At 42.4% G+C, this 134117-nt stretch overlaps 1 protein-coding gene across 2 annotated transcripts; it reads right to left on the bottom strand.

Annotated features, from left to right (window-relative positions):
* Positions 1-25695: 25695 nt before the first annotated feature.
* RSU1 (Ras suppressor protein 1) lies at positions 25696-133066 on the bottom strand. 2 transcript variants are annotated; one of them, XM_074574562.1, is made up of 9 exons: positions 132725-133066; positions 132224-132335; positions 123764-123814; positions 109441-109561; positions 105758-105876; positions 104153-104235; positions 103768-103882; positions 89946-90078; positions 25696-26169 (listed from the first exon to the last, which is right to left on the bottom strand). In XM_074574562.1, exons 2-9 carry the CDS (start codon positions 132330-132332, stop codon positions 26067-26069), a joined length of 834 nt encoding a protein of 277 aa, XP_074430663.1. In that variant the 5' UTR covers positions 132333-132335; positions 132725-133066; the 3' UTR covers positions 25696-26066. The 2 variants fall into 2 exon arrangements, with proteins under 2 accessions (XP_074430663.1, XP_074430661.1); XM_074574560.1 differs by having other exon boundaries at positions 132602-132758.
* Between the last annotated feature and the right edge of the window lie 1051 nt (positions 133067-134117).

Here is a 134117-nt window from a genome sequence, read left to right as displayed (position 1 = left end):
GAAGGCAAGTGCGGGGCATATGCAGATCAACAGATGCCTGGACCTGCGAAAAAGGTCTCCCTGGCTTAAGTCAGAGGCAGCAGAGCGCTTTGTTAAGTCTCGGGGTTTCATTCTTTTTTGTTTTTTTTGTTGGTTGGGTTTTTTCTGTTTCCTTTTTTGTGCATGTGTGAAAGGTTTCTTCTCCTCCAAGGGCTGGTGGGCACCTCTGTGAGTGAGTGGGAAGGTGAATGAGCAATATTAGTGGCATTTCTCCCAGGAAAATATTAAGGAACTTGTCCTGCTCACAGATACACAAGGTACACAAAGAGCTGTTTAAATAAACAAACAGAATTGATTCCTAAATCATACTTCTGTATTCAGGAGCAATGGATGTCAATCAAACGTGGGTGACATTTGCCTGTCAATACAGGGATGATGGCTGGGAAGAGTGTGACTTATTACAGCAAGGCAAGAATACGAAATGAGCAACAACGGCAAATAGGACAACAACCAAATAATAGCATCTCCAGCAATGATCAGAGGGCTGTGATCTTGTCTTGGATTTTATTAGCATGAATCCCCTCTCCCCTCACCCGTTCTCTTTTCTTTCTTTTCTATTCCACAACACAATAAGGTCAAACAAGCAGGCACTGGGAAACAAAGATTCATTGATTCTTCCTTTTAAGCAGAAATGTCAGCAGCTTCTTTTGCTCTTTCCTGAGAGACTCAAAGGCAGCGAGTGTGTCCACGCCTCGTAGAGATGGGCCAGCCCAGCTTCTTATCTCCCCAGAAAACTCCCGATAAAGCTTCTATTTCCCGCAGTTGTAAATATCCCTCCCTCCCCCTTTTTTTTTCTTTCTTTCTTTTTTCTTTCCTCTAATGCTCTGTCTTAAAAAAAATTCTTTATCTGGCACTGGCACAAGCTAGCCAGTTCCCTCAGCTAAGGACTTCCCCATAAGACCCGGGGAGGCATCTGAACAGACTTGGAGGCTTATGTTCATATCTCATTGCTCTCTGCACCCCATAGGAGAAGGCTTTCAGCTCTGCTCTTTCGCCTGTGCAGGAAAAAAAAAAAACAAACAAAAGTTGTGCCAAGAGTGACAGGTCTGTCTCAGGCTGTAGCTGGGCCCTTGAGGCATTGCATTTAGTCATCCCTAAGCCAGGCGGTTTTTGTGACATTGGGATGTGCGTAAACCTCCATTGCAACAGATGTGTTACACATTGGGAAAACAGCAAATCTCTTACCTTCGAAAAGACACAAACCTATCATGGTCTGTCAAGACATAGTGATGCTGGGTGACTTATTGGCACCAAGCACACCCTCAGTTCCTTACTCCAGCTGTGATAAACCTGATTTTTAAAGCAAGGTCCTACCATACGAATGACTTTCACCTTCTTAATAGACAGTTTTATCCTCATGCATGTTGCCAAGAGTGCTCATTCACTGTAGACTCTTGCAGACTTTCTCCCAAAGGCAACCTGCGAGCCAAATGCAAAAACCAGAGCCTGAGTAAGCAGAATAGAGAGAAGAGGGCAAGTACCGGCGCTGGGTTGTCAGTGGAGCTTGTGTGTTAGCTGGGAACATAACCTGGCACCTTGAATGCCAGACCAATGCTTTAGTTACCAGACTATGCTTGGTTCACGAGGAAACAAAAAAAATGCAAGGAAACTAAGAATGGGAAGCAGAAGGGCTCAGAAGTTATGCACTGGAGGTCTCAGCAGCTTGGAGCAAAGTCAAAGGAAATGTAGAAACCTCTTTTTTTTACCATGGGACCTGTATCTTCCTGAGGTGGTATGTCAAAGCATTGATTCGCTGTAATTAAGGCTTGGGTAGCATTTATGTTATAATATAATCTCCTCTCCATGCTAAAGGCTAACAGTCAAGATTGACAGTCCATTCTTAATATAACCATTGTACCTACGTGAGCTGCTGCCAGTCTTAACATATTAAATTTCTCTGTATTTTTGGAGCCCACTTGCAGGCTTGCTCCAGCCTTTCAGCCTGTTTTCTTCCCTCCCCATTCTCCGGGCCTTTGCGCATTCAGACCCGCAGTTGGTGTTCAAGCTGTATCCCCTGCAGCTTCTGCCATTTGAAACAGCCTGCCCACAGCTCTTTTCCTTACCGACTAATTAGTTAGCGTTCATACAGAGCCTTAAAAATGTACAGCATAACATGCATGTTCATTTTACCTGAGTGCCGTTGCCTCAGCACTTAGAAAGGGGAAAATTGGAGAAAACCCAGTAAGAATGTGTCCACTGGGACAAAACGGCTCCTTACTCCTGCAGTGCTAAATTCAGAGGGTTAGCCCAGGAAAAAACACTGTGTGAGAAAGGGCAACCCTTTACCAGCTGCAGCAAGCAAGAGGAACATGGTAAAAGGCATATGCCCAACAAAGGAGTGCTCGAACGCTGTGCCAAGTTCCATACTGCTTCTGCTCACTCCTATCTGCATCTGTTTTGCTCTCGCTTATATTTGAACTCTTTTTAAAGTTATTTGAGAGAAGCGTTTTGAATTTCAGTCAGCTCGAAAATTAAAGCTTTGCTATGCTGTACCTTTATAAACACTGGTTTAACTGTGTATGTAACAACATGCACTCACTCCAGCAAGTAAGTGGGTTCAGTGCTACAAAATAAAATTATATTATAAATGAGGTGAAACTATTCATATCAGTATAGATGGTGGCATGGTGGTGACACCTTTGCTGTTATCCCTAACCATTCCTGGTACCCTATTTCTGTTCTCTTCACCCAGTTCGCTAAAGTTTCAGGACTGGCACATGTGTCAGATAATTTGTCCTGGAAAGTTACAGACTTCTGCACCACTTTTTGGTTGAAGCTCATACAGACAGCCCTAACTCAGTTCTCCTAGAAACTTGTTTTGGTCAGCATAACCGAAGACCATCTGTATTTATAGCGATGCAAGTTGCCCGCTGCATTCTTTCATAAAATTACAGTTTTCATGCTCATGGAAGGAAAATCAGCTCCAGTGTACAAAAAAAAATATTTTTTTTGCTGAATTTTTGTAAGCTTTTACCTGTCATCTGGAATATACGAAGTCCTTCTGCAGGATCTTCTCTGCTGTTCAGGGATTTAAGCCATTTGTGTATGTATGTGTGCGCAATTGGAAATATTCTAGATTAAGTTTTATCACAAATAATAATGCTCTTCGAAGATTAGCCTCCGAACCTGAAAGAAAACAGGAACTAGATTTGGGGTTGGAACTAGATGATCTTTAAGGTCCCTTCCAACCCAAACCATTCTATGATTCTATGAAACAATACCAAGAAAATGTGTCCAGCCTTGAAAGGGTTACAATCACTTTTCAAATCCAAATGAGGGGGGAGTTCAGGGAGGGCTGTCACTAAAGTGACAGGGCTCAACAAGGAGAATTTGCAAATAAATTCCACATATCTCTTCCTTTTTAGTTTTTCATCTGAAAAGATCAGTCAGACATGACTGATTACTGGGGGGGCAGGAATTAAAACAGAAACATCTGTACCTACGTCATGAATATCATGTTTTGCTGGTGAATTACTGTAGATACAAACCATAAATGTGTATGTAAAATTAAATCTTAAACACATAGGAACTTAAAGGTTACATATTCTACTGACCAAGTTTAAGGAAGGACATAAAATAGTCCTATTTTATATCAGTTGATAATTGCCAACATAAATAGCAGTAATTAACCATGAAAGATACTCATAATTGCAAGTGCCCTTGTTTATTCCAAAGATTAAACCTCTAGTTGCAAGTATAAAAGATTGTTCTTCCTGGTTTCTCCCCTCCATTCCCATGTCCTTCTTCCCTCTTTGTCTTCTCTCTCCTCCTTCCCTCCCCATGATCTAAGGTGGCACGTACAAAGCTGTAGTGATGCACGGGAAAGCGTACACTCAACTTGGGAGTATTTTTTGATAGCGATGCTAGGACTTCCCCAGCCATGGTGGTACCTGACCAGTCGATTGCTCTGCCCCAGTGGTGCCTGGCCAGTTGATTGCTCTTGCACTGGTGATGGTATAGGACTGCAAGAGCTGTACCTGGGGTCAGCTTCACCATCTCTGGGTAAAGCTGCGCCCACTGAGACCCTTTTTCTGATCTGTCACCCTTTGAAGTGGTAGGCCTACACTTTCCTTTGCAGGGAAAGCTGTGATTTGGACAGTTTCTAGTGAAGCCACCAAGAGCCATGGTGCTATGGAGGTGCAATTGAGCAATGCTTGCACCAACCAGTAAACGCCTCCTCCACAAATAGCCTTAATTTGCACATAAGTGCATTGTACTTCAGGAACTGGGTTTCAAACAGTGAGTTGTTTTACACGGCGCTTCCACCAGCTTTCTTCAGAGGAGCCTGGACATCCAGTGCCCCCAGAGACCAGGGTCGTGCCTGCTTGCAGCACAGTGCAGCTCACAGTCTGGCTCAGCTCTTCTTGCTGAAAACACCCTTTTTCTCGACACGCCCCACCTCCCCCTTCCTGTAGGATGGGTATTTTAACTCATCACCCTCTTTTGATGTAGAAGTCTTGTCTTCTGCAACCACCTATGTAACCATGTCAGTGGCGGCAATGTTTTTCTGGTAGACCTTCTGCTTGAGCCCTCCCCCTTAACTCCCTTCTGATCAAAATCCATAGCAGGTAACCTGTCATAAGCAGGCACACAGAAGAACTCACAATGTTCATTAATAAACCCCAAAATACAGAGATATTCATAAGTGCTATCAAATCAAGGAGTATTGCTAATAGTGAAAGCTACAGTGTTGGCATTCTTATGAAGATGCAAATAGTAAATACAAAGGGGTGGAAGATAAATGCCTGTAACGTGGGAGTAAGATTAAACAACCACTTTGTCCCCGCTTAAAACTATACCAATAAGCAAAGGCATAAATCATGTTGCACTTCTATTAAAAATTATGTCAGTTGTTAGAGTCAATCAGGAGGAGATTTCCAAGTGATTTGCCCATGAGTATGATTTTGGTTACCTTTGAAATGGTTATTAGGCTGCCAATGCTATTAAAGAGAGATGTTAGGGGGGAAAAAAAGCAAGAGCAGAAACAAGCTTTTCTAAACTGTCGTCTGCGATTTACTCTACCTCCTCCAAACCTGAAAGACTCCCTTGCCATTGTTCTACCAACCCAGCAGTCTTCTCACATTTCATACGAGAGTCCTTTATATTCATCAGGAGGTTGATGGATGGGCAATAAGAATGGATAGCTGGGAGTGGAAAACTCAAAATTAAAATCCCCAGAGTGGCAAGATGCCCAAGAGATTTATTTTTCCTTCTGTCATGCCCTCAACTGATTTTCTTTTTGTGCCTGATTATTGATTTCTGGAGTAGTTAATGGTGTAATTTACTTTGCAAATTCCAATTATTTCTGATCATTCATTTCTCTTCCTATATGTTTCATTAATTAAAGCAGGAGACTCTTTGATCCCAAACTATCTTCTTTACAAAATGGCATACAGTGGAATCTGGCGTGATCCTGCAAGATGCTGAGCCTTTGATTGTTATGGTAGGCAAGTGCACTCAGGATTTTGTGAAATTTAGCCTTGCTTTTGGCCTGTAGGCCTGCTCCATCATAGATGAGGCATAGCTCCACCGAAGTTGTGAGTTGAGAAGCTGAGAAATGCATGGGAGATCAGAATTTGCTCCGCTATTTGCATGGCATTCAGAGAGCTGCAAAGCACAGGGAGATACACTGAGTGCTCTTGCCCCCAAAAGGGACTGATTATGCCTGCACAATGAGGAAGGGTCCAGGATGTTTCCTCACGGCGTTGCACAGATACGAGCCCTGCAGAGGAACCATTGTGTATGTTTCCTGGCACAACGTATTGCTGATGCTGTTATTAATAGACTATCCTGTAATGGGTGTAACTTTGGGTTTGATATTTGGGAATTTAACTTAGGTTTGTGCATTTAGCAATAACAACAAAACCAGGAGGCAGATTGGAGAGAAAAATCGAAGTAGTTATCACCTTCTGAAATATTCTTGTGTTCTTATGCAATACGTACATCATCAGCTAGACTGTTGGTATTCTTTCTGTACAGCAATAAAACTCTAGTTTTGCTAGTTTAACTCTAGTTACTGCACAAATCCAAAAAGCATCAGCTGAGAAGAGAAACATGACTGGCTAGATAGTATGTCTACTGTCTGGGGACTGAGATTTTCTACTTTCCAGGTAGATAAAATCTCAGCTGGAACTTTCCTTTCATGTAGTGAGACATTACACATATGTGTATAATACACAAGCACATGCCCACGCACATGTATACACACAAATGCAAAGTAGAAATATGTACGGCTTTCTGGAATCATAACAGAACACTAAAACCTGTGGTTATCACAGTTCAACAACCTGCTGTTTTGTATTTCATTGTTTAAATGTAATCCAGAAGACTAGGGCAATATACACAATATTCCATGAAAATATTCCCAATCACTGGCGTGCACACGGAGTTAACTCTACAGAGTGCCAAATGCTGTTTGCACTTAACACATGAGTGACTCCGTTGGCCTGAAAGGAGCCCTGGCTCCAGTGTTTACTGTGCAGTGAAGCTCATTGAACTTCTATTCGAGTTTCACTATTTGTGAGAACAGAATTTAGCCTGGAATCCTCTTTTTAATTAACTTTGAATCACTAATGTCAGTCTTTAAATATCTAAAAGAGGCAAGAATCTTTTATCAAATTTAATGCCGGGGAGAGAGCATGAGATGGGAAGAATTTGCACTGAGTATCCTGATAAATGCCACCTCTCCTGCGACACTGTGAGGAATCAGAAAAGGATATCTGAGGAGAGGGAAGTTCTGGGCTCCTCAAGAAGGACAGGAAACTGCTGGAGAGGGTGCAGCAAAGGGCTACCAAGATGATTAGGGGACTGGAACACCTCTTTTATGAAGAAAGGCTGAGGGATTTGGGTCTCTTCAGTCTGGAAAAAAGAAGACTGAGGGGGCACCTTATCAATGGTTATAAGTACTTAAAGGGTGGGTGTCAGGAGGATGGGGACAGGCTCTTTTCAGTGGTGCCTGGGGACAGGACAAGAGATAACGGCCACAAACTTGAACATAGGAAGTTCCACCTAAACATGTGGAGGAACTTCTTTACTTTGAGGGTGGCAGAGCACTGGAACAGGCTGCCCAGAGAGGTGGTGGAGTCTCCGTCTCTGGAGACATTCAAAACCTGCCTGGACGCGTTCCTGTGCAACCTGCTCTGAGTGACCCTGCTCTGAAAGGGGGGTTGGACTAGATGATCTCCAGAGGTCCCTTCCAACCCTACCATTCTGTGATTCTGTGACTCTGAGCAGAGTAAGACCCACTGATCGGGAGACCGTTGTGGACGTGGATTGCAAAGGGACCGTCATTTCCAGAAAGCAGCCTTTCTAGTCAAGATGTTGCAGTGACAATATGTTGAGATGACCATAGTCAGGCGTTATTTGGAGAATTCATTTTGAACCAGGCACAACGCAATGCAGAAAGTCTGTCTGCTGGAGGCATCGTCGTACTTCAACGCATGGAGCAGTCACTGCAGTGAAGGTGAACGGTGGCAATTTCAAGGCAGCTTTGGCCCAATTCTTCCTCCAGACAACTTGTCTGGTAACTGCTCCTCCAACATTTGTCTCCCACCAGGTAGGGATATTAACGGCTTTAAACACAAACTTATTTGCTGCCAAATTTGTCACCCAGGTTGCTTTATTCAGGAAGTATGGCAAGCAGAAAGCAGTAGGTTGTTGTGCTGCCAAGCATGGATGCCGTGGGATCCAGCCATCAGACAGCCCGAGCCTAAAGACTTCGAGTCAGAGCTCCCTCTTTATTTATTTAATCATCTCCTTTGGGATTATATCCGAGATTTTTTTTTTTTACACTGGGCAGGCATCTATTTGGCATTTAACATGTATCTTTTAATAGGTTTCCATTCTTAATTATATAATTATCACACCTCCTCAGTCAATCTATTACACCTTTCTTCATTTTAAAGTGCTAATAAGTAGGTAGCCTGAAGCCAGTGAGTAGGTATCTCAGTGACAGCATCACATCTGCGCTTCCCTTCCTCTTACTATGCTCCATGGACAGGTAAAAATCCATTTTTAAAAATTTTATTTTCTAATTAAAATAAACTGACTCACAGCTATGACTTCAGTATGTCACGACAGCGAAGTCACCTTCACCTGCCCAACTTCCCTCATCTGCGCAGCTTCTGATGAGTGGCACAGAGGATAAACTGAGCTGCCCTTGCTGTTCCCTTTGCAGGGCTCGCTTTCCTTTGTGCAGAGGAGAGGTCTCAGTGTGGAGGATGCTGCTGCCGGAGGACTGCGAGAGGATGGCAAATGGGAAACCATCCCCAGCACTCCAGTCACTCGGAAGATTCGCTTGCCTCCACACTGGACGATCACGCCTGCTGTGTTCCCATTTATACAGGTGTTGGTGCCAGGTTTCCAGAGTCTCCTTGCAAGAACACTTTGAACATCCATAACCCCACCGACACTATCCTGGAGTCAGCTCTGTATTCCCTACATGTTTATTCTCCCTGCACTGGTTTCTCTTCAGTTACATAAAAACATGAATGAACTAATTTCCACTTGCTTCATGGCAGGCTGTAGAATGGTGAAAAATACGGACAAAAGCTGATTTTTGTCACCCTGCGGACCAGTTTGCTGCTTGTCCCCGCGGCCTGTCCCACCAGACGCCTGCTCGGGGCAGAAGGTGCAGCACTTGCAGGGGCAGCCGCGGCGCCAGCACAGAACGATGGGAAAGAAGACAAGGTGTCTGTTATGCAGAGGACGCTTGCCAGCAGGGGATGGCAGTTTTCAGGTAAGCTAAATGCTGTGGTTGAGGCACTTGATTCTGCAAAAAAGGCATGTGTTTGCCTAGCTCCACATGAGAACTGTGGGAAGTGGAATAGAGAGCAAAAGTCTGTGGCTGATCTTGCTGAATGGGACAGATGGCAACCCTTGCCAAAAATAGCTTTGCTAGAAGTAGAACACATGGTAAATTGCATTAATTTTAATAATTGCTTTTTATGCTTTGATAAAAACTGGCAAAGACCTAAAGGATCCTCTACCCAAGATAATTAGCATAGCTCTCCTTGACTGCTCCCCTTTAAAGAGAATGCTGTTTTGGGGCTCTTAAGGCTCACAAAATTGAGAAGGATGAGGCTGCCCACTTGTGCCAGGAAAGCGGAGTGCTCGGCTGTACATGGGACCCACGGGGAAAACAGGACTCATGTGAAGCTGCTGAGACATCAAGTAGCTTGAGGCCACGAGAGCTGAGTTTGGTCTCTGAGGGTCTGTGCTGGCTGCAGCCTGGCAGCATCCCACGTCTGTCTGGCCAAAGGATCTTGCAGAGTCACACTCTGAAGGCGAGCAGATCCAAAGTCTTAAAAAAAAAAATTCAGCAAGAGCCTTTTTCCAAAAGGAAAGGCATATTTTAAGAATTTAAAAATTTTTTTTTTCTCCCCAGCAGATACACAATTTCCTAGCTGCTGTAGGGGAAAGGGAACAGGCAGCTCCTTTGCCCATTGCAAAGGGGATTTTTGGCTGCCGCGGTGCCAGATAGCACTGTCACTTTGCCATGTGAAAAGGGACGATGGGAAGAGCATGCCTGGGCTCTGCTAAGGGGCACCGTAGCTGGTAAAACACACTGTGCATTTGCTACTGCTTCTTGCAACAACCTCTGGTCAGGAATCAGGGATGCTTGACTTGGAAAGAAATCTTCATATCAAAGCGAATTCCTTCAGCCACAGTGCCGGGTGCAATGTCAGACAGCACCAGCACCTCGTTTACACCAGCCTCCTCGCTAACTAACTAAATGGGTTTAGTATTCTGCCCAACTGCAGCTAAACCAAACGGTAGTGTTCCGGCTGCTGGCAGAGCATCCAGGCAAGGGGCTGTGCCAGTGACACGAAATCGGTTTCTAATTGATGCAGTTAATTCAGGGCATCCGTTGTTCAAACAGTTCTAAAATGATGCTTAATTACCCGGGGGATCTGGGAGAGCCAGTGACGCCTGCATTTCTTTCCAGTTCTCTGGAATACACAATGTGGTTCCTACTTGTGGTGCTACACATTTTTGATATGAATGAAATTCTCTTTTATATTCTCTTTTACAGCTGAAAAAGTGTGCCTGTCAGTCCAGATCAGAGTCAGTCTGGGATACAGTCACAAACCTGTCAGCGTCAGGTAGGCAGCGGGCCAAGGTCTCGGAGCGGCATTTGTCCCTGTTAGACTAAAGAAACTCATTGCAACTGCGGTTTTGTCCCCAAAAGAGTGCTGTGCGACTGCAGCTGAACGGGGCTGATTTTCTTCTTCCTGCCAGGACCAACCTCAGGCAAACAGGCAGGATTTGTGCCACATAACCGCAGCCTGGGCAGCTCTGAGACTGTGATAGAAATGTAGAAATATACAAATATAAATGCATATATTCGTACACAACCGATGCCCCCAAAAGGACAGCTGAGCTAAACATTGTTGGCTGGTTTGCGTGTGCGGTTTGGATGCACCAAATGCTGATTGTTCAAAGTGCTTTTTTCAGTAGACTGAAAAAAATCCTGCTAATTGGGGTCTCCTCCAGCCACGGGGATCACAGAAGGGAGCAAACCCTTCCCTGTGCGAGGGCCCTGCTCCCTCAAGCGTGGCGCGGTTTGGGTTTTCCCTCCCCAGGCCAGAAGTGAAGCAGGTCGGCAGGAGCTCAGCGGGGCTGGGGGGATGCTGTGGCCCAGGGAGGAGGCAGCTGCCAGCTGGCAGCTCCATGCTGCGGTGCTCGGAGCAGGCTTGGCACCGGGAGCCAGAGCCTCCGCACCCCAAAACGCCGCCCCCCCGTTTCCCACGCCTCCCCCCCGTTTCCCACACCTCCCCCGGCACCCCAAGGATCTGGTCCTTGTGTGTGTGTGTGGATCATGCTGCTGGTGTTATTTGTATTCAGTAATTTTTTAAAGCTCAGTGATTTAGATTGACAAATGTATTCTGATTTCCTAATATGTTTTCTTCGCATCTTTGCTGTGGTTTTCCATAGGAATTATTCTGTTCAGCAGCTCCGGAAAAAACAATCAACAGCTGGAAGGTATATTCCACTTCAGATTTTTGCACAGAATTACAATGCCTCTTCTTCATCCCTGAAAAATATATTTGCCTCTGTGTTTTCTGGGCTGGCACTGTCCTGTAGCGCCACGCTTAACTCGATATTCCCATACCCCTCGTGTTTTTGTTTGTTTCCGTGAGGTGTACGGGGTCAGTCTGCCACGCTGGCCTTACTTTTGCTCCCACTTTTTTCCTCCAGCTGCACTGCTGTTTAACAACCTCTTCACAGAGCATATTGAAGGCTCTTGATCTTTGTATTGCAGCAAGCGCACAGTGAAGCCCTCTTCAAACATAGCCCTCAGCCCAGAAACACCGTGAGAGGAGCAAAGAACCAGGGAGAAGTGGACATACTTGAGCAAACGCCGCAAAAGGGATGAGATGTTCTGGCGCTGCTGGGTTGAAACATTTGACTGCATCACAGGCAGCAGATGAGGACAAATTTTTGACTTTTCTGCAAACCTGTGGGTTTTCACTGTGACTGAAGATGGATGTCTCAGTGTGTCGGGAGATGAGAAATCTTAGAAACACGAACAGAATACTAAAAACAGTGCGAGGAAACGGAGCTGATTCAGTTTCTTGCCTTGCTTAGTAATCGAAGTTTCTTTTGATAGCTTGCTAGTGAAACAGGCTTTGTCATTTGCCCCCCAGAAATTAGCAGCTTTATTTGAATTACTGTGAAGATGCCAAAACCGTGCAGACAGTGGGACAACTGCACGGACTGCACTTTGGGACTGATTGGGGGTGCCTGAGCCCCCAGCTCCAGCGCGTATCAATCAGAGCCGCCAGCCTGTGCGCCTGGGACCCATAAATACAGAAACGCAGCCAGACACTGGGGGGATTTCTGAAAAGTGCCCAAGAGAGTGCTATTACATCTATACTGGTTGAGCTGAGTCGAGTTGAGTTGAGTCAAGTTGAATTGAGAAGGTTTATGTGATGGCAGACAAGTCATTCTGCAGTGGGTAATTAAAAGTATTAGAGGTTGATATAGAAAGAGTATGTATGAGTGAGCTTTGCTATCTAGCAGCCACTTGGAGTACTGCATCCAATTCTGGAGCCCCTACTACAAGAGAGATATGGACGTGCTGGAACGTGTCCAGAGAAGGGCCACGAGGATGATCAGAGGGCTGGAGCACCTCTCCTATGAGGACAGACTGAGACAGTTGGGGTTGTTCAGTCTGGAGAAAAGAAGGCTCCGGGGAGACCTTAGAGTGGCCTACCAGTATCTCAAGGGGGCCTACAAGAAAGCTGGTGAGGGACTTTTTAGGATGTCGGGTAATGGTAGGACTAGAGGGAATGGATTAAAACTAGAGATGGGATGATTCAGACTGGACGTTAGGAAGAAGTTCTTCACCATGAGGGTGGTGAGGCACTGGAACAAGTTGCCCAGAGAAGCTGTGGATGCCCCATCCCTGTAAGTGTTCAAGGCCAGGCTGGATGGGGCTCTGAGCAACCTGATCTAGTGGGAGATGTCCCTGCAGGGAGGTTGGAACGAGGTGAACTTTAAGGTCCCTTCCAACCCAAACCATTCTATGATTCTATTTCCAGCGTGATGGATACAAAGTTATTTGAGCGTGCCAGGCAGAAAATTCCTTTTTTAATCCAACATTGGCAAATTTTAGTCCTGATATTATGGAGAGGACAGATTATTTCTAGGGACGGTGCCTAGGTTTCTGTTTAGAGCCAAGTTCCTGAACTCCGCAGAGAGGCAGGTTTGCCCCGCAAGCTCAGGGTGGGCATCAGCTTTCTGTTTAGGAGGGGAGATCCTGAAATGGCGCTGCTCCACACTGATCCCGGGTCAAAGATCCACAGTCATCCAAGTCTTGTGGCCGGCTCCAAAGGGGAAGAGGGGAAAGAAGAGACACCGAGACCTGACCTGCAGAAGGCTCTCTGCTCACTGCCAGGGCTCGGCTGCAGAAGGAATCCCTGCTCGTTACCAGTGTTAAAAAGTTACTAGGACTTTCTTCTGGACCCGAGTGCTGACACTCCAGTGCTCAACAGCCATGAAATCACAAAGACTCTCCATACATGATAAATCATAATGCATAATGCGCTTCTCCATTTTTTCCCAAAATCTTACAGACTGGTGAAGCAAAACTCTTGCTGCAGAGAATTAAGGAAATCCAGGTCCAAACCTTCCTTGTCTCAAACGCTCTAATTGTGCTGCTCTGACCTCTGCTCCTTGGTTTATGTACTAACCTCCATGCCAGATCCGCTCTGCGGAATTATTCATATTCTTTCTGAACTGCACCCAGCCAGCACAGCCCACCTCCTTTACTGGGTGCACCCAGACGGTAACCTGAAAATGTGACGGTGGGTTGTATCTGAATTTACTTACGATGTGTTTGCATTTTCTATCGCCCACCTGCACGCACAGAAGGGGATGTCACGTCCCGGCTGCCTGAAAGGGGAATTGTGACCCATAGAAACAAGAACACAAGACGCGTACCAGAATACCAAATGTCAGATTAAAGTATTTCGCACTACTCAGAAGCAGTTTAGCATACTTTGTTCGGAAGAAAAGTTCACGAGACCTCCACCAGCTTTTCGGTGAACGTGTCTCATTTGAAATCGTGAGGGGCACACGCTCTGTGAAATGAGGGCAGAGGATTCCCTCTGTGGTGTCATTAGCCCTTTTCAGACACCCATGAAAGAGGCCTGGCTTTCAGAATTGTGGAAATACTGCTTTTTGCCACAGACCTTGGGTATGGAGCACACTGATTTCGAGGAGGCAGGGCACCCGCCAGTGCAGGCTGCATGGCCACCCCTGCGCAAGGCACCACGCTCCCCGTCCTGGCCCCGAAGGTTTGTTCCTCTTCATAAAGTCTTGTAACTCCCGCCCAGGGACATCTGCCGCCTTCCTCTCCGTTGAGAAGTTTGACCCTTCACCCTCGGTTTCCTACACCCTTTCTTTTTGGAGTGCTGCGTGCTGCCACTTGGCTCCCAGAAGCCAGGCTGAAGACCAGCCCTTGCTCCAGGGCTCTCAGCAACGTGGTGACGTTGCACGAGTACAGCCTCGAAGGCAGCTGAGCCTCCTCTGCTGGCTGGAAATGCTGAAACAGAAAATACTGACTGAACAAGGGTTATTCCAAACACAACATGCGCCTTTCCTTCCGAATCGGGCTTGAATTTTTTGAGCACCGGTGCTCCAGATTACCAATAAACCTTCCTTCCTGCTGGCACAGCCACCACGCAATCTGGGAGGCAGGAGGGAAGAAGGCAGGAAGCCCTGTCAGATAAAAAAACCTAAGTCAAGAGGCAGAGCTTTGGGCTTCATTGGCAGTTTTGCACCCGAAACGGCTCTGAAGGCCAGTATCTGGGCAGAGGTCTTATGTGGTCCATCAGTTACTCTTCAGCCTAAATTCTGGGTAACCCTTATTACTAGAGCGAGCTCCTGCATGGGCTGCCTCTGGCTCTTTTCATGTCACATCACGCTCAAGCAAATTGAGGTGCTGCAAGACTTTGGAGACAGGAGCTGTAACCATCGTGAAAGTGTTTCAAAATTTGGGCCAAAGCTTACTTGCCTTCCTGGCAGGAAATGTCTGCCATGGCACCTGTAACCAGGAGAGCAGGCCTGAACGAGTGACAAAGGACGTTAGTTTCCTTCTTCTTAAAGGGTGAATAAAAGGAAAAAGACATTAAGTAAAGACAAGGTGGAAAAATGGCTGATTTGAGAAGTGTAATAGACATGTGATTTCCTTAATAATCCCACAGAAACTGATTATCTCAGTTTACAACTAGTTTAAGGCAAAAGTCAACAAAAAAACCCGATGAGGCTGCAGTCATAACCATCACTTTAGAGGAGGATTATTCATATTATATTATAGGGAGCGGTGAATTACTAAAAAGGCTTCTTCACGTCTGCGCCGCTGCGATTACTCCCAATTACTGTCACTGACTCTTGTAAGGGATTCCTTGCTGCTGCGCAGCCTCCCTCCGCGGGGCCGGAGGGGTGTGCAGCCGCCATTGGCAGGCGGCGGGGGCATCACCGCCACCTCGGCCACACCAGATGGGCAGTGCTTCCCAGTGCCGGACCCCCGGATCGCTGCTGCTGCCCTGGGGTGGCTATTTTTTGGGAGCAGGGCTTATTTGGGCCACTGAGCAGGCTTTGCCCGGGCAAGGACGCGTGAAGAGGGGTTGCCCCTGTCTCGCCTCACCGCTGTCACCCGCTGCATCCAGCCTCTCCTTCGCAGGACGCTCGCCCTCAGCCTTATCACGGCTCTGCCCCCTTGCAGGGTCATCCCACGCCGGGGACACGGTGGGGTGTGGGGGAGCAGCCCCCGAGCCGTCCCTCAGCTGCAGAAGAGCGGCGGGCAGCACCAAGGCATCCATTACCTGTGCTCCCACTTTATCCCAGCCAGAAACCAATTGTCCGCCCCAGGCAAGCCTCCATGTTTGTGAGGTGGTGCCGGCTCTGTAGCAGCTCCCCCGGCTCGGCCTGGGCTCCCCCAGTGTGGTCTGCTAATCTCCTCTTCTTGTCATTGCTTTTTCCCCCCCTTCCCCTTGAGGAACTCCTATTAACCCGGCTGATTTCAAGACTGTCAAAAAAATTGTCTTGAGACTCATCCAATTGTTGACTGTGTTGTCCCTCTCCCAGCGCGGGAAAGGGGGAAGGAGCCGTGGGAGCGCCAAGACCAGCTTTGTGATGGTTACTTCTTGCCTCCCCAAAGACTCGAGCGCACGGGGGCATGAAGCCTTTTGTATCTCGTGATATGCCACAAATGGCTCCTGCCGCCAAGTCCTCCTGCCCGCTGAGCCAAGCCCTGGCAATGGTGCCATCTCGGAAACTAGGGGTAACGCGCCAGGAAATGGCAAATGTGGAAATGCAATTTTTTTTGTGTTTTGTTTTCATCTGTATCTGCTGTATCATGACTGAAAACAGACTCACGCTTTTGGAAAGGAAACAAAACTCACTCCTCTCTTCATTTTTTTGTCTTTTTCTTTGAAAGCCCAGATCCTTATTCCATGGACACCTTTCTTTGGTTTTGGGAAGATCTGGGCATTGATGGGACAGAAGCAGCTTGGCTCATCCTTCCTTCACAGATTCAGACTTTTAACAAGAGCCTTTTATTAATGACAGCAAACTATAACAACCCAAGCACTGGGCTTTATTGGGGGATTTTTTTTTTTCACTTCCTGTTGTGGTTTCAGTTGGGGTAGAGTCAGGTTTCTTACCAGCAGCTGGTGCAGTGCTGTGTTTTGGATGTGGGATGGGAATAGTGTGAGAGCGCACTGGGGTTTTTAGTTGTCGCCACGCTCTCCAGGCATTTTCTGCTCCTCACACCACCCCACCGGTAAGTAGACTCGTCTGGGCACAAGAAGTTGGGAGGAGACACAGCTGGGACAGCTGACCCCAACTGACCAAAGAGATATTCCATGCCATATGACATCATGCTCAGGATATAAAGTTGAGGGAAGAAGAAGGAAGGAGTGACATTTGGAGTGAGGGCGTTTTTCTTCCCAAGTAACCATTACGCGTGATGGAGCCCTGCTTCCCTGGAGATGGCTGAACACCTGCCTGCCCATGGGAAGCAGTGAATGAATTCCTTGTTCTGCTTTGCTTGTGTGCGTGGCTTTTGCTTTACCTATTAAACTGTCTCTATCTCAACTCACAAGTTTTTTTCTCACTTCTACTCTTCCGATTCTCTCCCCATCCAGACTGGGGGAGTGAGCAAGCAGCTGAGTGGTCCTAGCTGCCGGCTGGGGTTAAACCACGACAGCTTACTAATGTGGCTACTGTGGTAGGGACTATTCCTAAGAAATATGTGGCACTGGTGTGATTTACTGAGATGTTCCTGCTGCTGCTGATAGATTTGCTTTTCTACACTCAGATGCTGGAGCCTGTTTATTGAAGTTTGTCCAGGGACAGAGGACAGGAGGAAGCCCTCTGGGTCGGTGAGGTTTGGTCTGCAGCATACACAGCAAACGCAGCCCGCTCCACACTGCCATCAGACCCGGCCACTCTCTTCCCTGAGAGAATGCATTAGAAATGGCCATTCAGCCATGTGGGGTTGATGGGGACAAGCTCAAGGAAAGGTGGAGTCACAGCCTGACATAGAGCCAACAGCTTGACTCAGTGGAGAGAACTCCTGGCCGGTCCTGAGGACTTATGAGCGGCACCTTCCTGCTGGTTAAATTGATTTCTTCCATGCATTTACTGAAGGCAGGAGATACTGTCCCCTGCCAGCGAAACCACTGCTCAAAACAGATGGTCTTGTGTTAACCTCATGAACATCTGCTCATAAAGTCTGAAATTCCATTGGATTCCATCGTCTGCCTCTCAGTTCCTGGATGCTCCCAAGGACTGAAATCAAACCCTGGCAGGGAGCTGAGCCTGGCCATGACCCCGGGGCATGGCGTGCAATCCTCCTGCCCTGGGACCAGGCCCCAGCTCTCACCAGTGCCATTTACTGGGGCACTTAACCCATGACTTGTGGTTTTCAGCTCTGGTTTGCATGGCTGAAGTCCTGGAAGGAGCACCAAGGCTCGGCTCTTGCTTGGGCACATCTCCCCTGGTCGGCTCAATGTGGGGGGTGGCTGAGGGGCAATGTGCCATGGAGACACCCCTCCAAAACCCATGTGTATGCCGTGCTGGCCATCAGCGCCCAGCAGAGAAGAGCTCTTGCCCCAGCCTGCGCTCTTCAGAGAGCAGCTGGGTTCAATGCTGCTCACCTCCTGCCGTACGTTTTTGCAGGATTTGTCTTTTACCTTTCGTTTCCCAAGAGGGCTTATGTGCTTCACAGACGTCCGATGAGTCTCAGCGTCCTTCTTCTCCCTCCAATCCCTATCCCAAACCAAACCTTTCTCTCTCTACCCATCACCCTCAAAAGTCCTTGCCACCCGGTAAGTTTTTCCCTACCCCTAACCCCTACACCTGCAGTGTTGTCCCACCCTTGCTTTCCTCAGAGTCCCCTGGTCACCCTTCTGCCTTGTGAGCTCCCAGGCTGTTGTGTGAAAAGATGGGAGAGCCAGGTTAGGATTTTCGGAGGCGCCTGGTTTCCAGCGACACCTCATAGGTATTCAGGCTGCCCTACTCCTTGCTGACGAGCCTCGTCTACAGAGTTTTCCTGCATAAAAAACTGCACATGTCAGAGCGGAAAGACAAATGACGATAGCAATAATGTGGAAGAACATCCTCGGAACATCTGAGAGGGCTGAATTCATGAACCACTTTTATCAAGGCGTACAAGAGGCACTTAAATATTAGCTGCTGCTTATAAATAATATTGGTATGTTAAATACACACATATTTTCACAGTTTTATAAAGCGAGTGATCTCTGTTTGCTTTCAACTGGAAATCATAAAGTAAAAATCAATGATCTTATATCAAGCTTATATTATAGTCCTTGAAGAGTCAACTGACTCTATAAAAATGACTGTTTTCTAGCGAAGATATCATTAATTGGATTGAGTTGGCAAAGTTTAAGTGCCTTGTCATATTTTGATTGCTATGCAGTGCTAGAGCTTATTGATTTTATAGAACAGCCTGTAGATAAATGTAATGATTAATTTCGTTTGGTTTACAAGAACTGAAAACTTCTATGCAGAACTGGATGCACTATTTTATTTTTTTATAACCGCCCGTACCTCAAGCGAGAGTGGGTCTAGCTGTGAAGCTATGCCAGGTGGCCTGGCCTTCCCTGGTTTCTTGTTTCCTCAAATGAAATTCCATATTCCACCCAAATCCATGGCGTTTCCCCCCCCCTACCCCCGCTTTCATTTCAAGGGCTTTGGAGAGATTGTTTTTCAGGCTTTATTTCTTGCGTGGGGTGGGTGTTTCTATTTTCCTGCTGAAAAAAGGAATGGTCGTGAAGTTTTATTCCATTTTACTCCGTGAAGCTGTCAGCTGCAGGTCTGCAACCCAGGCCCAGCTGGTGGACTCTCTTCCAGGTCAGTGCTTGCCTCTGGGATGGAGCAGGCGTCTCCAGGCCGCGATGCAGATCCTCGCCTGCCCCGGGGGACCCCGTGTGACCCCCTGCCCTGCCTCAACACCCCCGGCCCCGCCGTGGTGCAGAGGAGCATCGCTGCTGGAGGTCTGGCTGCCCCCTAAAACGGGGCGAGCTGGGGCTGCGATCCCCTCGCACGCAACACACCGGGGCTCTGCTCGGTGCCGAGCTGTTTTTCCCTGAGACTTCGGGGATATTTTCAGCCCTTGCTACGGCACTGGGCACTGCATGGCTGCCTCCGAATTATTTGGTTTCTTAATTGGAGGAGTTGATGTAAAAGCAAAGTGAGGGGAAAGGAAATACCAGCAGCCTCCCTGGGGACACCCTGCCAAGCCTGGGGGTGACAGTCGTGCTCACCATGAACTGTCGCGGCACGTTTCTGTACCAGGAACACGAGGAATTAAACGGATTTCTTTCACGCCTTAATTTTTGTTCAGGTCTGGTGTTTTCCTTCCTGACTGTTCTAATTGTATTATTGCACCCACTGCTGGCAAAGGCCGAAAACTGCATTTCTGGATGCTGCTGGTCGTTCTTCCTGTTGGCACGAGCAGCTGAGAGCTTCTGACAATTAAGCTCCAAATCTACACATTATCCGCAAGGTACCTGAATTTAAATCAAAGTTTTGATGTTTATGTTTGCCCTCAGAACGGATTAGTATTGAATTCCTGATCTACAAGGGTTTAATGCGTCTCTGGATATCACCAGCGGAGCAGAAATCGTTGAGTAGCTTAAGTTGGCCAGAAATTAAGGCAGGAAAGTCACTTTGTAGGGTCTGGATGGTAACTGCTAAAATCGCATCCCAATAAATTCCAGGGCACCTCATTCCTCTGAATCAGCGCTCTCTTCTGCTCCAACACAGACGCGTATTCCTGTGGGATCTTGGGAAATCACGTATGCCAGGCGTGTGTGAGTAGCTACCTAAAATAAAATATCTCCATTGATATGAGAACAAGTAAGAGGTGGTTGAGGGTGCTCAAAGCAGGCCACCATCCGTATGGTTTCCAAAACTAACCCCTCTGAGAGGGCAGTTGACACGATCACCAGTTCCCCATGTCACTGCTGCGATGTTACAGCTTAAACCACCTGGTTGCAGGGAAAACAACACTTGGTATAAAGCTAAATTCCACTCTCCCACTGAGAGCCTGAGCCACCCGTGTCCCGGGACACATCACAGCCTTCATGGCATTGCCCTTCCTGCAGCGGTGCCCCAGGGCTGCGGGGCCGAGCCCCAGATGAGCTTTTTGGCTCTGCTCCCCTCCAGCTGTTCCTCAGCGAGGCGCCGCCATGCCCAGCCCCACCGGGGGCTCTTGGGAACGGCTTTTGCCCCCGTGCTTCGGTCCCGGGGAACGCTGCCGACAGCTCGGGGCGGCCCCATTGGGCACCGGCTGGGCATGTGAAATGATGTGGCGTCATCTGGGGTGGGAGGTGTCCCCGCTCCTCAGGCTCTGCCTGGCAATAGCTGCGTGCCACCAGGAACCCCGCTGCCACCAGCCCGTGATCTCCACGCCAGCAAAGCAAAGATTAGCAAAACCAGGGGAAGCACAGCATCACCCAGGCTCAGGCAGAGGGAATTCCTTCCCCTGAGGGCCCGTAGGATGTCAGCCCCTGCAGAGGGCACCCCATTTAAACAATTATTGAAATGATGGGGGTACTTTGCCCCGTGCCCGTGTGCCGCCATCCGGAGGCGGGCATGGCTCTGTCTCTGCTCAGCGCCAGGCTCATCTTCCGGCGCCCAGCTGGCCACCACCATGCTCCCGCTCCCCACTCCTCCCCGCGCTGGCGGCTGCTGCCCCGGTGCCAGGCCATTGGAAACATTACCCTGAATAACCGGGATGTCAGGAAAATCGTCACCAGGGCTCATCACCGGCTGGGCACGCAGGGCAGCCCGTGGCAGAGCGGGCAGAGGGGCTCTCGCCAGCAGCAAGGGGGGGCGAGGCGAGGAGCGAGCACCCTGGCACAGCCGCCTTCGCCGCCGCTTTGCCCCCCATGCCACCTCCTCTCCAAAGCTGCCTCCGAATATGCCGCTCAACCTGCAGGGGTGACTGCCGCGGCTGGCACTCATGCTCTTACCGCGCTCCTTGAGCTAAAAATACGGTTAAAATTTTGCTCTTGAGAGATATTGTAAAAATGTCAATTTTAAGGGCTTTTTTGCAACAAGGAAACGGTTCCCAGCGCGCTGTAATTCAGTTCCTGCTCCGAGGGCCGGGGAGTGGCGTCGCCGGCGTGCGGCACTCGCAGGTGAGCTGGAAGGGGAGGCGGGAGCTCGGCTGTGCCAAAGGCGGCGGCTGCGGTGGCAGCGCCGGAGGGAAACCAGCCACCGGGATTTATAAATCACTGCGCTTTACAGGCAAATTACTGCTCCTTAGATCAGAGGAAACAAAGTACCCGGGAGGGGAAGAAAAATCTAACTTTTGGGAGGTTATCGTCGTTTCATCCCAGAACATCTGCCAGCCCCGGTGTCAGCGCGAGGCAACAAACACATGGCACGAATCCGGGAGTATAAAAGATGTGTCATTGCAAGAAGGAGTAGGAGGAAAATAAAGCAAGCTGACAGCTCACATCCTGTGCCATAATCCTAGAAATTGTTAATATTTACAAAATTAACAACTAATATAACTGATGACAATCTCACTCCTCCTGGTTGTCATGAGGATATTAACAGTTACCACCCGCTCCAAACTGGAAATAATACCCGTCTCCGGAGCTCCTGCTGCTCAGCACGAGGGGGATGGCACAGTCTCGCCCTCCCAGCTTCCACACCAGCACCCAGCCATGAGCCAGCGCAGAGACCCAAGCGTTGCTGGGGCTGGAAATGCCTCCTGACCTCACCCTGCCCCTTGGGAATGAGCAGGGGGCCTGGCAGAGCAGTTGGAAGGCTTCTCCCTCTCCTTGGCCCCTCTGGGAGCCCAGCACCCAGCCCCAGCATGGTGGGGAGAGCCCAGAGAAGGAGGATGGGGAGAACACAGGGTGTTGGAGGGAGGAAAGGTGAGGGCCGCACCGTACCGCCGAACAGGCTGCCATTTCAGGAAAAATGCCCATGGTGCTGGTGTGATTTGCCAGCTGCGAGGCTGGCAGCTCTTTGATGAACAGATGCTACAGTGTCATCTCCTTAATAGGAAAGACCTGGCTAAAACCAAAAGAAAGATGTTTGTATACCAGTGACTCCGTATTTCCAGACTAAGAATCGTAAAAACATGAAACTTTAGAATCACAAAATGCTGTCCACCTCCATTTTAAATAAAGAGAGTAACAGTGGTTACTGAGTTACTCAGCTCTGAGTTGTCGGAGCTGAGATGTTTTTTTGTTGTGGGTTTCTTTAAACTCTTACTTGTCCATCAGGAGGCCTGCAGCAGGCAATACAGGGTTAACAGACACTGTAAGTACAAGAACACTGTGGATGGCGCCTGCACAGGTGGGATTTCTGGCTTTGTTTCCCCCTATCTTTATTAAGGAGCCATCAACCCCCAGGCCTCTCTTTGCATAGGCGCAGCATATTGGTCTTATGGCAATTTTAAAAAGTTTTCTTTGTCAGGGTGCATTGTATGTGAAAAAATGGCCAAACTCTTTGCAGTTCACTGTATGCGAAACCAAAACAAAGAATTACCTTCATTGTTGCTTTCAAAGAGCTCCCAGGTACTGGAAAGGTGCCGAGAGCAAACTGCCTTCTCACAGGAATCACTTTCTACCCTTGAAGTGTCTTGTTGTTGGCTGTATGAGGGGTTGGCCCAAAGAGGCAACTTGGATGAGCGACCGTGAATGAATGGATGGCGCAAAGTCCTTTTTCAAGGTGCTTTGAGATCAGGGATCTCATTGTCAACCATGCCAGTGAAACAATATTGCCCAGAGGAGCAAAGAGCTGCCATTACAGAGCTCTGTGCTCCATCTGGCACAACACATTCGCTCTCCTCGGGGCTGCACCCAAGGGCTCACTGGAAGGGGCCTCCGCTTGATGGATCCTCTGGAGAAACGACCATGGGGACCATCAGAGGGACCACCACGAGCTGTGATGCTCATTAATTGATCCATCGCAGCAGGACACAGCAGCTCCTTTCCCTGAAGTACAGTGGGGAAAGAAGTGTGACCCAGTAAAATGAAACAAGTTGCTTTTAAATATTAAAAAAGCAATGACTCTTGAGAACAGATACATAACATCATCAAACCCGCATTAAAACTGTTGTGTAGTTTGCTCTAAGAAGCTGGTACCTTTTTAAAAACACTAAAACATTAGCATGTTGCATCCCAGATGGTTTGCTTTTCTTCCCCACGTCTTTTATTCTGCCCTGAGCCTCTGAAAAGCACTCCTTTTCCCCCCATTTTGTTTTCTGTTTGTAAAGCTTTATACATTTCAGTTTTCCGTCGTCTTCTCAGATCATTATCTTATTTTTTCATCTTTCTTTTCAAGAAACTTCTTTTTTCCTCATGTGCCATCATCTTCAGTATAATACTTCTCCCTTTAGGATTTCTTTTATCCTTCTCATCTTTATGCCTTTCACTTATTCTTCTCCAGACCCCTCATTCTTACTTTTGCTTGTCAAAACTGTGTTTCTTCCTCCTTCACGGGGGAAGAAGTGGGAAGTTTGGGTGGATTTTTTTGCTATGAACACCCAGGAATGCTCCAATCAATACTTCGAAACGCTGCAGAGGAGAGCTTGCACGAGTCTTTCAACGCTTTCAAAATTTGCAAGAGCGGTTAATGAAAGTCTGACTAATGCTTGAAAATCAGCAGCTTATTTTAAAGCGGTGCTGTAGCTTCCCACCAATAACATCATCAGGCCTTCCCCAACAAGCTTTTATTTTTACATTGGAGACGCCACTCTCTGCTTTGAAACCCTCGTAGCCCCGTAGCAGCTTCTCTCTTCCTAAACGCCAGGACGCCGAGCAGGTGACGGACGCAGTCTCAGACCCCCCGCGCCGTGCTTAGCCCTGCCTGGATTTCTGCTCAGAGGAAAGGGGAGCCCCGTCGCTACCCCGCTCACAGAAAGCCATGCCCGGGTGCACCCAGGGAGACTTCAGAGGAGCAGTGACTCCAGTTCAGCTGGAAGCGAGCGTACGTAAAACATCTTCCAGCCTGAAAGTAGGGGTCCAGCCACGGCTGCGGGCGTCTGCCAGGAGAGCGGCGGCTCAGCCCCGGGGCTACGGCCACCCCCGCGGGCTGGGAACAGCCCGGTGCCAGGGAAGGACGCCGGGGGAAGGATCTAGAGCCTCGTCACCCCTTCCCGATAAATCTGCCCTTGCTATTTACTTTGTTCTGAAAGGAATTTGCAATAGTAGTTTGGGGATCTTCTGATATTTCGCTGACATTTCTTCAGGGCTGTTTGTGGCACGATTATTATTGTCATTAGGTGCCCTCACGTGCTAATGCCTACACTAGATTTAATCGTGTGCATTCCCGCCGGGGGCCAGTTTTTGCTGTGAATTCTTAACATGCACCCAACCTACACCTCCATGGGCCTGTTTCAGTTGGACCTGTTCCCTTAGACGGATCACTTAAAGAGGTCTGGAAAATCCTCTGCAGAGCTTGCAACAGATAGAATTGACTCTTCCTGACAAGTCTACCATTTTTACTGTTTTCCATCTGCCTAACAAGACTGCCTCATTCTTCTGAAGTACCAAAGACCACTTAAAATGTGTCTAAAGCTTGATGCCAACTTCCTAGCCCTGCTTGCCAATTCAAAAAATCTGTTGCAAAATATATGTCAATACATTTATTCCCAGACTAAGGCAACCGTGCATTACTTAAAGGCTGGGGTAATCCCAAATGCGATCGAGAGGCTGGTGGTGGTAAGAGCCTTCAGATGCCAAACAGCTTTCATAGAACGCATCATTTCTAGCGTGAGGTATTTAAAACCTTTTCTTCTCTTACCAAACACAACAGGCCAGTTTCGGCAGTCTGGGCATGTTTCCTGGCTTGCTGCCCGGATGGCAGCCGCAACTCGGCAATGGGTTGCTCAGGTAGGAAATTCATGGAAGTGGAAATCAGGGGCAGGAAGGTCCCGAGCTGAGCGATTCAGGCATGGGGAGAATATCGGTTCTTGCCCCTCGGGTTTCCTGGTTAGCGTCTGCTCTGCTAAGACTAAAAATGGTTGGAAATCACTGTCTGTAGATTTTAAGTTTTTCTTCCCCACTGGTAAGACCCGAAGCTATTTCAGATGTTAAACAATTTGTTGTTTAATCACTTCACAACTGCGGCTTCTGAGCTTGGTTGTGGTGCCGGCTTTGTACAGATAAATATAGAACCTGTGGCATTTTCAAAAGGCATTTGGAACAGCTCTTCAATACAAGCACTTTCACGGCAGAGATTAAATACATTATTTGGGTTTTCTGCCTAAAAAAAAAAAAATCACTTAAAAAAATTGGCAGAAATACCATTTTCTTCAAATGAGAAAGTTCTCTTTCTCCAAATTGAGGCTGGCAATTGGCAGCTCTTTACAAAGACGTTTTTTTTTTCCTTCCTCTCTCCCTTCCCCTACTCCTTGATTTCAAAATAACCTTCAAGGCAAAAAAGCAGGACATAGCAATGTAAAAAAGAAACAGAAACTGATTAAAATTTTTCACTCCCTGAACAGAATGCTTTACATTTTAACTAACTTGTATCAGATAAAATGCTATTGCAGTCCAGCACAAGAAATTAACACATTGCGGGAAAGTGGACACATGAGGTTCCTCGAGGAATTCACTATTCAGAAGTCCTACTGAAGAAATTGAAACACAATACAAATAAAGACCTTTATTAAAATAACTTGGAATATCATATGAAATTTAATATCATATAATATAGGTGCAAAACCCCTGATATTAATAGGACGTGATACATGTGGAGAGAGGACATTAATATACATAGAAATAGAAAAGTTAAAATGTGTTTAACAGTGATATATTAAATGGCTACATAAACGTGACCATAATTAGGAGAGTATGTAATTTTGTATTCCTTAAGCAGTATCTTCTAAAGCAGTATACATAGTAAATTGCTTTTACCTCTAGTGTCTGCTTTCTTATGAGTAACAGGAGATGCGTAGGCACATTATAGGCACATGCAAAAGCAATGTAAAAGATACAAAAACAGAGGCAGAAGCCAGGGACTTATTTGTTCTTGGCTGCCAGAGGCTTACGGCTGATCTTCTTTGACTTGTCGTTGTTCTTCTTTGGAGGTTCAGGGTTCGCCTGCATGTGTCTGCCATAAAGACTGTAAGGAAATGAGACAAAGAATATTTGTGATCCTTTATCACAAAGAATATTGTGATAAACAAAGGTTTTTACTCTGCAACATGTTAAACAACGCATCTGGTTACCAGACATAAAAAAAAGGAAGGTTATTGTATTTATTTTGTCTCAATACACTGAATTTTCTATTAAATGTTACACTGCAGTCCATAATACTAGGGTTTTTTGTGACTTATCAGGAGAGTAACATCGGGAAGATCAGGCCTTTGGAGCAGTGAAGAAGCAATCAGTTCTGCCTTCAGAAACTAGCAACCTTTATTCTGCAGTTATGGGATTAAGGCTCGGAAGGCTGCAAGGATATGTATTCAAGTCGACAATGACAAAAATTGGGTTGAACTGGAGAGATAGAGTGCCCACTTAGAGCAAAGTGAGCATCATCCCTAACCAGAAAACCCAAGAGCTTGATAATGTGACAGAGAGCAATGGTGTCACGGCCGCCTTTGCTGCTCGCACATGATTGATAGTACTGGGACAGCTACCAACACATCAATGCCACATTAGTAAGTACCACTGATTAAATGTTGACAAAGTATCCTACAATTAAGACGGCTAGCATTCACAGCGAAGCTAAATAGACTACATGGCTGAGAGGATCTTGCTAAATATCACATAGTAATTAATAGATAATTTATGAGTAATCCTGATTAAACTAAATTAAAAACCTACCCAAAATAAACACAGCTCAAACTTAACTTCCCTTATTGACACAAAGTGCTTTTTGAAGACGTACTTTGCGGGGGTGTCTGTATCTAGAAGGGAACAGAGACGAGCTTTGTTTCTGCTCATTCAGCTGCATAAACACTGGCAACGACGACAGAAACACCGAGATCCCTCTGAAAGGCGTCTCCCTGCTAACACTTCAGCCCGATGCCGGTGAGTGTCCGCCCCAATCCTGTACTGGGCTGTTGCCAGTCAAGTTGGACACCAATTTCTACCACCTGATAGGGATTCTGCTACTGAAGAAGATAACGGCACCACTTCCCACAAGAGCCTTCCTTGTGTTGCTGCACCTGCTTGTGTCACTGCACTTCCACGTTTGGGTGGACTTGTCAAGGAACAGGACAGATTTAAGGGCTTGGGGACGAGTCTTCCTAAAATTGCCTTTTGACGTGTCAAAATCTGGGTGGGTAGCTGTCAGCACTGCCGCCACAGAACCTAGGTCCTGCATTTTCACGTGTCTGCAGCAAGCAGAAGGTCCCAGCTGTCACAGGCGAGCTGCACTGGTCCATCGCACCTCCCCTCGCCATGCGTTCTCCCCCATGGCAATCTGTGTACGCAGCTTGCATGGCTGTCCAGCCCTTGCTGCGAACAAGGACCAGGCACAGATCCTTTTGCTACTTAGTCGTGTTGGTACAGACTTAGTCACTCATGGTAATGATGTTACTTATCCAGAAAGCATGACCTGATACACAGTTCTGCGGTGGGTATCACCCTAAGCGGGTATCTCAGACACAAAGTGACTCTTTATTTACAGTGACCTCTTTTGCTTTGCAGGCTGAAACTAATTTCAGCAAAGGACGGTCCCTCCTTCTTCTACAGGGCCTGGTGGACATGCAGTCAACTATACGCAAGAGACATTGAACAAGGATCCAAACAGACATACTCTTGAATCGCCATACTATAAGGTTACAGAGGGGCTACTTATGTCAGATACAGAGAGATTTTAGCTAAGACATACAGAAGTCACGAGGCTAAAAGCTACCGTGTGCTCTGAGCTTTATTTTGCTGCATCTGGAGGATACTTCAACCCTGGTGTTCCTGGACTGCAGAATGGGATTAGAGCCTCTCGTGGGGTGGGGTGGAGAGGCAGCGCTTGCCTCCACCTCCTCAGCAGCTGCAGTTTCACATCACGCTGCCGAGCAGGCTGCTGTCAAGGTGCACTGTACCCAAAACAGCCTTCCTCAAGGGAAGCACAACTGTAAACTACGACATTGCTTCACCTTTCTGAAATTTCATGTGTGCCATCACCTACTGTTGACAAGGGATCAGAAGCCATTTTCTGACAAACGCAGAGAGCCCTGACCCTCCGTGACAACTGTATGCTGACTATTAGCTACAATACACATATTTTTCTTTTCATAAGAGATACAGCCCCAACAGCACAAGGGTATACTTTATCCAAGTACACGACACGCGTACTAATCAAACATCCATCCTAAATAACTGTCCTGTTTTGGAAGGCATTAAGTGAGTTGAAGGAGGGAAGACACAGAAGGAGACGTGTTGGTATCAGGAAATACTGTCATTGTGGAAGAGCACAGAAGTGTCATTCAAGGAGGCTGTCCATTCAGAAACCAATCCAGGGTAGAAAAAAGCCAGGGGAAAAGCAGCATCTTGTCCTCAATGACATGCAGGGTAGCATTTGAATCACTGTCAGCAATAATTTCGTAACTCTGAGAAGTTAGCGACAGAGAAGCGGAAATGCATGCTCAAATCTGCGAACACCAATGGTTAGTTAAATACTAAATTAACGTTCGAGCTGTTTTTTGGCTCTAGAGCAATAATGCTACGTTGAAGTAGAATGTAAGGTTTTTCTCATATAATAAGGAAGTCCCCATTTAGGATTCTAAGCACTGAATTTACAGAGAATCCACTGATCCATTGTATCTGAGCACAAAAAAACTCCGTGGATGGGAACTGAAGTTTCCCTTTCACCATCCTGTGCCTTCCAGCTCCTGCTGTCCCACAGCTCCTTTGCCCTGTTAGTGTCAACCCAGAGAGGACTGTAACAGCTTTAGTAGTTTTCAGGTGCTACATACCCTTTTTTTGGCTCAGGTTGGTTTAGGCCTCACTTTTTTGCTTTGGAAACTTTATATGAGTTTCCCTTTCAGACGACACTTGGCATTCCTTGTGCCTCTCATTTCCTGCTTTCTCAGTGCAAATATTCAAGTTTGCAGAGAAGTAGAACTTAGATTACCAAACTTTTTCTGAGGTAAAAGGGTGTGGTGGGAATTCTACTGCCTACACAGATGCTTTTGAAGTACAGAAACTGAATATTGACAATTTTCAATGAACTTTGGAGTTCTGGTAAAGTCTGCTTGGGCAACGTCTTTTGAATGTGAAATGAAGACTAGCAGCCACTGCATGTGTTAAGCAGTAAAAATCCCAACTGACCTGTAAGTACTTTTGGTAGCAGTTTTTCTTTGATATTTGCTCCTTACGATATTCAGTGCTATCGGTGCTCCAGCATTTCCTTCCGCCCCATGCAAATACTATGTTAGTAGTAAATGTGCATGAGTTGCAGACATCTGCAGCACTTTTACGCTATTTTTACTTACTCTCACATCCAACCACTTCTGTGCATGTGCCCCGAAACTTCATCCAGGAAAGTAAGTACTGGGTTTGAAATACGCAAATCAAATATATCTACTTAGGTTGCTCTGGCAAAATTTCAAGGAACTTTCAGCTGCACGTTTCTGTCTCAACTGAAGAGAAGTGGTTTACAATATCTCACAGTAGTCTGCTACGCAAAGAGCAAGGATCAGACGTATTTAGATTATATAAGCCTTCGCAGACAGGGACTCTCTCTTGTGTTTGCACACATCAAATACGAGGAGACATATGGTGTCACAACAACATTTAAATACAATAATGACTGTGATAATGCCTCTGGGACAGAATTTGCCTTCTGTTACACTAGGGAAAAGAGAATTCACAATTTTCAATGAACTTCTAGTATAACAACAGACACCACTTTTATAGCTCCTAAGGAAAAAAAACCAGGAAAAAAACAAAAGAAAAAATTAATGGACCTGATCCACACAGAGAAGCAACTATCTGAATTACACAAGAACCTATAACCCTTTGGCTGTAATAGATGTGGAGTTTATATGTACAGTCCTTAGTGATTTTGATACCTACTGGAAGGATACAGCCACAGAAAACACAGCTTGCACGTCACCGTCAGCCAAGCTGCAGTAACTAACCGTGGACATGCTCTTGCTCCGGCATCACGGCGAAGTCAAACGTGTTATGCAGAGACACACACACTGTCCTGGGCAGTGGAGGTCAGCTTAAGACATGCACACAGACAGCAACGCAGCTTGGCTGATGGATGCTGATGTACTGGGAGATGGTACCTTAACATACCCGTTTGTATGACCAGACCCTTAGCAAAGGCAGATGGTCTCCATAAACAGACAAAGGAATAACTGAGGCAGATTGCGGCTACTCTTTCAAGGCAGATTTGTGAGATAACTGCTGATAACACATCCATGGCAGCACCTTCACACTTGGTATTTTGGAACATCACCTGTTCACGGAGCTGGTATAGCTCTGAGCAGAACACTACACACAGCTTGCAGACCAAAACCTCAGCTGAAGAATAAAATCCGGAGTGCAAATAAATATTTGAGATGTTTGCGGTTTGCAGCAACAGTCAGAGGCTAGTTATTATAAGCACAGTTCACAAACTGCTGAACCTTTGTAGACTTAGCAGCTACAGTATTGCATGCAGCCTCTTCATTATGTTGAAGTGAAAGGGGAGATTAAATGCAAGACTGAAAATGCAGAAAGGCCTCAGAGACAGATTTCCAGTTGCTTTCTTTCGTTGTGTATATTTTTCAAAGCAAATATCTCTCACGAACATAAATGTTTCTTTGTATGCAAATATAAAGATAAACAAAATCTCCCTGCATTTCCTGTCTATCTGCCCCACTGGAAGTAACAAATGAGAGCACTATGGCTGCTGCAGCAAAACTAACAGTATCAAGTGAGAAAGATGCTCATTAAACTTCATCATTCTGTCTACTTTAATGATGCTTTTACTTAATAAAAATTCCCTAAGCAGTTGCAAGGATATTAGGCAAGGTCTTTGGTTATGTATCAGGGGTCTAAGCTGTCACTAGCAAGCATGCAGTTCAGGAGGGGCATTCCCAAGAGGAAAGAGTGAATACAGCTTTCTTGTAATAAATTCAGAGAGGATCAATAACCACAGCCTGCCACATTACTTAAGCATTTAGGAAAGTAGGTGATCCTTCTAAATTAAACCACAAATTGCAAAATGTTGCAATTTACAGCATAAGATCAGGCAAGGAGCCTTGTAACTTGAAAGCATACAGTCTTGCTACCAAAATCTCTGAATTTACAAAAGAACCATAGTTAAAATTCAAAAGAGCCACTTTTAAAAACCACCTTCAGCACAATTGCCTTCAATTTTTCTCTCTTGTACAACAAAACACTCACTAACTGAACACTACATACTCTCAGAGATGAAAAGAGCAAACTTGTGTAAACTAGTGAACCAGTGTAAAGTGTTTAATGCACACATTGATTTTCTTGAGTTAAGCATTTTGAAAGAGGATTTCAAGAACAAGCCATAAGAAATACACTGCTCTCACCTTATGTTTGTAATAGACCTACAGGGTGAGTATGCAGCATGAAAAGGGCGCGCGCAGTTAAGTACGATCCTGGAGAGATGCTACCTCCGGGTACGTACTGGAATCTGAGAAACAAAGGTGAAACACTGCGGCACTGCTCGCTTTGAGCTCAGGTTCAGGTGGGTTTTTAATGCTCAGATGCAGCTTCAAATGTGGGTATTTACAGTGACCTCAAGAGGACGGTCCCCAGCCCCAGCTGCTGAAGCTGGAGAGGGGAAAGGCTGAATCAGTGGTGATATCACTAGAGACCCAAAGCTGAAAGAAGTGCTTACAAGAAGGACATGGACCTGTTGGAGCAAGTCTAGAGGAGGGCCACGAAGATGATCAGGGGGCTGGAGCACCTCTTCTATGAAGACAGGCTGAGAGAGTTGGGGTTGTTCAGCCTGGAGAAAAGAAGGCTCTGGGGAAACCTTATAGCAGCCTTCCAGTACCTAAATGGGGCCTACAGGAAGGATGGGGAGGGACTCTGTATCAGGGGGTGTAGCGATAGAACGAGGGGTAACAGTTTTAAACTGAAAGAGGGGAAATTCAGATTTGATATTAGGAAGAAATTCTTTACTCTGAGGGTGGTGGGACACTGACACAGGTTGCCCAGGGAAGTTGTGGATGCCCCATCCCTGGAAGTGTTCAAGGCCAGGCTGGATGGGGCTTTGAGCAACTAGTGTGAGGTGTCCCTGTCCATGGCAGGAGGGCTGGAACTAGATGATCTTTAGGGTCACTTCCATCTCTAACCCTTCTATGATTCTATGAAGACCGATACATGCTGGCTAGCCTGTATTTGTTGCAATTCTCAAGCACTTACTGTAAGATGCTTTTGCCCAAGTAGTTTTTGTGCAGCTTCTTGCTGCTCTGGTATCCCCTCTGAGCCACCGAGACTGGCCTTTCCTCCCATGGGAGCTGCTAACACCTCACCTCCTCAAAACACATCTCCTCCCAGGAAGGGGGACAGATAATGGGGCTTAATTTGCTAGCAATGTACCAGCGAGAGAAAATAGTGGGGGTTAAAATTACTTTGCAAGTATCATAGTATTTTGGTAGTTTACGCATAATTTATTTTTATTCTCTGTGACATAAGTCAAATGATTTAAATTAAGAGAAGCATTGCATGGGTAAGTGAAATAAATATCTGGTTTCCCTGCACACTCGGATGGCAAACTGCAGTTTTAGGATTCTTAATGAGGAAGAACAGACAAGAGTGACTCATTTTATTCAGCTAATTTTTTGCCCCTTGTTTGCGAGTGCTCTGAGAGCAGATGGCAGCAATGCCAGAGATGTTCATCATCTGAAGGTCTCTGCAAGTTTCTTCAGAAACCTCAGCTTTGGCCTGTCATCTGCGTGCATACCAGCTCACTCCTCACTCCCCATGCTCCGAAGTGGAGGAAGCACTGATGGGTTGAAGGGGGCAGGGGTTAATGGTGCTGCGTGTTTGCTATGGCTGCAAGAGCCTCTGGGCTACTAAACCTGCAGCTCTTAATGCACTGTAGAACTGCTCCAGTATTTTTAGGTCTGTACCAGTTGGTCTTCCTCACACTCTGGTATGCCTAACACTTCAGAATGCCCCAAATCTTCACACCCCAGAGCCCAGCCCCAAGACACTCCGAAGCGTAACAACCTGTTCCCTCCATCTGCCCCAATAATCTTTATAACCCGAAGTTTCTGCAGAGTTTGCCCTGGCATCACCCTCCCTAATCCCCCCAAGTCCTGCACATCACCTTTCAAATAGACTTTTCACCAGAAATCCCTAATCTCCTCACGTGCTTTCTGGGGTCTTAACCCCTAGAGGCACTCTGTAGGGGAACTGATGACCTCTTCCCATCTTGGTTCAGCTCTTTTTTGTAGCTAGTGTCATTTTTTGGATCCTGAATTACATAAGAAGGAGAGAATTCAGTGCAGGTACAAAGCTAGGTATCCAAGCCCATGTTGCAGTCAGTGGAGATCTGGCTAATGAAGCCAGTAGAGACCTTTTTTGGGTGGCCAAATACAAGTATCTACTGTGAGATGCTTGGTTGCTATACTCTGTTACAGATTTCCACCAATTACAGTGGACAGTGGGCAGCTAGCTGACACACAGACGCTCACGTTTAGATATTTTAAAATGCCAGATGAAGACCACCCAAAGCAACCACTCCCCCTCTGCTCCCACTTTGCACGCTCTCACAAGCTGTTAGTTACCGTACATTACAGACTCTGCTGACTCATACAGTCCAACGTTGACTTACTGTGAATTCCTGCCTAAAAACAGTACAAAGCAAAAGAAGCAAAAAGAAGTATTCTGCCAAAGCTGTCCTAAAGCTCACTGTCTCGGTGACTGTGTAGAACGTGCATCCTCCAAAATAAGCACATCCATCCCATGTGTCTCCTATTGGCAACTTCATCATCCAGTTCCCCGCAGGGATCCTTTCTGTCAGATCCCTCAGTCTCAGTCTCTCCCCTTTACATTTGCTGCGCCCGAAGAAGAGGAAGACTCAAACTCTACATGCCGTGTTTCCCACCCTCTTTCCCTACAGGTGGTCCATCAGAGATGGACCCTGACCAGATGGACCTCTGGCCTGAGCTCAGGCTCTCCCTGTGGTGCTCCTCACAATAGCATCGTCAGTCCTGCCATGACGGCTCAGCAGCCCAAACACAGCAGTTGTAAAGGGAATACAGTCCACTTGGATGCATAGACACCTCGGGGTAGATGTGTCTGTGTGGGGAGATTTGAGCCAAGGTGACTATGATTTACAAACACCTGCTCTCCTATAGGACTGGCAATTCCTGGATAATTTTAATTCTGCTAGCTCTTGAACTGGTTAATTTAATCCCTGCTTCTTTGAACTCACCATCTCACATGTTAAGGAGAACTAATTTTTTATTTTTTTTCCAGAAAGGAATTCCACGTAGGTGTTAGGCATTTCTTTAATTAATATACAGTAATAAAAGGAAAGACTTCTTATAGGCTCTGAGGCTAGCAGCCTTTTGAAGCAAGTACTTTAAATGAGAGGCTTGTTAGGGGAGCACAGCTGGAAGCTCATAGAAACCTAGCAAAAAAAGAAGTCTTTTTTAAAGGAAAACATACAGGTCAAGATTTGCAAAACTGGCTAATGACTTTGCATACCCAACTTGAAAGACTTTACAAGAAATGTGGCTTTTGGCAGAGAGGGTTTTGAAAGCAAATGGAACACCAGCATCTGCTTTCTGAAAGTCAGACCTATTTAACACCCAGCGAGCTCAGCACTGAAAATCTCAGCCGCGATACAAAGCCAGAGAGACACACAAGGGGGATCTCCATGGAACTGTCACGAAGATGGAAAGGAGAGGATGTGCTTATGCTTATTTCTTTAAAAACAGAGACAAACACGAATTAAGATTTCATCTAGACAATCTATTCTGCTAATAAATCAATCCCCAGCTAGCCCAGTATAATGAGTTGGCAGCCTGAGAGGACCAGGGAGAGAACGATTTGTTTCTGCACCTGGATAGAGTCCTATCAAACTAGCCCAATTACAAAGAATTTCTCCCTGGGACTCACATCTTCAAGCACATCCAGGAGGTCTGATCTTCCTTCTCACGCTCCATTTTGAATGGATTTGTGAGCGGTTCAGCCTACACGTGCAGACCAGCCCCAGGCATGGAGAAACTTCATAGGTCAGAACCTGAAGTCCTCACAGCTGAGAATTCCAACAGACTGTAGTGGAATATTTTTTCCCCTTGTTTTCTTGTCACAGATCAAATGAGCTTTCCCACTTACATATAACTAGAAAAAACAATTTAGTGCCAGATAGAAGCATCAGCTGCAAACCCTGAGGGATGAGGCACACACTAGAACATGCTCCACCTAATGAAGCAAAAGGAACTGAGCCACAGAATCTGCACGAGCATGCTCAGCTTCTTTGGCAGAAGCCAGCACAGGTGGCTGCAGAGAAAAAACACACCAGCAAGAAGGAAAAAGACTATCCAAGTGAGAAAGAAGTGTGTTCTGTTTACTCAAGTCATCTGTATCATCACGACCCTTGTCTTTAGGTATTTGTAATTCTACGAGCATGCAGTAAATAAATCAAGTGTTTGCTCCGTTTCACCAAACCATGTTGTTGGGATCATGTTCAGGGCCACCTGCCCGCTCTCAGACTAACCCCGGACAGACAGCAAATGGTGCAGAAAACATACTGCCACGCAGCACTGACACCTTCCTGGAGCCGGCCAGACGCAGACTTCTTCATTCTTATGTTATTTTAATGCTCTTGTCCACGTGGAGTCCTTTGGGCTTTAGTAAACCAGCGCTCATTTTCCTTTTTGAATGCTACACTAAGGGGCCTGCTGCTCAGATAAATCCCCTTACATAATCTTTGTTACGGATGTACTACATGCATTTTGCTGTGCACCTAATGAACATTAAAACAAAAAAGGAAAACAGAGGGTAAAAATAGCTAAGTGCAAGCCAAGGAACTTTCTTCAAGTTATTCTAAGTCTGGCAGGTATGTATTTCTTTTCCAGTAACTAGACAAAGTGTACCAATAAACTGTATAGAAGAGACTGGGGAAATGCTGATACGCAGACTCTCTTTTTTTTCTCCTTTTTTTTAAGCAAAAGTGAAGTGTCTGAGTTAATCTGAGCCTGCTCTGATGCACCTTGAGGATGACCGATTTCACTGGCAGTAGCAAGGAGAACATTCAGGGGACCGGAATTCTCCACACGCAGGGTTTATATAGCTGCCCTGCTCTGCTGGGCCGGCTCACATGCCTCTCCCAGGGCGTCCACCTTCGTCATCCCTACTGGATGCAGGGCTGGCTGCCAAACGGCTCCTCAAAATAGACACAAAGACCAAACGGTGACGAGGGACACAGTGACACGGTGGGGAACCCAACCAACCTAACTCTCCTGAATCACCACTCCTGAGACCCTCAAAGGTGAAGGACTAAGCCCCAGTCCCGCCGCACAACCCACCTGCATGACCCAACACATGAAACTCTTTCTGGAAGGCTGTGCAAGTTCTGGGGACCACTGGGTAAAGGGGGCATAGGACTTACTGCGGGATGCTTAGGTGGAGTCTAGGGATTGAGCAAAAGTAGTTAAGGCTTATACAGGACTTAGGAGATGTTTAGAGGAAGGACCAAGAGAGTGGAAGGGAGGAATCTAGGTGGATGGCAGAAAACAAGTGCAGGAAAATAGAGGGAGGATCAGGTGGGGAATAAATGAGGCCAAATAGTGTGCAAGCAGGAGGCTGGTCAGCACACTGGTTAAGCTCTGTGCCAAATTACCTCCACTTTGTCCAACCTAAACCCTGTTTCTAACTGTTTTCTGTGTGATTGTGCTCTCTGTCCTGACAGCATGCACGCGTGACCCATCAGCAAAGTTCAAGCCAGAGCAGCTGGTCATTAGGGTGGACTGAGTCCTGGATACTGGAGAAGCCAAGGGTCTGGGACCAGCTCCCAGGGAGGCTGAGGGGCTGTAGGCTGGTAAGACTAGGTCTGGGGGCCTGATGCTTGAAACAGTAAGATTTGGGAGTCAGGTACTAGAGGGATCCCTGACATAGATAGGGTTTTCCCTGAGCATAGAACCCTAGAAATGCAGTCTGGCTGTTGTTTGTCCTCTCTGTGGCTATCTGTCCTCCCGTCACACTAACCTGTTCATGGCTGGCCACATGCATATACATGTTCAGAATTTGTGGTTAGCTTTGCTATTGGCAGAACAAGGGAACAGGGATATGGAGCAGCTGCTCACTGCCATCGGTGGAGGAATCCCCTGGCTCCTCCAGCCCACTGGATTTAGCTGCTCAAAAGCACTAACCCGAAAAAGGTGAAGAAGTGAGGAAACTTGCTTCACCTTTTTGACACAAAGGATCACATCTGAAGTGCTACATATCACAGACAATCACATCCAATTTTACCCAGTCACCCAAGCCAGCTTTGTTTGGCTCATGTTGGATATACTTTCCAGAAAGGCTGGTCCAAGGGAACCTTCCTGGATTGAATTTTTGAACATGCATAACATGTCAACGCAAATATCAAATTTTGCCATCTTCCTCATGGAATCTCCTTCCAGTTCCCAAATTCAACTACACCCTGGGCAACACTGGCACAAACGTGCCAATGATGTCAATCTTCCAGACTGACAAGTTGTGCTCAGACAGGTCCACATACATGCAAAGGAGCAAGGAGATTCAAAGCCAATTTCAAAATCATTGTCACCATTCACGTTAAAATGCTGGAATTTTGAAAGTCAGAGATGGAAGCAAAAAATATCAATAAAGTGGTTTTCCAGTTAAATACATCTACTGCAGAGGACCAAGGATGGTCACACAGGTACCATGTAATAAAATGACACAGACTATTCACCCCATTTTCCAGCCAGTTTTGAACAAAGCACCACACCATTAATATTTGGCAACCAATTACTGGGTTTTAATCAGTTCTTTGGCGTTTTTCCATGGCTTTTACTGTGCCAACAAAGCTGTTCCAGAATCTTTTCAGGAGGGACCTACGTTATGTGGCAGCCAATAATCTTTATGGTAGCGCTGCAATGAAAATGTCGCTTACTGTAATGAGCAGCGATCATAAGTTAAGCCCCCAGCTACCTTTCTATTATTTTTCATTACAGTCTTTCTGGGTTTGTTATGCTTCAAGAGTACTCAGGGAATTACACCAAACTAGGCTCACTAGTCAGCTCTTCATTACTCAGACCACACTGAAACTGAGCAATCAGCAAACTGAACCAGCTCCTGAGGTAACACAAGACACCAACATTTGTTTGAATATTTACCATTTCTTTTTTAGCTTGTCCTCTTTCTTAAAGCTCTGTTCTGTAAAACAAACTTGCCTACAGTTGGAGGCAGTTCTGAAACAACAGGAAAATCACGTAATATTTTTTCATGCCATTAACACCTTGAATGAAGGGTTGGGCTTCCTTTCCTCTACCAGAAACAAACTGTGATATACTCATGTTTTCCTGAAAGCAGTGGTTTTCCTAGATTTACGTTCCATAGTGCTGGATGAGCTGGGTGAGACAAGAAGTCTCACTTGCCGTGTGAATCCTTGCCCCTGCTCCATTGCAGATTTTTACATTGGCTTCCTTCTCTCTTGCAAAGCAAACGCTGACCACCCCTTTGGAAACCAGCAGTCACACCGACATCAGTAAGTTCTGGTGTCATCCAATCCGCACAACTTCCCAAGTTGCTTTCCATGCCTTTCAAGGCCACAGTGTGAAGAACATAGAGCCTTTTGAAAAGCTTTCTTTTCCCCTGATGTCTGTCAAGATGAAACGTCAGCGTGGTGTCAGCTTGATTTTGTTTTCAAAAAAATCAATACAAGTTTTGCTTCTGGTTTCGGTGGGTGCAAGGTTTGGCCTTTAATGTCATGCAATCTATTCCTGACAGCCGAAAATCCACTAGTGCACACCGTGCAGCACAGGCTATCCCATGAGACAACCTCCTCACAGTCTTCTTGGAAGCCACCTACATTTCTTATTTTAGCTCTCTCCTGAACAGAGTGACTTGGGAAGTGTAAAGACCACTTGATTACTTAAGAATTACAACAGAGGTTTCATAATATTTTGCATTGTAATTACTGTTAGCAACGGAGGCATATCTTGGAAACTGTGCAAAAACAAATATGGCTTTACGATGTCAATCAAACAGCGTGTTCTTTTTTGTTTAAATCATCTGCACACAGCCATTATTATCCATGGAAGCAAACAGGCAAACAGCACTTGCAGCACAGCTCACAAGCCACAAACTCCACAGCAACACATGACCAACATCTAGGTTGGCTCTGAACACTGGAGTGAAAATTATGTCTTCTCATCAAGTGCTAGTAATAGCTAGGGCCAGTGAGTCACTCTGTAAACTTCTTAATGCACGCATTAACCAAAATAGTTTCTCTTACAGGGAAGGTGGGATTATGCATACCGATATGATCTGTTCTTGCTGAACATCTTTTTGCTGTAGGTAGGCAGCACTCATCCGAAATCGCTGGTGCTTACGTACGCTCATGAGTTAGAAGAACAAATATGGAACTTTTACTTAAAAGGACAAGAATTAGTTCACTTATCATCAGACATTTGCAAGAGGCACCCACAGGAGCCTTCAAGAGTGATGCAAAATAAACCAGTGGTTGCACCTACTTCTGGGCAGGAGGAAAAGGAACATGGAGTTGAACCCACTTGCACTGAATCACTAAGTGCCACGGTAGCAACAAAGGCAGAAAGAGTGCAGCAAGGGGGAGACAACCCCCAAGCTGCAGACCTGGGAGGATAAACTGCGAGACATCTACTCTGCGTCTTCTTCGAAACATGTTGTAAAACACATTGCAGGGAGGGCAAACATGGTCCTTGGACTACTGTCCTTACTTTCCGGTTCCTCAAAACACAGGCTACTAACATGTTTGCCAAATCCCAGCCTATGCACACAAGGCTGCAAACGGGCACTTGTGAAGCCGTCCTAGTATTCCCCCAGTATTGCCCCCCCTAGTATCCCGGCGTGGAGCGGATTTATGAGAAATGCCAATGCAGGAGTGGGAAAAGCAAAGTGGCAAAAGATTTGTCAACAGCTCTCTGTCACCGAGAAAGCACTTCATTAGCCTGTCAATCGCACAGTGTCTAGGAGATACATTTATTGACAACTCACTGCCAATTGATCCAACATCTATATAAAAAGCTCTTCTTATGCAATGAGCTTGCTGACTCACATGATCATGAGATCTATAGAGAGCTAATAGCCGTACTAAGCCCCAAATTGCGCTAATTTCTAAACAAAATGAAACCAGAAGTGGTAAAAACCCACCAACATCTCATCAGCTAGGCCATATTCACTGTTTACAGCAAAACATTTTAAAATTAGATTAGTTTTTGATACACTACGTAGGTGGGGTATGAACTCATGGTGAATAGAAGTCTTTATACAAAACACCATTTTTCACTTCTGTGGCCATTAGTACTTACGGGATTACTTTTGAAATACAGGGAGTCTGCATTTTCTGCTCCCTTTTAGCATGGAAGTACCCAGTGATGTTCAATTCTATACACCAACCAGCTGCTCTGTGTGGTTGGGTCCCTCGGCCTCTCATCGGGTTAGGATAACGCTGCGAATGGCTAATTGATCCTGCAGTGGCTTTAACAACTGGCAGTCACTTCACAGAGCCAGCAGCGCTCCTGCAGTGCACATGCTCCTAACTCTTGCTTGCTTTGCTGTGTACTACCTGTTTTATCACTTCATGATAAGGCAGCGTCAAAGACAGCAGGAGTAACCTATTCTGGCATCTCCATCTGGCACTATTTATCAGACTTGTGCTGCTCTGGTGGATTAGTTTCAGATCCCTGTTGGCAGATCAAAGGCAGCAATAATAACCACAAATCAATCCCTCTTTAAGGCCTAAAACATCTTCTCCCTCACATAGGATGCCTCATTTCTTCACCACCCCAGAGCCCTTATAAATACCAACTTTGCCTAGACACAACAGTTGTATGCAAATACTCAGGCCCTGGAGAATTTGGCACTGTGTTTTTGGCTGCTTTCTCCTATTTACTGACAAACAAACTGAGCAGCATCACTAGAGAGGGGCTCATGTAGGTTAAACACTTGAGTTCCCAAAAGTCAGAAAGGTGTTTGGTGCCAAAGCGAGGACATACAGAGAAGATGGCTTGCTTCCCTCAGTCTTACCTCAGGTAATGTATTTTCCAGCACCCATTGGTGAGACAGTGCTGTATTTTCACGGAAGCACCCAGCTACCATCAGATCACTGCTCAGTGCCCTAAGCCAACCAACACACGTTTTCAGTGAACGTGTTCAGATACAGAATAGATGTAGCCCCAGATGAACAACTACACTGTGGGCAGGTTGTTTTCTCATGGTGTTTCCAGACAGCTTACCCAGTCGATTAGCACATGCTCTAGAAAACAGGACTCAGAAGAAAGGGGATTCTTGAGATTCAAGGTCCACATGGCTGCTCCAATATAGGGGGAACATCTGGTCCCTTTTGCAACAACTGTGCTTCCATTCTTGACATTGTGCTTGAATTCTTGATGCTCACCTGTTAGGCCTTAGCTAAAGGCAGTGGTAGTTAAGATACGACTCGAGGGCTAGGTATCAGCTCTCTGCCTGGCTATGCTTTACTGTCAAAATGAGATTTTTACTGCAAGAGATGTAGCTTCTGTTGCTCCCTCTCCGTAACGCCTTACGGTGACACAGCTGTATTTACCATGGCAGTTCCCTAGGACTCAACTCACCTGGAGATGTTGTGGCCAGAAAAAAATCTGTACTTGGGTTTTACAGGAGAACAGCTATTATGCTGTAAAAAGTATACCTGCATAGGCAGTGAAGACATCAACTCTTCTTCTTATCTTTCTTTAAGTCTTTCAGTCTTTCAGTAACTTGCAGTTTGAACTGTCTCCGAAGAGACTGCAACATCAGCTAGAATAGCAACAAATCAGCATCCCTACATTCTTCTTAAAATGAAACCCAGAGATAAAGGGTGAAAATGACAGCTGCTTAAGTATCTTCTGAAATTCTTAAGAAAAAAATGTATCAATTAAAGGCAAACAGCCATAAATCCTCTGGTGCCAATATTGCATACTAGTAAATCTGGAAAGGCCAGAAAGACCTAATATTTCTTGGTTACCACATAAGGGGCCAACAAATATTTTGTCCTAAAATTCTTTTGAATACAACTGTAAAGTACTTTGATCCCGATTTTTTCAGTGTTCAATTAAGATACAGTTCCATTTGACTGTTTATCACTGACAATTTTTTTACTATACACATAAAACTAGAACATTATCTCAACATATGGAAAATGTGGATAGTACATATTGCTCATAGCTGCACATAATTTTAAGAAGAACTGTAACTGCACTATTTCTAGATAATTTTTAAACTATGACAAAGATGCATGCTATTGAAGAAAAATGGCAAGCCTATAAAAAGCTATGTGTGTTTGAGTCAATCAAGTATAAAGAGTATCATTTTTTTCTTATAGTATGATTCTTTCATATGCTAGTGTCAGTAGGAAGTCAGAAAGATTAATCAAAGATCAAGAAAAAAGACCATCCTCTTCCTCCCCTCTCCTGCTACTGAGCTTAGAAAAATATCCTAAAAAGAAAAAAAAAATTACACTGGCAGCTTCTACGACAGTTTAATAAACCTTGGGGAAGGCCTTAGTGTTGAATTTACCTTCCCGGTAGTACCTAAAGCACTGCTACTAAAGCAATACAATAAAGTTTATGAACTTGTCTTTACTGCTGCGTAATTTATCTTCGAGAAATGATGCTATGGTGAACAACTGCTCTCTATGAATCTCTTTGGGGCATCAGTGGACTGCAGTTTTTATCACAGCAAGTAAACTGGATCAAGATTGAACTCCAAACCGAAATATATATCATTTTTTATTAACGAAAAATACTTAATTCAAAAGTTAATCACTGCTATACTCAACTGTTTTCTTATCCACTACGTCAACTTTCCAACTAAAGTGTTTTTGAGACACTTTACACTGAAAACCAAAAGAAAAAAAACCCAGAAATCACTCATATTTCTTTCTATTCAAGAAACTTCCACTTTTCTTTTTTATTAGTTCCCTGCCTAACAAAACCCAAATACATCCCTTCACAAAAACAAACTAACACGCAAAACCACCCCCCAAGCCCCAACAAAACCACACAGCAAATTAAAAATAAACTTAACCAAAACTCAGCAGCCAAAGCCAAAGATACACTGCTCTAGAAAATGTTTATTTTCAGGGTGCGGGCCTTCCGTCAGGTCAGCAAGTTAACATGACCACGCAGCTGCTTGGTCATCAGATTTAATGTGATGGAGGCATGGGAAACCCCAGCCAGAGGAAAAAGGTAAGAGAAAGAAAATAAATCAATCCGTTTTTATCATTAAAAAACCCCATACAAATTAGACCGTATAAATCAGAAGGTGTAACTACACAGAGGGACATGCATACATGTTGTAGAGAAAACCTCGTCACTCAAAGCCCACAAGCCCATGCAAAGCTGACACAATAAAGAGTGGTGAGGAACCAGCACAGTGGAAGGGAGACCCACAGACCAGGGGTCAGCCAGGATCTCCTGCCAAGGAGGTGTTAGATCAGTCCGTACAACAGCTGTGTAAGAAAACTGGCAGATATTCAGCGCAGCCTGGAAAAAACACCCCTGCTGAGGGACTGATGACCTATGAATTCTGTAGGGTACTTTCCCTCCCTGGATGTTATGATCGTTGGCCAAGTGGCTTTTCTCTGTCTATTACAAGATAACTTCAGGATGCTTGATTCCAGCATTTCAGGGAATGATCTACGCAACAGGCTATGTCATACTGATTTTGGTGAAAAAAAAATGAAAGGGGGAAAGTACATACACACACAGCGTTTGTGACCTCTCGCAGTTAGCAGATTGCAGCTGTTTCAGCCATCCAAATCTGTGGGTAATGGCCTATAGATCAAAGAGCCAGTCGATGGCTACCATCTTTGCCAGCGTTAATGATTCCCCCCCTTTCCTCCATAACCTTGCAGCACTTGCTCCCAGTACAGTTTAGAAATGCTGACACCCAGAACAAATTGCCTCAGGGAGAGAAAGTAAGCACACTAAGGAAAATATGGAAGACAGGAAGGAAGAGCTATGAGGACAAAAGGGGGGTGAAGAGACACACAAAGCTTTGTCTACAGAAAAGCAGCAAGGGAAACAGGGGACAACACCAGCGTATTGCAAGAAACACAGAGGCAACTCTCACTTTGGTCAAGAAAGGAAGCATGGAGTGAATGAAGGAATAGATGAGGGTTCAGATCATGTGAATTCAGGGAGCCCTTACGGTATGGAACAGAAGAACATGGAGGGTCCTTGGCCGATGCAAGGAGCATATCCCTTAAATGCTGTGCAAGTTCTCCTTAGTCTACGTTTTCACTACCATTACTTCAAGACCAAGCACATGTAGCATGAGCACAGACTGCAGCAGACCCTTCCCCGTTTAAACATACATGGTGCTTGTCACTTCTTCACATCCATCTTTCGGTCACATTATCTCCTTTAATGAAAAAATAAATGTTGCAAAAGGGAAGTATTAACATAGCCAATGCCAAGGACATTAATTTTAAAAACGCTATTTACTTTGTATCAGAGCAGTCATATATCTTGATCTTGAGCAGTTCTTAGCCTTGTCCAGATTCCGATTCCATGCTATGGAGACAAACTCTGCCCTGACTCCCCTTCCTGCCCATGATTCATTAGCTTGACATGTTTAGTACTGCACTCACTTGATGGGCTTCATGTGTTTAGTAAAAGACAATAATTCTTATTAAAGCAAAAATGAGTTCTTTAGTGAAAATCCTAGACAGTGACATACTGTGAAGTATAGACACAATACAGCTCAAACTATCTGCTTGAAGAGAGAAGTCACCTGGCTCCAAATACAACAGTTGGCCTTGTGCTGTGTGAAAAATCTGCAGCTCCACGGAGAGAGCGGGTGAGTCCCCAGCCTTGAGGGATCTGCACTAGGTCCAGTGAGCTGCCTACAAGTATCACTCAGCATCTGGCTTTGAAGATCCATGTTATGTCCTAACTACACAGAAGCAAGACCCTCAGGAATAAACTCACGCAGGTAACTCACCCTCCTAATCTGTTCCCCTGACACAAACCAGCCACAGGTGTCAACTCTGCATTTTCCCCAGATCAAGAGAAAAAACTATGGAGAGCACAAACTGTGGCCAAAGCACGAGGAAGATGTCAGCCCATGGCTACTCTTTGTAGTTTATTTGATTTGCCAAGAGAGCCAGGCAGCCAGGGCGGGACAGTGCGTGGAGCCTCTGGGACATGAGGGTGGTCCTCTCAGGGCACAGAGGATCTGGGAATTCTCTCCATAGCAGTCACTGTTGGAATTAAACCCAATATTTTCAGGACCAGGAAAGGAAGCAGAAGCAATCGCCCTGTCAGGAAATGTGCCAATGGATAACTTGGGAATAACCTGCATATGTGAACACAAGGTGGGTTTATTTCCAGACCGGCAGCAGCGCCTCCCCATCTGTCCGAGACACGACTTCAGTCGCTCGCCAGCAGCCACCAGGCGACCTCGGTGCTCTCATGCACTCATACCCCATTGCCACCCCCCCTCTGCCCAGCGCGGCGCTCTGGCAGACGTCACATGCTAAGTTAGCATTACTGAAGCTCCAGCTGATATTCTCTTCAAACTCCCCTGTTCCCCCCTTTCTCAGTCACTATGGCAACGCCCATCATCCTGCAAACAGCACCGGCCGACTCGGGCTCGCTCTGCACTCATTCATCTCAGCTGTTTCAAGAACTGCCTCTTTTCTAATGTGCAACGTTTCTAAAAACCGAGTTTTTTACTCCCTGCTGATGTCCCCACACCTTTGACACAGTTCCATTGCCCTGTGTTGCAAACCTGTGGCTGCCCCCAGTGCGGTCCCCCTCCGGACCAGGTAAAAGAGCCAAAATCAAACACAAAATCAAACCCAAACACAGAGCAGGTTGTGCGAGTATCTCTAAACAGACTGGAGGCAGACCGAGGACCTTCCCTTAAAAATCCTGGTTCTTGTGAGCAGCTTTCCCTTTTAAAAGCTGTCCCTGCTAAGTAAAGGCATTGAAGATCAGCTGTAGATGGCCAAAATAAAAACAGTGTGGCAAGGACAAAATAGCAAGGCTTTCCTTTGATTGAGATTTTTTCCAGGATACATCTTCCTTGCTATTTTGTTTAATTGGGCTCTGACTATATGTTATTATTCCTCAGAACACGCCCATTCTGTATTTATGTTAATCCCAGCCTGGGAGAAACAACAAGATTTCATTTAACTCAATTCGATTCCTACTGATTTTTTACTATATTCTTGAAATATTATTTCAGTGCTGGTAACTTTAGATCAGATATTCTCACAGCCTTTCTGAATACTTTTCTATTTATTTGGAAATTATTTTCAGTAAGGAGGGGAATACGCTTGTGGTGTGTTTTTTAATTCTGCCAGAACAATGAAGAACAGGTCAGTGGTTCCAGATAAAATAATCAGCGCATAAAATAGAAACAGTTTGAAGGAAGAAAGATGCTTTTTTCAGAGTCTTTCTAATTTTTGCAAGAATTAGTTTAATAGCACTGCCGTTTATGTGTATGGGGATAAAAACTACACATGCTACAATGGGAGATCCCTAACTTCTCTCAATACATGGCAGAAAACAGCATTTTCTTTCAGAAGGAAAAAGTCATTTTCGTTGAGGCAGTATATAATTTTCCACACACAAATGTGTTCATCCAAACCCAACCTACATGTCTCTGTACCTTATGCTCAAATCTTCTCTCCCTGCATTCAATACATTAAGTGCTGCCTGACTCCCACCTCCTGAATTCAGCAAAAAATCATTTTTCCTTCAAAAAAACACACCCTTTGAAATAGAAAGTGTTCTTATTGTTATAGCCTACAAGTTAAGAGTCTGAAAACAGCCATTAGTTAACAACCTACCCATTATTCTGTAAAGCGTCAACATCGCGTGAACCACTGCTGCAAGGAAATTGCCTGAAGTAAAGGGCAGGGCACACTCCTTGATCCACTCTCTTCTGGAGAATAAAAACATACTGGGGGTTCACTTCTCAAAAAGCCTTGTTCTTTTATCCTCTCGTGCCAGCTAACCCTTGCTAGCTGGCAAATGAAACGGTGGGCCACAGCACGGCCAAGGGTTTAGCATCCCTGCAGACACCCATGCATCCAGGTCGGTGTCTAGATCCTGGAAGCTCTGTACCACTTCTGGAGCCACCCCACCACCCGATGGAGAGGGAGATGCTTGAGATGACGCCCCATGATACTTGCACCCTGAAGGCTGTGCACCCCTTATATGCTTGAGCTATCGAGTCAAAATGTTTGCTAGTTACTGTATTAAAGGAGGGGATGTACTGAAACTTGCACTTTTCTAGAAGCACGAGGAAAAGAGATGATCCAAAATTGCTCAGAATCATTTCAAAGCCTGTTAGTTCAAGCTACGGCTCCAAAATATTACGATTCAAATAATTCAAAGTAGTCACAGAATTTGGCAATACCGTGGTATTAAAGGAAGTGCAGTCTACCCAAAGTAAACACGGTGAACCAAAATCACACAAAGGAACACGAAGTCTTAAGAGTAGGACAAGCAAGAAAATACAAGTTGGTTGTGCCTTTGACATTTGTCCATTGTCCCTCTCTCCCACCCTCTGATTGGTAATGGGAGAAAAAGCCAGCCAATATCCTTTCATATCCTATCCTTTGATTATTTGGTGTCCTTGATTTCTGCTTTTACTAAATTCTCCATTTTTCTGCTATTGCTGCACTTCCTCCTATCTCTTCCCTTTGCCTAATCAGCTGATTCTTCTCATTTATCTTCCCTGTCGAGAATCTTGGCTCTTCCCATTTCTCTTCCCTTTCCAGCTCATCAGCCTTCTCCTTCTTACTGGTCTTCCTCCTCTACCACTTGTATGCTTTCTTCATTCCTTTCCTTGTTTATCATCATTTTTTTTTATATAGGATACTCATCGTTCCATCTGTACTCCCTTTTTGCCTCTCAGGTGGTTGGATCTGAATAGGAGTGATTCTGTTTTGAGACATTTAAGTAGGAAAACGAATGACTCTTCTTAGTATTTTCCTCAGCAGATGGACACACACTACACAGAGGGGATGCGCTATAATGTGTTTTAAGATATTTCCCTGGATCCTGTATCATTGTTCAAAAAAACATTTTAAAAGTATTTTAAAAGGATTTCATATGAAACATTTCACATAAATCTTTATGGGAATTGCAATAAGTTCCTTTTTCTTTTTTTCCTTAAAAAAGTAGGCATGAAATAAAAGTTATTACTGACATCTGTCATATTTTAAATTCCTTTATAAAATTTAGTAGTGGCAGCAGCAGATGTAGCATAAAACACTGTGAAACGATCTCTTTAATAGAGCATCCTTTATGGAAAGCAGCTTCATCATTGACAGTCATTTAGTAACACAGGAGGCAGCTTCCCAGAAGATATTTGCTGCTGTTATATTAGAGGTAATTAAACTATAAGGTGATTTATTTCTTTGCAGTCATGTAATTGAACTTTCTAAAGCCATTAATGATACCTTATGAAAGTATCAGCAGATACGGAACATGATTATCCCCAGCAAAATTGCATTTACAACACATAGAGCCACAAAAATTCTACAAAATGCCATTTATTGGCAAAACATTAATACATTAAGCCACAAAGGACAGGGCACTGAGGGTAGAAACGCTGTCACCAAACGTATGTCTCTCCTTCACCCTTCCCCCAGCTCTCCTTTTGCTATGATTGACAGCTATTTTCTCATAGTAGGCATTATCTCCAGGCAAGAAAATCTGTGTACACAAAAAATAGTTTTACTTTAGTCCTATTGCAGCACTATCGATTACTAAAGGAAGCTGTAGGCAACAAAATATTTATATATACAAAAAAATTATGCATATTTAAGAGTGGAAAAAAACCCCTATGTATAGAAATTCAAAGGAGTATCAATGTCTCGCATATTTTCCCCACCATATTAACTAATCCAGCAAAAACGATCCTTGATATGTCATTTGCTGATTGATGAGCGCAGAGAGCTGAGACCTGAGCACAGAATTTTATTGCTGAAGACATTTTCATCTGCAGCCAAATCACCAGGGAAACACTTTGTCAAACAACTTCATTCTGCAGGGAGACTTTGTGACAATATTGGCAACTTAAGAATTTGTTCTGTTTTTTCCGATGGCATCTACCTGTCCATGTTGAGAAATATTTACAGTAGCACTGCAATTCACACAGATGACCAGCTTAAGATCCGGAAACAAGTGGTTCACATTTCATCGCAACAATATGTAAAAAATACATGCCTGCAAGCTCTATTTTTTTTAATATCTATCTCTTTATCTATCTATATATGATCCAATATATTTTTGACAGTTAAATACCAAGCCCCTGTACTCTCATAATAACTGATCTTATATCGAGCATCTGCAGGGCTACAAATTGTTACTTGTTTTCAAGAGCTCAAATACCTCTTTTACCCTTTTCTGTTGTTTTTTATATATATTTTTTTCAACTGGGGGAACTGAATCTAACAAAATGCTGCTAACTTTTACACCATCAGGTTAAGCAAAATGTTAGGCTTCCAGTAGGACACCACAGGTTAATATATCCACACTCTCATCCTCTTGCTGCTCCTGAAATTGCTAAGGAATCTGAGTCCTGCTGATTGTCTTGAAGCTTCTAATTATTTTCTGTGTTGTACGAAATTCCCAGGTTTCACAATTTTTAACTGCAGTGGCAGCAAAAGTGACCTACTATGAAATTCTCTCAGCCAAGTAACTGTTATTCGGTGTTCTCAATGGCTCAGATACGCTGTCCACAATGGGCTAAACCTGGTAAATCCACAAACAGGTGGCCCCAATCAGGATTTATGTATAAAACTGTACATACAATTCCTTTTTCCATAGACGAGCATAAGAAAACAAACAAATGGTCAAACAAGATGGTTAAGACTACCTGGCATGTGATGGAGTGGGAGAAATGAAGAGCGTTACTATTTCTCTGCAGGGGTACAGGGTTAGAGTTTCTCCTTGGGCTTTTAGGGTTAAATCCTCTAAGCCTCATTGATAATTCTGCATCTGAAAATGGGGGGTTAAGCTGAATAATCATAATTTTTCCCAGAGAAGTTTCCCTAGGTACTGCGATGCCATTTTACCCAGGCAATCTGCCAATGGCATTGTTCCACTGGCTCGTTTAAAGGATGGGGATCGAGTGTTTAATACTAGCTGCCAGTCAGCTTGCAAATAAAAAGGCTTTCATCCAGCACTGAGCATCCATTTCCACCATTCCTATCGCCACAGGATCCACTCAAACCCCCGCTGCTGCCCATCTTCTTGATGCTGCCCTTCAGAAACACACACAGAATTATGCTTTTTAGACAAACCACCACGCCACGCATATACTAAGCAAAAATAACATGCTGAAATATGCTCTGAGCAGGTTACCACCAACTTCATTACCTTTTTTTTCAGATCCAAACACATTTTAATAGTTAGCTCTTTTGAAACATATTTGTGTCACCTCCTTTTATCTGAAACCCTCAGATCAAGTCCCACGTCAGACAAATCATCCCCTTTGTTTCCAGATAAATTCTGGCAGGGATGAAGGCTCAATGATTTGCTGCGAGATTTTAAAATTGCAAATCTTCATACCTGCTGTTTCATTTGCTTTTTTTTTTCATAAAAGCTGAATCAAAAAACCCCAACACATTCTTTCCTACACCATGAACAGCTTAGTAAAAACAAGTGGGTGGGTCTTTTATTGGCTAAATTACGTTGTGAGTAGAGCCACGTGCCTAACGCTCTCATCTGAGACCATCTACACATCTTTCTAAATGACAGCTGTGCTCTTCCTTACAAGGGACAAGTCCCCAGCACTAAGCTGCTTTTGCAATGGGTGGTGAGGGGGGAGCCCAGCGCCCTGGTCACTTGTCCTTGGTGTGAAAGGTAGAAATGGTTCCTCTGGGAATCAGCCTGACACTGCTGTTCTTTTCCTAGCAGGTCATTTATAAAAAAAAATTTTTTCCCTGGATCTCTTCTTTGTGATCTTTAGCTTGTTGTTCTCCAGCTGGTTACTACAGCTTCAAAGTTCAGATGGCACATCAATAAATATAACCCAGACAGCAATGCAGTAGTTCTTGCACTCCAGAGGACAGAGTGCATGAGGACAGGTTCACAGGACACCTTGTCCAGATAGGAAGCACTTTTCCCTTTCTAACAGAAAATATGAATACGGCTTGTTACAGGCACTGCTGCGTTAACGTGACAGGTTTACAACGCCTGGGCTTGCTCAGCAGTAATGATCTTTCAGCATCCCTGTCAGATCAATGCGTGCCTTTCCTCGGGACCCACTTACTGGAACACTGGTCAGGAGGGAATGTAACTATGCAAAACAGCTTCCAAACCAGACGGCTCCACCAGGAACCACGGGAGTGACAGACACGGGGATGTTTGCAAAGTTCTTTGATTCAGCATGCTGGAAGGACGCATCCCTGCCCCTTCACAGACCGCACTGCAGCACAGCTTTTCCTTGCGTTACCTACAGTCGTGGAGGATTTTGACCGAATGATCTAGATTTGTTGCAAGTCCTTTCCCGTCACTGGGTGGTAATTTTTGGCAAATGTCTCACCCCATCTGGTCTTTGCCACCGGCAAACAGCAGACAGTGGGAGGCAGTTAAGGTATCGTCCTGAACATACTTTGACAAACTGCAAATGGAAAGAAATCATGCGACATCTCATTACCATAAAAACATGCTGTTTTTTACTCTTTCCTAAATATAAGTGTAGCTACACGTAGCTTGATCACAAAGACCTGTTAAAAAACAGAAACAAAACAAAACACCCAAGAAATGACAGCTCAGCTATTGCTGTTGGGTAATGAGTCATCTTTTACAGAGCCCGTACAGTAACTTCTTCATGTGAGACAAAAACATGTTTGAGTGGAGGGGGCAGATGAGAAGGCTTTTGATCTTTCTTTTTCATTTTTGTAAACACTTCACTGTTACAATCTAACCTGGTGAAATTAAATTTCAAGAACAATATATATGGTCTTCTATATTTAAGCCATTAAGTTTTAATTCTCTTGCTCTCCTCAAGAGTAACAGCTGTGAAGAGCATTGCTATTAGTCCAAAGGGAGTTCAGAAGGTTCTTCATAGTTCATTCACAGCTACCTTAACCACAGATGCGGGCCATATAAATAAGAAACCATTTCATATTTTCAAAGTATTATTTTTTGGACAGTGGAAACTTTATCTCACAAGTTGTTTCTCAAGGAGCTTAATTTTCACACCTCAGAATTAGTAATGTGAAAACACCTTCTTTCCACGTGTCAAACACAAGGCACTAACACTGCCTGTGTCTGAGTCCCAGAGGTGGCTTCACCGAAGTGACACCACCTCTTTCAAGCCTGCCTTTTCTAAGAGGAAAGACATGAATACCTTACCAAATCATGCTAACATTGCTCCACCTCAGGAGGCTGAACCTCAGCTTCTCAAAGACATGTCAGAAGACTGCTGCGATGGACTTACTAGCTAATAACAAGCTTCAGAGCACAAATTTCACCTGAAAGGCATCAGTTTAGTCATAAAATAAGGCAGCTTCACAATAATTCAACAGGAACATACGTTGCCATTCAGTGCACACAATCTCTTAATAATAATTTACCCTCCTGATCCGTTTTAAAAGAAAGCAAAAGCCAGAGCACTGGATGGCAAGAGCAGCCAACGTCAGGAGGAAATGAACAAAGCCAGTGCCATCTCCTCGTCGGGGTCCCATCGCCAGGGGCAGTTACACAGTTAAGGTGATAACTGAGGAACCGTAAATGCTGCATTTTCAATCCTGCTTCAAAACTATTATTTAATCCCTAATATATTGCTGTCTCCATCTGAATACCCGAAATAGTATGAAATTAGGGCTCAGTACTTATTCATGAGATCAAATTTAAGCAATTCTTCTTTTCAGGATTACAGGCTTGATTCTCCTCTCATTTGCTCATGCACAGAAAAGGAGTAATTCTGCTGAGGTCAATGTCAGAGCAAGAAAGGGACGAGTACTGAAAGGGAAGAAGCGATTCCCAGCCAAGGTAGCACAGACCACAGCAAGCAGTGAAGCAGCAGAGCAATGAGTTTCAGCAGCAGAAGACTGCTGAGCCTTATGCTGTTGTATCTTTACTGTTATTCTTACTCATTAAAGCCAGCTCAAATACATTCTGGTATGCTGAAGATCAGACTTTTCTCTGAAGAACAGACAAAAGCAGTATTTGAAGTGTGCTTTTTTTTACATGCCATGGGGCTCATCCTTGCTAGGTGTAAGCTGGAACAGCACTATGGAGCTCTGACCTCTTACGTCAGTGGACAGACAGTGCATTTGCAGTATATAAGTTTTGACGTTTTACCCTTTTCTTACATTCCAGGGTAAAAGGTGTAGCCTTTGACATCAACTGTCAAAAGACTATACTCAAGAATTGATGGATGGACTGGCTATGGCGATAAACAAGTCCACAGATGATTCGGAAATGTTACCCACAGAATCAAGTCACACTGGTAACACATAGAGTGTGCAAAGACAGATTAGATTAAAATCCACTGAAATGCCTGCAAGGAGGTTTAAATTTAATTAACAGGATACAAGATTCAGATGTACAGACATGAACAAAAATAGACAAAATGGAATGAAAGCCTGAAGCTCCCTCCTTTCCACCACAGAAAAGAACTAGGGAAAAAAAAAAAAAGTCATGGATATTTTACAGGTATGAGTATTAATAGCAGGGGTTTTTTTCTGTTCTGACAGTGACAACTTTTATGACAGACAAGAATACTCTTTATCTCCATAAGGTACTGCGTTAAAATGCCTCTTAGGAAGGCTCAAACACGGATGAGTACCACAGAGTTCGGGGTGAACCCCTATCAAAATCTTGACAACGAACACCGCAGCCTCCCCACCTACTGGCAACCAGCCAGACAGATGACGGAACCGCTACGTTTGCATGAAATCTCATCCAGAAGTACAAAGCCAGGATGATAGTACAAAGAAACCTGTCAAGGCAGACAGACAATATATTTCAGACTCGGAAGAGGGATGCAGCAGACAAGTCCCGCCGAGCAGCACAGCAAACAGCAGCCGCCGAACGGCCGGGTCCAACCACCGCCGGGGATCAGCGGGTGAAAACACCACGCAGGTAACAACTCTTCCCTGTACCTGGCCTCACTCTTCTCTAGGAACGACTAATTTTTAACTTGATGGCATCTGAAGAAATCCCATCAGAACAGAAGAAACTTGTTTTGCAAAGTTTGAAACCCATTCCAGCTTTAGGGAAAGGAAAGCATAAGGAGGCCTGGATAATATAGTAAAAAAGGAACCGAGAGCTCAGTTTTAGCAGTCTCTTGTTCAGGAAGAATTAGCAACTTTGTCCTGTAAGACACTATGGTCAAATGAGTTCCGACCTCAGGGGATATGGCTGGCCTTGAGTATTAGATCTATCACTAATACATGGTGATGCAGCTAGGCAACTTTTTTTAATTAGCCACACACCCCCAGAATAGAACAACTCACTTACCAACTGTAAGCTGGAAAAAAGTGGGATACAGAAAGCCACACTGGGCCAGAGGATTCGTCACTGGAAAGATCCCTTTGAGACTGGATCTACGTAGTATGAAGAAGTATATGCTGGAGCACCAACACATCTATTAAATTTAAGAGGCCTGTGAGCACTGAAGAATGTGAGGAGAGGTTCTCCTTCACACTGCATCTGGTTACTGAACTGCTGGGCTTTAAAACATTTCTCTTCCGCCTGCTGGGCCAGCCCACTCCCCAAAACACCCCAGCAGCTCCACGGAAGCACGTTTCCCTTCCTCTGGGCACCTATAACGTTCCCTTGGAATTGTCTCAGGGAATTTATCTGCGATGCTTTTCATCGCTTCTTAGGTTCTCACCTCCTCTAATTTGGCAAGTCTATGGCATGACGTGAAGGGACTTCAAAGGTTAAAAATGCAGCTTCTAAATTATCCGGATCATGCCTTTGCTGCTTGAAAATAAGCATCTTTTCTTGCTTGAGAATTACTTTTCTCTTTTGCTTGGCTGCTACCAGCATGTAATAACCATCAGGAACACCTGTCGGGGAAACCAGCAACTGCCCCTCAAAAACGCAGTGAAATTACCGCTCTTCTGCAAAGGGCATTTTCTAAAAGCTGGCTATTTAGGCCGCTTCCAGCCAGCATGAACACTTGTCTCCAGCAGGAAACACAAGAATTTTTCTATATCAGGATCTCATCTGTTTCTCTGAAATTCCCCAATCAGTACTTAAGAATGAGGTAATTTTTTAATCAAAAGCCTATTCTGTGAGCTGTCTGCCCGCAGGTCCATCTCATTCATCTCTCTGGACATGGGTTTCAGTTTTCTCCTCCAAAGAGGTTAACAGATTGGTGTAATTGGATGCCCCCCAAGAAACGTGCTTCAAGCTTCTGAAACAGAACCCGGCCCGTGCTCTCAGCCATGAAAGATTTCCCCCTTATTAAATATTGCTAACAGTGTGTTTTAAGTACCTCAGGGGAAAGTATGATCTAAAGAGTTAATTCACTTGTATCCGGCTATGAGGAGGCCTTCCCTGGCATTCAGGTTAAAACTGTCCATATCCCACTTGTAATAAGCTAAAAAAAAATTACTCTGACTAGTGTATTCAGCTTTTAAACACCTGCAGACTGTTATGATGCTATAATTAACTTCTTCCCCTTACAGCATTACCAGCAACTTCTACTGCCACAGAAGCACAGCTCCTCACGTGTCTTTTGCTTTATTTGCAAGCCCATCTCCTCAATTATTTTCTAAAATTTTTGAAAAAAATTTTCTAAAACTTGATGAAAACGCAGGAATAAGAAACAATGTCTTTACTGACCTCTACCCTTGTGAAATCTGATGAAAAGTTTTTCATCATTAAAAAGCACACCCGATTCTGCATTCTTTCTGTGTTTTGTTTCGGGGTTTTTTTAGGAAGATTGTAACAAGGTTACAAGGTATCTTACTGTAATTAAAACAGGCAGAAACCAAAACAGCTTTCAACTAATCATTCATAGTCAGTTAAAATGGACGTGTCTGAACGACATGCAAACCTGTGTGAAGCGTCATCTTTTCAAAAGCATATTTCTGTGAGTGAAAACCTCATCGAGTGTCACATACTCCATCACAATTAAGACTTCCTGAAGCTTCAATCTGAGTATGCCTTATGCCTTTTAATTCTCAAAAGAGTTGAAATATCCATGTAGAATTGGTGAATATTTATTGAGAGGTAGCATAACACTAAATAACTAAACAAGGGCTGTGACAGCTGTGAAAAAGAAACTACGTGAAAACTACCGAGTCAGATTAGACTTTTCAGTATTACAAGCTAAACTGAAGCCTTCCCCTTTTAACAAAACTGAATATATAAACTCTGCACTGACAAAAACTCAATTGTTATCTGTTGATAGCATTCACAGATAAAAACGGTCCCTGGGATGGCCCAGCACCACACAACAGCAACCTACGGTACACAGAATATGGGGAGTAAATCCCAGAGTACCCAACGTGCTGAATCAAAGATGATACATCTGGACAATACCAGTTAAATCCATAAATATGGTGACTCACCGGAAGGATAATAAGATATGATCTCTTATTGAATCAGGATGTGCAATGATGGATACCCTAAAGAATGATGGATACGCTTCAGTTAGAGGGAGAACTTCTGCTAGACATAGGGATATCAGAGGCAGATCTGAAAAAAATATTTACAGCCTTCAGATGAAACACAAATATTATATCAAAAGCATTTGCTATATCACTTAACCCAGGCAAAGATATAAAACCACTTTTAACGTGTCATCTTTTAAAGGCAGTTCTTCCAGAAAAATCCAGTTATCCAAAATATGTTTCTTCCATTTCCTGATGCTAGAATTTTGAAGCAATGCATTAACCAGGATTGTTTCTAAGAGGTTTTTCTTTTTCCTTTTTGTTTTTAGGGTTGGGACTGAGTAGGGAGGTAAAAAGGACAACAGACCCATTCATTACATTACACACACATACATATTCTTTTACATACAGACTGTCAAGAAAGTAAAAAAAAGATCACCATCACCCAGGTGTGAATTAAAAAATGTAATTATATTGAGAGTTCCTGTTTAAAAGGCACCAGAATTACCTGTCACAGCACAGCACTGTTCTACGGGTCTGAGGGACAACTTTGAAAGGCATTTGTCACTGAACCGATTCTCCAGATCTACTGAACCAATGGACACAGGAAAATCATTTAAACTGGCAGCACCTACAATACAATTGGACTGAAAGGAAGAAATATTTGCTCAAAGTTTGAAGTGTGTACGACACGGGGACCGAAGACGGCAAAAAAAGCTTTCTGAAAAATATTAGAGCAATCAGCTAGGGCTGTTCTATCAAGCACAGGGGAGAGCCCTCTGGGAGCAGAAGCACCAGTGAAGCATTTGTCCCACACTGAGCCCTGCTCCCAGTGACATTTCTGTGCGCTGTTATTTACGCGCCCAGAAATTCTTGCAGTGCGCCAAACTAAGGGTGCTTACTCGGGAGGAAAGGCTTAATGACAAATGTTATTTCTTGAAGAACACATCTTCCTTAAAAGCGCTGTTTTTAAATCTAACTCCAGATCTAATATATTTACTGGAAAGCCTGCTTGAAAACCTGTGATTTCCCAAAGCCTTGCTTTATGATTGCTCCTCTTCTCAGACAACGTTTTTCAGTGGGTTCTAAAATAGACCAGTGGCTTCCAGCATAAAAACTAAACGTATCTCCCAAAGCATCAAGAAATATAACCGATAGATAAAAACGCTTTATCTGACTTTTAAAAATACTGTTGTTGTAGTTACAAATGCAGGAGACGTAAATAATAACTAGGACCACTAGATGTTGTTAAAAGAAAACTATTTCGTGTCGTTACACGGTTGCTTTGAAGCTTCTATAACTGTCAAAATGGAAGTGAGAGATTTTATGGGTAGAAGAAAAATATTTCTTAAGTTCTAGGTGTTTCAAAACTTGCCTAAAACCCCATATGCATGCTGAACATATGCGAAAACGAGATGGACAAAGGGCCCCTGCGTTATCTAAGGTGCAGACCACAGTTCCAGCAACTATGTGATTTGATGAACAAGTCACCACCGGTACGCTGGGCTCTGGAGCTACAGCTCGTGAGCTGCTCCTGCTGGAGCTGCCCACACGTGTCCTCCAGCCATGCAGTAAATGGCAGGTGGCTTTCACTGGATGGGTAAAGCACTTTTCCCTCAGGACAGGAGGGTGGGTTTCGGCACGTCTCAGGGAGCAGCTGGTATGCTGGAAGGTGGCATGACCATGCATCTTACCCTTGCTCCGAGCCTCGGCACTGAAGAAAGGGCAGGGAAGCACACTTGTAGCAGCTGAGGTCTTAAAAATAGCTTCCAGCCAAAAAGCTGAACTGGCCCTGAATTAATCGTAGCTTCTCAGGCAATGCAGCAGTTACAGAGCGACGCTATGCAGGCCACGGGTCAGCAACCTCGCACAAGTGGCACGTCAGACTGCACGTATCCATCCCAAACCAGCAGACACCAAACAGGTACCAGAAGATGCTGCATCTCAGAGGAAAACAGGGCTCTCCTTTCACTAGCAGTTTCTATTCTCTGCAGAGGAACCAGCTCTTCTGAGATGACTTGGTGGGGAGCAAATGCCAGTGATGCTGCTTCTCTGGGACACCTCTCAGCACACTACAACAATTAGCTCCTCTTTGCTAAATGCCACTTGAAGTACGTGGGCCTCTTTACAATATACTCATACACAGACTGTGTCAAACCGACAGCTGACATAACATGAAGAAAAACCCACACAAAGGGGTATTCTCAGCCCCAACTCTCGATGCATCTCCTCTTTGGTATGCGTTACTCCCTCCTCCTGTCACCCACAGGTGACTTCTGCACAACCTTCTTCTAAATCACATCTTCTCTATATCACTAAATAGTAACAGTTTTTCGGCCCACAGAGCTTTAGGTGGATCTATCTCCAATAACCTGAATATTACACATTTATCCAGAACATGAGTACTCTGGCTGTGTGCAAGGAATCTCCAGGACACTGAACTGCAGCTCCTTCCTGAAGGCAAAAATTGTGTCTGGGGAGTAATGGTGTAGCCAGAGGCAGTGCTTGGGTCAGGTGATGACACGTGTTATGAACCATTATTCCTACATACAAAGCAGACTTCTGCGTAAGTACAGAGGCTGTTTACCAACTGATCTGCAGATAGATATTGCAACATCCCACCACTATCCAAATCAACATGCCTGTTCCTGTCTGGTCGATGCACCCCAGTTTCTTTTCCATGGGAGTATGGGTGAAGGGGATATGAAGAGAAGTAGCCTTGCCTTGAGACAGCAGCAGAACGGGGCTGGGACACATGGCTGGACAGGGAACTTGGAGGCTGAGGTACAACTTCCAGCACTTTCTCTGGGACATGTTCACGCTGCTGCCATGGGAATTAAGCAGCAGAGGAGATTCTTCACAAGCTAAGAGTTCTGCTAGCTGTACACTAAGCATTCAACCTTAACATACATATTTCTTAATGACCCTAGAAACAAGAGGAACAGGATGTCACACGAAAAATTTCTTTGTACGTGTTCTTTTGTCATATCCTTTTAGCAGCATTGCGTGCTGTGGACTGTAGGACTTTTTTGACCCAGCACAACCATTCATTCCTGTGGCAGATCCTCCTCTCTTCCAGCAATCAGTTTTAGAGAATTCCTAAACTGGGGTCACACCCTGCGTACCTTATTTAACAGGACTTTCTTCCACCAGTTTGTCAAACTGCTTCTGCAGCAAGTTTACGGTATCCATCTCTACAACTGAATGACATGTGATAAAAACCAAACCACCTCCCTCCTCCCTTCTGTTTGTTTTACATCTCTCCCAGATTATTTGTCATAATTCTTGGATTGTGGGAAATACTGAGTAAAGTTCCTTATTCATCTGTATCATGCCATTTATCATTTTACAGCTCTCTAACACATCCTGCTTGATCATTTCCTTTCCAGGATGGACAGTTCAAGTCTATTTCTGCACATTTGTATTTCTTCACTCATACTTCTCGACTGAACACATAGTTTTCCAATATTAGTTATCTTAATTTATTTAAATGCCTTCCCATCCTAACTAGGTAAATCCACCGAAAGCCTATAAGCTCAGAATCTGCAACCCTTCAACTTTTTCTGCTATAAATCTGATCAAAAATTGTAAATTTTGTTTCAACGCTCAATGGACTAATTTTTCACTGTTCTTTTCTATACGATTCCAGGCTGAAGAGATTTTATTATAGTTTTACAGATGTGCACTACACAAATAACTTCTAGATACAGGTATGCATAATCTTAACCTAAGAAATATTCTGGAAGTTATGGAATGATAGAAATTGTTTAATGGGCTTCATTTGGCACTATGATTTCTAAGACAAAAACTTTATTTTCATCATGACTGTTAACCTAAAATACAATTTCTGCCCAACGAAATCCAACAGAAAAAAGAGAGAATTAAGTATTTTTTTTTCTTTTTCTAAATTAAACAAATCCTTATGTGTCATGATCTCCCTGCTGGGCCCTTTTAGCTCGTGCTGTCCTTTCACTCAGGAACAGACTCAAACCTTTGCTGTGAAATAAACAAACAAAAACTATTTCCCAGAGGAATAATTTTATCCCTCTCTAGGTAAGGCTCCCCCGCGCCTTTACATACCCATACTACTCCTGAAAGACACTGACAGCAGACTGAAGGCTCTGTCACACAAAAAATTACATCTGCAGAGGACAGGAATTCAATCTTGTAACACTTCTTTCTGACAGGATAAAATTTTTGTGGAGCCCCTCCTAAAATGGAAAGTTTTTTTCTATTTCTAATTGGTTTCATCTTTTGGCAAAACGAGCCTTACAATTTCAAAGGAGGATTGTGACCGAGATGGTTTATCAGAGAGGAAAATGATAGCTACTGGCTTTCTGACTGCCAGCAAAAAGGAACACAATTTAAACATGAGCCATCCCAACTGAAGAGAAAGACTACAGGAGACAGGTATTTGCCAGAATATCTGCTAAGACTAAAACCATAACTCTACCTTGTTAGAAGTTTTACAAATAAAATGAGAGAAAAGTGAGTCTGAAAGGGAAACTGCATTAGGTGGAAACCAGTGTTTTAGGCTGGATATAACACACTTTGATGGCAGAATTGAACTAGTCCCATTGCAAGCGAAACGCTTCAGTTAAGGAGAAGCAGAAATCCCGCCAGGGCTGTCCCAAAATATTCCTGTTCTGTAATGAGAGATATAAACCGCAACATAAAACATTTGTACTTCTGAGTTTGTACTATTACTCTGAACATGTTTCACTAATAAATAAAAACACTAAAGAAAAGTTGATAAATACTTTTTTTTTTTTTTTTTACTTAAGGAAGGAGAAGTACTACTGAGGAACGAAGAAATCCAGAAATAAAAAAGAACCCAATCAACCAAGATAATTACCCAAAGAACATCTCCCTCAGCAACACTGAAAAATATGAAAAAAATAGGCACAGTTTTCCTATAGACAGCATATGTAAACTTTTTATTTATTATATATACTCATATCACCAAGCACATTTCCAGGTTAAATAAAATAATGCTATTTGAAACAGTTTACATTTGAAATGTCTTTTTTTTCTTTAGAACACCCTGACATGACAGTCAAGTTTTACCAGGTGATAAAACATCTGTTATTGAGCAGAACTACTCTTCAGAGCATTTCTACAACTTTGTGTCCAGCAATGAACCCAACATTGAAGTCTGACAAACAACAGCTATTTGGCCATCTCTTACTGTTTAAGGGGTTTAATAGTATTTTGTGTAGACAACTACCTTACATACACATACTTTGTCATTTATTTTGGCAGTGATGCATACAGTTTACTGTTAGGCACAGCAAATGTGGATTTTTTTTTTAAAGGAAAACTACAATTGCTTATTCTTGAAGTCTGTATTTTACACCTTTTTGAGCATAAGCAGATAAATTTTTAGTGTCACTGTTGCTGAGATTTCCTGCTATTTTTATTTTCTACTGACAGAATATTCAAAGCTGACAAATGTTGTAGAACAGACATAGTTATTAAAAGCTTCAATTTACAGCCAATAGTGACAGTTTGCTTTTGCTGCTCATAAACCAAAAATCTAAGAGGTGTAAATAGAGGGAAGGTGGCATCAAAACACTTAAATAGTTCTACAAGTAAGTGTGATACAGAGTAACACACTTGCTTTCATTGTGTGCATCCAACATCATCAGGCTTATGGATCTTGAAACAGTCCTTTTAAATTCGTCTTATACAAAAAAACCCCAGGGACCATAGGCCTAAGTGAATAAAAACCTCCAAAAGATAAAGTGTACAGTATATTTAAGCACACCTCTTTGAACTGCTGGGCTTTGCTGTGAAGTAACATTGCTACTCTTTACTGAGGTGGTGCTTATGTTTGATGGAGTGGTGTCTCTCACCTCTCCAGCTTCGCTCCCTGAAATGGTTATTTCTCCTTCCTCACTCCCCTCTCCTCCTCCACCATAAAATTTGGGTAGCAATTACTATTGAAGCTTTTCAACACTCACCAAGTTTATATTTATCTTTCAACAACCATATCAAATACTTTATTTCAGCATACAGGTCTCTGAATCAGATCAATTTTAAGCCCTTTTGTGCAACAGTAGTTGTCCAAGATGATGAGGATCCCTGGGAGCATGGCACACTCCCTGCTTAGAGATGGCTAGTCAGATACATAAAACAATCCTGGTAGTAAATACTGAATTGCTGGCTGTATATCCTGTAAATTAATAATATTATAAGGTAGAGTATGAAGGATAAGGAAAGAAAGCATACCTGCCACTTCGTGGTTAAGACTGGCAGAACTCAGCTATGTCGAGGAGAGCTGTAATGCTTTGTATTTTGGATGTTCTGGCATTACTGCACTTGCCAGCGCACATGCTCGGCCTGACCTCGCACCTGCACGAAGACTGAGGCAGCCGGAATGTGTCGGAGCTCATCTCACAAAGGACCTACAGCAGGCCTGTGGATGGGCAGCATCCCCTGCGTGACAGAGCTTAAGGGGTTTGATCTCCCCACTAGCACAGAGCACTGCCACGAGAAAAGGTGATTTACTGAGTGGCAGAAGTGAAATATGGAAGACTGAATCCTCTTACCCAAGCTGAGATCATACGTGAACATGTTCAGTAACTGTTCTGTGATTGCAGTGTCCTACGACCCTAACCTGGCTGGTGTGCACAGTCAAACAAGTTTGATGGTATGCTTAACTTTTTAAGAGATCTCCCCTTATTTCTTCCCCCTAAAAGCTTTTTCAACAAGAAAATTCTTTTCCCCGCATATCCAACTCTAACTCAAAAAAGGCCTCCCTGTGCTTGAAAACTTGGGTTAGTAAGTCCGCATTTTGCACAATTGACACTAAACAGCTTGGCATAATTTCTCCTTTCACTGCACTGTGAAAAATCCCAGCACAAACACACTGCTTTGCCCTCCAATAAGTTAAAAATTTCTAATAAGACTCATTTTCAGTACACCAAGCTTGCAGGAAAATATTTTTTGCTTTAGTTACCATATGCACAGTAATTGCTCCAAAGACTGAAACAATAGGCGTTTCAAACAAAACACCACACCAGTTGTTGATTTCACTGGGGAAATCAATTTAAACACAGGTGTGGGTTCTGACCAGCGCAAGTTGCAGCATGTTTCAATAACCATCCGTACACTGTGGGATGAATAAAAAGGAATACTTAATATACACCCTAATAAGATGAGCAATCTTAAAGTTATGTTTGATGCATCAATTTTAGTTTTATTTCTTACTTTCTCCTAGTTATCTTCTCAGCTCAAAAAAAAAAAGAAAAAAGGTAATGTTGACTAACAAAACAGTGAAATTCTATTTATTTTATCTTTTCACACTGAAATTTTAAAAGATGACCTACAGAAGACAATCTTTCAGGCTTCGTTGCTGCTTCCAAAAAATCCCCAAAGGAAAAATCTTTTGAAAGCCCCATTTGACAAAAGCAGCAAACAACCTCATAAGGTAGCAAGCATGCTGTGGCACATTTCTCTACTTTAAATACTTAATTTTGCTTACTAAGAAACTTGAAAGTTTTCTGCTCACATTCTTTCCTGACAAAGTTGTGTTTTCAGCTACATGTGAATATTGTAAAAGCTCTTAATTTTTGTTTTAAAGTAAATAAAACTTCTCTCCCTCTTCTGTGTTAAAGAGTCTTCAGGGTTGAGATAGGAAATTATTTTTTAAAAAATTCAGAAAATCTACTGTAATGTCTTACGTGTGGTTCACACCTCCCTCTAGCAAAACATACACTATAAAGCAACACGATGGGTCTGAAATAAGAGGACTGCAGTTCCATGACAGAGGTTAAGCTGATGGAGGTACTGCCCTGCCACGAACTCTGCCCACCGACAAAGCTGGGAGTAAATTCAGCCTGCATTCCAGATCTCATGTGGCCTTTAGAAACAGTTGCTGACCAAAATTACGATCTCTCTGATGAAATCCTCCCTGTCCCCCTGCCCCCCCAAAAAACCCCATACAATGTCAGGTTTCTTTTTCCCCTTTGGGATTTGATGTCACTATTTTAATCTTTATTCATGTAAATATTATGTATTTACATAATATTTACGCACCTAAAGCATCATGGACAGACCTGAGGATCATCCCATACTACGTAGCGACAAAGCTAATTCGTTATCACTTCAATAGCTTTTTAGGGAGAAGGAAAGATACTTTCTTTTCTTCTTTCCTTTTTTATGGGGGGATGGAGAAGGAAAGAGGAAGGGTGAAGAAAGGGCAGACTCTGAGAACACAGTAAGAAACAGAGTCAAAAAAATAATGTTGACAGGACATTGAGAACTCATCTGCTTCAATCTTCTGCCTCATGACAGGATTAACTCTAGTTTGTCTTGATTGCTTTTTAAAGATCACCAGTGATGACAGAAGACAGTTTGAGTCCAATTTTTTTGTATTATTCTCTCTCAAGACCACGTCTTTTTTTTTCCCTTCCTCTTCTTCAAAGACTTGTTAACCATTTCAACTTTTACCTCTTCAGGGTAAACCCCTCAAATTTGTCCATCTTTCCTTGTAGGTGAACTTTTCCAGCCTTTGACTTTGCCTGTTCCTCTGCTCTGGACTTTCTCCAATTGGTTCCCATCTTTCTTGCAGCTGGGATACATGCCTTAAAATAGGGCTGACAGAACTGAGAACAGCGGGTGCATTGCTTCTCCCATGTCACATAAGACACTTCCCCAGTGACGTGGTGGCATTTGCTGACCGTCTGTGGTTCCAGAGCTCATTCTGCAGATCCAGTGCTCAGCAGTAATTCCCAGCCATGTATTCCCATAGCCAGTAATTCACACTCAGCTCTGCTGAACTGCAGGCTATTCTTTTCAGGACACAGTAGTGGCGGTAGTATTTATATCTCAAATGCTACTTCATTTCCCAAAATCAACAGTGTTGGATTATTTTTTTATTGTAACTCTGTCTCCTGTACTCGTGTCTTCATTTCACCTCTGCTAATCACTTTATCATGCTCCCATGTCTATAGAAAAAATACTGTTCTCAAATACACAAGTTCCAAATTTTTCAGAACAATACTTTCTTATACAAATAAACTGTATGACTAAACAGTCACTAGGCAAGTAGTACAGTAAGTAGAAGAAAGAGAAAGAAAAACAGTGTCTGATATAAACACTGATATACCTTGTCCCTGTTATGCATAGTATCATGTATCTCTTCATTTCTTTCATTTATTCTTAGGTAGCAACTGCTTATACTGCAACCTCAAGACCAAGCAGTAGAAGGGAGTGTGCTTTAACCTTTTGTGCAGTAGAGCAACAACTTCTCCCAAACAAGCAGCAGTGGAGGAAAGAGGATCTGACTTGCACTATAAAGTGGGGTTAAAGACGGCATCCAGGAAAACTCAGCTTCAGAGATCTACTGAAACGTCTGATTTCTCCTACAGCAATACAAGCTGTTCTTGGAAAACCAGCCACTGCCTTCCCCGTAAATCTTCTTTACTCAGATTTGGCTCAAGAAAGCCGCTGAAGACTTGAAAATGTTCCCAAGTCCCATGTTCCCATGGTCACCCTGAAGAGTCCTTTTCCAATGCAGACACCTACATGCGCATCCAGTAAAGTGCTAAAACTAATGCCCAGCAGGTGTAGGCATCTATAAGGGAATATATAGTTATTAAGTGAATTATATGACACCTGTGGTTCAGATGCCCCAGGCAACAAGAATAGCAATGGCAAAGAGGGAGTCAGAGCTCTGTCTAGGGGGTGTAAAACTGTAATGAAATAAAACATAGGTTCGCTAATATGAATAAAATCTTGGGCGAATTAAGTTTTGTTGCAAAGCCTCGAAAATTCTTCCACCAGAAATAAAAAGAAAATTTGGAGCAATCAGGATTTGTATCCTGATGCTGTTTCCTTCACAACGCTCTGAAGTTCCCCACTGTCCAGACAGCAGAGGGTGTCATTTCCCTCTGCATATGTCACTCTTCTCCAGTCTATACCAGAAGTCACCAAAAATAATTTACCCTCCTTCACTGCATTGTGCTCAATCGTCTGTCTCTTTAGTTGGTTCTGCCCAATTACAACCTGATACAAAAGAAACATCTTTTTTGCCCCCTACCATTTCCTCTGCCCTTATCAATTATGTTAAGTTTACTGTCCCATTTACCCATTTCCCACATAGCAAACTCCTGATGTTCTTCCACCAACCCATGTATGGAGAAATCTCTCCTGGCATGCTATGGCAAGGAACTACCCCCCTGTCGTGGTTTCAGCTGGGATGTGGTTAACTTTTTTTGCTAGCAGCTGGTGTAGTGCTATGTTTTGGGTTTGGGATGGGAACAGTGTGAGAGAGCACTGGGGTTTTTAGTTGTTGCTAAGCGCTCACGGCCTTTTCTGCTCCTCACACCGCCCCACCAGTGAGAAGGCTGGGAGTGCACAAGAAGTCAGGAGGAGACACAGCTGGGGCAGCTGACCCCAAATGACCAAGGGGATATTCCATATGAAGCCATGCTCAGTATATAAAGCTCGGGAAGAAGAAGGAAGGGAGTGACGTTCAGAGTTGAGGCATTTGTCTTCCCGAGTAACTGCTATGTGTGATGGAGCCCTGCTTTCCTGGAGATTGCTGAACACCTGCCTGCCAATGGGAAGCAGTGAATGAATTCCTTGGTTTGCTTTCCTTGCATGCGTGGCTTTTACTTTACCTATTAAACTGTCTTTATCTCAACCCACGATTTTTTTCTCACTTTTACTCTTACAATTCTCTCCCCCATCCCAACTGGGGGAGTGAGCAAGTGGCTGTGTGGTTCTAGGTGCTGGCTGGAGTTAAACCATGACACCCCTCATAACTCAGTATTTTCAATGAGGTCCCATTACATGGTGAAGCATCTAAACATTTATCAAAAATAATCACAAAATTATAAAGCACTTGGGAAATGTTTATTCCCTTTGACATTGTTTTGTCTTTCAGACTCCTCAGTTCTCAAGATCAGGAACTGTCTTGTATTTGAGTATCATCCAAGACATGTTGGTAGCATCCAAAATCTAATAATCATAACAGCAATAAAAGCAGTAACACATTTCAGATGCTGTCCTTAGAGATTTCATGTTCCAAAGGGTTCAGCCAATTAATGGAAAAATCAATGTTGCTAGTAATTGCTTTTAGAGTTGGTTGGTTCAACCCCTTTGAATATGATGGTTATATTCCCACCCACTGGGTAAACAAGTATGATAGAAAGCTCATTTGCATGATTTTTAGAACACACCAACAGAAACCGAAGTGATGTGCATGATCTGCAAGGACTACAACATGATGTTTTTTTGAATGCATATGCCAACATTAAAAAAGCCCTCTCTTGCAACTCAGTATGGGAGCAGGGTATTAGGAAAAAAACCCTAATAGAACCCTGTCTTTTTAGCAATAACACATTTTGAACTCCTTGCACCACTTAGTCAACAAAATTAGCAATCAGTAGAAATCCTAAAGCAAGACGGATGGTTTAGTTACTGTCAGTAACATATTTCAGAGGTCTGTAACAAATAGCAGCATCAAATGAATAAATAATGTTCAAAGTCTAACAGCCGGCTTCCCTAACAGTGTGAAAATATGTAAATGTTGCATCGCTTTACTCTTCAAACTGGCTCTCCTTTCATTCCTCAGAGACTCTTCTGTCAGAATAACAAGCTAAAAACAAAATATGAATGACAAGTGCACATACTTAGCTGATTGAGAACATAGAGTTGAACAGTAACCATATTAATCTCGTCTCTCAAAGAGGCTGTGTGAATTCCAGGCAGAAATATTGATTTTGATCTAGTCTACTGCAGCGTAGATTGATAATCGGTGTTCAAAATCTATGCGGGAGTGCTTTCCTCCAAAACGGCAACCTTCAGCATTTCTCTTAGTTCAATTAGGACACCTAGAATTTTACACTTAAAACCCATTAACGCTGTCAAAGTCCTGCTATCTCTATACATCCTCGACAAACATCTTGACTTGTGAACTTCCGTATAATCACAGCCTAAAGGCATAAGAAAATTTAAATGTTATCAGTGACTACTCTTGATTTGGATATTTTCAGTGAAGCAAGTATTCATCACATTGAAGCAAATTCTTTCTTCAGTGCACTACTGCGATGCAGACTTGCCTGACTGTAATACTGCAGTGACATTATTACCCCTCATATGTCCCCAACACAGCTCAATGGTGCCGTGCCTCACTGTCCCCTTTCACATACCGCACACCTGCCATCATGCTACAAGATCCTAAACTCATTCCCAGTAATTCGTCATTCCCTTTCCAGCACACCCCTGCCAACTCACAAACCAGCTCACCAGACTAGTGGTCCTGAAGCTGCCGTTTACACAGAATCACAGAATGGTTCTGGTTGGAAGGGACCTTAAAGATCATCTAGTTCCAACCGCCCTGCCACGGGCAGGGACACCTCCCACTAGACCAGGCTGCTCAAAGCCCCATCCAGCCTGGCCTTTAGCACTTAGAGGAGTAAGATGCAAGGGACGACTTGGTACACAGTGGCTCACTTCGGTATCAAACTGTAGCTCTCAGCTCCCATCCCTGTTTGTTTCTGCATGATGGTGCCTCGTCTGAAAAGCTATGGCTGGTCCAGCCACAATTGTGGTTCTTTGCCACTATCCCTATCTGTGTATTAGCAGAACAATTTGATCTTAAGTATAATAAATCCCATTCCCACGTTTAGCCCTCAATGAATCAAGGAGATCAGTTCAAACAGAAAAGACCACCCAGCAGTTAGTGAACTTCCAGAACTTGCTGGTACAGGAGTCTCTGCTGGCAGACAGTCTCAGGAGCTTCAAATAAGAATGAGATAAATTCACTGACAACAGGTCTGTAAATAGGTGACAAAAAGAAGAGTCAGGGATGTACTCTCCATCACCCATAATATGATGATGCCGGATGCTGGGAGAGAATAAGGGGAAGGGACTGCAGGTAGCAGCCGGTCTTGTGTGTTCTCCCTGACCAGTGTCTCCTATCGCCTCTTGGGGGGAGGCCGCTGGGCTCCATGGGTCATGGGTCTAACACAGAAAGTCTTTTCTTATGTCCTTAGGATATTCACCGTAGAACCTGGGAGCTGAAGCAGTCAAACCACAAGTAAGACTAGCCACAAATGAATGATGCTGTAAAGCTTTTATTCAGGAAAAAAACCAATATGTTTGTCCGAAAAGGTCAAGAATCATTATTTTATATCTAGCTATGAAAAACTCTCAAGCTACTAAATGAAAACTGAAACATTTCATTTAGAAGTTTCACTGCGAGAGGTTAGGGAAGCAGTTGCCTAAACTCCAATTAGTGTCGTATCCCGTGATTTTCACACAGTAATTCACAAAGGCCCATTTTAATTAAAGGAAAAACGTCAGGTCACTTTTGTTGGCATCATTAGGTGGAAAAAACCCCCACAACACCCAACAAACCAACAGCAAAAAAAACCAAAACCACCCCAGCAGGCACAGGCAGCTGTTTACCTCTCTGCAATGCCATAAATAACAATTACATTAAATTAGACTTCAGGAACAAGGCCCAAAGTTTGAGCTAGCGTTACTCTTTATTGACTTGAGAAGTTTCTGAGATTGTAACAGCAATAGCATTAAGCATTTCCTCTCAATGGAGTAGGTTCACAGGAAAGCAAAAGGTGTAATAAAATTGATGACAGTACCTCATTGGCCGCTGTTACAGAAGGACTGACCAAAGGTAGTTATTGGCCCAAATTGTCTATTATGTTTGTTAAAAAAAAGACTGAAAAACTTTCAGCTTCCCCTGGTAAAATTGATGTCATGTTGTTCTGAGAGGGAAAAGGGCTGTCTGCTCTCTGAAGGAGAAAAGAAAGGTTAAGCTTTCCAAATGGTCCATCTTTTATCCCCAAAACAATTGTGCTGACAGTACGCCTTGAGCCTGCCGCTGCCCTGGAACCCACAGGTAGCAGAAGTGTCACTGCTTGCAGAGACTTAGAAAAGAAATTAATACTACTGGCTCACTGTTACCCTGTAAGCACAAACCTGTCCTGTAAGCACAAACCTCTCAGTAGCTTCCAGCCAGTCTGCCTCCTTTTATGCTGAATACCCAAAGAGAAACTCCTTCCAATTACAAAACGCCCAGAAAGTCCATCAAATATCTTTTATCTACACTGCTTGTGCTGGCAGAATAAGTGGGTGAGACTGGACAACCGTATGCTTCTCAAACTGCCGCCCAACTAGAGGTCTAGAATGTCGGACTGCACACAGAGAAAATCCCTTTGCTAACTGTAGTGCAAATACATTTTCACAGAGGGTTTGAGGCACTACGTCAGGTACTGCTCTGTTGCCTGGCTGGGTCACCCCTCTCAAATCAGCACATAGTTTGACCTTTGCTGTTAGGTTTTGGAATCCAGTCACCTCAGGTATTTGTCTTGTCCACTTGCTGTAGCAAAAACTTCTAGTAACCACCATCTGGGAACTGATTTCTGTTACCACATCACTTCAGAGAAGCTCACCTGGACCCAAAGACCATTATGACACAGTACCCTTAGGCTGGGAAGAGGTACAGGGGGGTAATTTGGGAGCACAGCTTTCGTTCTAAGACATAATGAAGTTGAATAGTGCATGTTTCCACAGTGATCCTACTGGCTTGAATCACAGGATCACACTTTCCGCAGAGGAAAAACACTCTTCACAAGTTATTACGTTCAAAAGTTAATACAGAGAAGGCAGCCCCCAAAACCCAGTACAACAATCCCAAACATTTGAGCACAGGAATTGAAGGAACAAATACTACTATGGAAAGATATTTTTCTTAGTTTATGGAAAGGCAAGCTCAACCAGAGAGTGGATAAATAGGCTGATTAAAAAAAAAAAATAAATCCTCAGATTGCTCCTTATGGATACTTACATTTGGCCAGCAAATCCAGCCAGAAACCTCCCCAGACAGATAAGGTAAAACACTTGTGGTTGCATTTTCTTTCTTCTAGCTTTCCTTATTTCTCTTTTTTTCCCATTTATTTGCGGCATTATGCCTACGTGGAAGACCTTAATTTTGCAGTAGGATTTTCTGCACTACTTGGAGTTCAAACAATGTTGATGTTTTGCAAAATCCTTTGATAATCAGAGAGACGCTGCACCACTTTGGGAGCAGGGAGTGCACAGCTGGGACTGCCTTTTGGTTGAATGTAAAGCAATTGCCGAACCTCAGGCATTCTATAGGCAAACCATGGTCATGGCAGCAGCGGTCACAAAGCGATTCGTCACGCAAATTTGTCATGGTTAGTTTCTGAACTAAAGTATTTTTCTCTTAAACAGTTTTCTGTTTAATTATAAAGAGGAATCTGAGTGCATGCCAGCAAGACATGAAATAATAATGCATAAAAAGGGATTGTTCCTTTATTCTCCACCAAGATGTATTTAATCAAATGGAAAGTGCCCGTCTGACGGTTTACGCAGAATTTCATTGGCCTCTAATTGCTTTTGACAATTAGTGGAAATAATGCTGCATTGCCATGCAAACGGCAGCACAGTCAGTAAGCCATTCCAAAGGAATTCACCATAAAGCAAAACATTCCAGCTACAGTATCAGACTCCTTCGGCTTTACGCAAAGTGCCCCAACCAACTCATAACTGTTCTACGCTCCTAATGCGGAAAACTTTTAAGTCAAATTTTTCTTTCTGAAAACTAAGTTTTTTCTTCTTGTGCTCTTCCAAATTACTTAAAAAACATAAAATCCTTGTTTGACAAAATAAGACACACAAGATGCACCACCTTAGGTCCTTTCTGGATATTGGTACAGGTGTACAACAGGCAGATTTTTTGTTTGAATTCTCTCGCAAATGGAGTTGTCTTACCTGTGTGCACCAATTAGCCACTGGTTTATGGACCAGCCACCAGAAGATAAGGTAACTGTGACTATCTTATAGTCACTCTAACTGCGTACCTGGTTGGTGGAAATCCTTCCCATATTGCATTTCTTTTTTTTCAGGAAGAGAGTCCCGTTGCCCTGACAAATCCAGGAGAACAGCTGTGAGGCACCACACACTCAGTAGGTATATAATTGATTTTTATAACTTTCCTGGGACATCCGTGGGGAAGGGTAGAAAACTGCATTACAAACATGTTTCGCCATCCTATGATATCTTTAAAAGAAGCAATTTATAGTTGTAAGCTAGAGAACAGATAAGCACATAAAATTTAATTAAATGCATATTCTAACTTTTTTCCAATGTGTATTCCTTTTTCATCTAAATAAAACCTTTTTTAAAAAAAAAAGCAGCAAACAATTATATGTAGAAAATATGTATCGCTACTAAACCCTTTGAAAGTATGCTTGAATGTAAACTGCAGATACACATTTTTAAGAGATGCTGATAGGGGTTTTGGAAAATGCCTCATGGATCATTCTAAAATTTAGACTAATTTCCATTATAATGTCATGATAAAATGGTTCAGATAATGTATTGAAGCAAGACATAAGAATAGAGCGGTTCATCTAGGCAGCAACCAGTTATGAATAATTTTAATAAATATGCAAAGACTACATTCTGCCACATAAAACAGCTAGTCAGTTGTAAACCTGCAATTCATTTTTAGGCTATAGTATGCGTATATCTAGAATTAAATAATTAATTATGATCCCCATGAATATAATAATTTGGATTCTGCAATATCTGCATTTTGCATCAGTTCCTCCCAAGACTCATTTTGATCATCTCAGTATTTTATGTATGAATATTATTTTTACGAATTTATTTTTAACACCATTTGTATTTTTGTTTCGTGGCAACAGAATTCTACACTGCAATGCCCATTGTCTTCTAAATCTATCCTTTTTCCTAGAAAAGAATAAAACGGAACTGAGTTAATGGGTGCATCTACTGAACAAGACATAACGTCAGCACTAAACTAAATATACGCAGGAATATGGGAGAATATTTACGGATAGATGTGTGTGCAGAGACACCTACACCACCAACATATAAACTCACAACTTGTTAGTAAGTCCACCTCTCTCCTTCTAGCCAAAACACAGGGTGTGTTTTAGCTTCTCTTAATGCAGACTCCCCGCTTCTCCAATATGTATACTTGTTAGTGCTCAGGCAGGTATTCCCATGCCAATGTATGAACATTTGAGAGAGCAGCCTTTACAATTCCTAGCTCCACTGTCTGAAATTTATTTGTGGAAAGGAAGATTTCATGTGAAATATATCCGAGTATTATCTAATATCACAAAACATTCCTTTACAGGGAAAGAGAAATGACTAACCTTCACCCTTGTTACAGGGCTCTCATTTTCTTACGTATAAACGTAAAAATGTTTTTCAGTGAGGAAGAAAGCAACTCACACTACTTACTTTGTGAACATAGGTAAACCTGGCTGTAGTAAACCAAGTTTCAGAGGATTAAAACTAATCATTAAACATAATTAAGCAATGAAACACAGTTTATGAATAATCATCTAGACTAGCGCATACATGAGTTGCCAAGCAGAGGGAATATGAAGTTTTAATTATCATTCGTAACACCATAAGCCACAGAATACCAGGCATTCATAACACCATAAGCCACAGAACACCAGGCATTTATATGTCCATCAGTAAATATTACTGAAAAACAAATAATAATCAAGCAATGCAATACTTATAAAACTAATCTTCAGAAAAAGAAGCAAGCATCAGTACTGCCATAATCCGATGGGAATCCAAACACAACACCAGTATGTAAAAGGAAGATGTTTATCTTTGCAAACTGAAGTATCAAATATTTGTGAGTGCTCAGGCTATCACCACGAGTCTAATAAAACGCATCGGCGGGTTTCAAGTTGGTCCGTAAGAACCTTGACCTGCAAACTCTCCTCCATAAAACAATGTGAGATGCGCAGATTATTGCAACTCTCAGACACGTATTTGCCACCTGCAAAGCTAAGAAATACGCAGTGAATGACCCGGAACTGATACACGACTATCAGCCAGATTTTGATCACAGGCACCGCTGAATCTCTAGGGCGACCTAGTTGGTTGTATGTATGTCATCACGTGAACAGGACTGTACTTAAGAGGAAAGCAGGACAAATCAACTTTTCGAGAAAAGATTAAAATATCGTTTTGGCACGTGTCTCCAAACTAGTCTCAAAACTGAAGAGTAAACAAATTAATCAAAATCTAAATTTTGAAATGCCAGAAATGCCAGACTTAATTTCCAAGAACATTACCTGACTTGAGAAAGAATCTATTTTGTTTCAATTTCCAGAGTAAATTTGCAAATTAAAGCAAATCAACAAACAAAGAAAAAGAAGTCAATATTACTAACTAAAAAAAAATGCTTGGTGGAGAAATTTGCAGAAAATATAGCATGACTTGATGCACCCGTGTGTAAAAATGTTTCTGAACCATCTCTACCAGTTATATCAAAAGTAGCACAGCAGAGGCCACCTCAGATGCATCACGTCAGTAAGAATCCAAATACTCTGAACAGAATTCATCCTCACTAACTTCTAACAAAAATGCAGGGTTCCAGAGACGATCTCATAAAAAAGAAAACATCATCTGTTCCTCAAGTTCTTCCCGCTACTGATTAGAGCAGCTCTTGACCCTCCATCAGTGGTAGGTCTTATGGAAGGGGCTGCGGGATGTTGGACCTGAAGAGCAGGATCCCACTCCACTTGAAGTCTGTGTCCTGGAGAAAGGGTAGGTCTTTATGCTTTTCTCCTATCTATGGCACTCGAGAAACGTCTAGTCAAGTTATGGAAAATGAAGGCCTGGCCAGGTAGATTTTACACTGGGAATGAAGTGAACGGAGCAAACAGAAACCGTGTACTTTTAACACCGGTTTGCTATTGACTGGCTGATTTCTTACCAGCCACCTGAAATGCAGATTCTCCGCAGTAAAATGGATACGTGTTTTTGTTTACTCTACATGCATTCAGTACCCTGGTATGACCTTTAGGAGCTTATGGCCCCTAAGCTAAAGTTACTTGTGTTGAGACCCTCGAGAATTGGCTGTATAGAAGTCATTAAAGCTGTACGTGAAATCTGCGACAGACGGGGGGCTGGGATTCTCACTTACACCTTGTCAGCTTCCTGATACCTCTCCAATTTACAGAAAGACTTGGATCTCAAACTCCCACTTCACTATTCATCCAGTGGATGCTTCCAACCTTACTCTGGGAGTACTCTGAAATACGTATGTATTTCCAGCAAGCCTCCTGAGCCACTGTCCAAATCACAGTCTTTAATCCAGAGTATTTAACAGCTCTACTAACTGTAGTTTTATATATTCCACCACAAAGCTCTCCTAAACCTGTTTGGACCAGTCCAAACTCCAGTCTGCCTTAAAATCAAGACCAGAGAAGATTAGTCCTTTCTGTTCTGAATAAAAATGCTACCGAGCAGCAGCCATATAAAAGATACACAGAGAGACTGTTAGTTATTTTGACGTGTTAATGACAAGTATACCAGCTTTACCTTAGAACTTTCACGTCTCATTATAGATTTGTCTCAAAAGTAAAAAGAACATAAAAATCTACTCTTGAAGTAAGATTATACAGATGAACTGCAGGTAGGCTGGTAAAGATAGTTAAAATATGCAGCTGCGGTCAGATGTTAGCATTGATTACTGGATATTATTATTAGCTTTAAAACCACCACACCTTTACAGCTATATCTAGAAGAGAAATAAGAGACCTATATCTAGTTCCCTTACACCTTACACACACCGCTAAGTGAGCAACTCACAGCAACCATTTTCAGCCATAACTCACTTGAATTGGAATCAGACTAGGGAGATAAACTTTTCAGAGATACAAGACAACAGTGTTTCTGTAAGCTGTTCATCCCAGAGACAGCCCTATTTTCAGCCATACTCAGGATTACAGACACAGAAGACGACAATGCTGAACTTAAATACATTTCTGTTGCAAAAGCACACATCGGGTGGAAGAGGAAATGCTCGGGTTTCTTCTGTGTGTCATTCACAGTTCTGCATTGCTTGGTAGCCACCCAGAAACATCCTTTCTGGTTATTAACACTGAATAAATTCAATCTCCCTTCGGTTATTTTTTTATTAGGCAAAACACGTGAAAGCTAGCTGCAAGAGCTCCACTTGCGTATTTTCAGCATCACCAAATGCATGTGAAATACACAGGCTGTTGGGGCTTTTCCTTCCCCACATTTTCAGCACATAGACAAATCCAGACTTTCCATTACTTCACCAATGTTGGGGAGTTTTTACCTGTAAGTTCTTAAAAGTATTTGTGTTCTCTTCGTAGCCTTTGATCCTGACCTGTGTGTTCCTGAATCCAGTTTCTGTCTGCCACTGAGTCCAGTCCCAGTGCTTGCCAGCGACATGATCGTCATTCTGGGAGCTCGATATTGGCTTTGTATATATTTGTATGTATTTCATTATTTTCTTATTAATATTATTATTATTATTATCTTTTCTTTTTATTGTTAATATTTCATTAGAACTGTTTTTTCCAACACATAAGCACATAAGTCTCTCCCTTCTTTTCTCTATCTCTTCTCCTTCTGGGAAGGGGTTAATAAAGAGCATCTGCCCTTCATTTAGTGGCCAGCCCAGCCTAAACTTTTACAAAAATGCACGTAAGTACCCAGGTTCTCCTCCTTGTGCCTTTGGACCAGCCCATGCAACATATCTTACCCCAGCTGGGCCACCTCTTCCATGGCTGGGCATCTGCCATCCTGGCTAGCACTGGCAGTCAGGCACTGAAGTCAAGGAGGTAATTCAGACTAAAACTGCCAAAATAAGTGATTAGTTTCCAGCCGTATCACCTCTCCGAACCATCTTGCTACATGGTCATGTGAGAGCCATTACTGGCCTGGGCATGCCTGTGTGAACGCAGCCAAGGATGGAGACACTGGGCTGGTGTCACACCACTGCTTCAGTAGCGTACTGCCCATGAAGCAGTGGCCAAGGGCTCAGCCTCCCTCTCTGGGTCTCTAGAGCATGACTCAGTTTTTTGGAGAACTATCTTGGCCCCCGAGGTGCCTCCTTGACCATAGGGACAACCTACGGTGACTCTTTTGTCCTTCTTGTGACTGCTTGATGTGCCTACGCTTGGGTACTGAAATGAAGTCAGGCTTCATAAAACAATGCAATCGTTCCCCAAACATGCACCCTCCTGCGAGCACAGGGCTACCAGCTCGCACGTGGATTTTCCTGATGACACATTCACGCCAGAGAGCCAACAGCAGTTGTCAGGGGAATGTGAAGCCACCAGCCACACTCCCAGTGCTGTCACCAGTATGTTCTTGCCACACACCTGTGGCTACGTCCCCTTTGAACAGGCCAGCCCATTGCTTGTGTACAGACTGGAGAGGAGATTCAACCAATGCAAATGTTAAATGCAAGAGTGTTTGGGTACAATGAGCATTTTGCTTTAATGAAAAAGCAGATTTGGGAAGGATCCAGCTCTGTCTTTGCTCTGTTACAATGACAGCCACAAGAAGTGTGACCAGGAAATTCTTCTTAAAATACCAAGAAACATGTAATCTCTTCAGAAAGTAGAAAGATCACTGTATCAAATAAGACACTAGAGGTTTAACTGGAACGAATATCAGAGCTCCTTATGCCACTGGATCAGAGACTGAAGCATACTGGGGGCATGCCGGTACTAGTTGCAATGTACTTCCATCCCACCCTGCTCCTGAAACGTACACCATCTATTACAACTAGCTATAGAAGTTTCAGATTTTAATTAAAGTTCTATATTACATTTTACATAGGAGTTGTATGCTTTGCCAGAATGGAGCTAACATGAAAAAAAAAAAAAGTATATATATACACACACATAAAAAATCGAAGGAAGAAAGGGCTATCACAAAAGGAAGCAATTGTGTCATGGTGATGACTATTTTAATGAAAGTGCAAACAAAACCTCTGACCCTAGCAGTAAATGCAATACACAAGTGTCAAAACCATGTAGTCTTGAATGATCTTTTACATGCCACTTTGTTCACCCTATTAAGATGCTAGTTGTTTCTTTGATTTATCTGATAATAAATTTTTGATGACTAGTGAGTCTCATAAAAATTGCTCTGGTGCTGACTACATTGATTAATAAGCCCAAAGAATCGAAACTGTCAGAAATTCATGTGCAAGAGTAAATTACTGCCAAATATACATTAGATATTCCATAAAATATAGAATAAAAAAGGTTGATTTGGTAATTTTATCTTGCATCAATTTGCTTGATATAATTTATATTCAGGATCATCACTGTCAGTCCCTGCATACCTTTCCTTTTTTTAAAGTCAACATTAGAGTAAATCTAAGTTTGGGACAGGCAAGAAACAACAGGAGACAGAATATCAAATGCAATAATCAAAACTAACATTCAGAATTTAGCTTGGAAATTATATCCAGTTGAAAGGTGACCAAAAAACCATCTTCTCAGAATTGCAGCTTTTGTAAGTAAAATTCACTTGTATTTTAGGAGTCTAAACTTGTACATATATACCCATGCCGAAATCCCATTCTTCCAAAACTGTGATATCTCCTTATCAGGGCCTTTGCACATAGCAGGTTCTTGCAATGCATCTGAACTAACGTCTTTGAAGAGTCCTGGACTCCGTGGTCCCACTCTTTTTCCTTGGGTAACTCCCAAAAACATTGAACGTGCAGGAATTCCCACAAAACTAGACACTGGAGCAGGCCAGAGGTAGGGATCCGGGTACACAAATGAATAGGGATCAAATATTCTCCTTTTCCTGACAAGAGGAACCATATTTACACCACTGGGTTTAGGATTTGCTCCATTTACTTCTGCATGTATTTACCATCATGTGACAGCATTTTGTTGCAAGATACACGATTGTAGGATTGAAAACCTATCTGATTATAAATTTATAAGTGGGCTTCATGGACAATAATTCAGGGAATCACTGTTCCCCATTCAGTGAAATAAATGCTGCTGTTTACATCTATCACTGGAGCCAGCTTCTTAAAACACATGGCAAAACTATGAAGAGGGCTAATATTCTTGCATTTATTATTATTATTGCTTTGGTGAAGCTAGAGCAATTGAAATGGTCAGTATCCTAAGTAATTCTATTTACTGTTTGTGCTCCTGCATATTTCACTTCAGACTGTAATTTCCTTCCCCAGTTTCCCAAGCAAGTGTAATGAAGAGGAAAATCTACAGGATTTTTTTTCCTGGGATATTTGATACTAACTGATTTTGAGTATATCAGATTTTTAGTGTTAAATTATTAATGGGGTTGGGTACAGAATAGAAAAAAGCCATTGCAAAGCTGCAGTCAAAAGGACTTGCTTAAACACAACCTAAATCTGACTATTCCCAGCTTTAACATTTCTTGTTTGGACGGATGAAAGCACTGAAATCCAGGACTGAGAAAACCTGTGTCATATACAACAGAAGCTCATGGTTTTCAGGTTATACTTTTCAAGAAAAAGTTAATTTTAATAACAAGAATTTAAAATGAAATCTGATTATACCCATTTTCAACACTGTGCCTTAGGTATAAAGTGCATATAAACCGGATGACAGCAATACCTGCTAAAATAAAATCATGGCTTTTAAAAAGTTTATCAGAGCTTGCACTACAAGTGGCTGCAGAAAATTACACCAGAATCATTCCCATCTCAGCCTTCCACTGGATAAACAGCTGATAAAGGCAATCACAAAATTAGGGACACTCCTCTATCTGACTGATAGCCCTCACCAGGAGGGTAAAAAAATTGCTACAGATCACACAAAACGCTCAAATAATGGAAGACTGAAACAAGAAACTGGAGTTCAATAAAAGCCAGCATGCAATAAAACAGATACGACTGTACAGAGAATAGAAATTGCAGACAGTTCTGCTTGATTATAAAAGCGCCACTTTTTAATTTATCTCTCAAATAAAACCAGCAAATGTGTGCAGTAACTCTTCTTGTTTGGTTATAAAGAACCAATCTGAAGAAGAAAACAAGAGAGCAAGTCAACTGAATTTTGAAGATTACAAAGGGTTAACAGGCTTACCACTACTTATTGTTGGTTACACAAATTTACCAGAAAACCCTTATTGCTACCGACATGTTTTCCACATCAGTTCCAATTAGTATTTTTTTTATCTGCTGTTTCCTATTTATTCCTCTTCCTCTTGCAGTCTTGAGGATTATCTTTAAAATACTCTATTCTTTTTGTTATCTGCTGTGAAGTCCAAGTTCTGTTCTCTGCAATGTCCTCACAACAACAAAAAAATGATTAGGTGAGGCACCTTCACAGCACATCAGTCAAGTTTCTTAATTGCATGCATTCCGGACACACTGTAGATGACTTCCAGGTCATCTACAATTTTTTAGTCAGAAACAACTGCATATTTGCTTCCAAATACCTGAGAACACTGAGCAGTTCCAGGTCAGATCTCTGTGGAGCTCACCAGAAATATCCCTGTTGGTAATTATCTCCCAAAACCGACCAGACAGTTGTTAATTCTTCTTAGTGTTTTATTGAAATTATACAGTGCTCATTTTCTAATGAGAACATTGTGCAGCTGTACAAGCTAAACATTTCACAAATTTCTATGTACTGAGTTGCCTTGACCAACCAAATTTATAATGTCTCTTTAGGAAATAGTTCTCAATCATATTCATGCCTTAATTGTACAAATTATGTTCATACTACGCCATATTCTTTACATCTTCTCTAGTAGAATCCCATGTCTCTTCTTCACTATTTAACCCAAAATGGATGCCAGCGTAAACTAGGTCATAATAATCCAGTTTGGTCTATTCTCCTTCCTTGACGTTGGAAGGATACCAGCACTTCTGCCACTTTTTTGGCATTTCCCTGACACCGCAATTTAATTAAGACTGAACTTTGGCAAGTCCAGACTCTGTCAGTCAAGTCTCCTAAGCCTTTTGAGTGCACGTTCACAGGCCTGGAGGTTTAAAACCGTTTCTCACAACACAATGCTGGTCAGGCTTCTACTTAGGGGACAAAGAAATAACTCATCTTCCTAAAAGACCATTCTGCTTGCACTGAATACAGAACAGAAGCACAGCAAAACATGACTTCCCTTCCTTCACCATCACTAATAATCTATCATAGTTCAGAAAAGGGCCCATTTAATTTCTAGATTTATCATAATCAGAGAGCCATAACCAGTCTCTCCAATGACTAAGAAGCTAACAAGACAGATCCCGCTTTGGATCAGCCCTCTTCCCCACTGCACATACTTTATTCAATCCCACCTATCATTTTTCCTGCTCCGGGTGCCACTTGCCTGAAGCGGCACATCTCACACCTTGCTTGCTCAGACCCCAACCTGCCCTCTAGGCCAGGTCCTCAATTCTGTTTCTTACCGCTTTCTTTGACACATCCCTAGCTGTTTCTCATTTTGAATTTTACCATAATTACCACTGATTTTTAACTCAGCTACTGCTCTTGCCTTGCCTTATAGTTAAATGCAACTTTGTCTTGTTTCCTTACTCAAATCCTGTATCCGTCTCTGTTTCCCTACTTTTGGCTTCATCAAGTCCTCAGCTTCTGCACTTTCCTCACTTCTTCATTCCAATTCTGCTTCTAACACAGCCCTAGACATCCGCCCCAGTGACTTAAGCCCTGGGTTATCATCCTTGACACGGTAAATGGATTACTGCATAATATTCTAAACTTTGTATGAAAGTTCACATCAAAAGGAATGGTAATATCAGTAGTTAGACCAATATTTATATGTGCAGTATCTGTATCTGTCAGATAGATCAGTGATAGCTTTGTTTTTATTACATATCCATCTTAGTAATATATAAACACAAAAATACAGAGATACTGTTTTTCTTGTTTATCTTTCAACATGGGTTCCAGTTTGCTCTTCTTTAGGGAAGAGTTACAGATTTGCATGTAAATGTTGTCTAAAGATGTCAGGACTCTGAGTCATCTATTGTCTTTGTTGGAAATAATGTACTAATATATTTATCAATTTTTAAAATACAGCCAATAAATACAACATTTGGTTGGAATACGAATCAGTATTTTCATATAAAATATACAGTATGATGCCTTTGATACAACAGAACCAAACGTAAGTGACATTTTTATATTTCCCCACATCAGGTTGATAAAAGACTTTTACTGGTTAATTAAAATTTTTTACTGGTACGTGATCAAAATGTGTGAATTAGGGTTGCTAACACGTGTTTATTTCTTAGCTACAATGGATCTTGTTTCCTACCATCCTTTGAGGGAAGTTTAATTTGCCATGAGTTCATCTTCACAGGAAATGCAGCATCTCAGAGAATCCCACCTAAAGTAGATCACTGAGGTCATCTCTTTTTCACTACCTTTACCCAGTCTTTGAAACCACCCTAAAATGCATGAGGTCACAGCTACCACTGGCACAGATGATGCAGCCACGTCAGGGGCCAAATGGTAAAGGTGCCAGGATAAAAAGTCACTGAAACATAGAAGTGAACTCCAGCAATGGACTGTTGGACACATACGCCATCTTATTTCTTGTACAGGGCCCAGGAGAACCACACTGTGCAAATGAGAAGGGTAAAGTCGTACTTACTAAAAGTTCATCTTATGAGCACATGCACAAGAGCAATCCCTCTAGGAACAATGAGAATACCTGTTCTAGAAGTATAAGTATTTGTGGAGCTGAACCTAAGAGAAAACTAATGCATGAAGCCTTCTATTCCACAAATTACCAAAGAATACGGGTGATAAAAGAAAAGAAAAATAAAGAAGGAAAGTAGCATTTATTATGGCCTATTTTTCTTAGCAAGGCAGGGTAGAATCACACTATCCAAGTTCTTTAAATCTTCATTGACCTCTGTGCATCATACAAACAGCTGAGGCATCTAACCGTACTCCTTGGAATCAAATCAACGTTAGATGGTTAAAGCAATTGGTCTGGGTTCCTCTCTACGGTCTTTATTTCACCCAGAGCCTCCAGAGCACTTACATTCTAGTCTCACCATTAGAAATTACTCCTGAGATCATACTGTGCTCAATTCTGTTCTTTTTGGTATTGTTACAAGATAAGATAATGACTGGATAATACAAGAAGTTATTTAATTTTACTTAGAGACTGCCAGAGAGAAGCATTCTCTCTATGTATGTCTTCAGCCTAAGTGGAGAAAGGAATATGATGAAGATTTTTATAACCCCAAATTAATTTTTCCTAATGAATATATAATTTATATAGTAACCAGTAATTATTAGGTTAGTAAAAATTTTTTGTCATTTTAAACTATTGCCCAAAACTGCCACACACGTTCATTTAAACGAGTTATTAAACATAGAGATACGCAAAATAATCTTTTGCCTCATTTATATTAACAGACAACAGAGCTTTGTCTCCCTTAGTGTCAATCGCACTGTGCAGTTATCTTAATATATGGGGGTGGGGGTCATCTGAGTTTTTCACTCAAATATCAGAAGACATGAATACAGAAGCACAAAGGTCTGCCTGCATCACAGACATGCCATCCTCTGCCACAAGCAATCACATCATAGACTCCTGCTCAAATTGATCAGCGCTCACTGAAACAAACAAGATACTGGCCTTCATTGCTTCTGTCAGAAGGCTATTTCTATCAGAAGGTTATCACCTTGCTCCCTTAATAATTAGAGACTTTCCTTCAAATACACAGTTGAACAGTTTATTTATATTTGTTCTTATGTCCACCATTTTTTTCATGCTTTAAATGAAGTCTCTTCTTCCCCCTCTACATCCCAATGACAGCAACGATCTCTGTTATCAGTCTTCGCTTTGCTGAATGAACCAAATACCTTTTAAATCTCCTCTTGGCTCTTCATTCCTATTATCATCCTATTATCCTTCCTCACTTTGCCTGTTCCTGTCTGAATTCATCTTTCATGAACGTGACGACCAAAACTGCACAATACTTCCTTTTCTGTACTGGAAAATTCCCACTCTCTTAACGCAGCTCTGGAGACCGTGGTTTCTCTTTCTCTTCCCCTTACTGCAGCATATCACACCGGTGGCTCACAGAAAACCTGTAACTAATACACCTGAGTCCTCTTCTTCATTTGCCAATTCTTGTGTGGTGTGCTGATTGTCTTCTGTGCGGCTAGCTTTGTGTCATCAGGAAACGTCACTTAAATACTCCTACTTTTTGTGCTAACATACAAAAAAATTAAATTCTTCAGGTCTAAGACCGTGCTGCCCAAGTAACACTGTTCCAGGACAATCTCACTTCAACCTGCTGGTGCCTCCATCTCAACTGCTGGCAAGTCCCACTTCCCCAGTATGCTTCCCCACCACCAACACATGGATCTTTCACTTGTTTGGCCTCTTTTCCACTCTGTGATAGGTGGCTTTACTGATCCTCTTCTTTACATCTTGGATAGCACCAATCACACAGATGAAACTGAATAAGCTTAACAACTGTGGAATAAGAACAGGAGTTATTTCAAGATACTCTTTGTCTTCTAATGCATTATTCTGAGTATCTTGCCAGTCTCCTCTACTTGTAAAAAAGAAATGCTGAAATACTCTTCGTTAATATAACTCAGAAGAAGAATCTCTTACTTCATGACCTGTGTCTACTGCCCTGGAAGCAGCTGCTACATAATAGTGGGGGTCCAGTTCAACAATTCATTCTCAAGAAGAAAGGTGGGGAGATTGTCTCTAAATAGATGACTGAATCAAGAGTGGATTTTTCCAGACTGTCACTGCCGATGAAATGAGGTTTTCAATTACAATGCTTAGCACAGAGCAGCATAGGGAAAACCTACGTTCCAATGCTGCCAAGCGATATATGCTCAGCATAGCATTTATCAAACCATTTCCTCTGCTAAGAGTTAATGTGTCAGTCTTTAAAATGGCTTGCTCTTTTACCACCTTTCCTGATGGAAATGTGAAAAGTGCAACTTACTTTCTTTCACAAAACATCTTGGTGAGACTCTTGACTCCAAATCGACTGCCTCATGGGGAAAACCTGCTTTCTAGAAACTTAACAAATGGTAACTGCTCCATCATAATTCTGCCTCACTGGAATAAGGAGGTCAAAGCATGAGACAACAATCATTAAATAAAGTGTTAAAAGGTGATGGCCGGTTTCAATGGCAGCTTAAAAATGCTAGAAGTCTGAATGCTACTCTGACCACTCAGGACCTAGCAAATTATTTTGTTTTAGCTGAGATATACTATCAGTTGACGATGACTGCAACAGACTCCACTGTGATAAAAGCAAAATCACTACCCTTTCTGTTACAAGAACAAACAGGCAAAGAGCAAGTTTCACATGAAGATTGATCAAGAGCACATGATTAATGCCAGAAATGTACCCAAAGAGCAGCTTTCTGGATTAAGTTTGCTGTAAATGTCAGCAACCAAACCCACCCACTGGTACCGATTGCACCTCTCAGCTTTACCTCATCTTAATCAAATCACTAATTGTCTTGCACTGATCCTGACGAGCATCACAGGATTTCTGTTTTTCATAGGTGCTTAATTCACTGTTTTCTTTCAAACGTTCATGTCTGTCTGCACTTGTCTAAGTACATTGTAGCCACTAAATCATACAATCCATCATCTCTTTGTCAGTACCCCAGACAGAGAAGATCCTCTGAGAATATGCTTACAACATAAAGGTCACTTTGAAAGTTGACTAAAGGCATGAATAAAAAAAATAAAACATTTAGTTAAGCCCTTTGAGGAGATGAGGTTGCCATTACCCTTTACTGTTTGAGCAAGTTCTTCAACTGCTTTTCAACACTATCATGACACCACATGGGGAGTTTAATGGCACCTTCTGAGTATATATAGAATCAAAGCCAAAATTCAGCTTACTAACTTAACTTTCAGAATGTCAGTATGGCAGTCAGAGATTAAGAATCATTATATACTTGGCAAACTGACCTATTTCCAAAGGATGCCGTCACAGGATGATACGTGCAGTGGGCATATTTTAGCCAACAAAAGCTAGCAAAGTGCCAAGAGCTGCTGAATGTCCTGTTAAGAATTAAGAGCCCCTCCACACACATTTTTTGCCACAATATACGGCCCATCTTTTTGTCATCATGAATCTGCCTTGAAAAATGAGGGTTGAAAAAAATCACCCAGCATCATTTCTCATGAAGGGTGAGGAAATTAAAGGAAATGAAAGAAGCTACAAAGTAAGAAGAGTTGAATCTGAGGGTCCTACTGGTTAACACGCTTGTGAAGTGAAGTGCAATTCCAGTTTTATACTTGCTGCTTCAAAACCATGTAAAACAGGAGCGTTGAAATGTAAAAGTATGTGAGACAAATGACATTTTATCTTTAGACGTAATCATCCCTCATAGGTGTCATCCCTACTTACCAATTAATCACTACAGCATGAATATCCTAAGACAAGGCTAAAAATGGAGTGTAATTTTTTCACTAAATAGGCCTGAAACAGCCAGCCCATTTCACGGAGGAAAGAAGAGGTTGGTGATCTATTTGGTAGTTGCTCCACAAGTGCAACCTCACAGAACCTGAATGGAAATCTCCAGTCATAGCATGCAGTTATGGCTTGTGCCAGCCATCAGTAGAAACCTCAAGGTTTCGTAATGTGACTCTAAGTGCACGCATTGCCAAGACTTAGTGAATTATGACTTTCTGGCTAAGATAAAAACTGAGTAAATATGATGTTCTAGTCATTGCAAACATAAAATAAAACGTATTAGCATAAATCACTTAGTGAAACATAACTTGCTAAGCCCCTGAAACTTGGCACTTGTGATTGTATGAGCATACCCTCTGTCTCAGCTAGTATAGACAATGTTAGGCTTGTAAACAAAGTAAAATCAATATTTCCAATCAGCCAGCAAAAGCAATGGGCATAGGGAGCCAATTACCATCTCTGGAGCTCACAATCCATCTACCACATAGATGTATATTTCCTGGTTTATGAAAGTACCTGAAAGTAAACTTACTGATCTGATTGTCAGCTGCTAATGTATGTGAGCTGTTCTCTCCTCTCAGTGCTGCAAGTGAGGTTATCCAAACACCATTCCATCCAATCATCCATTTAACTCTACTGCTTGGTCTCAGAGTAAAAGTTAAGCTGTCTGGGTCTATTACATGTCACAAGCTGATTTTGAAATTTTTCTTTTGGCGGAATGATCCAAAAAACCCCCAAGAGCTCAATTTTGCTTAACTCATGACATTCATATCTCAAGCTTGTGATTTGCTTAATGAGGAAAAAGACACAATAGCAGGACATAGGCTCTGAAAGAAAAAGGAAGTTGAAGAAGGTGTACAGTCGTTAGCAGGAAAAGATCAAAATTTCATCACATAAAGTTTTCATTCTCTCTGTGTTCACAGCTTATTTGCTTTTGTGCAAAAAATGCTACTAGACCAGTAACCTAGATTATGCCATTGCTTATGAGTTTTAACACCTAAAATCAAATGCAAACAGAAAAAAGACTGTAGCAGGTGGCATCCAAGTAATTCTCAGATCACATATTTAGAGGTAACCGGAAATAAAAAGGACAATCTTTTTTCAGCAAGAAAATTCACAAACTCTCTTTATAGCATGTGAAACAAGTTCCATCAAGAATCAAAACAAGTTGCTACTGGGATTCTAATGAAATTATACAGATATTTTTAATCTATGGTTTAAATATAAAACAGTTATGTGCTGAAAATGAATACATGCCATATAATTATTAACATCTGCATGTATTTGGTTTCCATCACTAAACTTTGAAAATCACGACATTTTAACTGAATAAGATTCTAAGATCAAAATAGAAGCCAGGAGTGAGCCATGGAAAGATTCTTTATTTTTCCCCCTATTAACAGGGGGAAGTCTGATTTTGCTTACACTGTTAACTATACAGGCTTCAAATATTTACTGTGGACAAAATCAAAATCAGACCATTAGCCAACAACACCGTCTTGCTAACAGTGTCAGCAAATAACAAGACAGCAAACATCATATGGCTAATTTAAAACAAAGAGCAATAGTTGAGGCAAGTGATGAATTAAACTTTAGTGTCCTCCTGATGCCCAGAGCTGTTCCTGTGAGAACTGCATGGGGGTCCCTGATCTACATTGGTCAAACAGAAATATAAAATTGGCAATAAAAAAAATTTACAAAACATTATAAAGAAACCTAAATGCAGCTACACAATGGACTGTGGGGAAGGGATGGTCTAAGGCGACAGACAGCTGCTACCCTACACCATGTCTGTAGTACAGAGTACTACTAGAAGACGGGTGTTGCAGCCTACTTAAATCTATGAATAAATCTATCTTGAGAACACATATTATAGCATAAATATCAGGACACTTCTGAGACACGCAATTTTTGTAACCACTCTCCCATCTGTGATCCTTTTCACTTAAATTCTGTAAATGAAGAACAGCCTACAAAAGCCGTTGCTGGATCATTTAGTTTGATACAGAAATTTACATCTTGGTTACTTAATTGGAATCCCAAAACCTTTACTTGTGAGTACTCTCCTTTCGTAACTGAGTTTAGACAGCCACCATATAAAAAAAAAAAGTCAGAAAAGCTTCTAAATTATTAAAATATATTTTTTAAATAAAGGGGAAATGTGAAAACTAATTTTCCAACCTAGAGGCTGTATTGTGTGTCATACTACCTACTGCTTCTAGAAGACGGCATCAAGGTTGTTGTGAGAGACGTAAAAATAACTTCCCATCTGAAGTATTACTGTGGACTGGTAACATGGAGATTTTTATTGAAAAGAAATATTTCAATTCAGGGAATGATTAAAGACATTATTTCCTTAACAAATGCTTAGCATTTGTACATAGAATTTTGAATTAAAATGGAGAAATCCCAGCATGAGGTTTATTTTTTTCCACTTATACTGTTGAAGAAAGTATCAGTATTCGAATTACCAGGGTTGTAGACTTGTGTAAACCAGTTCAGATCAAAACAGGTTTAAATTCTGGACATCTCTTTCAAAACGTAACAACTTGCATCCAAAATCATTAACAAATATCTATTTAAATCTATAAAACCTTACTGTACATACTTAAAATTAATACTTCTCAAAAGCTTGCAATGCTTGCTCATTTACATCTCTCATGTTACTTAATAGCTCTTGGAAATGAACAACAAATGCAGGACAACATCAAACAGTCTTTGCGCTTTCCTAACATGTCTGAATCACGTTTATTTACCTTCTTGTTCCCAAAATTCCTTAATACCCTGAATACCAAGCTACTGCATGGATTATGAAAGAAGGGTATAGCTGATAACACTTTGCCAAACACACTACAGGAAAAAAACCCAACACAGCTACAGTATATAAGCAACATGTAATACTTACTATTTATATGTTTCTGAACGAATGTATTCAAAAACATGAGATACTCCCAGCTGGAATTGGTCAGCAATAGGGGTAACCCAAGGATTGTTCTCTGCCTTGAAGACTTGCTTTTGACCAGTCAAATCCAAATTACCTGAAAGGGATTAAACAAAACAGCACGTGAAAAAAAATCTGAAATATGAAAAATTTGAAAGAAATATCTTGCTGTGAATATAAAACTTTTCATTCATTTCAGAGAGTACAACCATAATAAAAGCAAATATTTCAGTCTTAGCGGTGAGGAATAGGAGGACATAGCAGTTCCCACCATGATGGATGCAGTTCCACCCTATTCATTTCAGTGCTACTACCTATTGCACAGCAGGATTGAACTCAGCCCACTGTATATAATATTTATTCATCAAATTAGTTTAAAGCAGGGCTTAATAGTGCATAGCTGCTGGGTCCTCTCCACCACAGCTTGCAGGAATGAAAGGAGGTAGGAGTTTGCTCTGCTGAAGCTTAGGCATTGCAAAGCATTTCTCAATCACTGCTCCAAGCACGTCAACAAGTGAAGCCCAACAGGATTTTTGCCTTCCCAGTGCCCAACGTGGTGTTTATACTGAGATCCTACCGCCGATCTGTGGTTGTAGTTCTCTATACCGAGAAAAACAAAAACGTCATTCTTGCAACATGACAGTTTTACCTATTTTGTTGACAGGAAGACTTAAGAGACCTATTAGGGGCTTGCTTGAGGTTTTTTTGTTTGTTTGTTCCTTTTGTGAACGTTTACCAGTCAAAACCAAAACAGTACATGCTCTACTGAAACTCCTCATTGGCTATGGATACAACAGGCTGAATTCCAGGAAGATCTGGCCATTGAAATATTTTCTTGTGTTCCATAAATTAAAATAAGAAATCTGTGCTACCATTTTAAATTTATTTTTGTGAATTTTACGATGAAGAAAGGTCTACCCTCCTCCCATAAATGCAAAGTAATAAATAAATAATAATAAAAAAAAATCTTTAACCATGGGAAACAAAACTAAAAAAAATTTACAAGGTTTTGAAGACTGGCTGAACCAAGCTGTCAGAGAAATCTGTAGTCAACCTGACGTGCTAGCATTCCAAAATTAAAGGCACTCATGTAAGTAGCATGAACACACACGCATGCTACGGGAGCTGCTGCAAGCCCGGTGCTTGCTGGCCGTTTCAGTGCGTGTTCTGCATTACAGCTAATCCTCGACCTGTTCCCCTCCGTAAAAAGGGTTAACACAATTAGAGTAAAGACAGACCATTATACCGTGTGAAAGGATGTCATGCATGTCATATCAGCCTATCAACAAGTTACCATTACCTTAGCGAGCTCATCTGTCAGCTGTCTGAGGCCCGCTCTGAGATAACAACAGGCAGGGCGCCTTCGCCCCTCTGTCAGTCAGGCAGCAATTGCCCTCGCTGCCTCACGCTCCACTGTGCCTCGTTAGCAGCCTCGCGCCCATCTCCTTTATTAAGAGACTCGGCAGCCCTGTTCTAACAAGGATCAGGAAGCAGGATTAAGTACTGTGACAAAGAGGACCTAATAAGCTAGAAGCCGGTGTGTCTAAATCCATGCTGGCTCACGGCGCAGGCTCACGCTGCTCGCTATTCAGTTTTCAGGCACGGGCCACCGGGGAAGCAAGCCAGCACCGTGATTAGCCGTAACCCTCTGACCGGAGCCACTATGAAGATCATGTATCACTCAGGGGCTCGCTTTGCAATTGCAAATTGGATTTTCCATTTTATTACCTGCAAAAAAACCCCACATGCATTGCTCTCCAAAACTACCAACACTATAATTACAGCTCTGCATCAAGGTAGAATGATCAATCTGTGTACAACTAATAAATATAGTTATTGGGGAGGCAAGCTTGGCCCCACTGTGGGTCAAATTGCTTACAAAATTGCTTACAGGATTAAGTCACACATTCCCCAAATCTCAATAGCCAGAGTCTCAGATGAATCCTCTAGTCCCGAGCTGTGACAGAGATTTACCACCCAGGGAACGCTGCCATATGTTTCCATCCCTGCAGCACAGTGTGCCCACTTCCATTCCAAATACCACATGGCCCATTTAAATGTAATTGTAATAAATACTATTCTACTAAAGCCAAAGAAATCTTACAGCAAAGAGAGGACTGCTCAAGCAAAAAGAACTGTTGGTCTCCATGCCAAAGTAATCACTTAATTTTCCTCCGCTGTCTGTTTTTCCCCAAAACACACCAGGGGCAGGTACAAATATTACTTTTTACCTTCAGAGGGACGAGGCAGACAGAGGCCCTAAGGGTAAAATTAATCTAATTACAGAGGAAACTGAGGCACCTGAAAGTCCAGCATCCGCACTGGAATCCACCCCCTCCCTGCCCAGGACGCCCCTCAAGGAGCCCTGCCAGCAGCAGCTGGCCCTGCAGCCTGTCCCACTGGCCACCTACAGCTGGAGCCAGAGGTCAGCTGCCACCTCGCAGCCCAGACTTTGAACTGAAGAATTGTTGCAGTGCGAAAAGGAAGAACCCGTCGTGGCAAGCACCAGGCAGAGAGCAGGTGCTCCTCCGCAGAGGAGGAAAGGAGGGCTGCCACACCGAAAGGAGGAAGGACGGGGCACCCACGCTTTAAGCTCTTCCCTCCAAAATTCCCATCTGTAAATGAAGGATAGAAATGGGCAGAAGATGAAGCAGGGTAAGAAGTCACAGAGAGCCTGCCCTGCCTCATCAGCACTAGGGAGGAAACAGAGCCTTATGCTCCTGCCACAAGGCAAGCCACTTGAGAACAAAGAAGCCGTATAATTAAAACTGAGACAGGAGTGACCTGTTTCCATCCAGCAATCACTGCACATTACTTGGGGCCGTATCCTGCTGTCCTTTCTGTACTTACAGCTAAAACACCCCTGAATCAAGGGCTTACCTAATTCTGCTCTGGCTGCAGGACACGCAGGAGTCCCAAGCACGAGGCCAAAGTCTCAGTAACATCTCAGGAGCAGTACAAACACTCGGGAGCCCTGCATGAACCCTTCTGCCCCTGTGCACCAAGACAAACCCAGCAGCGTGGAAGAGATCACCAAACCCGCCTGAAGCAATGGCTCTGGTACCAAGCTGATCGCAGGAGTGCTGTGCGAGTGGACACCTTGCAGATGTGTCCCTGTCCCTCCACACCACCAACAGTCTCCTTGCCTACGTGGTTTTTTAGCTGTGCTAAGAAACACTGTTATTCCATCCCTGCAGCACTAGAGTCATGGGCCAGGGAAAAATGCGCCTTCATGCATATTACCTAACAGCAGCATCAGCAGAAGACTATCCCCAGGCCTTTAGGAAATTTATATACTGTTCTGCTACACAGATCACATCAAATCCCTCAGATATTTTTAGTAAGCAAAATACAAAATTGCCTCTAGTAAAAATCCAGTATTGAAGATTCAATCACAAAATATATTAGGGTTGGAGATTTCATTGGTCATTGCTGGTTTGATGTTTCCATGCACATCAGCCTATTAAAAAATATTTGTTTATCATCTCTAAAACTTGGCACAACTAGTAAAATTGTATTTCTTCATAATGGACTTAAGGTTCTTGTTATTTTGCCATACTGAAAGAGACGAACTCCACTGAAACGCATTACAGTCCCATACCTCTGGTACGAGAGGAGGAGAAGGCTATCCTTAAGATTAGTCAGTGCAGCCCCTTTCCTGGATCACAGAAATGTTTTTCAAATTATTTTTGAGTGCCTCTAAAATTATTCTTATAAGTAAATAAATAAATAATCAAAACTATATATCCCAGAACCCAGGTCTAACATGCTTGAAGAATTTTCTAATATCTAAGCCTGGATGATACTTTTTTAAGCTTTCTATCTTGAACGGGCATAGATTTCCGAGTAGGAAGAATGCAAAGTGGACATGTGCTGCTACGAGTGAGCAGATACTGAAAAGAGAACAGACTCTGGAATAGAGAAGAGTAGAGATAAAGCTCTAACAGCTGACTGCTGTGGATGACCTGCACAGAATGACCAAAAGCCTTCTAAAAGGAGTCAGCTGTGTGGTCTTAGAAATACCTGATATTGGCATTTTTTTCTCTGTCTCAGCACTCATTGTATCTAAAGATGATCCTGAACCATTAAGTTTGATTGGCGTGACTGAACTCCTGTGTTTAACCCACCTTAAAAGCCACATTGTCCCTATGCCCAACTAGTAAGCTGTGCAGAGCTGGAAATTGTCTGCTGACCAAATCCCTTGTTAGCTGCCACCCGGAAGCTACAGTAAATAGATCTACACCAAAACAAACCCTTGAAAAGTCAAGGACAAAATCAAAGTATGCATATTTTTAATTTCCATGTATTCTAACTTCTGCCAAATACAACTTATCACTGCTTAAATTCAGAGCTCCCACGGCCATGGGTGGACAGAAGGGACATCTCGTATGACAGTGGGCACATCCTATCCTGAGTGAGGTTAAAGGGAAAAGGAAGCTACCGTTTCCCTGCACCTCCCTCAATAAATCTGTCCTGCATTTGATCTAAAACATGATAGTTAATGCTTCTTGTTATTTTCCTTCAGTGCTGTTGAAACAAAAAGTGGTTTGTGTGAACATTCGTATTTTGCTCAACTGCCTGCAAAGGTCAGAAAAGAGCTCATAAAAATGAAATAAAATGCTGCCTCCCACAGTCCTGATTGCAGAAACTGTCAGAGCCAGTGATAATGCTACCTATCACTTTGACCAAGGGTGTCTCCAGACTTCCCAGGCTCCTCCTGACCATTAGATTTAGCCTGCAAGCACCTCTTAATATGCAACTATAAGCCCCTCATCCTCTTGTGATGTATGATATATGGACTGTATAATATTTACCCAATGTATGTATACTTAAAGTATAGTAAGATATGACAACTGTACGCAGGCATTACTTCAATACAAACAAAAGAAAACAGAATGAACACAAACCTGACTTGTCCTTTCCACTTGAACGCCCCTTGGCAACACTTTAAATACTTTCAAAAATTAAAAGGTGAAATAAAGTAATTAAACAACTCTGACATTTGAGAAATGAACATTGGCATTCAGCATAAGAAACATGATCCTAGCTGTAAAATGCCAGATCAACGCTTCTTTGTAATGGTTTAAATTCATCCCTAGTGGAGCTTCATTAAAATCCATGGAAATAATTTTTAGCCTGTTGTCATGGTTTAACCCCAGCTGGCAACTAAGCACCACTGTAGCCCAGCCAAAACCAGCACACCTGTACACTGCTGAGTTTCACATCTGTGTCTGGTTAATGCTCTGACTCACCTTCCAGCCTACCCTCTACTGCACTGACCTGAGGGGGAGTCCTCAGCCTGTAACACGTCCCTTCAAGCCATTCCTCTCAAGACTGCAATTTAAATGTTCTTTCCCTTTACAACACAAAGGTCTTGTTCTCTCACTGTCGTACATAAGGACAGGAGGAATGAAATTAGTTTTATTTCTTTATTTTAGATATAAATACCCTAGAATCCTGTTTTATTAAAGGCTAAGTAAGGGCTCAATCCGCTACACTAAATTTAAACTTAGGTTATATGTAAAAATATTTCTGTCCTGGCTTGTTTTAGATTTACTTTACGCTACAGGGCTTATAATTTTTATTACTTCTGTGGCATGTGCTTTGTCTCCATAGAGAGAGAAATTTGTTTAAGCATGGGGTGGAAGAAATATCATGACTATTATGTCATAAAAATGACAGCAAAGCAATTAATTGTGAATGATGTCTTAAAATCTATTTTAGAAAATGAAAATATATACCTATTTCTATACCATGGAGTGTTATCAAAATCAAATTATTTTTACACCAATCTTAAGCACATATAAGCTGTGCATCCGTAACTCATATCATTCCTACAAACCAGTAAGATCATCTCTGCTTTGAAGACCTCTCACTTTTGAAGGATTAGTAACAGATGAGAGTAGATTTGAACAGTAGTTACAAAGGAGCAGCAAGACAAGGGAGAGCAAAGATTTCTTGTACATAAGTGAAGTGTGACTCAATCTTTTTCGAACGCGCAAAAATATTCATAGAAATATTCCGTATGATAAACAAATCTACAGCTCCATAGCATATGTTGGAAATATACATTTGCTTATTGATGAGTTTCTATGCACTAAAAGAAAACGACTAGTAAATCTAAACCTACACTGAAGCGCCTCCAAAAGATTGATCCTAGCAACACTTTTGCCCTCTTACACCTACATGCTTGCACTGGAGAAGGTCTAACAGTATCCCTCTGAATCACCAGCATGTCAAGAACCCCGAAATAGCTTTTGTGGTGGTTTTACATAACAAGGGAAAAGGTTCAAGTCTCAAATAACAAGAAGTCAGATTCGGCACATACAAATAAACCAAACAGATACTCCAGAACATCCATCAGACAGAAGCAAGCTGTAAGTCTTCCTCTGACTGCTTTCCTGACCACACAGACGGGAATGGCTGCAGCCTCATCAGTGAGCATTAGACAGGAAGCCCCAGGGTAAGAGAAGGCTGAATGAGCAATCTGAAAACCAGACACTGATGGGCCTAAGCCCACTCTCAGTTTTACAATTCCTTTCAATTTTTTTTTTATTTTACAATTTTTTGTATTTTTTGTAGTTTTACAATTATTTACAGGAGTACAGATACTGCAACGTCACACATTATTCTAACAACTTCTTAGATGTAAATGAGAATTTCCAATAATGAGTTCAGAGATTAGACCCCAACTTGAATGTTCACTTGAATCCATCTAACAGCAGATCTCTGTGTCAGTTCAGTAATTGAAGAGTTTAACAAAGTCATTTCAAACAGAAAAACATCTGGTCTGAAAAACACCAGGAGATGGAGACTTTGCCAATGGTGTCTTTTTCGAATGGTTCATCACTGTCAGAATGCATTCTTTATTTCAGTGCTGAACTGAAGTTCTCAAACACTGCTGCTGCTGCCCATCTGCAAGGCAGAAAGATGACCTATGCTTTCTTCTCATAGAGTTAGCGTGGATCGTCAGCTAAGCCTCCTCTCACTCTTCCCTTTGATAGGTTAAATAAAGACTCTGATTATTCAGAGTGGGATCCCAGAATAGCTACTCTGTTTGCTTCAACTCTCAGCAAAAGGACCACTGCTGAAATAAAGTAAAAGCAGACCAACTAAATCTTGAATTCATTACCCCTGACTTAAAGGTGAAGTGATACAGGGCAAACTGGTATTGCCTCAGCTACCGCTATTACAATTCTATTCACTGTCTTACAATGTCTATTCACTGTGTGTGTGTGTATATATATATATATGCGCTGTCTATTCACTGTATTACAATTCTAATTCACTGTCCCACCTCAACTTTTCAAAGAAGAGAGTTTAAAACAAAGTGAATTTAGTCCCGAGATATTTATACGAAACTCCAGCATCATAGCAAAGGTCAGCCAGAATCACTACACTGAAGCGTAGTGTGGAGTCTGGCACAAGGAGACTTTCACTCCAGAATGTGTCAGGACTGAAGATGAAGCCTGGGAAAGACAACAGAACAGATGAAATGCTGAACTTCTCCCTTTCTCCCTTAATACCACATTTCACTTATTAAGTACAGGCAGAATAGAGATCTAACCTGGCTGGGCAAACTCACACTGCCATATTCAGGTGACAGAAAGAGTCATTAATTCTCTGTGAACAAGGGAAGAGCCCTGGAAATTTCTACCATCACTCCACACAGCAAACCTGACCTTAGCGTAACAACTAGTAGAAACAGTAAATAATATTAACGTTCACTGATGAATGCCACAAAACAGGAACTTACTCAATGCAGCACACAAGGCACTCCCAGCCAAACAACACACTGCTAATGGCTTGTACTTCCACATGACAAATCACACTGTTTCAACAGCCAAACTCCACCACACACAGCCTGCAGGTACCAAGGCAACCAGCCCAGCTGATGCCATTGTGTGGGCAGCTGAGGGGAACGGCAGAAGCAACAGCATTTTGACAAAAATCCAAGAAATTACTTCAAAATGTTTCCTACATTCTTTCTAAAATTGTTTCAAATTACTTACGACTCGGTTAAATTCCTTTCTGACACATTCCTAATGTAAGAGAGAGACCGTTTACTGGAAGACCTACAAGTATTGCTAAGTTTCACCGTTTTCCTTCTTTGAAAGGTGACACATTGTGCTGGAAACACCATTTCCTTCACTGCTTTGTGTAACAACTGTCTAGCACTGACCGGGATCTCGAGGGGCAAACAGTCAGTCACTGCTGAGCGTTGTTCCCAGTGAAGAAACCCAAGAAACACACTATGCAGCAGATGCCTTTTGGAACAAAGGGAATTAACATGATGTCAAAGAAGTTTAACATCAAAGACGTTTTAATGGCACAGGAAGTATTACAGGCTTAGAGGATCAGCATCCCAATTTATTTTGAAATATATTGCACATTTTTTCCAAACTCAGAAACTCCCCTGGGATTCCCAATTACATGGGAATTCAACAGAGCATTCTCTTTTTGAAGGGTCCCTATCAGACCAAAATCTAGTTAATTTTAAAATATGAGTGCAAAAAGGATTCACTGTATTGCTTTTGCCCCGTACGTTTGAAACTTCCATTCCAACACAGATTGCCAAGTACTCAGAAGAGCAAAACCACTTTTAAGTACTATGAAACACGTGAAATTAACCAAATTTAACAACTATAACATTTGCTCAGATTGGCTCTAATTAGGGTACTCTTACCTACCACAGCTCTGACAGAACAGATGAAATATTTGCCAACAGAAATATCATTATTATGCTGATGGTACTTATAATCAGAGTACAGTCAACATTAGGAAATCCTACACACACACATACTGTAGTCATCTGAGAAGCGACAGTAGGACTTGCATATTTTAAAAACTAATGTAAGATCAAATCTGAATCTTGGGAAGTTTGGCAAGAATTACAGCAGTGTAAGGAAATGAATGCCCATGGTGTAAATCTAAATGGTGGACTACAGAAAACACCTTTCTGTGTATAATGAAACCGCAGAGTTGTCACCTCTTCGCATGCACCTTAACTCCCATCAAGTACTTTGTGGAATCAGCCTGGTTTCTAACCGCGTAAAAAGTGGTGGGTTTTGGTGGTGGGTTTTTTTTTTCTTCCTTTTTTAACTTAAAACAAGCAAAAAATTAAAAACGCAATTAGAATATTCACAAATTTTCAGAGATGCTTTTCTTACATAAATACTCTGTCCATGACCTATCTTGTTATGTACATTTTTCTATTTTTCCTTAACTAGTAACTGCTACATCCTAGAAAACAGTTATTTTCTTTATCCACTGGGAAGTTTAATAAAGTTCCTTACTTTCTTACACCACCTTTGCCTTAGTTCCAAAACTAGAAACATGTAATTTTTTTTTTTTTAAATTGCAAGGTATCAATTAGTTGTTCCAGTGCTCAGCTGGTGTCCAGAGAGCCCCAGGACGTTCAGGCTTCCAACAAGCACCACAGACCTGTATTTGCAGGTGTAAGCAGCATTGTGTTGTGACACAGGTAGAATGCAGTGACGGTTTATACTGAGGTAAGTAAAGTTTGATGTTTACGTCAAGTATATTTAGAAAAGAAAAATCTTTTGTGAAATAAGTGATTCCTATGTTTGCACATGCCCGTTACAATTACCTAAGTAAACTCCTATTTCAATTAATATTAACTTGAACAAATAAGTGCAGCAACTACTTTGCGTAATATAATATTCATTCACAAACTCTAGAGTCATTTCAAAAGTCTGAATTTTAAAATGTCCTCTCCTGTGACGGAAATATTGAGACTTCTGGCAGGAATCCTTGAACTTTCTATTTAAAGCCAATCCTTTATCCACAGAAGATAATTTAGCTGTTCAAAACTAAAAAATGATGACAGAATTACTTAGGCATTCTGACATACAGATTTAATTTACAAAATGTTTCACCCTTCTTAAAAAGGAACATGGCTACTTACCCCATAAAGGTTTTTTTCTTCTTTAAAGGGCTTGTATTTTCCACTTTTCAACTATGTACCTAACATCACAGTTTTGATAGTGTCTCCCTATGCCTGAGGAAATTATCTGATAAAGTAGAACAGTACTGAATAGTATACTTAAAAGCCATTGATGCCAACATTCAGTTTTGGAAAAAGAGGATGGTAATTAGAAACACATCCTTAGAAATCACTGTTCTTCCCACATGCATAAACATGAGCAAACTCCATGTACGTGTGCGCGCACATGTGTGTTGGCGGCAGGGTAACAAACACAGTCAACATTAGAATCTGGTTTTAAAAATCTGCCATTTGCTTTCACATCATAAACGCAAACCTACAGATAAACTAGTTACATTCTCTGGGTGGCTGTTTACGTTTAGCTACAACTTTGTGAATATTCTGCACCTTATACTACTCTTACACTCCTGACTCAGCTAAGAAAATCTTTGATATGGCACATATGGGTCCACATAGATGACCATACAATGAACTAAAACACCATCGTTGATCTTACTAATTACATCTGTCACTTTACGTGGTTCTTGTTTCTTCTCGGCTTTCTTTCCAAACACTGTCCCAATTGTTAAATGGTCAGAATACACAAAGTGACAGATTTAGTGCTTCCTTGGCAATTCATATAACTGACTGCAACTCTGTTGTTGCAGTGAATCATGATTTATTTGTCTTACAATGCAGCACATAACCTTTTAAATGCTAAGGAAAAAAATGCCAGCGCCTCTTTAAAGTTTATATATGACTGCCCACCACCATTCCTCATGAACGGGGTTTTGAGAGACAAATGATGAAAACACGCTGCAAATTCCACCCACCTACTCCTGGCCATTTCCTCTGTTCATCACTCACACGTACTGTATTTACAGACAAGCTCCCTCACCCAGAGCACCACTGCGCTCTTCTAGACAGGGGTCTTCCTCCTGGGCAAGAATATTTTTCTTAAATTAGTGATAGGTATTCTCTGCTAAACACAGAGGAGGGTAACGCTGATCTCCCACAGTCCTCTTACTGGTGTGTGCCACACTCAATCACGTCAGGTGAAATTAAGAGCAGACTGCAAGTTTTTATTTATTGGTATCTCTCTCCATTCCAAAATGTGATCTCAACGCCTGTTTATGGCCTTTTCTCACTCCTACTCTCCATGTCGTCTTCTGCACTTATTTCCATTACCTTTAAAAACCAGTTTAATGTACTCCTCCCCTTCTCCTCATTCAAATACACTGTTTTATTCGGCTGTTTATATTGTGCCCATCTCCCTGGTAAATGAACATCTAATGACTCATTGCTGTCCACCAGTGCCGAACTAAGCCAGTCAAAAGCCTTCAGCACCTTTAATTATGAAAGTGATAATGAGAGAGGAAAGATTGTTTACTTTAAATGGAACAGCAGTACCTCCAATTAATGCAAATAGGACCTGTTCATTGAAAAGCTATTTATCCAACAAGCACAGCACAAAGTATTTGGATAGTTCTCCTTACATTATAATCCAGTTTTAAAAATTTAGGAGGGAGAACTCAGGCAGCAGATAAAATTGTTTTTCCCTCAGAAGACGACTATGGAATTCGCAGTCCATTCATTAGGGTGCGACACTCGCATACCACCTTTCCTTGGCAGATTTAAAACTGTTTGTAAAGGGGCCTGCTTCTGTAAATTGCCCTAGTTTGCAGAAGGGAAAACAGGGCTGCAGAGACAAAGCGACTTCTAATTCAGCAGATTCATGCTTGCCTGTGGCCTGCTCCTACCTCATCTCAAACGAGCTCTCCAAAGCCCAGCCTGGTGCTCCATTTACTAAAATCTGTTTCCTAAATGTTTGCCTAGGTGTTTAACAAACAAGCAACACCACTTTGCACAGTAAATATGCTTACAAGTTGCACAAGTTATAAATCTAGACTTCAGTGTAATCTCCTCTGGAAATATACCACAAAATCTAGGCTATTTTAATTTTTTTATATATATAAAAAAATTATTCTAGCACTACACATGGCATAGACTGCAATAGAAATTACACCAATTGATCATGAATGAGAATCTTGGGTAAGACCATAAAATGAAGAGAAAAGTATAATTTATAGGATAGCATTTGAGTAATAAAGAACTGAGGTGACAAGGACTTAAGCTGTGTCAATGCACATCATCCTAATCGGGTGGGGCAAAATGACAAGTCCTTTTTCTACCAGATTGTGGTATCGCTCTATAATGCAAACAAATGCTAACTAACAGGAGAAATGCTTCCCTTGGCCATCCTGAGCTTTGCAGGTCAGTGCAAAATAAAAAAAGAATTTTGTTTCAAACATTTCCATTCAGTTTGGACAGGGATGTAAAGCCATTTAAAGTGAATTTGCTGTTATGCTCGTATGGCAGCAGCATGTTTAGAACATTTAATTAGCTGCAGAAGGTGGTTAGACTCAGTGCAGCACTTAACTTCCACTTTCTGGAAAAAAACAAGGCTATAATTTAGGAAGCTACATAAAAGTACATTTAGAGATACTACATGCTTCTGAGATGTTACTGCTGTTGAAAAGGATTTTATAAATAAATATGACTGTGACAAAAAGCTACAGAAAGTATACGTGTGTCAAGGAATAAACATCTGAAATTAAGCAAACGAGAGCAACTTTCAACTACCGGTGATGCGAAATGAAAAAATAAAAAATCCTGAGCATCATATAGTCCAGTAGATTGACAAAGGCAAAAAAAACATGGTGGATAAACAAGTAAGAGTCAAGACAAACATCTTCCCCACCTCATAGAAAGCAGCAGACACTTCTGTATGAAACAAAAAGCACACATTGCAGACTGTCACATTTATGCACACAGCTGCCACATTCTCTAATGGGTCGATGCAAGTTCTTATGACAACAAATAATTTTGCTTTATCATGCAAACTTCAGTCACTATCTTTCTCAGTTTTGGGAACCATTTGGAAGGTACCAGTAGAAACAAAGAAGTTGCCACAGTCCACAATAACAAGAAATAAGGAACAAACCCTGCGTAACAGATATTTCAACAACAGATAATTGATGCAGCTACGTTATTCCCAACAAAAATATTTTATGACAATATTTAAAAAGATCTGAAACCAAATTCTGGCATGGGGCAAACAGGCACAACTTCTATTGAAGTTAATGCACCTCCTTAAAATGGAATACGGCAATACAAATTCACCAAAATCAATACTTAAGTTTCAAAGATAAACTCTACCTTATAGGTTTAAAGAAGCCACTTGTAATCATATTTAAATGGCCGATATCACAAATTCAAAGTACATCAACCAGCTCCACTGCTTTAAGTGAAACCGCCATCAACTCACTAAGGTAGGCTACCAAAACAGAAAACAAAAAAATTCCTCTAATTTAGCTATATTTTATTCTAGTTGATCAAACTTCCATTTTCACAGGAACAGTCACAAAAAAGTCAGTTATACTGCTGTCATTTTTGCTTAATATAATTTTGTCTGATCCAAACAGTGTTCTCAAAACCCAGCCAGAGACAAGAATCGCTTTGCAGACCCAATATTTATGATATCTTATATAAAGCAAGATGCTGCATGCAAATTGGCAGTCAGGTGTACTAATACACAAGGAAAATGTAACATGAAAAAAACCATAATAAAACTAAACACACATCATCTTCTGGCCTCTCCTGCATATTGAGTAGGAGTGACAAAAGTGAGTCTTTCTCACAGGAAAGTAAATATTAGCAGCAATGACAACTTAAGCAAAATCATTTCCTAGAGTTTAACAATTGGTTTCGTTTCAGCGGAAACACAGTGCATCATTATTGTTATTATTCAAATAAATAAAAGACCATCCATAATCTTACCTAGTTCTGGGGGCAGCACAGTAAGACGATTTCCCTGGATGTGAAGTTCCTTCAGCTGAGTGAGCTCACCAATTTCTTTAGGCAGTGATATCAGGTCATTGTCTCTAAGACTCAGCTAAGAGTGAATATAAAGTAGTCAGAACAATTTTTGGTCACCATAAAGCAGCCTAAAACAGAACTCTACTCCCTCTGCCCCCACCTTTCTCCTAAATGCTCAATTCTTCCAATTTATTTACAAGTGTCTGCTGGTAAACAAGAAACAGTTCCAGGTGTAGTGGTCTATTCCCACAAACTTACCCTACTACTCCTCAAATTGACTAGATTCTATTCCTACAAGCATTGCAAAAGTGAATTGATTTTCCAAGAATTTAGATAAATTACTTACTATCTGCAACTTTGTGAGCTTCCCAATATCTGGCGGCAGGATTTCAAAATCGTTGTCACTTAGATAGAGTGCACGCAGGGTGGCTGCAAATTAAATAGCAATATATAAACAGGGTGGCATATAACCCAACCGTTTGAGGTCTAATCAATAAAAGGGAGTCAAGTTTGATTAATAACCCTGACTTGGTGAAAAGCCTTTGACACACCCAGGGCTCACAATAATAACAAGCAGGTCAAACTTAGATTTACTGGCTTATTGTATTGTTGGTGAGTTCAGGAAAACATCTATATTCAAAAGGACTGGCACAATTAACAATTTCTACAATAGTAGATTCTGGCAGGTTCTGGCATATAGTCTCAATGCTCAGCTGTCAGAATGCAGTCATTATTCTTTATTCTTCTTTATTTCTTATTTATTACATCAATTTGCATCCTAAACAAACATTAAAAAAAAATCAGATTTTTTGGACAAATACACACCTATATTAAGCTGTACAGAAAGCACAGCCTAACGCTGGGAAAGAAATCTTAAAAGAGAGCAATACTGAACACTCAAATTATGTAATTTATAATTTCCATGCTTAGTCTCTACGAAATTTACAGAAAAAGAGATGACCCAGCACGAACATGTAGCTTGCTATTATTGAATAAGCGTACATGATTGTTTGAAAAAAAAAAAAAAATTCAAATGGAGACTCACAAAGAACTGTCGGGTGCAGCAGGAAACAAGGTGGTCAGGTCAGCAAAACTTCTCCTCCCCACCAGAGAGGAGATCCCATTTGTCCTTTGCAGTTTACTCCTCCTCCTCTTTTCACTTCATTATATGTAACCATTTTTAATAATGCTGACTTAAAAATTTCCCTCTGCCAGGTTACAATCATGAAATCCCTCAGACAGCGGCACTCCTTCCTCTCCCCTCGCCTTCACTTTTGCTGCTAAATGCACTAACTCTGAAGCCACTTCAGCACAGCACAGTGCAAAGACCAGTAAGGCAGCAGAATCACTGAAATCCAGAAAGTGCCAGAATTCAAGTTGCTTAGGCAACCATAATACAGCCCTTTTGCACATATGCATTACAATACCTTTATTTTAACTCTCTGAGCTTGTATTTTTAACATGTGCAAAGGTCAGCTTAGCTCTACCATTCCTGTGCCAAACCTTGTAACTTTACCATGTTTTTTAACATACTGGACGCTTCAACATCCACGTGCTGTTAAAACTATTTCAGTAACGAACCATCAAGAACACAATTGTTTCTGGAGTCAACACACAACAGTTGCCTTGCAAAACAGTTTCCTTTCCCCTGAGGCTTGCAAGCTTACATGAAGTTTTAACTGCATGTATGGGACCCAAGGAAATATTACTCAGAAGAAAATTAATATACCATTACTAACCAAGTCTTCTCATGTCCAATGGTGTCAGGTGACTGTATGCAAGTGGTAAATATTGCTGAGCTATGTAGAAATAGTCGAGAGATATTCAAAGGAAAACATAAATATCATAAAAAATTCTGTTGGAGGTTCGGTCTCCACCAAATAAATTTCAACTGCAGAAAGCAAAGCAGCATATCATGAAGATTTGCAGAGTTTTTAGAAAAGTTTCTTACTCAGATAGAAGAAGTTTCCTGGTAGAGAATTTTCATTTAAGTTATTGTAAGTCAAGTCAAGAACCTCCAGAGCTGGTAAAGAGCCAAATCCTCTTGGCAGGGTGTTTAACCTATTCATGCTGTAGGTGAAGAAGGAAAAACAGAACACGACATCAGTATTCACTTCATCTGGTAGAACTAATACAGGCAATGAGTTTAATTTCTAAAAAGTGTACTCTAAACCAAACTACCCTTTTATTTTGAAAAGGGCTTGATGCTACAAAATACTGAGCAAGCCTTTGGCGATGCAGGTCTTTTTTAAATCTCTCACTCCCATAAATATGCCAAAACTTATATACTTGCAAGGAATCCCATTTATTATGTCAATCAACAGCCACACCTGAAACACGAAGCACCAGGGAGAGAGGTGCCACAATGCTACGCTCAGCTTAAACAGTGTGCCACGGAGAAAGCTAGTCCTTGGTAGATGACCTATCTTCTAGCTAAACTACAAATTACCCTTTTGCACATCTTCTTGACCACCTGCCATTCCCCCATTCCACATAGCTCTTCACCATGGCACCAAATACAAAGCGGAATACCACAACTGCCCGGTATTTATGTTCATTGATAATTGCTGCTCAAACCGCTTCTTAAGAACAGCAAATTTGTGTCACTAGATAACTATCAATGCACATGGAGCATGAAGTAAATAAAATGTCAGTCCTCTGATTGATGAGGCTTAGTCTAAATATAGCTCATTCAGCCCGTCTTAGAGGGTTTAGGATAGCAGTTCCCGCTGGTAACAGCCAGAAGAACAGGAGGAAAGCTACCAGAAGGAAAAGGTTTCTCTGATATCCTGGAGCAGAAGGGGTACAGAGAATAGTAATTTTTCTCTGACCTCAGAGGGCTTGAACAAGGTGATCCAGATAGTCACTAGAGCTGCTGCAATGGCGAAGAAAGGCAAGGAGCTGGAGACAATATTGATAGCACCTCACTGTTTGTGTATGAGCTGGAGCTCTGCCTGCTTAGCATATGAACAGCAAAGAACTATCAACTTATTATTTATACTGTCCCTATTGCATGTACACCAAACATAAAGCTTGTGTGTATGGATCTTACTTCAGTTACCACCGGGTTTGAAAGCAGAATAGAGAAGATAGGCATCTTCAGGAAAAGCATGCACTATTTTGAAGAACTGGATTTTATTCGTATGTGGGGACTGGAAACAATTATGACCTTTCACATGTTATCTCTAAACACATTCTGAATTTGACTCTCCTTCTGATGCAAAAGTGATAGATAGCCATAGACACAATTGAAGTCAAAAGAAGATGTAACGTGAGTTTATGAAGTGTGATGTAACACTAAACTATCAAAACTCAAGTTGAAATATTGACAAAGTTAGGTATCCAAAAATAAAGACTTTTGGCTCTAATCTCCCCCATGCAATGTCTGACAAACACTGTGCTATACCATGTGATAAATACTGTGAAATACATCTGTAGGACAGGCAATCTTCTAGAAGTTCTTTAGACACAAAATTAAATACAAGAGCAGCTGCACGTCCAGACTAAGCATGACGACTACACACCCATGTGAGCACAGGCAGGAGAAGCACATACAACGTTTCTTTTACAGACTCTCAGATACTAACTTCACCTTTCCTCTCCCACTTTTGCATAAGCCAGCCCCACCAGAACAAGAACTTGTAGAGATCAGCTCTCTGTAGCTAAACACCAGATGAAATCTTCATCCTCCTCATGCCCCATAAGAAGTCCTACCAGGGACCTGCACCTCAATAGTAGTAGCTATTAAAATACAGAAAGGCATTCTCCACTATTGCTACTGTAGACTTGTCTCTGTTTTTAAAACTGTTATTTATATCAAATAGGACTAAAGAAAGCAGCTCCTTTTTCACTAGTAAAAAGGATGGGCGGCCCTGACGGCCCTCCCTTTTGCAAGCAAGGAGCAGGGAGAGAGAGCAGTCTCCCTACTGACAACAGGCAGAACGGTATCTATTCTTTGGCATGGAAAAAGAACCAGCTGCAAGTCCCTGCCCAGCACAAGTTCAAGTGTTGAGCTTGTGCCCCAGAAACCATGCCACACCTGCCTTCCAAAATTTTTCTTTTTTTCCAGCGTTCAGTGCAGCAGTACACCTTCCCTCTTTCTACCCCGCTACTTGACTATGCTCTTATTCAAGCTTCCCCTCTCCCCCAGAGGGCTGTTTTGATGCCCTGTGTGTACACATGCACTGCAGATGACAAGAGGGTTTACAGGCTGCCCCCCAACAAACTACTAGGGCAGAAGTTTCCCCTTTACTAACTCCAAGGACCTCTGAAGCATAGCCTGTTTTGCTGGGCTGTAAATCCTGTGCCTGGAAGATTATGGCTGAAGAGGGGATTAAGAAGGAAGAGCATTTAATCTACAAGATCTTGGGCCACAGGACACATGAAGGTGGCAACTGTGATTCAAGACCTGAATGCCTGCTGGTCTTAACCCCAGGTGGACTTTTGCACTACATCTTTTCCATTAATGAAGACCAGTATTTGAACTACACTAACAATTGTCACTGCTTCAGTCCACGGAAGGAGCCCAGCTTCTTCCCCCCTCCATACACTGCAACATATACCATTGCAAAAATATGGATTTAACCCCCAAGATATATAGAAACCTGATCATGAATGAATATTCACTCTGAAAAGCAGCTCCAGGTTCAAACAGATATTAGGGCATGCCAGAGATCTAAAGTAACCAAATAAAGACCAGAGAAGACAGATCATCATGAAAACATTTATTGTCATTTCAACAGTTCAAGATGCAATTCAACTATCAGCACTTCACAAAAGTATCTAAAGCACGATACACAGATCTTCGCCAAAATCATTCGGTATTTAAAATAGTAAAAAAAAAAAAAATCCTCAGTTTAAGGTCTTCAGAAGCTTGAATTTATAAAATACAAACATTCTTCAGTGAGAACACTATAAAGCTAAAGCTTTCCCCTACCAGTGTTTTTCTAATTAGTTACACTTTAATATACCCAGTTAATTTTAAGGAAGTTTGTGCTTCACATTTATTTTCTTAATAATTCAAGAAAGCCTTCTGGAAGCATACTTCTTACAAAGTACCACCAACTCTACTGGAATATAGTATCTCAACACTTAACAGGAATGACTTTGGCTCAAATTCAGTCAATAGTAGCTCTCTGAAATAAATACACATTTAAAGACTTGCTGCTTCTTTTAAAGGTTTAATAGAAATTGAAATGTCTTTAATCCCAAATTTGGGACTTTGGAATTAAAGTCCTAAATTAACATGGAAAAAAACAGCTTGCTTTTTTTTTTTTAAACAAAACAGAACAGAATATAGAGCCTGTCTCTTACACAGCAACCACAGAATTAAGAGACAGTTGCTAGGGAAGTAAAATTCAATAACTGTTAGGTTTTACTTCAGTATTAGATGAATGTGAGTTGCTGCTTGCCGTTAAACAGTTATCAGTATACCAGAGTAAGTGTTTGATCACTTTTAAGTACCTGATTATCCAGGATACTAGATAAACACTCTGAAGTCATAATTGCCAAAATATCCTCACAAACACTTTCAAAAAGAAACTTTAATAGCAAAAAATAAGAAATTCCAGGTTCCGTTTCAACAACATTTGGCATTACCTCTGTTACAGCAAATTTTTGCATTAAGATACGCACCCAAGATTCAGGTGTTTGAGCTTCTGAAGGCTGCTAATCTGTGTAGGCAGCTCCTCAATCTGGTTGTTGAAAAAGTTGAGCACTTCTATGTTTCTCAGGTCTGCGATGTTTGCTGGCACAGCTGTGGGAAAGTTTTCATCGTGAGAGACTGCAATTCAAACTAGCTACCTAGACTATAGATGCTCTACTAGCACCCGTCTTTTGCTCTGTTTGTAGTGTCTGACAGTAGAAACAGCATCTAATAGCTAATGCAATAAAAGCAAAGTTTATATCAAAAAAGCCTCCTATCTGGAATCTGTTCTCATTGCTAAGAGCAGTCACTTTGCACTCTTCAGAAAACTACTACCAGCACTGTAAGGTATTTTGACTAACAAACACCACTGCAGAGAGACAAGGACAACAAATGCTCTCATAGACTAAGAGAGAGAAGCAGGTTGTCCGCTTGAGTTCACGTAGCACACGCGGGTCTCAAAAGAGCAGACCCCAAGAGATTCAGATAATTTCATTATTTGAATTGAAAAAATTAATGATACAAGTAGTTACACCAAGACGACAGTTTTATTAAAGGTCTTTAACAGCAAACATGAAATAAAAATTCATTTTTAGCAATAGCCCATTCTGCTTACTGCTTAAATAATCTAGCATCCAAGTTTTTTCCATTTAAGATACAACAAAATTTACAAAAAAAGTAAGTTTAGCCCTAAAAGATGGACTCTTTCAGTTAACCTCCAATGAGTGAATAACTAGCTGATCAATACACATACATGGGTACATTGGATTACCGACAAATCAACATCTGCTTGCTCTCTAGAAACACAAAAAATAATAAAGAAGCACAATATGAGTATGTCTGTACAAGTGAGGTTTAAAAGCTATTTAGATTTGTATCTTTACCCCTTAAACTTAGTAAGATTTAAGCAGACTGCTGAGGTTTACATAAAAAGAGGTTGGCAAATCACCTGCACCAAAGCTTGCACCTGTGTTCGATATTCACCTTGGTTCAGTCTCAACTTTGACTGCATCAGGAACCCACAGAGTGCACATCTAAATAATTACAAGTTTTTATGAGGCCATGATTTTTCTTTTATTTGTTGGCATGAGGCAATCTCAGTCTTGAAATGGAGTCAATAATGTTTACAAAGCAGAACATTATAGTATGTCACATTTACTAGACATTGTGAACAATAACGGGATGCCTAACAAACACTCTAATTACACTACATAAATATTACTGTTGAGGGCCATATTCATTGCAGAAGATTTCTAGCAGACTTTTTTTATAAAGTCATTAAGGCAAATTTGAACATTTAAAAGCCCTCCCTTTGCGGTATTTTCCAACTGGTCCATGCCTATCTGTCACTCAATGACAGCAAGAATTATGTGCCTTCAGAAAGTAAAGGGTAATGTACTACTACTGTTGTTTTAAATTATTCCCTAACAGAAGTGAGGATTTTAATTGACATAATTCAGCTGTTTCCAGCCTCAACATTTCACCAGAACAGTAATTACCAATATTAAAATGTTTTCCTTTCAGAAATTAGACTTTATAATTTGACTTTGATGAGATGCAGTGGACTGGCAAACCATGTTACTGCTCTTCTCAAGCAGATACTATGTTCATGCAAGACTAGTAATCAGAAGTACTAGCAAATGCAGGTTTTAGCTTAGTCAAAGTCTAAATGATACAGAGATCAAATACAATTCTCCTGAAGTTACACTGTTGATGCAATTAATAAAAATTCAGTATGAAGGTTTTGGCATTTTTGACAGTGTAAGAGATTACACGCTCCTAGAAAAAAAAAGCCACTGCAACTTAACATCACAAGTTATGCTAAATGTAATGCAGAGCTCTGTTGTGGGAACACTGAAACAAGAGCCTGACATCTCAGAGGTGACTTACCAAACCTACAGTCAGCTTGGCTGCCTAGGTGTCAACTCTGTGTTTCAATTATTCAGGTTGAAAGCCATCACCAGATGATAAAGAAATTAAGATGTTACCCAAGACACCAAAATTTCTCAAAGCCAACTGAAAAAAAGTACATCTTACACCAAGGACCATACACTATCACTACAAAGAGAGGAAGCCCATGAAACTTTTTTGATTGTGCTGTGAGGCTGGACTACAGAAACTGTCAGACTATAGAGACAACTTGTTAGTGCTACCCTCATACAAGGAAAGCCAGCGATACCTGACATGCATTTCAGTTGAAACAGTGTTGGTTACAGGCACCTTACATTTAGTCAGTCCCATTCACAGTGGATTTAGTTCCCTAATGACCTCTTGCATCACAGAGTAGCAGCAAAGCTGTTCTGTGTCTGTGAACAGACCACAAGATGGGGACGAGTACCCTCCAAGGAGCCTGACAGAGTCCAAACAATAAGTGACATCAAGCAAAAAGCTGGACCCAGTTACTGAGCTACCCTGAACTACTGACACTGATTTAGTTGATGCATCCTTTCAAATACCTGTCCAAACCAGCTTGTTTCCCATCCTTAAGAAAAAGGGAATTCTTAAGCTTGTATCTCACTTCTGACTTAAGCTAGGAGACTGCAGGGAGAAAAAGATTCATTACAAGGAAGAAGGTGAATGATGATCTTAATTAGAAATAAAATAAAAAAACCAAACACAAAACAATCAAAAAAAAGCCCCATGAGGCTACCTGGAAAAAGATGACATCTAGACAGGAAGAAAATGGCTTCTAGAGATTTGTTCACAAAGATTACACTTGCACTGAAGATCACAGCAGAGAACTCTAGTGTCAATGGGTTACTACACAGTTGAAGAGTCCCTGATTCTATCTGCTTACCTGACTTGCAACCATGGGGCAAAACCTCAACTTCCACTGCCTAGTTTATCAGAGGTTTTAAATTTGGTTTTCTTTGTGAGGGCACAGGTGTGAATAAGCGTCCCTAGAGAACAATAGAAGCTGTGCCCGTGCACACTGTCCACTAAGTTTCTGATATATTTGTATAATTGCCACATGCTGTACTTTATGTTATAAATTACACTTAGGATAATTTATATCATTATTTTCTTCAAGCTGTATGAAAAGCTGCATGGGTAAGCAGGCTAAAAAGGCTAAAAATTTAGCAAAGGATTTGGATAAATTACTTTGTGTCTCACCCTGTTAAATGAAAGTAAAAAGCCCTAATCCACAATTGTATTTTTTCGTTTGGATGGAGGGGCTGGAGGTATTTAGTGAGACAGAAAAACAGAAGAGTAGGCTTGTGGTAGTGGAAAGAGGACCTTTTCCTGTAACAGCTTATTTTCTGGTTCAACAATTCAGATGAATGAATGCTCTCTTGGATTCAAAGAAAAACAGAAGACTGAAATTAACTCCTGTACTGGTCTTGTAGCTAAACTGCACAGATCCAGCACCTTCAGGTCTAAAGATCAGCAGTGGTCAAGCAAGGTTGACTAGGCATATAATGTCGTCTGTTCTGAACTTTACACGAGTAAGTGCATCCCGACTACCGTCCCACTGTTATGCTGCAAAATTCTTCCCAGATATATAGCAGACTGCAAAATATCAAAAAATTCATGTTCTGGCAATACTGAGTTCCACTCAAGTCACCTTCTCATGATGAGCTGTGAGAGTGAACTGTCAGCATCCTGGTTCCATTCACCCACATATTTACAGTACGATCCACAGTGTCTTAACAACTCTTCTAAGACCATCTGCTGCCCAGTGTCATTAACAACTAAACTCCCCCTCAGCAAATGCTAGTAAAATTTGGCAGCCCAAAGCCTTTGCGTTCTCCTGTGAAGCTTCAGTCACATCATGAAGCCCCATTCATATTAAGTCTCACTTCACAAGACCAGGAGCAGCTTCCTTCCCCGTGTTCAATACTGGAAATTGCATACGGTGATTCACTATGTCAGCTATAGACTTCACCTTGATTTCAAGAGCTTGGTTGAGAGTAAGAGTCTACAGGCTGCACACCAAGGAATAAGAGGCTCCTGGAAATAAGGACTGTCAGCTTGTTATACTTGAAAGCATTTACAAACAAACATGCTTTGTTTTGCCCTGAAGCTAGTGGCAATTGTTTAGGCAAAAATATATTCTCATCAGAGCAGCCTTTCACTCAAGGCAAGTTATTCCTACATAAGCAGCAGCTGTTCAGAACTTCTGATATGATTTCCAAAACATACATAAGAAGGATTAAATCCTACTATTCAATCCCTATACCTCCACACCTAAGTATCCTGGATCTGGACTTTAGTTCTCTCTCTACATCAAGAGCCAGAAGCCAACACTAAACATCTAGCTTTACTAGAGGGCTGATGTTGCCCTCTGTTGGAGAGCAGATACTAAGTTAGATGGACCGTTTATCCGAGACAGCTATCATGCACACACTAAGAACCTTTAAATCAGTCAGAGCAGCTTGGACATAAGCGTCTCAGACGTAACCCTTTCTCATGAAGCAGGAAGTCAAGTGGTTCTCATACTACTACCTATAACTGACATCTAGATCCAGCTCCTTTTCTATACCCAACCTCTGACAAAGGAGGATGAATACAGAAAATGGAGGAGAAGAAAAGATGATGCATTTTTCCACCCTCCAGTTGTTCCACTCTGCAATCATTCATCTAGATTTCAATACAAGTCCTCTTGTGGTGGCAGGGCCCTTGATACAGCTGAAAATGCAGAGACTTCAGAAAGTCTCTATTTCTGCAAGTGATCTCCAGGATTATTTCTCTTAAAGTTTCTGTGAAGCACTGGAAAACAACAGGAATACTCACAGCTTTGAAAGTAAACAAACTCAGGTGTTTGCAAGATTAAGTCTCCATTTGCTTTTTATCTAAAAGATGAAATTTAGTCTGTTTTTTTGTGTTTAGCAGGGACCAACATGAAATCAAACATTTCTGAAAACACTCTTAATAAGAGAGACCCATATAAAAATTTCCTTTACAATTTAAAACTCAAATATAAAAAAATTTTGACAAGGAAGCTCAGATGAAAAAGGTGACAAGAGCCAATAAACTACTCAATTGGACAAGTGAACTGATTTATTAAATATCATAGTTTCCATGAGAGGAACACACAGTATATAAACAGAGTTAAACACTTCAGTTCATTTATACCTTAATACTGAATGTTCAAAACAAACATTGTCCCACTGCTGCTTGGAAAACAGTATCTGTAATACTTGCCTATTCATAAAACTGCATGAGTAAGCATACGATCTCCTCAATAAATATGATTCAAAGGCTACAGAAAACCTCCCATTGAATTCAATGGGTTTTGAATCGGACAGCAAGTGAAATAAGCATTTCAAGCATTTAAAATATGATTAGTTTCTTTGGCATCCACACCTTTAAAAACTTTAAGCTGCAGAATCCCTGTTTTTTCAGAATGTTTCTTTAGTTAATGAAGTAATTTTGCAGTACATGATGTTCAGTAGTACTCCAAACCTTTACAGGTCTAAGAGAATATTTATTCAGAAGAGCTATTAAAATAGCACTACCTGTCAGAGAAGAGATTTATAAGCCTATGCCAGTTTCTCATTAAACTGTTCCACTTACAAGCTGGTCAAGAGTCTGAGTAAAGAGAACTCAATACAGACCTTCGAGAGTGCGATCAGTCCATTGTAGATCCCAGGTAAGGTTTTCTAGCCAAGAGCAAGACCCTATTTCTTAAGCCTACAGTAAAACCTGTGGGCTATACAATATAATAAACCCAGTTCTCCCGACTGTTGCTAATCCAATTAGCATCAACAGGAACTTTTCATGAGTAAGGATCCCTTAGACTAAAGGTCATAAAGACATGAAATGTTACTCACATTTCATGGGGGAAGAAGTATTTAGAAATACTAAATATATAATGCATTCTGTGCATCCAATATAACTGTACTCATAGAGCTCGAGTCATGTTTAGATTAATTCGACAAGGGTTCTGTTATATTGAGAGAGAAGCAATCAGCTTCACCAAAATGAAAGAGGAATTAGCAGAGGGAGAACACAACAGTTTTCATTTTAAATATTCATAAGCGTGCTGATATCATACTTGGCAGTTAACTGAAGAGAATCCTGATCCCAACTGAAGCACACAGTACTTAATTTACGCATTACGTAGCTCAAGTTTCTCCTTTTGTCCTCCCCTCACTTTCTTCCAAAGGTGGATACTAACCTTCCTCACACTTAAAACATTAAAAACAAACTTCTCTCCTTAATCTTCAGCTCTTTCCACAGACCAGCAGAGTTCTTTTTTGCAATCATCCAGAGAAGCACTGCAGTTATGAAAGTGTTCTTATGAACATGTTTAAATTATGCTGCAGCTCACTTATGTACTACTGTGCTAACAAAGCCATTTATCAACAAATAGTTTTAATTTAGAAGCCAGAGTTTAAGTAGAAGTGCTGTGAGCACAAGAAAGACTGAGAAGAGGCCGGGAATCAAATGACATCTACTGAAGACAAAGGACAAATCTGTTTTTCTCTGAGAAGAAAATGCAAGATGTGCTCCAGAGTTTGTAGAGACATACTAGAAACCAGGGGCTGAGGTTAGGAAGCGATTACTAGTGAGTCTCCTTCAGGCGTTTAAGTTGTTTAAGCATGGTTTCACACTACTGCACGGTAGCCGGCTTTAGTTAAATCAAACCAGATGAAGTTCAGCACATTCCCCTTCCCCTCCCTCAATATTCTCTTTACTTCAGTCTATTTAACATGCTTTCTGCAGTTTACAAGAGGGACTAACCAAAGATGCCCTGAACACCAGGTCTTTGTAACTAATACTATAAGTATCTGTTGACCTCACAGGTCAAGGTCACTCCAGCCTCTTACTCAGAAATGCCAACTTTTAAATACTCTATACCTGGCAAGAGTATTTCCAACAATTTTACATTACAGCCTGTACGTACACATGGAGAAAGATCGCTTATATAGGGCTTCCACAAAAAAAATTACAGCCATTTTAAGCCACTGGTAGATAAGCGAAGAGACAAGAAATTTGTACTAAAATATGTCAGAAAACATTGAGACTTAGAAAAAATTAGTTAATGTGTTTACAGATGCCTTTTAATAAGAGAAGAACAGCTTCTGAAGAATTATGTTAAAAACAAGTGATTTGCATCTAGTGCTGTATTTAATATGTACGCTTACTTATGATGCAAAACTGACTTTGTTGCCATACAGCAAAAACTTTGACAATTTAATTTATGCATAAATGGGGGTGGTTTCAGCATGCAATCGTTATACCATTAAAGCACAAAACTCTTTCCTAAATTATTCTGCTTCATTCTCCCAAAGCTTCTTAAACCCAAAATTTGTATTATTTAAAGCTAAAATGCTCTACCATCTGTACTTTGTCAGAACCAAAGCTTTGGGCTTGCTTCAAGGAGGAAAAAAAGCTAACAAGGTATTTAATATAAACATTTGTGTAGAACTCAGATGTCACAAATTTAGTAAGGCATATGCATAGGGATCTCCTTTTCCCTCCTTCTCACATCCCCCTGTGCACTGCAATCATAAAGATATTTCCCTTCAGAGATCCTCACACCAGAAATAGGAAGTAAAAAAACAAATCAAAATATATAACCAAAAAAGAAAAGCTTACAGTTAATTTGAAGCACCACTCCCAAGCACAGTTGAGAGGCCACTCTCAGGCAGAAATCTTGTGCTTTGGACACAACCCTGGTTTCACCGCATAGATAACTTACTTGCGCCATTTTGGGGTATATCATGTCAGTACGAGAGCATGGAATGACTTACCAGAAGGAAGCAAAGGCAGAAGCAAAGTAGAGAAGAACACAAGAAGCAACGAAGAGTAAAGAGTATATGGGCATCTAGTTCCCTCCAGAAGTCAAGTTTGCTATATAAATAACCTGATACCAGGCAAAATGCAGAGTGTCAGACAATAGACAATACCAGTGGGAGACACTATAACACATTTCAGCAGTCTGGACAGGACAAAGCAGCTAGACTGGGAAGGCATTCAGGACAGACAGATGCAGTGTTGCTATCTGCCCCTGGACTATCTCCAATGCATCTCGGTATACACGGCAGCCAGAAAGGTGACTTATAAAGGAGATGTCCTAATATAAAAATGACACCAAGGGATTTTAGCAGCATGTTAAATAAGATCAACGACACAGTCAAGAGGGTTAACAGTAATGAAAGGACAAGCTCCTGTGCTGGTCATGCATAGAGAGCAAGACAATCTAGGAGACGGTAGAGCGAAGAAGCAGTAAGCTGTGCGAGCATTTAAAAAAAAAAAATAAAAGGGGAAAAGTTTTGAACTGCTCTGCTGGAAGAAGGCGAAATGCACAAGGATGATAAAGGGTGGACACGTGGCTCTCAAAGGAACAACAACGAGACACAGCTATTCTGACAGGATCAGAAAGTGAACTCAAACAAAATTCAGGTGTGGAAATGGGAACCAGCAGAAAAAAACCTAATGGATCATCTCAGAAAAAGGAAAGAACTAAAGATGAGTAAAGGATTACACTTGAGAATCAAGGAAGAAGCAGTGGAAAGAACATAGGACAGTACAGGACAGCAGCTCGGAGGAAAGGGAGAGGAGGACTGAACGTGACATCAGGTAATACAGGGGAGGTTTGATAAAGAAAATAGTTGTTCCTGATTTCTCATCATTCAGACATTTGATAACACTGGGCAAGGAATCACAGCACAAGAGCAAAAGGATAGAAAAAAAAAAAAGTCATCAGGAGTGAGCTATGAGTAGCAGACAACTTTTGAGAACATTTAAAAGCAGCACAAGAATACGGTGAAGCTGATGAGCACAGGATCACCTGAGGTTAAGGAGACTGAGGAGAATAGCAAAAACTAAGCTGTGTCCACCACCACCTACCAGGCAGGCTCAATCACTACCGGGAGCATAAGCATCTTCCCACAAAAGAAACTGCTAAAGCTATTTAAACAGTGACCTCTAATGGACAAATCATATAATGCCGGTATTTCCACTGACGGCAGAAACACTCATGGACTCCAGGTACGACCAGATAATGACACAACAGCTACAATCTCTGAAAAGATTCTCCACATGATTACAACATCAATTAGTCACCTCTAGTAGGCAAGTCAAATAACTGTTACAGCAGTCACAAGTCATCAAAAACTTGCAGCATACCCTAAAAATAAGTGGAAATAAAACATGTCAAGGTGGCAGCGCAGTAGTTGCACGTGTACTGATGACCAGCAGCGGTACCTGCTGTCAATGCTGAAGTAACCTTTACCATCCCAGCCTGCTTTCCAGTCACGTCTTCCCCTCTGCGCACTCCTGGGCTGGATTACAGTTAACCTGAGCTTCTGAAAGCTTTTCAAGCACACCTCCTCTTCATCATGTAGTACAAGGACTCTAATTGACAAACTTATCAGTGTACCAAGTAAGGATATTAAGTGCGACTATATTAGGATGTGAAATTTTGTATACACTAAGTAGCTGGAGAATACCTTGAGTTAGCCTAGCTATCAAAAGACTAGAAGTTTCAGTACCACTTCATACTTAATGGAAAAATAATTCATAAAAGCTGCTCTACAAGGGAAAAAAAAAAAGGTCAGATAAGGCATAAACCACAATATACATGCTCAGTTTGTTTTAAAAATAGGAGTTTCTCTGTTGCTAATTCTAATCCAGTTATTGCTCACTTACAAATCTAGTGACATAAGTGGACCAAAAGGTGAAGCCTAATCTACCCTGCTGACTGCAGTTTGAGTCCGCAAAGGTATGGGTTTTTTTCCAGTCAAAGGCAGCCATTTGGTGTTCTAGTGCAGCCAATTTATAAAAAAGCTAAGCCCTCAAGACAATGTGATACACAAACCTTATTCCCAGCTGGACAAAACTCTCTCATACTCACTCATCTATTTTACACTGTCTCACAGTGCTCCAAACCATTCTGCTTGAAATGACTTGAGGCAAGTCCCAGAGTAGAAAAGCCAAGCTTGGCAATATGCCTTTCCTCTCCCTGACCTGGGCTCCCTGGACATCCTAGTATTCTGCAATTCCCAGCCTGTCTCCCAGAACCATTACAGAACCACAAACTCTAGCTGGAGGTTTGAACAGAGTAGGAAAAATTCCTACACCAGACCTACACCAACACTTTAAGTTCACTTTCACCCCATTCAAGGGTGTCAGAAAGAGTAAGTGGCCAAGAGTGCTGCAGACTTCAAGAGAAGTTACATTCCACTTGAACTTGGGTGAAGCAGCCCTAAGTAGAAGTGCAGAAAACAACAGAATGGATACCCATGAAAGTTATTACTGTTGCACAGAAGATGCAGAAATAATATTTGTGATTGACCAAACTGATCAAGCGTGGTTTCTACAGATGTCCTGTGGCTCCAACTCCCTTCATACCACTCCAGCACAGCTTTCCTAAATCCCTACCACTATTCATGTCCTATTAACGATCCCACTAAGCAGGAGGTAAATGTCACCTGTATGTACCCCAGCTACCATCAAATGACATGGAACAAAACCAATTTGGTCATATCTACCCAAATTAACCCACCCCACTGGAAGGCAGATCTCTATCAGTCAGCCACTCATTTCCACAAATTTGAGGAACATTTGTCAGGACTTCTATTCCATTTATTTTGATGTTAGCCAATGAGTTCAAAAGACAGCTGGGTCACGGTCAGACAACCTATGCAGGCTAATAGCATGAGCATGACTGTCTTTAATATTGCTTCTCAGATGTATACTGGATAGAAGGCTTTACATCACTAAATGATGGAATGAAAAACTCCCAGTACAATATATAGAGACACTGGCCCATATGTCTACATTAATTAACTAAAAAAACATAATTACTCATTTTCTCCCTCTGCTTTCAACTGGATTGTCACGGGAGACCCCCAAACTGGAATCATCCCAGGTTTTATGCAGCAACTGGTTCAACAAGACTGTAGAATCACAGCTATTTAGCTTCCCCTAGAGTTTTGCTTCTGATTTTGAAGCACAAGAAGTTCTCATCAAGCAGTAAAGGACAGACTCAACTGTTTCAGAAGTTAACTATAGCAGAAGCAGCCAGTTCAAGACTCCTCCACTAGCGCAGCACCAGACAGCTGAAAAAATCCATCCTAATATTCTTCAGAAAAATCAATGTGGATTTGAGTACTTCTGATAATGAATGATCTAGACATGCAAATGCACAAGCATCAGCCATATGAATAGCATACTAAAAACACTAACAAAAACCATGCCACAGAAATATTCTAAGCAGTATGATGGATTTAATAGTGCGGTCCTCATACTTGCTAAAGAAACTTTACTTTTAATACAGTTTGCTGGCAAAAATATGAACTATGGTCACATAAAATTATGCATATCCAGTTTTTACATGTATTTATTCTTCCAGATAGACATATTTACTCTAAACAACAGAAAAAAGGCAAGCAGAACACTCATTTAAATGGCAGAAAACTAGCAGAAGATGCTAATATGACCTTAGTGTAGCATGTCAAGTGTCACTGCCACCAGCTTCCTAGTCATTTTAAGAACAATCTACTAAGACAATTAATTACACAGCTTAAGAGATTAGGTCAGCAGTGTCAAATACGAGACTATGAACTTGAAATTTAGCCTTTTAAAAATGTGTGCTGTCTATTTAAATGTCTACATCAATTTGTGAAAGAATAGCAAGTTTCAGAATTGATGAGTTACTTATCAGGAGAAGCAGTGGTTTTACCTTCCCATAAAAGAAACCCAACGTAGCAATTAGAAAACCTGACAGAATCCCTTGGCTGAGAGAACAGACATACTTGCGGCCTACTGATCTAAGGGCTACTTTAGAAGAAAACAGTAATTAAAAGTTGAGATTTATTATAACACAATTTTAGAACAGTGGCAATCCTTAAACTGGTATTTTGAAAACTAAAACTGTTTTAAACAAATGGTGTGCTCTGGGTTTTTCTTGAATTGTTAAAGTCAACCTGAACGCATCCTTCTTGGACACCTCCTATTACCGTATCTTTTTCCTCCCCCAGTCAGGTCTACAGCTAAGACTCATAGCTAGGACATAGGTTAGTTACTTCGCTTTTCACTCTGGTGCTCATGCTGAAGCATGTCACCCTCCCCAGGCTCAGTTCTCAGACAGCCAAGTTTACCACAGTTCAAGTCTCCTTGCAGAAGTTTCAGCCTGTCTTCTCTTCCTCAGAGCAAGGCTGATATCGGCTACCTGCCCGGCCAGTTGTATGTTCAGCTGAACTCACCCTTTAGCTACGTTTAAGATTTGTAAGGTGTCACATGGAAGAGATGATTAAGTCCTTGGAAGTGTGTTAGCTTTCAAAAGTTGTAGGATTTTCACAAATCCCAGGGAACGAATAGTCAAGTTTACCAAGAGTAATGCTTACAACTCATTTCATCCTTGTGCCAGGTAAGCAGACATGCAACAGAAGATACCTCAGGAAATAATCGGCACCAGACAGAAGTTCTGCCGGGCAGCTCTAGATACCCAACTTTGGATAAGTTGAGTTGTCCCACCACAAGCATTAGACAGAGGTCTGCAGAATGAACTGCTATCTCAAGGTTCTCATAACCCTCCAAAAGCTGCAGAGAAAGTTGAAGAGGCTGGATGCAATTAACCACCTTGCTTTTAAGCAGCTCAAGTTCAGAGACAGGCATCTCCTTGCAGTGACCTGAGGGAACACAAAAGCCACCAGTGGCCCTGTAGACAAACTCCATCAGTGGCTGATAACAGATGCCAGAGGGCAATATGCTCAAAGCGAGTTTACCATGATGCTTTCCCAAAACAGTCTCTCCGCTCCCAGCTATTCATAACTTCATGACCTTCTAAAACCAGCTGTGTGTCTAATAGCAATGCTTATGATTTCCCCTGCCTGGATTTGCCCATGAATTTACTCATTGATCATCATTTACATGTTAGATGGCTGGACATTGCTGGTCATACTTATAAAACAAATGGAGATTTCTTTGAAAACTATAATAGGGACAAAAACAAGTAGCAAGATGTCAGTCTAGAGGACACTGTACAATCAGAAGCAGGGCCTAGAATAACTAATTCATACTTCTCACAGCCACTCACATAGTGCCCATAATTTTATCTATTTACTACAACAAATCCTTTAAGCTACACATTAGTACCCAATAAACTGCATCTGGAGTAGAAGTGGTTATGTACTAAAACTAAGAATATTTTCGTTATTTCTTCATGCTTAATCCTCTGCAAATGCTCATAGCCTAAGTGAGATTCTCATATTAATATATATGTTTCAAATAACACATACTATCTTACAGCTGGTGCAGCAAGTAGTTCAGAGTTCAATAGGTTGGGTTTTATTGGTTTGTTTGTTAGCGGTTTTTTTGTTTATGTTTGTTTGGCTTTTAAACCCATCTCAGTTTGTAAAGCTTTCCTTGGGTATAGCCTGGCATGTGCCAAGGCACCTACCCAGTTATGTCCTCAACACGCACCCCCTTTGGTGGCTCCATTCCCCTCCCTGTTTCACGGACTCTTAAAAAATTCAGTTCCAAAAAGGGAAGAACTGGTTGAGACAGAAATACACTGGCACGTGCAGAGAGCAGACAAGGACAAGCACATCAACAAGAACACTTTCCTTCTCTTCAGAAGGCGCACAGTAACAGAGATCAGATGAAACTCACTGCTTGTATTTCAAGAACCAAGAAGCAGGAACGTTTGCACAAGACACTGATGGGTAAGCCCAAAACATTCTACAAAAAAATATTTTTTTTTGCCTTGCAAAAGTCAGTCTGATATCTGCCTCCACTAAATTAAGTCTCACATTTATGTTGTTCTCATAACATGCTATTCACCAACACCTCACTTAAGGCCTTTACTATGGGAAGTGGGATCCACTAGGTAATAACTGAAGTTGGTGTGTGAAGTACAAGCAAGAGACAACTTACACTCGAAAGATTTTTTTTGACAGAAGTAGACTGCTTGACTTTCATGCCTGAAGCTCACATATATTTGATTATAGGTATAATGCAGTTGAGTTGTAATTTATTTTCACTCACTTCAGTTAATTATCCATCTACTAAAATGCAAACTATATATTTCTGATACAGTTAACATTCAAAAGTCCTCACCTAAACATAAGGAATTCAGAGCCATGATAGGGAATGGATTTTTGGCTGAACTGGTAACAGGAATGAGAGATACAGATGTTACAGTATGTGGCAGGTCTGTACTGAAGTTGGAAAGGCATGTTGAACATGGCTGCTAAGCCACATCCTCAATCTCTTTATTAGTGCTTCACCAAGAAGCACTCTTAACAGTGACATTGCGCTCTGCTAAAAAATAAAAATAAAAAAATCAAAATAGCAGTGTCAGCTTTTCAATATTGCTCAACTGCCTGTAATGAAGTCCAAAAACAGGAGTATACTTACTTGTAAGCTTGTTGTGACTCAGAACCAGCTGTGTGATATGAGACAAGGTAACTGCAAGTGAAGAGAGAAAGAAGTTAGTTTATGGACTTGGCAACTGAGAGCTTGTATCTATTTTAGCTACAAAAGAAGCAAGTTATTCTCTCCACTCCAGTAACTCCACATTCATGTGCACTGTCACAATAAACAAGACAAGCTCAAGACTAAAGGACATATCCAGCCACTCCTCTGCCCCTTTACTTCTCTTTTCTGTTACTGCATCAAACACAACTTGAGCAACAAGCACGGCTGCCTCCCAGCAGAGGTCTGGTTCTGGGCACACAAACACCTTTTTATTTTCACCCTTTAAATCCTTCCTGAGGAAAAACTGATAGGTACTCCAGCATTTATCCCAACAGAACACATGCCACACGAGCAATTACATTTCCACATGTTCCCAACTCATTATTATGCTAGACTTAAGTCCTAAGTACCAACAGCTGCATTTACAACCTTGCATCCATGAAGCACAGTAGCAGACTAGTATCGTTGTTGTGTGTCAAACAGCCAGGTGACCACATGCAATATTTACTCAAATTAATTGAATGATCTGATTGATCAAAGCCCCTCAGATTCCACCTTATTGAACAAACGAGTGTGGAGCACAGGGCAGCTACAGAGACCAGCACTCTCCCTACCTTTCTTTATCCTTCACGTTTCTTCTTGCCTACTTCCACCCTCCACACCAACATTGCTTCCCCTAGAAGCTCCATAGCCCACAGTTGACAACAGTATCTAATCAGAAAAATAAGCTAAATAGTCAGAGGAGAAACTTGCACCTTGAAGGAGTTCTCAAACATCTTCCCTCTCCCCGTATAAAGTTTGCTGTATTTTATTGGAACTAGAAAAATTGAGAGATTTTCCTCCCCTACATCTTTTCCTTACTTCCAGCCTAGCCTCTTCAAGACAGCTGTAGAAACTACCTTGCTCACCCTCCTAGGTAGCTGGACACTTTTCCTGCCTGAAGGATACCTGTAGAGCTACGTCTCTTATCCCTCAGAGCTTTTCTCAAGCAACAAACATCACTAATGTTAGCCCAGAGACAGCCCACGGGCATCTTGCTGCCTTAGGGAATGAAGATATCTTGGAGAGCATGTGTGAAAACCGGGCCTGCTAATTAATACTTACTAAATTGCAAGTTGGAGGAAACAGCTTGGAGAGCTTTTACTTACTGATATAGCAACCAGTTTCAGCTAACCCTTGAAAGCTCGTGACTTAACACAGGCAAATACAACCTGTTAGCAGAATGAAAGCAGTCACCCAAACACAGAAACAGAAAATTCAGTGTGTGGGGGGGGAAGCCTCACCACAGTTCCCTGTGCAATTGCAGGTTGTGGAGGAAGGAAAGGCAGGGAGGAGAAAGGAAGAAACAGTGCACCCACCCTAAATTTCTCCCAAAATATGAGCGCTCTAAGTACTGCCTGTACCACCTCACAAAGCAGAACAGGAAGACAGAAGCCGATAGAAAGTCTGTAAAGAGTACCATAGAAAAAACAGCACTAAAGGTCAGACAGGAGCAGCCACCTCCACAAAATGCTCTAAGCTTTAAAACAGAAAAGGCACATCAGCACCTGAACCACAGGCAACCACGGAGCTGAAAGACACGCACAAGTCTGTGGGGACAGATGGGATCCACTTGAGGGTACTGAGGGAGCTGGCAGAAGCGCTCACCAAGCCACTTTCCATCATTTGTCAGCAGTCCTGGCAAACTGGGGAGGTCCCAGTTGAGTAGAGGCTAGTGAATGTGACGCCCATCTACAAGAAGTGCTGGAAGAAGCATCCAGGAAACTACAGGCCTGTCAGTCTGACCTTGGTGCTGGGGAAGGTTATGGAGCAGATCATCTTGAGTGCCATCGCACAGCATGTACAGGACAACCAGGCAATCGGGCCCAGCCAGCATGGGCTTATGAAAGGCAGGTCCTGCTTGACTAACCCGATCTCCTGCTGTGACAAGGTGACCCACTTTGTAGATGAGGAAAAGGCTGTGGATGTTGTCTCCCTAGACTTTTACTAAAGCCTTTGACACCATTTCCCACAGCATTCTCCTCAAGAAACTGGCTTCTCATGGCTCGGATGGGTGTACTCTTCTCTGGGTGAAAAACTACATGAGGAAAGGTTCAAATTCAGTTTGTACATCCACCAATATAACAGGCCTTTCTCAACTCTTTTCTGCCTATGAACCACCTCTTCTATGAAGATGATCTGACTTCTATGAATGATTACTTGTTAACACGAAGGCTAGACATGTCCATGGTTACAAAAATATACAAACTCTTTAAGGCAGTGGTAAAGGAAGTAGTCCCGATCGTCCCTGTGCCCCATGAAGTGAGACACCCATTTAAAGCATACAAATCAGAACAAAAACTCAAAGACTTGAAGAAGTGTTTAGGATTTTCTGTTTCTAAGCTCAAGATGTAATTCAGTATTTAAAGGAATAACCATACCAAATAATGTTTGTAACTCCTGCCAAGACGCCAGCTTACGAAGAGATACCACTTTCATGTGACTTATTTGCACCACAGAAGTATAAAGTCACTGAACTGCACCAAGTGCTAGACAGCAGCACACATGAAGTACCTGCTCTGGATCACTTACAAACTGAACTAGGAAACAAAAGAGTAAAAAAAGGAAGTGTTTTACTAAGAGAACTGGGACAGACCCTGACCTAATCCGCGTTTACGCACATGGGGAAGCTTTCCTGACATAGTTTCACCATTTCTATACGTGGGACGCTTACTCAAGGGCAATTAAGCTTTGGGGCTGCAGGCCTGGGTCTTCTGAACATCAAACGATTCACCCTGAGTGCCAGTCCCCCGGGATTCAAAGGGCACTGCGATTCCCACAGGGGAATTACTATAACCTCTCTACGATGCTACCAGAGGAGCTACTAAACACTAAGCAGCAGCTCCTTGAGGACAGCAGACCTCAGATGCCTTGTTAACATTAGAGTAATTAGCATAGAGGCGATAAGTTATTTTGATTTCAAGAATGCACCAAATATCCATACTGAAGTTTGAGCGTCAGGATACTACTGTTTCCCAGAGCAATTTACATGCATAGTAATTACAAATTCTCATTATGGTCCCAGTGTCACTATTGCTTCACAACAGGGTGGGTCAAGGGAAGAACATTTAAACTCTTCCCTTTTGGCCCTAGTATCTTTCATATACTGCTGCCACGCACTGCAAGTTAGCTTTACAGAAAATATTTATATGACAAGACTTATTTTTTTTTTTTAAAAGGAACAAAAAAACCCAAACCAGGAAGACTCCAGAGACCTTGCTGAACCACGATAAGACATTTTCTGTCCCACTGGAGGAAGTTAATGCAGGATCAGCATTCCAGTATCGTACAAAACTTACAAGTAGCCTGCCCCTCCATCTTCTGTGCTTTGGTTATTTTAGGAGCAGACAATTATATCAACACTAACTTTCTGATAAAAAAAATTCTAGGCATGTTAATTCCTACCACACAAGCATGTACTTTATGTAAAATATGAATAGCTTACAGATGGAATGATAATGAGAACAAATTAACACTTACAGAGTAAATAGGATTTCATCCAATATCCCCTCCCTGACAACAAGACAACTTGAGACATCTGCTGCTCTGCAATTTGGGGAAAATAATTCCTTAATTCATAGCTTCCCCATATCGACCTCTTAAAGATAAATAAATCAGAGATTAGAGACTGGTCCCTACTCCAAGAACAATTCCGTAACTGTTGATAGCTGTTTGAAGTTCTACCAACAAATGCCCTAACCTCAGGCTCGGGAAAAGGCGCATCCTACTTGCTGAACCCAGTTGTTCGCCCTACAGCTATTAATGGTCTCCACCATTACCTGTCCATATTGAGTGCTTTGTAAACAAATACGATCTATTTATTTTCACAATATGGAATTAAAAAAACCACACATCAGAACACTTCCACAGGGCAAGACATTTTTTAAAACTATTCATGGGTAGATGCACAAATATAGTATAGCTGTGCTCACAAATGGCATAACATTTGTTCTATCGCATGTCAGAATAATAAGGAAAGCCTTTAAACTTTAAAACTGTTTCACATGGTCTTTGCAGTAGTGTGATGAGATAAAGCACAGAACACCTAGACCAACGAACATTTTTAGTCTCAAGTGAAGTTTTTTTTCCTACAGAACATCTTTGAAAAGAGTTTTCTCATATTACATTTTCTAAACCCTCAAAAATTCAGACACTCTGAAGGTCTGTAGCCCATTTCTAGTTTGTACTTTAAGTCATTAATAGAAAACATGGAAGTGCCTGGATTCGAGGAATATTCCAAAAATAGAACTCAACTTCTAATGACAATAATGAACTCCTGAGCGAGCAAGCAGCAGCTCCGGGACTAGTGAACTCTTCTTTGTGAATCTGAACACCACATTATATACAAGCTGATAACTCCACTCTCCGTTTACTAAACACAAAGGCAGGAAGAGATGTAGAGATTGACAAGCTTCTAGATCTTAGCTAGTTTAAGACAGTTTCAGACACCAAGTGTCAATCTCCATCCAGATAGGAAAAGTATTTCATTGATTTGGAAAGAGACATTGGTATTTGACAGAGGCAAGTTTAGTCTGTTTTGTCTCTCCCACAACTGCTACAGAGGGTGGAAGGCAAGGCAAAAGAAAATACAAGTGGCTGCCCTGTATTGTAGCAAGTCATTTACTAGACCAGAAAGAGAGTCTGCAAGAGATTCCTACCCAAGGCAGGAATATCCACCAGGGCATATCTTCCCCTTTCCCATTTATCCTGTCTCCCCCTATATAACACCACAACAACTAGGACGACACAGACATTCACTCACTCCCCCTCACCCCACCTCAGGAGGATAGGGAGAAGAGGGAGAAAAAGGGAAAAAAAAAAAACAACTGGTGGATTGAAATAAAGACAGTTTAACAGAGAACAACAAAAGAGAAAATAATAACAAAAATGGTAAAAGAATATACAAAATGAGTGATGCAATAAAATTGCTCACCACCCAATGACTGACTGCCCATCCCATCCCAAGCAGTGATTGTGGATTACTGCCCCCATTTATATACTGAGCATGACATCTATGGTACGTTATATTCCTTTGGCAAGCTTGTCCTGCCTGTGCTCCCTCTCAGCTTCTATGGGAAGCTGAAAGAGTCCTGGACTTAATATAAGCATTACTTAGCAACAATTAAACCAGTATGTGTTATCATCAACATTATTCTCACACTAAATCCAAAACACAGCAGCTACTAGGAAGAATATTGACTCTATCTTAGCTGAAACCAGGACACATAATATCTTCGCTAACTCTATGTGAATTAAATTAAGCAAGCTTAAATACGAGTCCACTAACCAGTCCGCAGCAAGTACTCAAATATGCAGCAGGACAAGGTTATTCTTGAAGAATAATCAAGAGTACAAGGATCAGCTTTACTTTAAGAGTCACTGGCCACTGGGGGAGGCGGGGGGGCGCATTCACAACCATTAAATAATTACATGAGACAAAATGCCTATCAGGGGCTATTGAACACAGTAACTTAGGAGTATCCTCCAACCTAGTAAGTCCTTAAACCTCAAATGTCCAAAACCAGGGAAAACACCACCAAAATGTTCCCTCCTGTCATAACCCAATCTTACCCTTATCTCTGAACATCTACTGGTGGCCTTCATTAAAGACAAGATGCTGTGAAAGAACAGTCACTGGGCATGAATCATGATGGTTGTTTTTAACAAAGATCTTTATTTCATGGAAAAAACAAAGTTTCTGAAAAGGCAAGCTTTAACTCTGCTCTGCACTGGGAAGATATCCAACAGACCTATCAGGGAAGGCACCAGGACAGACTCATTTAGCTTGCCTGCCAGTTCTGAGAGCCAGACAAACCCAAAACACCCAATCTGTACTAGAAACAACCATTCATTAGGAGTCAGATGACAGGGCTAGAAAACAAGCATGTTTAACGTTTTCTCAAACCATGACCTAAAACTCAGACATATTACCTACTCATTACTTTTTCAAAGGCACATTTGAACGGTAATTCCTTCTACTGATGGAAAGCAGCAAATACCTTGATGACAAAAGAAAACCAAGCCAAAACCCCCAACTTATAATGCCTCATCTCCCAGAGTGCAGAGTAACTGAAAAAGCAAGACAGTCAATTAACTGAACAGAAACCAGCCATCATTTCCCCCTCCCCTAACTTCTGTCTCAAATTGGAGACAGCCCCGAATCCCCACGCTAAATCAAGTCACATGATGTGCACCAAGAATATCTGCACACGGACTTCTCTGATGTAATATAACTTGGGTACCACAAGTCTACACTTCATCTAGGGAGCTCCCTGCCAAACAAACTTCAGGTGCTTAATTAGCAGCTTGGTATCAGGGACCACCTGTGGACCAGTGTCACCCATCGTGGTCCCTGACCCTGCCTCCACAACAAATGCAAAACAGCATTCATACAAGAGCAGCTTTTTTTTTACTTCAGCATTACATTTAGCATTCAACATTAGTTTTTTTCCCCCACACACCCAAAAGATCAAAGCTAGCTAATTATGTGTCTTAGCATTGATAACAGGCACCAAGTCTACTTAACAAAAGCACCAGTACTCTGTTGCTGCCCCACACTCCTAATACATTAGTTTATCTGAAAGGGGTAAGTATAACTCTGAAAACGGGTCTCTAGTTAATGGGAGTTAAACACTACTTTGTATCAAGCCACGGTTCATCCAATAGAAATACAGTGAAGCTTTCTATTTAACATGAGTTGATCCATACAGGCTTTACAATGGGATCTTCCTGAAATTCCATGCACAACTCAGAAGCAGGAAAAGAATCAGTAAAGGCTGAAGACTTAAGTACGGAACGTAGTTCTGTAAAACTGCACTTACATCCTCATCCTTCACTGATGTGAGCGAAGATACCCTGGTCTGCTCCCAGCTCTGCAGACAATGGTGAGTTGGTAGCAAGCCATATACTTCCCTGAACTCATTTCCATCATGTAAAGAAGAACTATGTACATCTGCTCCTGTTTGCTATCAAGTTCAACAAACATAGTAAAGAGCTAAACCAGGATATGGTTAGAGTTTCAAGTATGGTGATTGTTTAAGACTTTGGGGTTTTTTTTCTCATTACATCACATATTCAGGAAAATTTCAGCCTGTGGCACACTACAGCTAGCCACAACTTCAACTTACTGGATATCAGCCGTACCATAACACAGAATGGTTTAGGTTGGAAGGGAACTTAAAGATCATCCAGTTCCAACCCCCCTGCCATGGGCAGGGAGACCTCCCACTAGCCCAGGCTGCTCAAAGCCCCATCCAGCCTGGCCTCGAACACTTCCAGGGATGGGGCATCCACAACTTCCCTGGGCAACCTGTTCCAGTGTCTCTCTCACCACACTCATAAGGAAAAATTTCTTCCTGATATCTAAGTCTACGCTCTTCCAGTTTAAAACTGTTACTCCTTGTTCTATCACTACACACCCTTGTAAAAAGTCCCTCTCCAGCTATTTCCTTCAGATACCACAAGGCTGCAATAAGGTCTCCCTGAGGCCTTCTCTTCTTCAGGCTGAACAACCCCAACTCTCTCAGCCTGTCTTCATAGAAGAGATGCCCCAGCCCTCTGATCATCTTCACGGCCCTCCTCTGGAGGAGGAGGTACATCATATGCACTCTCAGCCAAAGGAAAAGCAAGGCAAAGTTACCTGCTTTGTTCTTCATTTATGAGTCCCCCAGAGCTGTGACAGTGTGTTAACTTACAGCAAATGCAACATACCAATAACAAGATACTGTCATATTCTGGAAGCATATGCAATCATGCAACATCTAAAGTATGACATTGCTGTACCCGTTACACGGTACTACCTCACTCTCCTTCAGAAACCAGCCATGCCTAGCTCCAGCCTGATGTCACCCTATCCCTTTCAAAAGCCAGTGGAGATGCTACCCGGCCAGTGGCTTTGCTTCGGTTAGCAGGGAGAGGCAAGGACTGACAGGAGGCCAAGTCTACCCATCGCACAAGTGCCAGAATGACAACAGTGCGAGAGAGACTGGGAGCACTTAGGGTGGCAGATGGGCAGAGGTGATGGGAGGGATGGGCGGCAGCCCCAGCTCCCCGCGCCGGTCTCTCCAGTGCAGCGGAGCAGGGGCTCTGCCGAACACGCCCACGGCTCCTTACGGCGCTGCCGGGAGACGCACCGTTTCCTCCTACCCACGAACCTCCCTCAAAACTCCCGATGCCCAAAGCCTCAGGGCACCCCAGGTCCCGGCTGGGGCCGCCTCACCGCCGCCGAGGGGCTGGGGTAGCAGCCGAGGCGGGGCGGCCTGGACCCCCCCGCGTCCAGGGCCGGCGGCGGCCCCGTCTCGTCCCGGGACAAATAAGGAAGTTTCCGCGATCTCCACGCCCGCCGCCGGCGCCGGTACCTACAGAGGCCGGGCACGTCCAGCATGTTGGAGATGCCGCGGTCGCACATGTCCACTTCGGGCTGGTTCTTCTCCCTGCTCTCCTCCACAATCTTCTTCAGCGACTTGGACATGGTCTGGGCGGGGCAGAAACGGACACCGTGAGGCGGGCGGGGGAAAGGCGGGGTACACCCGGCCCGGGGCGCCGCCGAGACAGCGCAGGAACGATCCCCGCCCTGAGGGGACAGCGAACAGCGAGCCCACCCGTTCCGCGCCGCCGGGGAGTCCCGTCCCGCCCCCCCGCAGCCCAGCAGAGCCCTGATCGGGATGCCGGCCGGCCGGCCGCCCTTCCCATCCCCGGACGGAGGGGCAGGCCCCGCCACTGCCTCCCGGGGCGACTCACCGGGCGGTGCGCGGCGGGACAGCGGGACTGTCGGTGGCCCTGAGGGCAGCTGCGCGCGCGCGCGCCCGCCGCGCCCCACCGCCCCTTCCCCCGCCCTGCCGCGCACGCGCGCGGCCACCCTACCCCGGGCGGCGAGGGCACTCCTCACGCTCTCCACGGCCGGCAGAGCCGTTCCGCCCACGGCTGGGAAGGCACCGGGCCAATCAGCGCGCCCTCTCGGCTGCGGGCCCGCCGGCCATTGGCTGGGGGCGCCTGAGGAAGGTTCGCGGCCAATAAGCGCGCCCCGTTGGTGATAGCGGGTGAGGCCGTAAGTCTCTGGCCTTCTATTGGCACGGGTGAGGCCCCGGCGCATGCGCCCGGGTGAGTGCTGGCGACCGCTGAGTGCGGTCACCGGGCTTGGCGAGCCCGGCTCAGCCTCCTCCCGGCGAGCGCGGCCGCGGGCAGCCCAGTGCCACCGCCAGACACAGCCCCTCCCGGTAGAGGAGTGCAGCCTCCAGGGAGGGGGGGCCGCCGCGTGGGTTGCGGCGCCCTGTCAGGCACCGGGGAGGGGCCGGGCGCAGCCTGCGGGGACCCGCCGCCACGGTGGGTTCGATGGCGTGGCCTGCCTTGCTCGGGGCTGGCGGGCTGTGGGGGAAAACTGGCCCTCGTTAGTGCTGCTGCCCGGGCGGTGGTGGCCTGTCTGAGCAGGCGCCCCTGGATGCTCGTTCGTCTGGGTGGGAGTAAGCGTCGTGTGGTCACACAGCCCTCTGCAAAACAGCCCTAACGCTGGCCCCTGCTTCTTCGGTATCTGGAAAGCACTTCGTAAACGTAAAGCCAAGACACCGTTTTGCACCGAGGAGAAACGTGGGTTTGGGTGCCCCTGTCCTATGAGCTCCTCGTGCCCTGGTGGGGTCTGGAAACTGGCAGGGATGTGCCCCGGGCAGGTGGGTGCCCCGGCCGGTCAGCAGCAGGAGACAGGAGAGGCTGCAGAGCCGTGGCGCGGGAGAGCTCGGGCTCCCTGGGGACTGACCACGCAGGGTTTCAGAGTTCGCTCTGAAGTTTGGCAAAGGCTACTGAAGGTAAAAGGCACTACCGCAAAAAAACGTGGGTTCGTTGAATCAGTGGTTTCCATTTCTTCAGGTGTCTTGGTGGGTTTTTTAGACAGCTCTCGTTCCAAAATGAGTTGCGAGGCTGGGCCCAGGTTCTTGGCACTTCTAATTGAGCCTGCCACCATGATGTTCGAATTACAGCCTTTCTGCTTAGAATGTATTCACACCTATCTTGGGTAGGTGTTAGAAGCTCCTACTTACTGTCATTTGGCAGATAAGGAAGCTCAGGGCAATTAATGACTAAATGTATAAAATGACCTAAGGCCAAGCCACCCATTGAGAACCACAGCCTTGAATTTTGCATGTGCACTCCCTATGCACTGCATGGTGTTACTTAGAAGCCTAAAAATAATACCCACGGAAACCAAGATGATGAATGGGAAGGGGCCAAACCAGCAAATAAGAAACACTGCTGGAAGTCCAACTTT

The sequence above is a fragment of the Larus michahellis genome, chromosome 2 (genome assembly GCF_964199755.1).
Source record: "Larus michahellis chromosome 2, bLarMic1.1, whole genome shotgun sequence".
NCBI lineage: Eukaryota > Metazoa > Chordata > Aves > Charadriiformes > Laridae > Larus > Larus michahellis.
This window is presented reverse-complemented; position numbering and strand designations above follow the sequence as displayed.

Coding starts and splice junctions, on each gene's coding strand:
- RSU1 (XM_074574562.1), bottom strand. CDS start 132,332: ATGTCCAAGTCGCTGAAGAAGATTGTGGAGGAGAGCAGGGAGAAGAAC. Junction 104,236..105,757: donor AGGAAACTTCTTCTATCTGA/GTAAGAAACTTT, acceptor TTTAATTTGCAG/CCACCCTGCGTGCACTCTAT. Junction 26,170..89,945: donor CGTTCAGAAACATATAAATA/GTAAGTATTACA, acceptor ATTTCCTTACAG/TCTTTATGGCAGACACATGC.